We start from the raw sequence: 136515 nt of genomic DNA on the forward strand, positions 1-136515 counted from the left end.
TCTTTAAGAATACTTTAAGAGCATGGAACATAGTTTTATATCACACTTCATTGTTTCTCTTTAAGCTATCCCAGAGAGGTTATTTATAAGACTTTTAAGCATTGTCAAAACTGCTTCGAAACTAAATTAAAACTACTCTGTTCTATGAAAGCATATTTCCAGATTATTTGAACTTGATCTGTCAAATCACATTTTTTTGTACAGTCGGTCGGTTTAGTGTCAAAGAAACTTTTACCAAAATTTGTAATCCCGGTAAACAAGTGATACTTTTTGCCCGTTTCCGGCTCCAGCGCGGATGTAACGGAGTACACCTATCCGAGGGTGATCGAGTACATGCCGATTTGGTCCATTGGCATGCATGGGCAGTAGATGTTTTTTTCCGGCACGTGCTAATCGAGTAACACGAGAATCATCATGGGCGCCGATTCCGTAGCTACCGTGAAGCTCTCCCCGACGCGCAGAGTCGACAAGCTACAAATCATCAGTTAGGCCATCCGTTTGTCCGTCAGAGCCTTTCGAGGATAAGCTGGATAAGGCGTTCCGAGAAGCGGATAAATTCATCGCGGAGTGCTAGTGTTTTAACGTTGGTCTAGTGTTGTTTATTAAAATCAGTGTTGTTGTGTCGACGGTAAATTCCTTCATGCGAGGAAAACTTATGATGATCCCAATCGAATAAATGAATAAAGAATATGAAAAAAATGTATTTTGTTTTTTATCCAACGATGAAAAAATAACCATAAAAAACGTTTTGGATCTACCTCCTGCTAACTAAAACTCGCATGCGCTACGGTCGCAGTACTACGCCTTTTGCTCTTGGTTAAAATTGCCTTAAAGCTCACTGCAGTCTACATGTTCTTGCTTAATCTTGAACAAGAGCTTCACAAGAAACAAAGCTCTTATAGTTTCTTGTACAAGAGCTTCTTAAGAAAAATGGCCCTGATAACTGCTTTGAGTAAGAGAGAATAGTTTTTATGAGTTCAGCCATATTAACACGAAAAAGCAACGGCCAAAAATGGAAGCCATGTTGATTTTTCAGAAAAAAAAATTAATCGGTCAATCAAAATAAAAAATCGATGCAATTTTGAACGATTCATGCCTTCGATGCATATTTTTTCGAGGTATCTAAGAAAACTGACCAGTGAAATTTTGATGGCAAGAATTTTTCGGATAGATCGGCTGCGTAAAGTCACAGTAATTGATTATTTTGATATTATTTTATAGTTATCAAAATAATTTTGTCTTTTTTCATTGGCCATTTGTGATTTATTTCATAAAGAATGATTGAATTTAACGAGATTATAATTAGAACTGATTTTCCTTCGACAAATCAATTTTATCTTCAACGAGAGAAAACATCTTTAATGAAAGTTTATTTCAGTTTTGAAGACCTCTTCTGTGCGGTTATAAATTTAAGAAGCTTGAGCATAAGTTTTATTTTAGCAATTAAATACACCTGCAGAGTATTTTAAAAATCAATGTCTAAGCTGATGAGTTTTAGATGACTCCTAATAAATGGTCTTGATAACCTCCTAAAATAGTACACTTTGCTCTTAAATCAGGTTTAATGCTGATTTATTGTTGTCCTGGAGATAAAATGGCTTTATGGTCATTTTCAGCTAAGATAACTTCAATCTCTCCTTAGTATAGGTACAAAACTGAAAATGTTACTTGGGTTCACTCCCTGTTCAACTTTCGTTGGGTTTGGTCGTCTTTCGAGCTAGCTTAGCGCGTTTTCGACGGTGTTTTGTTAACTTTCGCCGACGGCCATGGCGGCGGCCGCGACGGTAGAGAGTGAGTGGGCGGAGCACAGGGCTGAGAATGGAAGGACGTTCTACTGGAACGCGGCCTTGAGGAAAAGTGTGTGGGAGAAACCGGACGGGTTTCAACCCAAACCGCAGGCGTCGTCGGGCATGGAGGTGGAAGACTCCGAAGGAGGAGGAGAGGACGGGGGCGAATTTCGTCCCGTGGTCAAGGTTCGCCGCAGGAAGGCTTAGGAGGAGATCAACGTCGGCGATGGCGGCAACGACGGCGATGTGGAGAAACTGCTCAGCAACAAGTTCAGCCCGCTAGCGGAGGAGAGCAACAACAACAACAATGCGAACCCAGGAGCAGAAAAAACCATCCCCGTAGTATCAGCAACCGGCAAGTTGGCCGGGGAGAAGAAGCAGCCGCCGCTGGTGGTGAAAGAAATGAGCTTCGCCCGCCTTGCGAAGGTAATGTCGTCATGTGATGTCCAGCCGGAACACAAACTGACGCGGTATGGCACCAAAATTACGTGCTTCTCGAGCGACGACTTCGACGCGGTGCAAGCCCACTTGAAGAAGAACAAGGTGCAGTTCTACACGCACGGAAAGCGCAGTGCGAGACCGCACCGGGTAGTAATGCGAGGTCTCCCGAACGTGAAACCGGATTACATCAAGGAGCTGCTCAAGACGGAACATCAGCTGGACGTCTTGGCAGTACACGCCATCAGGCGGAAGCAGCAGCTTCCCGCCATCGATGAGACGCCTTTCATCGTGCTCTTCCCCAAGGGGCTCACCAGTCTGAAGGAGTTGAGTAGCAAGGTAAAGAAAGTGGGACCAGTCGTCGTCCGGTGGGTGGCCTACCGGAACAAAGAACCACACGTGACCCAGTGCAAGAACTGCTTGCAGTTCGGTCACGGAACCAGTAACTGCCATCTCAAGCCCAGATGCAGCAGCTGTAGGGGTGCCCACAGCACGGAAAAGTGCAAAGCAGAAGAAACGGAAGCCAAGAAATGTGTCAACTGTTCTGGATCCCACGAGGGTCTGGACCGCAGCTGTCCCAAACGTGAGCAGTTCATCCAGTCGAGGCAGCAGGCGTCCAAGCCGAAGCCGCCAGCATGGAAGAAGGACAAACAGACTCCTGCAGGAGCCGTGTTTACCGCGGCGGATTTTCCTCCGCTACCTGGCGCGGTACCGGAAGATAAACATCCTCGTCCCGCAGGAAGAAGTCAAGGAAATACTGGCGCCGACGCCGGTGCAACCCCGAAGGAGCAACAAGGTGAACAGATGCTGTACAGCGAGTCGGAGCTGTGGGCCATTTACCGAGAATACAGAGTTCGCTTGAGCCAGTGCAAGACACCCGAGGAACAGATTGATGTGATCGCACACTTGCTGACACATGGCACGAGAAAATGATCATCTAATTCAGTTACGGTTTTTTTTTTTATTATTATTATTTATTTTTTGTTGTACTTTTGATCCTCGGTCCTAACCTGGTCTTAGCACCTAAAAGGACCTAATAAAAATAAGTTGTGAAGAAAAAAAAAAAAAAAGATTCTAGATTGCTTAATTTTTCGAGACTGACTGTCAATGATTGTTTCCCAGAAATAGTTGATTGAATTGACAAGAGAGTTTTTTGAATAGGACCCCCTCCCCCTTCAAAATCGGTTCGAAAAATCAGTAAAGTAAAAAAGTAAAAGTAACACAACATAGTTTGTTTTTTTAAATTTTTATATTTTTTTATTTGTTTGACCTTCCCCCCCCCCCCTCGATCCCTACCAAAGTCGAGAGACATAAACTTTCTTCAAAAAATATTTGCAACGGCCTAATTGCAGTACATACATCCGAAACAGCCGAAAATGTAATGCAAAAATTAAAGCGGCCAGCCATACTGCGTTGTGTTTACCGCAGAGAGGATTCTGTCACATTTCACAGAATCTACAGGGAATCTTAGGGAGGATGCGTTGACATACGGTACCAAATGTTCAAGGGTCTTGGATGCTTATTTTAAAAGTTGATTTTTAATGCTTTTACGGCCCATTTTCCGTGAGATAAGAAAAGCAAAAAACCAAACTTAACTCAGTTTAACGAGTGTAGAGCAGGTTTTCGAAAGCATGTTCTGGTAATTTTGTCTGGACGATAACCAGATGTTAAGGAAAAAGGTCACAGATAAAAACAAGTACGTCTCCCCAACGACTCATTGTCGTGGATTATGGCCATCATTGCTTCAGCGTAGAATAAGTGATCTTTTGATGGTAAAAATCATCACAAGACATCATCATTTTCGGAAGCAAAGTTTCCAAGTATAACGACATCTGGTGGGACCATTTCTCGTCAATGTCCACTGATTGCCCCGGGGGAGCAAAACTGCCGGATGCTTGATCCAAACATCCTCTCATAAACTCCTCTGAAGGTTGGCTGATCTCCCAAATGATGTGGAGCATAACGAATCGTTTTAGTAAATTGCACCACCATCAGACAGTCCAGTCCCAAGCAATCGATTTTCACGAGGCGTAGCAGCAAGCATTTTTGGCCAGTTCTGAGTCCCAAACTCATTATTATAAGCGCGCGCGAGCGCGCCTCGATGAGCTAATTACGATAATACTAATTGAATATGCATTAGGGGGATTTCATTCATTCAGTCCATTCATTTTGTTCCGCCCGGGTCTGGTCAAACAGACAAACTGGCACTGGCACAACAACTGAGCGCTGACAAACACTCAATGATGCGAGCCTTGTCTGCCCGGGAAAGAGTCTATTTTGCATTTTTGGGACCTGGCGACATTCTGGCCAACAATCGGGTTGCTTAGAGGGTGTGAGGGGAAGGGGTGGAATCAAATTTGCAATTTTGGCAATTAATTCACGCCCACGTGGCTCCATTGTGGTGCTGCGTGTATCGGTTGGGGACGACAAAAGCTGACTTTGAACAGGGTTTCAAGTTGCGGTATTAGTTTTTGAAATCGAAATGATGTTGGGATGGCTTGCGTTTTTTATATTAGTTTTTTTTTTCGTATTTTTGTATTGATGCAATTTTCTTCTCTTTCAAAAATTATTTAACTATATTTTTACATGTAGAGCAATATGCTACCTTCTCGCAAATCGAGCTTTTATTGCTATTCTGATTTGTACAAAATTCCCCGTTAACGAGGGGTGAAAATCGATCAGGTGACGATGGTTAATTCCCTACAATTACGCACGTTTCTTTTTTTTTAGATTTTTGAACTTGTTTTTTTTATTTGAACGACATTTTTTCCATCCACTGCCAATGTCCGAAAAAGCCATTTTGCATAATTAGGGTATTTTAACCATTAGTGGACCCTCTAGTAGAGCCTAAGCACATTTTTCACAAATTGTCTATATTTTTCATTGTACAAAACAATGAAATCTGAAGTCTTTTGAACAATTTTGACTATTTGGTTCATCAGTTATTTGTTTTTTAGCAGAAAAATATTGTGGATTTAGCTTGTAGCTGGATTTTCTGGCATCTTCTCACGGTCATTGGAAACGGTCGTGGATAGACCTAGGGGTTCCCAGTTGGAGTAAAAAAAATCAATTTGTAGAAAAAATATGGATTAAAATTTTTTTATCACTTCTCCGACATCGTGAATAATTGATGTTCAAACAATTATTTGCAATTTTTTTATTCGGTCGGAAAAATATTATTTTTCTTGAAAAAACTTTCATTTTTAATCACATGACCACCCCTAATTCTGGCTCGATGCCGCCATCATGCGACCGCGTGCTCCGTTTGTTTGTCAACAAAGCTGCAACTGGATGGTGAGACGAAGTGAGGGGGGAAGAGATTTTGACATTTTTATGCCCGCATCTGGTCCGCCGCCCATTTCGTCGGTCGTTGAGTCGCCGGTCGTTTCCAGCGACCGAGTCCAGCTAGGAACTGATCGTACAATAGTTATTTGAAAAAAAAAAAAGGTTTTTTTGTCTGTTATGGACCCCCTTTTCCTATAGTGGACCCGGGTCCACATGTAAACACATTTTTTTCCGAAAAAGATCAGAAAAAACGTTTTTAAAAACCACTGTAAACATAAAAATAATTTAAAAAAGTAATTTTGATGCAGATTTTTCCATATTAATGGTTGACCCTAACTTAAAAATAGATTTGTTTAAAGTTGATGATAAAACCACGCAGGTTTATTTAAAAAAAAATCTCAGGGTCATATTATCAGCTTTAGACATCTCCGAAACAACTGATCAATTTCCAATGTTAAAAAGGTTTGTTTTTTGTCTTCCTCACCTCACTGAGGCAAAGCTATAATTCAATTCAATTCAATTCAATTTATTTTGTCAGTAAATAATCAATTTACAATTCCGTATTTCTTATAACCTAATAAAGTTTTGGAGTTCCTTTCAACTATGGTTTACACTATAATTCATTTTGATGTAATTGGATATTCTAACAATGGATTTGGCAAGAGAAGGAAAAATTAAAATAAAAAAACCTTCTAGATTTGCTAAGGAAAAGGATAGAAATAGAAAAGCTTAAAACTAAATCACAGTATGTTTTGTCTATTGACGTCGAAAAACTTCGCTGCACAAGGCAGGTTATCCGTTGTAGATGTACTTCATCATCAGCTCACTGAGAGCTTGGAATTGTTCTGCCTTGTTTCGACAGGCACGAAAGCGCGTGAGCATCTCTCCAGCAAGGGCGAAAAACTCAGGAAGCGTGAAGAGATCATCACCGGTAACATCAGATTGTCCCGGGGGAGAACCGCCCCCAGAAGCGGCTACTCTAGCGTACGAACCTCCCCAACCGGGAGGGAACGCTGGGTTGGTCGATGGAGCCGCTCCGCCGCCAGCTGCTGCAGCGGTCGAGCTCGAAGTCTTCGGAGGTTGGCGGGACGCTGGCGCTTTCTTCTTCTTGTCCTGCTCCTCGATGTACTTTTTCCGCGCGGCACAGCCACGGAAATTCGCCGTGTGGTTTCCACCACAATTGGCGCACTTGACACGTGCTTTGTGCTGCTGGGCGTTTTCCCCCAGTTGGTCTTTCCGCGGAAGACTGCACCTTTCGGTGAACGGTCTCACCGCACTTTGCACACCGGGGTGGGAGATTGCAGTTTCTTGAGCCGTGTCCGAATTTCTGACAGCGGTGACATTGGGCTGCGTCGGCCGGATTCTTCGTGTAGAATCGCCACGTCACAAAGAAGCCGTCCAGTGCTTTGATCCGCCGTAGGTCCTGGATTTTGACGGACCCGCGATCGAAGTACAGGAGATACAAGGTGTACGTACCTGTCACCGTAGACGATTTTGAGAGCACCTTTATCTCTCGAGGCTTAACCTTGACGCCCGTCAGGTGTTCTTCCAGGTCGGAGATCGAGCGGTCCGGATATCCCTGAAGGACGATCTTCACTGGGACCTTCTCTGCAGGATCAAATGTGAAGAATTTGAAGTTTCGCAACTTCAACTTCTTCACCACCAAGTCGAAATGCAGCTTCTTGTGTGTAATGACTTGCACAGAAGTTTTGCTAATTTTGAGACAATATTGGAGTCCCTCAAGCAACTCGTCAACATCGTCAGCCAACGTATCCAAAACAAAAATTGGAGGTGGTCGTCGTTCCTTCGGAGAGTTACCATTTTTCTGCTTTCCTTGCTTGCGCGCAAGTTCATCATCGTCATCGTCGTCGCCAGCACTGCTGCTGTCACTTGTGGTGTTGTTTTCTTCTCCACTCAGCATCTCAAATTCGTTGCTGATGGGAACGTTGGAAGTGGTTGTCGTCGTAGTGCTGGTGGACTGCTGCTGCTGCTGCTGGCCGGAAGTGCTTCCGGATGCCCGGGTCAATTGTCTCGTCCGTACCGGGGACTCACGTGGACGGTATGACACGTGTAAAAATGAAGGATCGGTGACGTCACCGGGCACGCTCCCGTGCGCGATGGCGGTCGATGCGGCATTGTTTATTTACCTTTCTGCACTCTGTCGGTAGATGAACTTCGCGGGTTTTTCGAGGCCGCACTCGAACTACCTCGGCCACGGCTGGCCCTTGGCATGCTGGAGGAGCAAACTCGCGGGTAATCACGGTAAATTACGGCGAAAAAATCGAAAAGTCTGAAGAGCTCCGAACACTTGACTGTTGCTGGCTGGTGTTGCCAGTCCCGATGGGCAAAGCTATAAAATCACTCGAAAATTGAACTTCTTAAATATACCTTCTAGATATACCTTCACGTGTACCTATCGACTCAGAATCAAATTCTGAGCAAATGTCTGTGGGGATGTGTGTAGACTTGATTGTTTTTCCACACGATTTTCTCAGAACTGGCTGAACCGATTTTGGCCGAGTCTGCCTTTTTCGATTCGTTTTGGGGTCCCATAAGACCCTATAAAAATTTATTCTGTTTAGCAAAATATTTAAAAAGTTATGCTTAGAAAAATATTTTTGTATCTACAAAAAAAGGTGATTTTTTGCATAACCTCAAAAGGCCGGGTCTTTTTGTTTACGTGCGAGAGTCGCGCCAGATGCGAAACGCCCGGTTGCCACATTGCTTCAAATGAGAGTCTGCATGTTTTCTGAAAAATGTCTGTATCAGTTTTTTTTTTCATAAACTCATTTTCATTATTACTTTGTAAATGTGAGGAAGGCACCAACCACCTAATGGTGGATTAAGAAACGTTTTTTTATTTACTGCTCCTTTTGGTAAAGATAATTTCTAAATTTTAAAAATAAATCCCAACAGTTGGAACAGTCCATCAGCGTATCAGCGATTTAGGTGATTGCAGACTCATCACAAAAAGTACATACAATTTCATTAAAACATTCATGAGAGGTTTAAAAACTATTTTGATTTTTTTATGGAGAAATATACGTTTTTTCTGAATTCAACGAATTGGCCCTTCAATTTTACATTAAAGTGTGTTTGAAATTTATTTTTGCAATCATCACAATTTTAAAAGGTTTTTTGTTCAATGTAAATGGTATTGACAGCCCTCCATCACGAGACATCGACAAATGAACCATGGATTTGTGATCAAGGTCAAAATCAACCCTTGAGACAAAGTTTCACAAAAATCAAAAAGTGGTCTGTACAACTTGTTCGAAATTCGTTTACAAATTCAATTCCCCTAGCATTAAAGCACTCGCCAAACCACGTGGACAATGGCCAAATAACCCCCCCTCCCCCTCCCCTCTTCTAAGGTGTAAAAATAATTTAATTTTGCTACTAAAAATATGTAATTTTATCACTTATCCAATGTGTTTTCGACAGAATAGCTTATCTACTTTTTTGCATGCTATAATATTTATTTGGAAAACTGATTAATTTGACATTTTATGATTTTTTTTTTTGTTATTGTCTGCTCCGGGACCATCCACAAACCACGTGGATACTTTTTTGGAAATCTCAACCAACCCCCGCCCTTCCCCCTTGTGGGCAATTGTCCATACAAAAAAAACTTTTTTGTATGGAGCGTGGACAATCGCCATACGTCGTCCCTCTACAACTTATGAGCAATCAATCAAACAATGATTATTTCTGGAGTTTTTTTTGAAAAGGACCAATAAACCTAAACAATACCCCTGACTCAAGGCGGTTCTAAAAACACCCAAAAAGCAAAAACAGGAAATTTGGTTTAGTGAACCTTTTAAAAAAAAACTCCAGATTTTTTGTATTTTTTAGAATTTTGTGTGTATTCTTTCTTGATTGATTATGACTTCTACAGGTAAAAATGTCAGAACTTTTTGTTCAAAATGCCCTCTTTGAATTTTGAACAAAAAGTTCTGACCTGTAGAAGTCATAAGCAAGAATTACCATCTATATTGCTGACTTTTTTGAGGGACAATTTTTTTAGCAATTATGCGTTTTATTTTCAGTGTAAAACCCGATTTAATATCACCAGAGGTGAAATAGAGCCTTTCTTACAAAATGATGAAACTCCGAGAAATATATTGGTGCAATTATTTTTTCAAAAACATAATGATACCATCCAGTTAGAATTTTACCTAAAGCTTCGAATCTTTTAAGGCTAAACCTCAAATGTATTTTTTTTAATTTCAGAAGTACATTATTTGTCGCAAGACTTTTAAATTTAATTAACAAATCCATATTGGATTGACATTATTAGAAAAATAATAAAGGGTACTCAGTATATAATGTTAGTCTATTATTAACTTAAAAAATATGTATCGCTATTGCACTTTGTCGATCAATTATGAGAAGCCAGAAAGAACACTTTCACGCGCAGCGTAAAACGCGCGAGCGTAAAAGCGCTGGCGTTGAAGCGCTGGCGTTGAAGCGCTGGCGTTGAAGCGCTGGCGTTGAAGCGCTGGCGTTGAAGCGCTGGCGTTGAAGCGCTGGCGTTGAAGCGCTGGCGTTGAAGCGCTGGCGTTGAAGCGCTGGCGTTGAAGCGCTGGCGTTGAAGCGCTGGCGTTGAAGCGCTGGCGTTGAAGCGCTGGCGTTGAAGCGCTGGCGTTGAAGCGCTGGCGTTGAAGCGCTGGCGTTGAAGCGCTGGCGTTGAAGCGCTGGCGTTGAAGCGCTGGCGTTGAAGCGCTGGCGTTGAAGCGCTGGCGTTGAAGCGCTGGCGTTGAAGCGCTGGCGTTGAAGCGCTGGCGTTGAAGCTTCGACTTGACGACTTGTCGAGCTTTCGAGCGAGAACGAGCCGGGACTTCGAATTTGATGTTCAGTAGGGGAACTATACCCTTTCTCTGACTATTTCTATTATCGGCCTATCAGCACTTTGAACATGAATTAAAGCTTTCATTAAGTGTTTTTGACTGTTTCAAAGTAATAGATAGCTCAAATAAAAGTGAGCAAGCAACTCTACATTGTTGAAACATCTGAAAATGTTGTTTTAATAGCGGAAAACGACAAAAGTGATGAGAATTGGTCGAACGGCTTAGTGTGATTAGAATGGGTATATTTCCCCTATATGATTTTGTATAAATCCAAAAATTTAATGGGAAAAAATAGGGTAAAAATAAGACGAAAAACACTAAAATCGCTATATCTCTGAAAATACATTTTGGAAAAGCTTCAAATTTTGGGCCCAAACAGTTTACGGCGCATGTTTTCGAATGGCTTTTTGTTTGAAACTGAATTCTTTAAATTTGATAGTGTTATCTGTAAAATAGTCCAAAAAATACCTCTAAAAAAGGCTTTGACTACATTTACTGGTCGAAAATTGTGAATCGAAAAATAAAATGTTCGTCTCCGACCCCACGGTTACAGATCTGCCTTTTAAAAATGGTAGGTTTTACGAGCGGTTTTCCAGTGATGGAAGACACAAATTTTTAAGAGCGGATTGAGGTTTTGCAGCGCGCCTGTGTTTCAAATGTAGGTGGCGCCAAAATGGGGTTACTTGCTCAAAATCGTATTCCTTTCTGCTGGATTGAAGAACAAAATCGCTTATTTCTCATGATTCCCTACATCAATCTTAATGAAACTAGTTGCAAAAGACGAGAAAAATTATTTGCTTTAAAATTATGAACATCATTTTTTGGGCGCGCAAAAATTTGTGAATTTTTTCTTTAAAAACATGTTTTGGAACACGAAAAAATGAGTTTCCCCGTAAATATCAAAGAAATAAACAGTTATATAAATAATAACAGATGTGTTAACGTATATTCAACAATTTTCATTGATTTTTGACAGACTTTCTTGCCAAATAGTCCAAATTACTATCTTTTTCTAAATTTCCAGTTTTCTCATAGAAAAATCAAACAAATATTGGAAAGTTATACACCAAATTGTTGGAAATAATTTTTCTCATCCAAATCCGGCATAAGTTCAATAAAAATGTTGATTTTGAAGGTTAAAACACATTTTTTCGAAAAATCATAGGTTTACGCTATTTGTTCATAGGTGGCGGCATGTGTCTTTTAGCTTTGCTGCAAATTCTCTATACAGACATCGGCCATGTATTTCAGAAAAAGAGCTCTCAAAAATCAGACTTTGAGTTCCGGGTTTCGGGCCAAAATTCAATCGAAAGAGCGCATCTAAACCTTCAATTTAGTAATAGGATTTTTCCTGGGACGAATCCTCGCCGTGCACGATTTTTTTTAGATTTCTGAAAAAAGCGTTTTTCCAAAAGCAAACCTTAAACCTTTCTTTTGTAAGAAAGGCAAAAATATAAGTCATCGTGAAATTTTCTGAGCCCTCGAATGAAAATAATTTCAAAATGTAATTATGTAACTTGACACGTAGAAGTTTGTAGCACATAAGTATAGGATACCTACATGAACGAAATGTCAACTTCTGTTTTGGCTATTACCATTCCAACTCTTAAACCGACTGATAAGCTTGCGGGCTTGAAACTTAAAAAAATAAATTATCATATCCTGGAAAAGGGTCACATCCACTTGTTTGACCCCATAAATCACCCCTTGAATCTCCAAACCAAAGCCAAAGCCTGTTGCATCTCGCTTGGTTCACGGCCAGCTCCCGGTGGGAATATCCCATTTTTGCTAGCACTGTGTTTTTTTTTTCCTCCCCCGTACAACTATACACTAAATAAGTTCTCCAAGTGGCTTCTCGCACAGCTGACCCACGGGGCCATCGTGGCACGTCTTTCGTGTGTTTTCCAGTGCTTGCATCTCCGAGATTAGGAACGTTGCATCTGTTATGTTGCTTTTTGAAATTTTGAAATTATTTGAAATTTTTGAAAAGCTTTGTGAAATATAAATTGGAGTTAATTTACTTTCAAATTTCTTTGAAATTTTTTTTAAACGTGTCACGTCTTTTTCGAACGATCCCCTCAGCATACGCTCAGTTTGGCGAAAGTGGCCCGTTCTCAACGTCCGCAGCTTCGTACACAAACAGGCCATTTATTTTTATTATCCTATGCTGTTGTGTGGAGAGATGCTCTGTTCTTCTCATGCACTTTAGGTTGCAATTTGGCCTAGCTACAGAAGTACAGAGACGGCGATCTCATGTTAGTGGTGGGGGTGGTGCATAAATGATGATTTTATTACTCCACTCCCGGGGAATCTCTGGGACTAGTGCGGTCTATTCTTTTGGGTTGAACCAATTAGAAGTTGGAAGAAAGTTGCGCTGGGAATTGCAGTTGGGGTATTATTTTTAATTAGTTTTGGAAATTTAATAAGGCTTAAAAGTTTTAAGCTTCTGAACAAGCCGTGGATTGTTTCCCAAGCCTTCAACAATAATTCAAATTAGACAAATATATTTTCTTTTTAATATTTTTTTAATCGAATTTCGGTGAAATTGCTCAACCAAATTCGTTTTATTCAATTTTCTTCAACTCGCCATTTTATTTCCACTCAATTTGTAATGCAATCAGTGAAACATTCCAACCCACGGACTGCCACAAACAGGACGTTCAGAAAAAAAGTCTATCACAAACTCGAATCACCGAAAATAAACCCACTCACACCCACGAACCACCCACCGGAAGCGCAAACCGTGTGCGAGCGCCCCCCACCCTCCTGTCAGCAAAAACTTTAACCAACTTTACTTTCTGTAATGATCGAACTTTACACATTGGTTAACTGACAGTCGGGCAAATATTTTGCGAACATTCCACGCTGCTTGCTCTCAACTCTTAACTGCCCCTCCCCTCCTCCCCGTTTTCTGCTGACTGTTGACGATGGTGAAATTTCCTGTTAAAATGTAGAGAGCTCTTGGAAAAGCTAGCGCGCGCACACACACCGTCATCAGTTGTGGGGGCACGCGCTTTTCCGGTGGGTAAAAAGTGGAAAACTGTTTAAGTAGAGTTTTTCATCTGTGAACAATCCAACTAGAATGGCAATGTTCTGAGCTTTTGCTTTTAAAATCATAAATTACTAAAAACAAAAGCTCCCCGAACAGACGGAAATAACTTGGGAATAACATTTATTGATATTTGAAAATACTAGGCCAATAACATTTTATGTTATTTATAACCAGATTTGTTATTCATCATTATGTATTTATTGTTATTGGATTGTTATTGTAATAACAGACAAATAACATTTTTAGTTATTCTTCGAGCAAATCTTTGTCATTATTTTTTTGTTATTTCAACAACTAAAAGTAGTAACAAAATTCATGCCATCCCGGACAGACGGTAATAACACAATTCATGTGGAATGGCATGAACAATACTGTTAAAATAACAAAAAGTGTTATTATTTTATCCTGAAGTTCAACATCAAGAAGAAAAAATAATAACAGTTTCTGATAAAATAACAAAATTTGGTATTGAAGTGATATTATATTGAAAATGTTTAGTAACACGCTAATAAGAGGAAATGTTATACATTTCAAAAACCCTCCTAATAACAAAATTTGTTATTCGTTCGGTATACTGACTTAGAAAACAAAAATACCATAAATCGCAAAAATGGAAAAGTTTCTAAGTGTCCATAACACAATCTGTTATTATTTTTTCTTTTGTTAAATATGTTTAGATCTTCGGGATAATTTTGTCTAATTTCGTCGGGATCATTATTTTGGGAATGAGATGGGGTCCTTAAGTAAAAATTATTTTAAAAAGTAGAAATTTTGGAAGTTGATTTTTTTAATTATTTGATATACCCCCTAAAGGACTTTGTTTAAAATGGTTAGAACTATGGGATAATTTTGACCAATTTCGTCAGGGTCATTATTTTGGCCATGAAATGGGGTCCTTAAGCTAAAATTATTCTGAAAAGTTGAAATTTTGAAAGTTGATTTTTTTTAATTATTTGATGTACCCTCTAAGGGACTTTGCTAAAATTGGCTAGAACTATGGGATAATTTTGACCAATTTCGTCGGGATCATTATTTTGGCCATGAAATGGGGTTCTTAAGCTAAAATTATTCTGAAAAAATGAAATTTTGAAAGTTGATTTTTTTTAATTATTTGATATACCCCCCAAAGGACTTTGTTTAAAATGGTTAGAACTATGGGATAATTTTGACCAATTTCGTCAGAGTCATTATTTAGGCCATGAAATGGGGTCCTTAAGCTAAAATTATTCTGAAAAGTTGAAATTTTGAAAGTTGATTTTTTTAATTATTTGATATACCCTCTAAGGGACTTAGCTAAAATTGGCTAGAACTATCGGATTATTTTGACCAATTTCGTCGGGGTCATTATTTTGGCCATGAAATGGGGTCCTTAAGCTAAAATTATTCTAAAAAGTTGAAATTTTGAAAGTTGATTTTTTTCATTATTTGATGAATCCCCTAAGGGATTTTACTAAAATTGGCTAGAACTATGAAATAATTTTGACCAATTTCATCGGGGTCATTTATTTCACCATGATATGGGGTTTCAAGCTAAAATTAATCCGATAAAATTAACTTTTGAGAGTTCATTTTTTTTAAATTTTGTTATATTCCCTAACGGAATTGATTTATTTATTGAGAATTTTTGAAGTGTGAATAACAAAAACTGTTATTATTTTCACAGAGCCAGGAGGTCGGAGCTGACGTTGACTAGTACAGAGGAGTTATGGCAACTGCAGGTTTATTTGCAAATTACAAATAAACCAAAACAATAACTTTTTTTGTTATGGAGACATACCAGTTCAATAACATTTTTTGTTATTATGCTGCTCCACCTCTCCGCACAAAATAACAAATCTTGTTATTCCTTCATGATTCCTTCTGTGTTATTGGTTTGTTATTGCAATAACAACATAATAACAGTTTAAGTTATTCTTCGAACAAATCTTTGTTATGGATTTTTGTTATTTTAACAACTAATCCGATCATCCCAATAACATATTTCGATCTTCTCACAATATCAAAAACTGACCTTCCCAAGTTATTTCCGTCTGCTCGGGATCCCGAGCAGACGGAAATAACTTGGGAAGGTCAGTTTTTGATATTGTGAGAAGATCGAAATATGTTATGGATGATCGAATTAGTGTTAAAATAACAAAATCCATAACAAAGATTTGTTCGAAAATAACTTAAACTGTTATTATGTTGTTATTGCAATAACAAACCAATAACAGAAGGAATCATGAAGGAATAACAAGATTTGTTATTTTTGCGGAGGAGGTGGAGCAGCATAACAAAAAAATGTTATTGAACTGGTATGTCCATAACAAAAAAGTTATTGTTTTGGTTTATTTGTAATTTGCAAATAAACCTGCAGTTGCCATAACTCTGTACTAGTCAACGTCAGCTCCGACCTCCTGGCTCTGTGAAAATAATAACAGTTTTTGTTATTCACACTTCAAAAATTCTCAATAAATAAATTAATTCCGTTAATATAACAAAATATAAAAAAATGAACTCTCAAAAGTTAATTTTATCGGATTCAATTTTAGCTTGAAACCCCATATCATGGTGAAATAAATGACCCCGATGAAATTGGTCAAAATTAGCATAGTTTTAGCCAATAGTAAAAAGGAATCATCAAATAATGAAAAAATCAACTTTCAAAATTTCAACTTTTAGAAAATTTTAGCTTAAGACCCATTTCATGGCAAAAATGACCCTGACGAAATGGTCAAATAATCCGATAGTTCTAGCCAAATAAGTCCCTTAGAGTATATCAAATAATTAAAAAATCAACTTTCAAAATTTCAACTTTTCAGAATAATTTTAGCAGGACCCCATTTCATGGCCTAAATGACTCTGACGAAATTGGTCAAAATATCCCATAGTTCTAACCATTTTAAACAAAGTCCTTTGGGGGTATATCAAAAATTAATTAAAAATTCAAAATTTCATTTTCAGAATAATTTTAGCTTAAGAACCCCATTTCATGGCAAAATAATGATCCTGACGAAATGGTCAAAATTATCCCATAGTTCTAGCAATTTTAGCAAAGTCCCTCAAGGGTAATCAAATAATTAAAAATCAACTTTCAAAATTTCAACTTTTCAGAATAATTTTCAGCCAATTTCATGGCCAAAATAATGACCTGACGAAATTGGTCAAATTCCCATAGTTCTAACCATTTTAAACAAAGTCCTTTAGGGTATCAAATAATTAAAAAATCTTCCAAAATTTCTACTTTTAAAAAATTTTTACTTAAGGACCCCAATTCCCAAAATAATGATCCCGACGAAATTAGACAAAATTATCCCGAAGATCTAAAATATTTAACAAAAAAAAATAATAACAGATTGTGTTATGGACACTTAGAAACTTTTCCATTTTTGCGATTTATGGTATTTTTGTTTTCTAAGTCAGTATACCGAACGAATAACAAATTTTGTTATTAGGAGGGTTTTTGAAATGTATAACATTTCCTCTTATTAGCGTGTTACTAAACATTTTCAATATAATATCACTTCAATACCAAATTTTGTTATTTTATCAGAAACTGTTATTATTTTTTCTTCTTGATGTTGAACTTCAGGATAAAATAATAACACTTTTTGTTATTTTAACAGTATTGTTCATGCCATTCCACATGAATTGTGTTATTACCGTCTGTCCGGGATTTCAATAACACATACTGTTAAAATAAAAGAAAGTTTTATGGAATCTTCTTGAAAATCCATTTCTGAATAAGGATTTAATAACAGTTTAAGTTATAATAACAAAATTTGTTATTGGTCGCATATTGATTGAAAGCCAAAACAACTTTGGAATAACAATTTTTGTTATGGAAGAATACCTCCAACTGTCATTGGGATGATCGGATTAGTTGTTAAAATAACAAAAATAATGACGAAGATTTGTTGGAAGAATTACCAAAAATGTTATTTGTATGTTATTACAAAAACAATCCAATAACAAAAAAAACATTACGATGAATAACTAATCTTTTTATAAATAACATGAAATGTTATTGGCCTAGTATTTTCAAATATAAAAAAAATATTATTCCCGCGTTATTTCCGTCTGCTCGGGATCCCAATAACAGTTTGAGGTATTTTTTCCATAACTAAAAAAGTTATTACCAAGTAGTTTTGGCTTTCAACCAATATCAGATCAATAACAAATTTTGTTATGATAACATAATCTGTTATTAAACCCTTAGGCTTCATCCATAAAGTACGTCACGCTAAAATCAGCCAAAATTTACCCCCCCCCCCCCTTGTCACGCTTTTCCCATACTTTCAACACGCAATGTCACACTTGTTCAGACCCCCCCTCCCCCCCTTAAGCGTGACATACTTTATGTATGACGCCATTATGCAAAAATTGATTATTCAATAGGTTTCCATAACACTTTCTGTTATTTTAACAGTATTTGTTATTTAAATGGCACGAATTTTGTTATTACAGTCTGCCCGGGTCAACAAATCAGTAAACTGAAAACTAAACATTTTAATTTAAATCAACTAAAGTTTCAAAAAGTACGAAAAAAAAACTTTTGGAGAAACATTGAAAATCAGTCAATAGTTTATGAATTATGTGCCTTGCATATTTGACGTTTTTTGCTGTAAAAAAACTCTATTTTTCCACTTTTTTCAAAAGGATGACAGCTAGTATTGGTCCAATCTACCCACAGCGTGGTACAGACCCGTAATGCTATGCTATGCTATGTCAGCAAGTATTGGTCCAATCATTAAAAATTTGTTGTTAAATTTTCAGATCTTCACGAAAAACTGTTTTCTTGAATTGCAGATAATTGTCACTAATAAAGATAGAAAATTTTGCATGTTCATGAATTGTCGCTTAAATCCAATTTACTATTCGCCAAAAGAAGCACGTATTGTTATAGATCATTCGAATATTATTATTTTTCAATATGTATGTTTTAAAACAGATTAATTAATCAGTTAATCGTAAGTCACGCTTGAGCTTGAACATAGCTTCCTAGTTTGTTTATGTTTACATCTGTAGAAATGAGAATAATTCAACTTGAAGCAAAGTTCAAACTAATGCTATGGAGACGTCACAATTTTTTTGTAAAATGCTACGTTATTTGTGGGTGGTACCTGTAATGAAATAAAACATCAAACGGTTTTTTCGAAAATCTTAAAAAAATAAGTCTATTTTAAAGTAGGTATCAAATATTTCTAAGAGTTCCCAATTAAATCTTTTACCCACATTTTTTTTAGGGCAGCGAATGACCAAGAAGGTTAAAGCTGCCAGAAATAAATAAATTAACAACAACAACAACAAATTTAATTTAATTTTTTGTTACAAATCTTTATACAATTTTGTAAGCTCTATTTTCAACATATTTTTCTGATCAGCGAATGTGATGAGAAGAATTCAGGCATTACCTCTCTAATAGAAATTACCCATTTTAATTTCACATTTAAAAAAATTAAGTAAAGTAATGTATTGAGAACGTCATATTTCTTTTGTATTTACGTGCTGTAAACTTCTCTTTAACACTCAAGTAGGCAGTGTTGCCATTTTTTTGGAATCGTGATTCTTTTAAAAAAAATAAAAATCAATCAGAAAATTGTTTTGATCATTTTTTTTAAAAGTGAAAGGTCAAGTTTAAGGGAGGGAAAATAAAAAAAATCAAGACTAGTATTATTTTTTAAAGAGAAACTAGTATAACAAAATGCTTTGAATATTCTTACAGTTATGCTACAACTGAAAATGAGCCATATATTTAATAATTTATGAAAATATATTTTTTAATACAAAGAGACGAGTTGTTCCTTTTAATTCCGCTATATATTTTAATATCTTGACAGATACGTATTTCGTCTACTACTTGCAGACTTCATCAGTGTTCTGTTCTCGACTGAAGGTTCATCGCTGGTGTATCCATATTTGTAGTTACTGTAGGTACTACCTCCTCGTTCTTCTTTTGTGCCTGTATAGGTAACAGCTTAAACAGAGCATATACACACATATGTCAAAATTGCCATGGAGGAAAAACGGAAAGGATTTGTCCCCCATTTCAAGTCAGCAGTAACCGAACACATCATCGAGGAAAAACATAACATCACAGCTAGCGACGCGGTCATCTTAAGACACATCACTAACCCATCGAAGCTGGCTGTCGCTGAAAGTTTGGAAATCTTCAAAGCAGGCAACAAACGTTTACTCAACAAGGATTCAGGTAACGGCTCAACGTGGCTGTTTAAGCTGTTACCTATACAGGCACAAAAGAAGAACGAGGAGGTAGTACCTACAGTAACTACAAATATGGATACACCAGCGATGAACCTTCAGTCGAGAACAGAACACTGATGAAGTCTGCAAGTAGTAGACGAAATACGTATCTGTCAAGATATTAAAATATATAGCGGAATTAAAAGGAACAACTCGTCTCTTTGTATTCACAGTAATGCATTCTGCTAAAACGCTCAACCAAACCACAATATTTTTTAAGTTGTTAGGCCATTGCAAATAATATTTTAAATTCATGTCCCTCGACTCTGACCAAAGTTAACAAAGTTTAAAAATTTAATTTACGAGCCATGGTTTCAACATTTGAATGAAAAAAGTGTTTAAAAATAAATTATAAACCTGTCAAGTTGTTTTGCAATCTTTTATTTTCAAAATATCTAAGTATTCACGTAAAAATTTTTTTTTCGCAAAAAAAAGTTTTTACTGTGCTGTACATTGGAATTTCATAAAACAAAATATTTTTTTTCCAGCCCAAACATGCAATATTGTTTTTTTCATAAAATTATTTTTATTAGGTCCTTTTCGGTACTGGGACCTGGTTAGGACCGAGTCGGCTTTTGTAATTACATTTGACTTAATATTTACAGAGGATCTTGGATGCAATGTTGTTATTAATGCAGAAAAATATGTTTTAGATTGTTTTAAGTTGAACTGACTTCTATTTTCATAAAAATTTTAAAGTTTTTTGAAAAAATATTTTTTTGCTCTCGGATTTTTCGGACCAGTTTTGAAGGGGAGTGGTGAACTATTTGCAACGGCCTTAATCAATTTGTGGTCCCAACATTCTAAATTTTCGAAAAGTCTAAATGGCCCGATATTATTTAAATTCATTAATGAATTTTCTATGAATAATGCATTTTTTTTTCAAATGAAAATTTAATTTTTTACCAATATTTGTTTAAAAACGTTGCTTAATCCATCTTTAGGTGGGTGGTGCCTTCCTTACATTCATAAAGTTAATTCACTACAGAGCCTCAAAAAAGAGTATAAATAAGACTTATTTTTATCAAAACATCTGAGATCCGGCCTAAAAATTGTATAAATAACACTTAAGTGGTTATAACTTTTGATAGGATTGTCAGATCTTCAACGTTTTAGACTCTTTGGAAAGGTCTTTTGATTGCCTATACAAAAACAGGTCGCACGGTGGATCCGGACAACGTTTTTGTCAAAATATCTGAGATCTGGCCTCTAAAAAGTTCATAAATAACACTTAAGTGCTTATAACTTTTGATAGGATTGTCAGATCTTCAACGTTTTGGGCTCGTTGGAAAGGTCTTATAAATACCTTTTTAAAAATGTATAGCATGACGGGTTTTCTTACAAAAACCACCCTTTTTACAATCTTCCGGACTTTATTCGAAATCGTTTTTTTAGCATAACTTTTTAAGTATTTTACTAAACTTCATAATATTAACTAGGGTCTTGTGAGACCCCAAGACGGATCGAATGAGACCAAAACGGTCGAAATCGGTTCAGCCAATCCGGAGATAATCGTGTGCATATTTTTCGGTGCACGGACTCACATCCAGACACACGCACAGACATTTGTACAGAATTTGATTCTGAGTCGATAGGTATACGTGAAAGTGGGTCTACGAGGTCTAATAAAGAAGTTCATTTTTCGAGTGATTTTATAGCCTTTCCTCATTGAGGTGAGGAAGGCAAAACTTAAAAAATGACAATGTCCTAATTTTCAAATGTGACACTCTCTTTTTGACGTCTTCATCAAACCCTGATCTAATAAAAAATGGCAACACTGCCAAATACATTTCATTCATCTGAAACATAACCACAAATAAAATTGATCAAAAAATGTTTTTTTTTGCGCAGCTTCTTTTTTTTGTAAACAGTTTTTCATAAAAAGAATATTTCTTTTAAGTTTAAGTTTTTAAGTTATTCTCATCAATACCTAAAATTTTGTCGAAGACACCAAATCGTTCTGAAGATACCAATTTGAGTGTTTGGTAATTTTTGGTAATTTTTTCAATCTCGTCTCACTTTTATCGGTGTAAAAAAAATAATATTGAAGTGTTTCTTTTGTGATAATTGTTATCGCTATTTTTATCGAAACACCCTAATTTCTTAAACTCTCATTTTCACAACACTGAAAAACCGATAACTATAACTTTTCCTAAAAATTATATGTCAAAAAATGCTAAAAATAGAAACTTTCATTGATAAAGCTCTGAAAATATCATCAAAGAACAAAATTTTGAAGAATGATCACCCACAATTCGCATTTCAAGCTGGAATTTTCCAGCCCCGTCGTGCAGCATTATTTTATCGATTCGCGCTTAAAAACGTGTCGTCGTCATCGTCGGTTGCCTGCGCCGACAGGCCGTGAAAATCCCGTGACTTTTTCTTGCCTCACGAGTGTGATTTTCGCTCCTTTTTCTCTGGTTTCTAGCTCACTCAGCCACTCACAAAAAGTGAAATGCAACGGTGCAGAAGAACCGTCAAGGCAAAAAGCAGTGTGCCATGTTTTTGCACTTTGAAAATTCAACAACTTAACAGCTGGTGGAGAGAGAGAGAGAAAGGGAGCACACTCGTTGACACTGTGGGAAATTTTGACAAATATTTTAACATTTCTTTTGATCTATGATGCGTCTCCATTGAACAAATTTAAACAAAAAATGATTGATGGAGACGCCTGGTCTTGAACGAATTTCGAACTAAAACTATAAATTTGCAATTTAATTCATTTTCCCCGAGTGTTTCACGCTGAAAACTGTTAAAGGAGAAAACTGTAAAGGAGCGAGCTTCCACGCCCTCCGGGCACCACTTTGCCGTTATCGGCCGGCTAAAACACTTTGATCTAGCTGTTTTGTCCACCCACAACTCTTCAGAACATTGTTTTTTTTTGGGTGAGCAAAACAACTTGTTTTTCGGGAGGGGAACAATTCAAGTTAAACAACAACTTTCAATACTTTAAATACTTTAAATACTTTAAATACTTTAAATACTTTAAATACTTTAAATACTTTAAATACTTTAAATACTTTAAATACTTTAAATACTTTAAATACTTTAAATACTTTAAATACTTTAAATACTTTAAATACTTTGAATACTTTAAATACTTTAATACTTTAAATACTTTAAATACTTTAAATACTTTTAATACTACTTTTAAATACTTTAAATACTTTAAATACTTTAAATACTTTAAATACTTTAAATACTTTAAATACTTTAAATGCTTTAAATACTTTAAATACTTTAAATACTTTAAATACTTTAAATACTTTAAATACTTTAAATACTTTAAATACTTTAAATACTTTAAATACTTTAAATACTTTAAATACTTTAAATACTTTAAATACTTTAAATACTTTAAATATTTTAAATACTTTAAATACTTTTAAATACTTTAAATACTTTAAATACTTTAAATACTTTAAATACTTTAAATACTTTAAATACTTTAAATACTTTAAATACTTTAAATACTTTAAATACTTTAAATACTTTAAATACTTTAAATACTTTAAATACTTTAAATACTTTAAATACTTTAAATACTTTAAATACTTTAAATACTTTAAATACTTTAAATACTTTAAATACTTTAAATACTTTAAATACTTTAAATACTTTAAATGCTTTAAATACTTTAAATACTTTAAATACTTTAAATACTTTAAAAACTTTAAATACTTTAAATACTTTAAATACTTTAAAAACTTTAAAAACTTTAAATACTTTAAATACTTTAAATACTTTAAATACTTTAAATACTTGATCATCTACTTTTTCATTACTTCAAATAATTTAAATACTTTAAATTCGTGATTTTTTTTTATTTGTGACAATCTGCCTGAGAAAGTTCTCTGAATTCAACATGAAACTCGATATCTCATATCAGTGTTGTCAGCTTTATGAACCGTCCAAATTGTCTTACAAAAATATATCTTATTGGCTTTTAGCGGTTTGGGAAGTAAACTGAATCATAAATTTAATTATTCCCGACCTCAAAAAGTTTCAAAAAATTTCACTTTAGTGTTGTGCCAGTGTAGCTAGACTTCAAAATACACTTAAAAACAAGGGCATTTCAGTGAGCAAAAGAGTACCTCAATTTTGTCAAGAGTAACGAGAGTTACTCAATTTTCCTCCGAGTTACTCTGGTTTTTTCGCATCGTCCCACCTACATAGTTGAACCTTGTGTTTGAAAAATGTCAAAACCTGTTGCTAAGATTTGTTTGTTTTGAAAAGAATACTTCGGGGGGATTCGTTCCAAGTTAAGAGTTAACAAACGTCACATTAGTTCCGCCGGATTCTGTCTCGAAATGGACTTTTACAAGTGTTGTGAGGACTTGCCAAGCTCGCCGTCCGCAAAAACAAGGGATTCTCGCTGCTATGGTCCGCTATCAAGCATATCCACCTGACCATGCTCTGGATCAAGCTTTTGTACACCGCCAAGGAAGCCGCAACCTGTCCGTATTTTGACGCTGCACAATCTCGAAAAAAGATGTCAAGAAGTGCGTCCAGATGTACAGTGCCGGCGTCACCAACAAGAAAAGCACAAGCTGGACTGAACCGTCTAGCCTAGAGCCATCAGTAAACCATGCTCTCCTCACGCGAAATCATCGTCACTCCAAGCCCTTGGTTTTTTCCTGCCACGAGCGGTTCCACACGCAAAACGGACATTAGGTATAAATTCCTAATTTTTAGGTATAATCGAACCTGACTGCAATAAGGTATTTTATTACTAATCGGCTATTAGTAATAAAATTACTAATAGCGTTTTAGTACGAGAATTCCTATATTTTAGGTATAATTGTAGAACCAAAATACCTTAATTTTAGGTATTTTCTGGAAAAGTGAGGGATCCAAAATTACTGATATTCAGGTATAATCCAAGATGGCGGACCATTATTATTCCTAATATTCAGGAATAAATACCTAAATTTGAGGTATTTTCAGAAAAAGTGAGGGATCCAAAATTACTAATATTTAGGTATAATCCAAGATGGCGGACCATGATTATTCCTTATTTCTAGGTATATATACCTAAATTTGAGGTATTTCTGGAAAAGTGAGGGATCCAAAATTACTAATATTTAGGTATAATCCAAGATGGCGGACCATGATTATTCCTTATTTCTAGGTATAAATACCTAAATTTGAGGTATTTTTTGGAAAAGTGAGGGATCCAAAATAACTGATATTCAGGTATAATCTAAGATGGCGGACCATTATTATTCCAAATTTTTAGGAATAAATACTCAAATTTGAGGTATTTTCAGAAAAAATGAGGGATCCAAAATTACTAATATTTAGGTATAATCCAAGATGGCGGACCATGATTATTCCTTATTTCTAGGTATATATACCTAAATTTGAGGTATTTCTGGAAAAGTGAGGGATTCAAAATTACTGATATTTAGGTATAATCCAAGATAGCGGACCATGATTATTCCTTATTTCTAGGTATAAATACCTAAATTTGAGGTATTTTTTGGAAAAGTGAGGGATCCAAAATAACTGATATTCAGGTATAATCTAAGATGGCGGACCATTATTATTCCAAATTTTTAGGAATAAATACTCAAATTTGAGGTATTTTCAGAAAAAATGAGGGATCCAAAATTACTAATATTTAGGTATAATCCAAGATGGCGGACCAATATTATTCCTTATTTCTAGGTATAAATACCTAAATTTGAGGTATTTTCTGGAAAAGTGAGGGATCCAAAATTACTGATATTCAGGTATAATCCAAGATGGCGGACCATTATTATTCCTAATTTTTAGGAATAAATACCTAAATTTGAGGTATTTTCAGAAAAAAATGAGGGATTCAAAATTACTGATATTCAGGTATAATCAAAGATGACGGACCATGATTATTCCAAATTTTTAGGTATAAAAACCTAAATTTGAGGTATTTTCTGGAAAAGCGAGGGATCCAAAATAACTGAGAATCAGGTATAATCAAAGATGGCGGACCATGATTAATCCTTATTTCTAGGCATAAATACCTAAATTTGAGGTATTTTCTAGAAAAGTGAGGGACCGAAAATTACTAATACTAAAGAATAATCAAAGATCAAATTAGGTATTATCCAAGAGATATGCAGGCAGAAGAAAACAATGGTTTATATGATATTAATATTTTTATTTATATCAAACACAACTATTTCATAAATGTTCTCACCTAAAAATAAATATTAAAATTCAAATTATATTTAATTTTTTCTATGTATCTATATTTTTAATATTAAATTTATCTATTTTATATGTATTTTGGTATTTTTATGTTTTAATTTTTTAATAGTTAAATATTTTAGTATTTTAATATTTCAATAGTTTAATATTTTAATATTTTAATATTTTAATATTTTAATATTTTAATATTTTAATATTTTAATATTTTAATATTTTAATATTTTAATATTTTAATATTTTAATATTTTAATATTTTAATATTTTAATATTTTAATATTTTAATATTTTAATATTTTAATATTTTAATATTTTTATATTTTTATATTTTTATATTTTAATATTTTTATATTTTTATATTTTTATATTTTAATATTTTAATATTTTTATATTTTAATATTTTTATATTTTAATATTTTTATATTTTAATATTTTAATATTTTAATATTTTAATATTTTAATATTTTAATATTTTAATATTTTAATATTTTAATATTTTAATATTTCAATATTTTAATATTTTAATATTTTAATATTTTAATATTTTAATATTTTAATATTTTAATTTTTTAATTTTTTAATATTAAAATAGTTAAACATTCCAATATTTTAATATTTCAATAGTTGAATATTTTAATATTTTAAAATTTAAATATTTTAATAATTTAATATTTTAATATTTTATTATTTTAATATTTTAATATTTTAATATTTTAATATTTTAATATTTTAATATTTTAATATTTTAATATTTTAATATTTTAATATTTTAATATTTTAATATTTCAATATTTTAATATTTTAATATTGTAATATTTTAATATTTTAATTTTTTAATATTTAAATTTTTTAATATTTTAATATTTTAATATTTTAATATTATAATATTTTAATATTTAAATATTTAAATATTTTAATATTTTAATATTTTAATATTTTAATATTTTAATATTTTAATATTTTAATATTTTAATATTTTAATATTTTAATATTTTAATATTTTAATATTTTAATATTTTAATATTTTAATATTTTAATATTTTAATATTTTAATATTTTAATATTTTAATATTTTAATATTTTAATATTTTAATATTTTAATATTTTAATATTTTAATATTTTAATATTTTAATATTTTAATATTTTAATATTTTAATATTTTAATATTTTAATATTTTAATATTTTAATATTTTAATATTTCAATATTTTAATATTTTAATATTTTGATATTTCAATATTTTAATTTTAAATTCGGTATTTTCCAAGAGCTATGCAGGCAGAAGAAAAACAAAATTTTAAATGATATTAATATTTTTATTTACATAAAACTCAACTTTTGCATAAATGTACTTACCCAAAAATAAATATTTAATGATTTGAATATTTTAACATTCTAATTTTGTATAATATTATACAATATGTTAGTTCTTTAATAGTTCAATATTTATTTATTTTAAATATCTTTTATTATTTTAATATTTTAATATTTTTACAACTTCAACATTTTAATCTTAAAATATTTGGAATTGTAGAATATAAGATTTTTGGAGTTTTATAATGTTTGGAATTAGAGATTTTAAAAATTTTCTCTCTCTCCCCTCTCTTTCTATTTTCTCGCGCTTACTGTTCCCTGCTATCTCTCTCTTCCCTTCCTCTCAATTCAACTTTTTCTCTTTCTCTCCTACCCTCTCTCCCTTTCTTTCTCTCCCATATTTTCTCACCACTCTCTTTCCCACTTTCTCTCTACCTCTCCTACTCTCTCTCCCTCTCCTACTATCTCTCCCTCTCCTACTATCTCTCCCTCTCCTACTATCTCTCCCTCTCCTACTATCTCTCCCTCTCCTACTATCTCTCCATCTCCTACTCTCTCTCCAACTATATCTCTTATCTCTCTCTTTCTTCATCTTTGCCCCTCTCACTCCCACTTTCTCTCTCTCTTACTTTCTATCTCTCTCTTCCTCTACCCTCACCCTATCTCTCTCCCACATTTTCTTTCGCTCTTTCCCTCCAGCCTTCTCTCACAAACTCCCCCTTTCTCTCCTTTTTCTACTTTCTCTCTTCCTTTCCCATTTTCGCTCTCTTTCACTACCTCTTCTCTCCCACTTTTTCTCTCCCTCTCCTCTTCTCTCTCCCACTTTCTCTTTCTTTCTCTCATTCTCTTCGTCTACCCTCACCCACTCACTTTCTGTCTCTCATACACACACGAGCATACACACACACGAGCACACACACACACACACACACACACACACACGAACACTTTTAAAAACGCACTTTTAAAAACGCACTTTCACAAACGCATACATACACACACCCGCAACGTCCAACCAAATCACAAAAAGATAAAAATTGGTTCGTTAAACTCAAACTCGATACAATTTTTCATTCACACAATCGCCACGGTCGCACAATCCCCACGGTTGGGGTCCGTTTATACTTCCCCTTTCCAGCTCTTCCGCAAATATCCGTCCCGAGATCCGTCCTCCAGAGCACGAGAGGGAAGAGGCGGCTTTTTAATTCCGCCGGGAGTTGAAGGTTCCGTCCTCCTCCTCCTCTTCTTCCACAAGCACGCGAGCCACACTTCCTCTAACAAGGATGCTCCGGGTTCCGTTCTCCGTGCAGAACCGGAGAATCACTTTTCTTCCTGCACAAAACTTACCTTGCCAAAGTTCCTAAGTTTTCAGCAGCACTGAGGAACACCAACTCACAGCCACGAAATTATTTTGTTTTGACTTGTCAAAACGTGAATCGCAATTTTAGAACTAAAAAAAAATACTAAAATTTAGGAATTTTTAAGAAGTACTTCAGTGTTCTAAAAAAATCCTAAATTTTAGGAAGAAAAAAATACTAATTTTTAGGTATAATTTGACAAGCTAGAACATAAGTTCAAAAAATACTAAAAATTAGGAATTTATACCTAATGTCCGTTTTGCGTGCAAACCAGGCCCGTAAAGGAATTATGATCTCTATGGCCACCAGCAGTTCTTAAAAATGTTATTGTTTTGGAATCGAAATAAAATTTATATTTTTTATTTAGCTATTTATTACGGTTTTTTGCTGGAAGCACGATTTTGCTATGATAAGCCTTTAACGTGATTCAATTTCAATATCGTTGCAACGCGCCTTCTTTGCGCAGCAGCTGGTAAATTCATCGGCATGCAATTCTCCCTGCTGGTAGGCGACGTTGTCGAGATTTTCGATGAAATTCTCCAGCTTCTTCAGCTTGACCAAAAAGGCAGCTCAAACCGATCGAATAACGGAACCCGAAAATGGTGCTCCTTGGCCAGGGCAATGTTTCCGGTGGAATATTTAAATTCGCTCTGTGCAAGGTAAACAGCCGACCTGGAATTCCAAAATTCAGAAATCAAAAGTTAAATTTAAGTAAATTCCTCCAAATACTTTCCAATAAGCGTGATTCCAAATCTACCGATTCCATCCTTGCGTAACATACATTTTCGCAACGCTTTGTACTTTTGGTTAATTCCGACGCGTAGAGGTCCGATTACGCACGCGTAGAGGTCCAGATTACAGCAGCTGGCACTTTTCGATGCCCGATGCGTTAACTTCCTCTAACTGGCATTCACCACCAAATCCGGTCTCAGTTCCACCAGAAAGGATTCTTAAAACGGACATGGTGCCGGCCAAAGAGAATCGGCCACAGGTCGCGGACTGGCCACTTTCAAGAATACAAAACATAACGATAAGAAGACGCGAAAACTTCACATAAAGGAGAAAAGCAACTCGCGACAAAATTTTGAGGCTAGGAATTTTGACAGGTATGATTTTCATAAAGTATTCGCCTCCTTTTCTCTCCCTTAGAAAACCTGGGAACGAGGTAGCTGTCAAACTAGGTCAAAATGTTAAAGTCACTCACAAAATGAACTTTGAGTGATTTGAGTTCATTTCTGACGTCACGATTTTCTCCTCTATTGCAAAAAAAAACAATAACAAACAACATTGTCATGGTTGCATATACCAAGATATCGACTATCAGGTGGGAATTGAAAAAATCGGGAGGAAGCTGAGAAACTCAGAGTTACTCCGAGTTACTCCCAGAGTTTCTCACTGAAATGCCCTTGCTTAAAAACGTAAAAATAGTTTAAAACACTTTTTTTTAATAAATTGTTTAAGGGATTTTACAAATATACATATTTTTTTCAATATAACGATTCCAACCTAGTATCGATATCTTAAGGCAGGGTTGACAGAATTTTTAAGATTTAACTGTCGGAATGGTCAAGGCAAAATAAATTTTAAACAACTTTCTGAAAGATTTTTTATGAAGTTATTTTCACCCTAAATTAATGACAATACTCCTTAAAAAGTCATTTGATTTGCTCCTAAGTTTCATTCCAAAAGTTATTTTCAACTAAAACATCTAGTTGATGAATTAAATTTTAAGCAATTTTTTTTTATCAAGGAAGGGTTGCCAAACGTTTAATTCTTTGAGTTGAATTGGGAGATTTTCAGAAATCCATTTTTCTCATAAATTTATATTTATAGAATGCATGATATTTTGCTTAGTGTAAGTAAAATATTGACATTCGATAACAATCTTAATTTAAGCGAAATAAACTCAACTAAGAACATGGATGTTTGTGATATCTCCACTCAACTCAAAACACCACCTCATCAACTTTGGTTCATTTATAGTAGCTTTATTCACTTGTTTTCCGACATGTGGTTGTTGTTCTTGTTGGTTGTGTGTGTCTATGTGTCTGTATGAGTATTTTTTCCCCCACTAATTCTTCCGCTAAATTGTTTCTGCTTTATTTTTTCGAATTCTTTTGTCTCACTACGTGAAACTAGCGCTTTTTAAAGTTTATGGTTTCATCACTAAATCTTGTTTTTCATTTTTTTTTCGTTTCCATCTTCCACACTCTTTCCGTGCTGCTCCAATGTTGTTTGTTTTTGTGTTTGTTTGGGTTAAATGTTTCGTTTTCGTGTGAGTTACTTTATTCGTGTAGGTGTGTGTGTGTGTTTCTTGTTTGGAGTTTTGTCTTGTCAAATTCTCTTCCAGCTTTCCTTCGCTTCTTGTTTCTTGATTTAACCTAAGAGTTTCAATTATCAGAATACTTTTTTTGTGATTTCTTTTCTTTTATATTTATGATTTTGGTTTTTTTTTCACTTGGTATCTTAAATTCAATTTAAATTTATTTATTACTCACTATCTCTAAAATCTTCAGACAATATTTATTCTTGATTCATATATCTGCTAATATATTTTACCATTGTTTTTTTTTTTTGGTTTTCTGTGTGTTTGTGTGATTTTTCTTCCATTACTTGATTTTACTTTAAAGGGAGTTTTTTTGTTTATTTGTTAAATTCTAAAGAGTCTGACTGTCGCCATCTCCTCCTCTCACTATTATAGTACTTTCTTTGTGATGAATTGTAAGCCCCTAGATAATAATCTTGTTAGATTTTTGGTAGGTTTCGTCTTCCACGTTTTGGGGATTGTGGGGGAGGGGGATTGTGTTGAGTGTTTGAGTTTCTGCCTTTATTAATCAATATACTTCTTGGGAAAAGTTTATAATACTGTGTGTAGCTTTAAAATGGGTTTTTGTTTTTTTCTTCTTTTTCTTTAATATATTCCTTAATACTTTTTACCTTGATGCTTCTCGATTCGCTTTGCGCTTATTTAGTATTTTCTTGTTTTATTATTATTTTGGTTCTCTTGTCACCTTCACCTGTTTGTGTGTTTGTGTTTGTGTGCTTTTTGTTCGTTTTTGCAAAGTTTTATTTGTGTGCACTTTCTGTATTATTGCAGTTTTTCTTTTTAAATATTTGTCTTTGCTTTGCGGTTCATCTCACTTTTCCGTCTGTCTCTAGCTCGCTGTTTATCAATTCAATTACGAATTTCCGCTTCCGGTCGTCGACTATTTGTGTTTTCCTCCTCAACTTGCGAGCACAGTTTTAAGTTTTTTTTTCCTTGCCTTCTCTCTGATTTGCGCACCATTTTTCCACTGAACCAAATGAGAGCAAGAATAAGAAACTAAGAAAAGCAAGAAGCAACTCTTTTTATGCGCAATTATTGGCGGGAAAATTCGCTGCGGAAAATCCACTTTTTCAGTGCCGCGAGGGGTTTTGGGAAAACGGGAGGTTGGAAAACAAATAAATCAAAAACTGAAAGTTCAACAGAAAGCAGGAAAAGCGAGGGGAAAAGTACTAAAGAAGGATAGTGCCCGATTTTCTCTCGTTTTGCAAAGTTTCCTCTTGGATTTGGGTAAAATTTTAATGCCTTTAAATTTAAGTACCTAAATTTGAATTTAATATTTAAATAAAATCAAAATGTTAAAAAAAATCGTCATTCCTCCCTGGAAACGCCCCTGACTTTCCACCTAGGTCAACCTTGTGTGTGCCCCCGTTTCCCCCCTGTGGATAATTATATTTATGGAGCGAAAATTTTCCAGCGTTCAAACCAATCCCCAATCGTTTGATTTATCGCTGTGAAAATAACGTATGGGTCGGGGAGCGCAACATGTGCCACAGATCAAAGGACTCTGGAAATTAAATAGAAAATAACCTCAGTTTCATTTGGTTAAATTGGGTACTTTTTAACAATTTTTCATTAACTTCAAGCGAGCGTGTACCTTTGACATTCGTTTCACGTACACGCGCATTTTAAAATACTTGGATTTCACTCAGAATTGATTAAAATCAACCCAGTTTGAGTGAAATCAACCATTTTCTGACAGTTGTCACACTTTCTCATTCCAGATTCAAGTTTGTTTACATAGTTAGTGAGTCTAGTTTAGTATCAAGTTTGGGTTAACTGAATTCAAATATTAATTTACATAAAACGAGCGTGTACTTTTGACACTTGATATTACGTACATTTACACTCAAAAGTGCTATAATAAATAATTAAAAAGTCAGATTTAAGTAAATTTGAATTAGGATTTATCAACTCTTAATTGGGTGGAATCTACCCAATTTTGACAAGGAGAATGTTGAGTAAAAAGTTTGTCTCTAATGCATTGTGACATTTGAGCAATAAATATCAGGCATCGGTTTTGTGTAAAAAACCTTCAAAGTCACTTCATCTGTCAAAAGTTTCTTCAGCTGTCAAAACGCTTACACATTCAAACTTTGTTTATTTTTGTCTATGTCCCATAAAAAAAATACACTACCCAACTTCACAGTTCGAACCAATAAATCCCCTGGCAATGCGAAAAATGCTCCAATTCCACAGTCCGAACATCTGCGGAACCATTCCCAACCCCGCGTTCGACGGGCCGATCAAAGTTTGTTTACTTTTTTTCCCTTGCTGTGCGCGCCCATATAAATAATAACTCCGCCGTGCACTGTGAACTACAACACCGGCGTCAACATTTCAACGCAGCGCACCCAAACTGGCATCTGGTTCACCTCGAGCAATCGGGAGTAAACACAGAGGCAGGTTGATTTCGAAAAGAGTACTTTTTATGCTTTGCTTTGCCACATTTTTCAGCGGTTGAAGTTGTGTTGGGAATCGCTTTCACCTTAAAAATGATGAAACCCATGCAGCACAAGCGAAATTCACGTCAAAAATGATGACATTTGTGTGAGCGTGTAGCGCAATTGTTTGACAGTTTATACTCATTTAAGCTGCTTGCTACTATCGTGAACTTTGGACTGTCATTTCAAATCACTATTTTTTTTTTATCAAAACCGAACCTTCTCGAAAATGCGTAACTATGCTAATTGTAAGATTTTGGGTGCAATCTGATCAATTTTTGTTGATTTACAAGTGAAATTCGCTCTAATCTGATAGATGCCTCATTTACTCATTTCAGAGTGGGTTCGGTTTTGACGAAAACTGAGTGATTTTTACTGTGTCTCTCCAATGGAAACTTTGTTTATGTTTTGCTTTGCGTGACACACTACTTTGTTCTTTTGTTATTGTTTTGATTTTCCTCTTTGACGTTTCAATACAAACGCGTTATAAAGGTCCTTGAATAAACAAAAAGTACAGCACGCAATATAAACAATAACAATCGTCTGATGCACGGAGTGATTTGTTTACCTTTTTTCGGCACCCTTAACAAACGTCAAACCATAAAAAATTGCTGCCAGATCTTTTGTGGGAGAGATCCGGAAAAGGAACCGGCCATTATTTGCAGTAGGCGTCAGTAGACGTGCATGCCAGAATGACAAAATTGTCTCTGACTAAAAACCCCACAGAAATTCTGTCGCAATTGCAGGCTGTGGCCAAATTGCACGCCAGCATTGCACGAAGTATTTTCGACTTTTGTTGTATGAGTTTGAGACAAGTTTGTCTATTCTAGCTGCGACTGTCGTGACGCCCAAAGACAAAAACTGTTTTATTTGGAGCTGTCAGATTGATACACACTGACAAAGTTTTACCCAACTTTGAGCATACCTGATAAAATTACAAAAAAAAAGTTTGAAGTTTAGCCACGTTCTTTTTATAGCAGCCACCATTATGGCAATCTCACGTTCGCTCTCCGTTGATTACATCTGAATAGTTCACGTAGCTGTTTCCTAATCTACATCTCCGACTCGTTCCGTCCAACTTTTTCCCCATCCATAAGTAAAAAGAGAAGGTAGAACTTAACCATTCCGAGCCAATCCCGAAAAAACTTTCCTCCCATTGCGCTCGAATCTCCCTAATACTTTAAATAACTACTTCCCAGCTCCCAAAGAAACCCCAGAACTTTCCTTCTCCATCCTTCCCACCCCAAAATGTCGGTGCAAACGGCGAAACTTTCCCAGCAAATGGGAAAAACACCACCTGGAGCGTAAAAGGGGAAGCTGCTCGACACAGGTACCACGTGTGTGTGTCTGTGCGCCACGTGGCCTTCGGGACGAAACTTGCAAAGATATTAAAACCTAACCTCACTCCCCCCCCCCCGAAGCTCCCACGGGTTACTTACAAGCCCGGCTTTGGCCGGAAGCAGCAGCAGCGACACACAATTTAATCCCTGCCTCTTTCCATGTTTGTGTGTGGGCTGCTCTCAACCGAGGGGTTGGAGCAAGGGTCGTCGGATGAGAGATTAAGAAACGTGACATTCCGCGTGCGAAACCGGTGCAGCTGTGGCACCTCCTCGTACGAGGGATGGAATCGTGGGAATGGATTTTCCAAGACAGTTTACAACCCAGATCCAAGTAGGCGCCTAACGAGAGCTTTGATTACTGAGGGGGCGCGCGTGCCATAATCGGGTGACAGCTGGGGCGGCGAAAGCAAGATGGCCGCCGCTATAAAGCGCGAACGGAAAAGGGAGATTTTGGCACTTTTGCGTGAAATTAGCGGGGGGGATTAAGGGAAGAGGGACGATTTGCCTGTTTTTTTGCGAATGTTAAGGGTAAAGTGAAAGTTTGCGTTTTCTGTGCGCTCAAATGGATATTTATGGTTCATTAGAGGGGAGCACGGTTTTAACTTTTTTGGGTTTTGTAGCATCATTTTTTGTGTGAGTTTGTTTTGCATTTCCTTTGGGAGGGTCCCAACGTGGTGCGTGCTCCGTTTTGCGGGCGATAAATCGCTCTCCAATCAAGAGTTTTTCGGCTTTCTGGGCAGGGTTGAGTGCAATTTGACTACTTTACGGTCGTTTGTGGCAACAGCTGCTGATTTATGGCGTACTAATTTTGAGGTTATGACGCGCACCACGCTGGCAACCCTTTCCGCGCGCAAACTTGTCCGAGGATGAATATATTCTAAATAAGTAAGTAGAGAGAAGGGAATTTCAATTACAGACAACAATATAAATGTTATAAATAGATTCTAAATATTGTGGAAGTTTCAATGAATACCCGTTTTTTATATCGCGATACGTTGTTCAAAACATGTTCTTTCTTTTAGGTTAATCTTTTGATACAGGGCTGCCAAGGCCATTTAAAAGGTAACTAATTAAATAAAAACATTTTCCTTTGTTCGCTTTTCACACCCAGCAACAACCGTTTCAAACCAAGCTCGGTGGGACTCTTGGTAATGAAGAAATCATTGAACTAAAACCCCAAAAACGATTCCGTAGATAATCCCGAAATGAAACACAAACAAACGTCCGAAAACCCATCGATTCCGCCCATCGTCACCCGGCTATTCAATTAGCAGAATAGGCGGCGAATACACGCTAAACTTTTTTTCCTTACCCACCCGAGAACGCCGCCACCACCGATCTAATCAACTGATTCGAGGAGCCATCCTTTCCCGAGGCACGGGAAAAAACAAACCTAACCTATCCTCACAAAACCCTCCGCTCGCGTCTCCTCCTCCACGAGCGATCGGTCCAATCACGGCACGCAACTTCAAGGGGCTACAAAAGCAATTCGGCCGCCATTGGCCGCCAACCGCTCAGCCGGCACACACTATCTTGACGCCTTCAATCGACGACGAAAGAAAATCCGACAAACCTAGTTCGGGCGTTCGAATCAATTGAGTTGATCTTTAGATGAGAGAGGGGGGGAAGGTTTGTTTATTTCTGGAGCCGCCCTTTTGTTTGAAGCCGGATAATCCAATCAAGTCTCGTCGTTGATTACGCTTCCGAACGCTGACCGGCTTCTAATCTCGGAAGTCGAATCAAATCCGGCAGCACTGCGTTCGAGCTGTCAGTTTGAGTTGAACACGTTGATTCTACAACCCATGCAGCAAAACCACTTTAAGTTCAAATGTCGTCTGGATTTCTTTGAGCGTGTGATGTTTACCAATCTACTTATAATCCGCACTCTTTTTCAAAATTGCTCAAACTTCGTCGAAACTTACTGAGTGTTCAGGCCACATGTCAAATTTTAGATGAGTTGTACTCAAATCTGGCTGAATTTCGCTTAATTTTTATTGAAAACTGCGCGAAATTTACCAAAATGTGACAATGCGCAAAACATTAATGATTTTGTTTTCAAAAATGGGTTAATTCAAGGGTTATTCGTGGTAAATCTGAACAAGCGTGTGTAGCGTGTGATTGTTGATCATTCCAGATGGGTCAATTCTAAACGACGTAACAATCACCAGTCTTGTTTACAAACAGGACTAGATCATCCGTCATTGAAATCTGTCACATTCAGAAATGACTTTGAAATGCGTCCTTTTTACTCATTTTCAGAACCTTTCAGCCGTGTTTTGAATTTTGTTTTCTCAAGTCCAATTGAATTTTATTCTAATGACCTAAATTTACCTAAAACGAGTGAAATTCACCAAAAATCGATTGAATTCACCCAAACATAAATCGCCGTATAATTGTGACGAAATCTGAGTAACAAAACTCACCGTATTTACAAGCAACATTCTGAAACTTTGCTCTGTGGTGGCCAAACTTTTTTTTTCTCAATTTTAGTTGAATTTCATGCTCCTTAGGAAGAATTTTACTCTAATGTCATATTAGAAATGTATTTACACCAAATTTCAGCCAATTAGTGAATATGAAATATTCTAAACGTATTACCGAGTTGTTTTAAGGAAATCTGAGTAAAAATCATTCATAAATGTGTTGTTTCAATTGAGCGTATTATTTTGACATTGGTCTTCTATAGTTACTAGTCGAATTCTGCAGAAGAGCATGCCTTTCGCTTTCTGTTAAAGTTATTGCGCGTATTCCCGAAAAAGACACGCGGCATACCAGCCTCGAAACAACGCGCCGCACTTTCGGCAAATGCGCACTGTGCGTTTTGTTTTTTTTATCTTCTTCTTCGAATTGCATGGCATTGTTGCAGGGAATGTTTTTATTGCACCAAAAGTGCAGTAAATCGCTGGCAACAGTGTCTGCGGCACTTTCTGAAATGCCGCGCGACGTGTACCTTCGAGAGAAATGGACAGTAATGATTGCAAATGTCAGGTTACAATTCAGCAGTTTTTTACCAAATTTATCATCCAAAATTGGGTAAAAAACTGCTGAATTCTAACTTGACATTTGCAATCACCATCTTTTCCCTATATTTTAGATAGATGGCTTCTACAATTGAAGGAATTCCTTCACGTTCCAAATGTAAACATCATCTTAAATGAGCCCGATTGGCAGTTTTGTTTACACTTTGACTTTGGCCCTCTTTCAATGTTTCCCTAGAAATCTAAGCTCGAGTAGCTTAAGGAGGTATTAGACAAACAAACTTGCACGTTTTGACAGTTTTACTCTTTGCCTTCTATGTTTGTTTTCCTGAATTTTTTCGCAAAAATGTCAGCCTAGACAAATTTTGTTTATGAGTTTGGCAAACTGTCAAACTCAAAAAAGGAGCGCTCCATTAATTGCTCAAACATGTTTTATTTTCCAAAACTGTCTTGATATGGCACTGCACTGTCAAAACAGCAAGCTACTCGTTTTTACTGGTTTTAGTTGACAGCTGTCACATATGTTGACATATTTTCAATTGAGTGTAAACACAGAAAAAAGTCCAGAAAATATTAAATATTTTTGTTTTTTTTAAGTATGTTTATTGATAACTCATTAAAATCTCTTTGTGAAAGATGGTTCATTTTTCCCTTTTGGTCTCGTTCACCCACGAAATTGGCAAAACTTTCAAGAGAACACCAATCGGCAAAAGATTTTTTCTTGAATTTCATTTGTTACCACATAACTCAGTTTGTCAACATTGTAAACCTACAATATTCAGTCAAAAAAAAGTTCAATGTGATTTAATCTTTTTATCATAATTCAAACAGATTTTCGTCCTTAACGAGACAATTAAACTTTCCCAAAAAAAATTGAGAAAGGCAAAATCACCCGAAAATTATTTAGAATTGCCATTATTATTTCTCGTTTGATCCCTACCTCGATGGCACCAAAATTTTCCCCAATTCAACCCGATCAACCCACGTCCCAGCGAATTTCACCTCGACATCGATTCAACCAACGTCACCCAGTTCCCAGAAGGCTTCAAACTTGCACATTTTCGCTGCGAGCTTTTTTGTCGTTCTCTCCCTTATCTTGCACGCTAATTAACTTTTATCGAATTTTTCGCACCTTTCGGAGCAGCATTCGTCGCCGGTCCCACGCCGAAAAAAAGTTTCGAAAATTTTCAATTTTCTTTCTTGCGCGCGAGGACTTTTTAATTGGATGCAACTTTTTTTACCGAGTGCGCCCCAAGGGATCTCATTTTGCATTTGAAATGAAAGTTTAATGAGTTTTTAAATTCAATGTTGCCAGCCAGAAAAAAACGACGTCGCACCAGTTTGACAGATCAAAGTTTTCCCGTGGAACCCCGCTGCTGAGCCATGATTATATCGGACACTTCTATTAAGCGAAATTATCCCTGGACTGCGCCGCACAATGTGCGGGAATGAATGGTCCTTCGGGAAGCCGGAAAGTCACCCCCCCCCCCCTCCGAGAGGGGGGCCCCCTAACCTCAATCATAACCAATGAAATGCCATGAGAGTGGACATCCCTTCGCAATAAAATGAACCCACGTCCCGGCCCCTTTTTTTTATTCCTTATTCTTCCGTTCGTCCTTCTCCAAGGTCTTCCGGCGAAGAATCCCGTGAAAATCGATTTTTCTTCCCCAGCATCCACAGCAGGCTGTGCTTCTTTGGCAATTTCAGGCCAACACTGCTGAAGGGATGGGTATCAACATCCCGAAGGCAACTCTGCTGCTGCCTTTCATTGCTGGGTCAAGTTTTCCCCGGATCCATTATTCATCAGGGCCGGGACTTCACACACAGTGTCGTTCCACGGAATGTAACCGGCATAGAGTGGATTTCCAGATTATAGAATAATCCCACAATTTGGCAGCGCCGATGGATTCACAACGAAGAAAGTCGGCTTCATTATTGTGGTTTTTGAAATAAATCGAAATAACAGCGCGAGTATTTTTCATCTCGCGAAGCAATTTTCTGTTGTTTCTTTTCTGAGTGTACCTCAAATGTCACACGCGAAACCAAAACAAAATTTCGCCGCGGCACCAAACTGAAATGTCGCCAGTTGAGCTGCGACAAGACTCGCGCCGCGTCTTACACGGAGCATGGAATCGATCACGAAAATCTACCGGAAATCGTTCTGTGAGCGTGGATTCGATCATCCGGATAGACCATTTCATGATGTCTAGCTTGGAGAGTACAATTACGGCGCTTTTGATTTTCAAATTGGTGGCTGGGTCTTCCCATTTTGACGCTATAGAGCTTATTCAATCGACACCCGCAACATCCCGCATCGGCAAAACTCTCCCGGTGAGAGGACACAACGGACCGGATTGAGGTCCCTCGACAATGAGGCCACTTATTTTTGTTTTATTCAGACGGTAATCGATCCGTAATCAGCAACTTAACCAAGACTTTTTCCCTTTTGCGTCTTTTCCTGGAGCTGGAAACTGACTGAACTTCATAAATTACCCCAAATGAAACAGTTCTAGTGGTAGTAGTACTGAAAACCAAGATTTGAAACAATAATTTAATCTAAAGCATTCCATTTCCTTGGCAGACCAGAAAAGACCAGCCACGTTTTTCTCATCATCCAAAGCCGTCAAAACAAAAAAAGCAAACACACTGATTCAAAATCACTTAAACATGCTTGACAGATATTTCGCGACAGAAAATCATCGCGAGAGTTAAACTTGCTCAATTCGGTTTAGTGCCGCGGCGACAATACATTGGTTTTGGGTGAATAATACTCGAATTTGAGTAATTTTGCGGAAACGTGCATGCATCTGACAGATGTCACTTTGACATCTCTTGGAACCCATGCAGCAAAAACGGAAATGAATTATCTTTAAAGTGCACGCACGTTGAAAATTACTCAGTTTCTCAAAAATCTAACCAACTCGAGATTGAGTTTGCTGTTCGCAAGATTTGGTTGAAATTCACGCGAAATTTATCGCAAACTGAGTGAAATTCACCCTAATCTGACTTCTTAGCATAAATCCCATTTCTTCGATTTTAGATTTCGACGGAAACTAAACGTTGTTGGAAGAATGAGCAGGTGTTTTGTGTACTTGTTCCACAAGCGTACTTTCTGACAGATGTCAGTTTGACATTTCGTCTACAACCGTTGACAAATGCGTTGACCAACCGTTGACAGTGATGCCAGTAATGCTATTTCTTGATAAATTTAAGATTGAAAATGACCAAGTGACCAATCTCAAATTCCACTCTATGCCGAATCTGAGAAATGCTGAATCCAGAATTCCTCGGTTTTCCACTCAAAGGAGTGACAAACGGAAGCTGTACGCTAAAGCTTCCGCTTACCAGTTGGCAGCACTGCTGTCAGAAATTCAATTTTTGTGTAAAATCTCCCCTTCTTTTGATCAGCGTGAACTCACTCGTGAACGACCATCCCATTCTTCTCTGCCTTCGAGTTGTGTAGCAGCGACTAATGGTGCTGGACTTTCCCACGGGACTTCCCCGAAAGGAAAAAAATGAATTTCCCGAAATATCTTTTTACAGCTCCCGTCGTCGCCTTCGTTACATTTTTTCATCAGCCCAAGTTCAATTGCAGGGATTGGCCCAGATATGAGCGGTAGCTTCCTCAATTTCTGAGAAAAAAAAATGGGGACTGTATTTTATGGTCGTTATTCCTGGAAGCTTGAAGCGACACGACTTCAAGCTCACATAAAACCGTGTGGGGTTTGGCACGGGAGGGGGTTGGAAAATTGATATTTATCTCTGTTCGAAGCCAGTGGCAACCCGGGAATGGGGCCGGGACCAGATGAGGTCGTGATTTTTACGGTTATGATAAGGGATGTTGAGGGCCGGGGTGAGGTGCAATTGCAGCTTGATGAAATTTGGGACAAAGCACCGGAAATCACTATTTCAATTACGGTCCAGAATGATTCGCCAGTAGGAATCAACTGGATTGAATTTGGGAGATTTGAAGCATCCGGTAATTTACCCCAAACTTGTTCTACTCGACATATCCAAATTTGTAGTGATAACTGACGTTTAATCTGTCAATTTAATGGAGAGAATGCAATTTCACTCAAAATTCTCAAAACATATTCATTGATATCAACCTTTTCCACGATGATTTCTCTATCGTTACTCCTATGTGGATATTTCTTCACCCTTTAAATTTTAAATTCATTCAGATTTCTTCAAGACCAAACTTACTATGAAATGAGTATTGATGAAAATGTCAAGATTAGATTTATTCTGCTTGATTCTGAGTGATATTTACTCAAAACTGATAGCTGCCTTGAAAAACTCATTTGGATTTTGCTAATGTGATTTCACATTCGTAACATTTTATTGTTTGTTACTAACTAAAGTAATTTGAGCGTGTTGTCATGCGATTGTCAAAATCGATATTTCTGTCTCTGTAACTGCAATAAAAAAAAGCTGAATCTGGTAATGATTTGGTTTTTCTGGCAAGGCCCTTTATTCTTTTGTTATTGTTTTGGTTTTCGTGGCTCGTAGAGATGCACTCACACTAATGCAAACCTACCACACAATTTTCGTAGAATTCAGAGTAAAATTCATTCAAATCTGACAGATTCCCCATTGACTCATTTTTGAGTAGGTTCGGTTTTGACGAAAACTGAGTTATTTTGGACGTGCGTGAAGATCGCTTGTTTGAAGGATCAACATCAGTTGCCAAACTGTTGTTTGTATCTTAAACCTACTGTTTACCGATTTCCGAGCACGTTGTTTCGTACTTTTGACAGCTGTCATTCGTTCCAAGTAGCAAATTCCAATTCACTCTGTATCTATTCTGGACACTTGTTTTTGAAAGACCGAATCTCAATTCAAAATTTCTAAAGGGTCAAATTTCTTGAAATTTATCAAAACCATGATTTTTGCCATTTATATTCAACCTTTCAAATTTTTATTAAACCTGAGTTAAAATTACACGTTTGATGAGTATTATCGAAATTTCTTTAATTTTGAATGAACCTGTACGCACTCAACTTTTACATTTCAATGTGTCAACATTGTTTTGGTTTGACCATGATTCTAAAATACAATTTGAAAAAAAATCCAAGGTCAAATGTCTTTTTAATTGCAAGACAAGACGAAAACTATTCTCTTCATTTTTCTTAAGTTAAAATCTCTCACCTTTGAAAGTAAGACGAAGTTAAGTACGACAAAGAAAATCTTTTGTAAACGTAGAAATGAACATCAATTACCACTCAAATTAACTTAATTCGTTTTGTTTACACACATTGGCGAACTATGAAAAAACGACAGGTCTTGTTTTAGCGTGTGACGTTCCCCCTGCAAACGTAGTAGTGAAATCGAAAATTAACTCGAAAATCCAATAATTGATTTTGCGAGTTTCTCTTTATTGATATTTTGTACATGAGAAGAGACAAATTCATTTTCCCATCGCTATTTTGAACAAAATGCAGCCACATTTACACTTTTCATCAAATATGTTAAAAATTTAGATATTTTCAAGATTCTGCAATGAACAAAACTTCTGTGAAATGATTTTAGATTCAATCTTTTCAAATTGCCATGGTAAGCTTCACATCAACTTCACAGAAAATATAACTCCGTGTTGCAGATTTGACAGCTCGGTAAAATTTTCTAGACAGAAATTTACCAACACATTCAAAGTATGTTTACATGGCAGCTGGCAGTTTGTTTGTATCAGATTTGCTATCTCTTTCTAGCAAAAGTTTTTTGACAGGTGGATTCCAGCTGTTTTTTTTTTTTTTTTTTTGACTGACCGCCCGATATGTCAGCCAACATATTTCGCAGGGCTGTTACAGCTCAAGCTCAATCATTGTTTGTATCATGACACTGTGACGAGAAGTTAGTCATTATTGGGTTGAATTATATTTTTTAACGGAGCCTAAATAGCCTTACTGAAATTGTTTCTTGTTTTAAAAATCATTATTATTTTTTGCCTTGCAACTTAAACCCCAGCCCACAGTATCGGCCAACTCATTGATTGTCTACGAGATGTCTCGTAGAAAAAGCAAAAGTAGCCAATAGTGATAAATTTTGACATTCAGATGTCTCAATAAAGAGTCTAGTTGGCGCTAAACTTAAAACAACTCATTTCAAAGTTATTTTCACTCAACTTTTATCGAAACCGTTCCAACTCAGCAATGAGTTTTGTACGATTTTTTTTAAATTTTGGATCAAAGTGCATGAAGAACTTGGATGACAGATACACGCTTAAACGAATCTGATGGACTTTGAGCATCGAATTACCAAGACTTTAAAGCCTACACACTAAAATGTTATTACCGAATTCAGTAAACTAAAAAATGAAAACTACCGATTTCGGTAGAAACTTGATGAAAATCGCTTATGAAGTTCATTGTTGTTCATCGTACAACTGATTTTCGTTAAAATGGTGTTCATTTTGACAGATGGTTTACCAATTTCTCAACCACTCATTTCGGTAAAAAAAAATCTATGTTGATTGATGTTAAGCTTTCAGCAACACTATTTTGTAATTAGAAGAACAAATGTTCCACCGTAACTTCCCGTCACTTCTCCCACTGCTCAGGATGACCTTTCCCTCGGAAGAATCCCCCATCAGACTACCCTCGCCAATTCACTTAATAAGCAGATCCATATCCACCGTCCAACAAGCGCTCCACGGTCCAGAGCCCAATCAATCTCCCGCACGCGATAGTCACCAAGCCCAAGCAACGGTCTCATCAAAAGAACGGCCCCGGACCGGACAACAGTCCAACGCTGACGCCGATAAAGTTGACGCGGGTACAAAAGCCACTTGAAATCCAACCCACCGAGTTGGTGGTCAGCGCGTTTGATGGAAGCGAAAATGATGATGTGTGCGGATTCGGAAGCGCCATCAACGACGACCCGTCATGATTTTCAACAAGGTCCCTTCCTACTCCCCACCCTTCACGAGTAGATAGATGTTCGGAATCGATGGCTGTCACGTTTGATTTGCCGAGTTTTGTGTGGTTGGCGGTAAAATGAAGTTTTTGTTTTTTTTTTTTCTATATAGAATTAAGTGTTTGTGGGGGGTGTTTTCTAAACCTGTGCCTTCTCGCGCTCGCGCTCGCTTCGATTTGCTGCTCACTATTTAGTTGTATATCACATGATATCTACATTTTCCTTGGTCTCTCCAAAACTCGCCGCGACTTGGCGACTGGCGACTTAGTCGCGCACAAAGATGAACTCATTGTAGTGGTTCCAGCGGTTCTCCTCCGAGTCGACGCCGGGCTTGAGGTTCTCGTTGACGGAGCCAGCCGTGCCGGAGCCGCAGCTTCCGACGCAGCGGAACCCGTTCTCCTGCAGCATGTCGAAGGCCTGCTCGATGAACACGTGCTTCAGGAAGAACCGTGCCGTGTAGCGATCCGGTCCGCCGTGGTCCGGGTCGCGGCTCTCGTTCAGCGTGTCCCCAAACACTTCCCGGCAGGTGGCAACCCGACCGTGAACGAGCAGTCGGGTGATCTTCCGGAACTTGACGTCCGCCAGGCCGTCGCGGCCAAACTGGAAGCTGCCCCGGTAGCCGATCGAGATCGTGCCCGGATCCTTGGTGGTCTGCTCGACCAGTCCACCCAACCGGAAGAACTCGGCCTCCTTCCTGAGGCGAACCCGCTGCGGAAAGTCCACTGGCATCTTGAACTTGGCCGGTTCCCGCAGGTACTCCAGCACGTACCGGAACAGCTCGCCGTCCCGATCGATAAAGAACCGACCCTGGCTGTCCCGAGCCGCGTCGTCCGGCGATCCGCCAAACACCTCCGACAGCCACGATCCCTCCTCGGACCGCAGCGTTTCCAACCTGGTCGCGTACGGAGATCCTCCGACGTTCAACTCCACAACCGACGGAAATTCACTCATTTTGCGTGTGTTTTACTGCGCTCTTTTCTCTCCGTGCACTCAGACTATCCAACCTTAACCTCACTTCCGCTCCAATTATCGACTAATTTTATTGATCTTCCTCTTTCCAGGCTCACCAAACAATCAACACATTTCTTAAAACACTCTCCACCTTCAAGCACTTTCTCCCACTTCAAGCTCTTTTTTTCTTATCCGCTTAATTTTAGCGTGTACGCGAGGTGCGTGTGTAGATATCACTTCAGAAATCTCCTGTAATCTCACTAATTCGGTATGTGTGTGTGCAACTTCCTTCCTCTTCTTGCACCTCTTCTCCTCGTCACACTTTAATCCACGTTACACGCTCACACGGTTCCACACATTTACAAGCGCGCGCGCAAATCTTGTTTTCAAGCAGGGATTCCTTAATTAACGCGTGTGTGTGTGTGTGGGTGTGTGTCTCTGCTAGGACATCCAGGCCAGAGGAGACAATCTGTGTTAGTTCCGTTTCGTTCCCGTGTTCCGTGGTGATGATGGTCCGTCCGTTCTCGTACCCGTACGCGATCGAAATGAAAAAGTGCGTCCCCGCCGAGGCCCGAGCGCAATCTTGTGCTGGAGCGCGCGATTTTTCCAATGAGCTCTCTCCCTCTCACTCACTGACCGTTGCGCTCTCACGAGAGAGCGAAGGGAAAATCAAGTGAAAGTTTTTAACGGGGGGAAATCATCGCGCACAGTAGGCTTTGGGTGGGGGTGGGAAAAGGGCTCGGAAGCTTACTGGGTGGGAAAAGCTGTGGAGTGGTGGATGGGAAATCTCGCTCTCTTGTGTGGGAGAGAAAATTCCGTTGTGATTTTTCTCAGGGCCCTCGCTCTCTCACAGCAGCCCGTTTAACGGGCGTGAAGTAACTTTCATCTTTTCTGCGAAAACGTAACCCAGCATCCGGCAGTGATGGAAAATATTGGATCAATAAAAATTGTCATTCAACTAACCAATTTCCTTTAAAAATAGCATAATAAGAAAGAAATTTCTATCCAAGTTATATTCTCTGTAACGTAAAATTTCGATTTCAATTTCAAGAATATCGATTGAAATTTGTGTGAAAATAACTGAAACCAACGGTGGTAAGATAAAATTCGGAAATTCATGAAAAAAATATATTAGTCCACGTTGTTTATGAATGGCCACCTAACCAAAACTGGGTCAAACATAAAAACGTAAATTATTTGCATCTGAATTATTCAAACTATGGGAAACTATTGCGCACATAATTCGGTATTTGAAAGGAATTCAATTTAGACCAACTAAAATACGGCCTCCGCAAATGTATCAATTTCACTCAAGTGTCAGTATCTTCAGACAGCGTTGCCAGGTCTTCAAACATTAAGATTTGATGTGAAGGTCTTTCAATTTCCTAACCAACTATTAGAGATGGTGGGTTTCGGACATAGTTTTCATACAGATTAGTGAGATCCGATGTCAAAAAAGTTAGAAACAAAATCAGCTATTTTAAAAACTTTTTTCGTTTTTTTTTATTTGTTTTAGACTTCTTAAACAAAGAAGACTTTTGCCGTCAACGGATCGTCCATACAAGTTTATATACAATGAAATACCGTAAAAGGGGGTGACTTTGATAGGTTTGAGATTTTTCCGCAAAATGAAGAGTACAAATAAATTAGATACGGAATGGTTTGGAATCATACTGACCCGGGTAGAGAAGTGTCCAAAGTACATAAAAAAGAACTTTTCATAAAATTTTGAAAAGTTTAAATAGTTAGCTAACTATAACTATGAAAATGTTGATGAAAGGCATTATTTAAAACTTGTCATAGTGTCATGATTTTCTCAATGAACATGATTTTGAATCGGAAAACGGAATGCATTTTCGGATTCTTTGGACAATTTTCCACTAGGAGATGGTAAAATAAGTTTGTATAAATAAATTATACAATATTCAATAAAATATCCAAATTTAAAGGCAATTGCTGTTGAACAAATTTCATGTAAAATGTGAAAACTTGTGATTCGTGCTTTGAATGTAGTATAAAATGCAATATAAATCGATAATTTTATAAACAAAACTAGTTTAAACTAATTTAAGAAAAATTCCAACATTTTAGCAATTTTACCTGAAATTTATATGTATTTTGTTAAAAAGCTTATAAACTTAGTTAACTAAATATAAACATTGATTTTCTTTCTTCAAAACTATATCAGCAACCTTAGTGTTGGTACATTTGACGTAAAAATAAAGTTTGAACACCTTAAATTTGATTTTAACAAGTAAAACTATGACTATCAAAGTCACCCCGGAATTTAAACTAAGAATTTTTAACGTAACTATTTTTCCAAACACTATTGAAAAACTTTTTTCAGAAATAGTGCATGGACTTTGTGTGGCCTACCCCAGTACATGTTTTAAAAATAATAATCTTGAGAAAAACCTTAACAGTTGGAAAATATTCCAAAAACAATCGGTACCCGATTCGAGTGGTAGTTTGACTTCATAATAAATATATAAAAAATATATATCTAAATAAGTCCAGGAGGGCACAACATATTTGGCCGAAAAAAAAACCTCAATTTTGTTAAAAATTCAGATTTCAAATCAAAAAGTACTCAATTTCGTTTCAAAGATTCACCATTCAAGAGGCAAATCCACCTAAAAATGGATTTTTGTGAAAATTATGCAATTTTTCGGTTTGTTATGATGTTTAATTACGCTCTTTTCAAATGTTGATATAGAATTTCATATTTTGGTAATAATATAAATAAACTGCATTTTTCCTGTTTCTGTTTCCTTTGTGGCTGTATCATAAATTCACGGGTCCCCCACAGACCGTTATTATAAATAAAAAATATCCACCCAAACCAATGATTGGACATGGTTCCTGGGACCATTCTGCACCTCTGGGCCGAGTTTCAAAATATTTGCCGGCAGAAATTTTGAATACGGTCAGTTTTAGTGTTTCGTGTAGAAATTAAGGGGAAATCACATGTAAAATGCGTAGAAAAAGATCAAAGTTTCAATATTTTAACTCCAAAACATTACTGATCATGGTTTTAAATTATATTAACTTGTAGCAGAATGATATAAAAACGATTTACAGCACTGACTTTGCCGGATTAAGCCGAAGTTAAGTGACTTAAGTATATTATTTACAAGGTTATACCTTAATATTAAAAAAAAACTCCTACATCAAGAAATTTAAAGTCAAGGTTCACTAGATAGCACAAAAATAACTTAAAATGGGGTGACTTTGTGCCAAGGGGTGACATTGTACCAATAAATGCATAAAGATTTCTTTGACAAGCTTGAATTTTGTGTTAATTTATTTACTTGTAGACGGATTAATTTGGTCTATTTATGTTCCCACAAAGCAATTTGATGATATTGCTACGCAAATCTGCTTATTCTGTTTGAATAAAGCCTGTTGATTTAAAATTTAATTAATTAAATAAATTTAAAATCTCCTGGAATCCTCCAAATTTGAAAATTATGCTCACGTTTTTCAGTTCTGAATCAATTCCTTCTGAAATTAAATAAATCAATCAAAATATTAGGGAAACAAATTTTGTGACGTGGCAAGTTTGTGACATAGCAATTAGAATAAAATTGTTCTTTTTGTTTTAAAACGTTTACAAATTTCAATCTTACGAATGAAATCCGGAGAGTACTCCAGCTATCATTTAGCTCATCTATTTTTGTGGTCCTGAGTAATGACTATACTTAGCAAAAGTTTAATGGCACAACTTCCCACAGGATTAATATTTCAAACCAACCAATTATTTTTCAACATTGCAGTTATCGTCATAAAATAAAAAAAATAAAATAAAATAACTTTTTATAATTGAATAAAATAATGTTGATACACTCATAGTTAGGATTCAATAAAACATATTATTGATCATCAAGAACGTTCACTAATAATGTATTCATCAAAACAAATCCTACTTCTGCCCAATGTAAAAACACAATCGATCTTTTAACAAGCTTGGCATATCTTATGAAAACATGAAAATAGTACAGTTAAATATCAAATCAAATCAAATTGTTCGCTCTACAACATTACCAACCAAACTGGGGTGAGAGGCAACCACGTTTAACACTCTAACACCGAACCCGATATAGTCAAGTATGTATAGGCGATGTAAGTTTTCAATGTGACTTGTGTCCTAAAACTCTTGTCGGGGTCAAACGGTATGGCTTATGAAACTAAAGCTTTATCTATTTTATCTATTTTTTAGTGTTTCGTACTTATTGAACTTTTTATGTCAGAGGACATAATCAAAGAACAATATTTGCAACGATTATACTTTGCAATTCAAGCTTATCGAACTTGGTGTTAAGCTATCTGGCTATTATAAAATCGTAAAATTTGGCACAATGTCACCCCTTGGCTCAAAGTCACCCCATTTTAAGTTATTTTTGTGCTATCTAGTGAACCTTGACTTTAAATTCCTTAATGTAGGGTTTTTAATATTAAGGTGTAAACTTGTAAATAATATACTTAAGTCACTTAACTTAGGCTTAATCCGGCCAAGTCAGTGCTGTTAATCGTTTTTATATCATTCTGCTACATGTTAATAGAATTTAAAACCATGACCAGTAATGTTTTGGAATTAAAACATTGAAACTTTGATCTTTTCCTACGCATTTTACATGTGATTTCCCCTTAATTTCTACTCGAAACACTAAAACTGACCGTATTCGAAATTTCTGCCGGCAAATATTTTGAAACTCGGCCCAGAGGTGTAGAATGGTCCCAGGAACCATGTCCAATCATTGGTTTGGGTGGAAATTTTTTATTTATAATAACGGTCTGTGGGGGACCCGTGAAATTCATAGGAAAATCCCTGAACCTTTGAACAAATATTTTCAGGCTTAAGCAACCATGGGCACTATTAAAAAAAGGTGGAAAAAAATACTTTAGGGGAATTTTTCTTGAAAACGGAACACTTTATAGATAGTTCTTACTCTTTGATTTTAAATTTTATTTTGCATTTCAAAATTATGATAAATGGCCAAATTTTGCCATTCCCAAATTTTTGACTATAAAAAAGTTAAAAGTCATGAAGTAATGAGTTTTTTCGAACATAATGTAATTGTGTAATAATAATAATGTAATTTATTTTACATTTATTTTTATATAGTTCACCGTTTTTTAGATAAATCCACCTAAAATTCGATTAGTTTCTAGGATGAGATAAACCATTATTTCTTAGCAGTGCTACTTATTTTAAATTTTATTCATATTGGTAACTGTTAAAAAAATTCAAGCGTAAATAAAAAAAATTAACCAAATGTTATCACTAAGGGTTCATTCAAAAATTACGTCCATGAATAGGGGGAGGGGGGGGTCTGAGGTTTGTGACAGCCCATGTTAAAAGTATAGGAAAAGTACGTGATAGGGGGGAAGGGGGGGGGGCTGAAATCCCGAAAATCTCTGGACGTAATATTTGAACAAAACCTTTATAAAAAATCAAAGGATCGAAAAATCAATAAATATTTATGTTTTCAAAGCTCTATTTCTTTTTCGATTTGTGCTCTTCGAATTCAAAATTTTCAAATTCTCTACCAACTCACACGAAATCGGGAAAAGTTGGCCCGACCCCTCTTCGATTTGCGTGAAACTTTGTCCTAAGAGATAACTTTTGTCCCTGATCACGAATCCGATGTTCGGTTTTTTGGTAAATCGTGACGGAGGGGCGGTACGACCCATTTCATTATTTAACATGCGAAAAAAGTGGTGTTTCTCAATAATTTGCAGCCTTAAACGGTGATGAGATAGAAATTTGGTGTCAAAAGGACTTAGATGTAAAATGGGACGCTCAATTTTATGGCGCATTTTTCATAGAAAAAACACTAAATAAGTTATAAAAACTCATTTTTTCCGATACTTCAATGGATTTTTTTGTAACATATCATTTTAAGGGAAATTTAATGTACTTTTCGAATCTTCATTAACTCAGAAAGATAATTTTTCATTTAAAACATTTTCTTTTATTTTAAAATTTCGTGTTTTTTTTTTCAAACTTTGCAGGGATATTTTTTAGAGAGTAACCACTAACGAACTGACGTGCCAAGGTATGTAGATTAGTAAGGTTTTCCAGCTGTCAAAATATTTAGCACGAAACCCAGATTTTTTATGGAGATTTTCAGTGAAGTAAAAATTTAACCATTTTCTGGGCAAATTTCTCCATTTTTTTTCTGTAGGATTGTTAAGCATGCCAAACTGAACCGAAATACGCTTTCAAAACAAATATTTTTTTTTTTCAAAAAACTAAATTTTCACCTTTCTGAAAATTTTCATATAAAATCTTGGTTTCGTGCTAATTAATTATTTGGACAGCAGGAAACCCCGTCTTACCTTACCAATCTACATACCTTGGACCGCACCTTCCTATCTTCCTTCGCACTCACCCTCAGCGATCAGCGATTGTCAAACAGACGATTTGACAGATGCGCAGATGCAGTTTCTGAGAAACTTCTGGATCAACAAATGAAAATGGGGGAAAACATATTGGAACCTATACACTTTTGCGAATTCTGAAGTTAACGGCGAATATTTTGCAAATCTTGCATTTTTCAATGTGAAATGAGGCAGAAAATTGCGTTAAACTTCCAAATTAGGCTTGAATCAGACTTTTTCTAACATTTCCATCCAGCATTTTCAAATGTGTTTACAGAATTCTTCACAGCAAGGAAGCAGCTGATATGCAAAATGCCAAACTCGATTCCTGAAATTCGCCAAAGAAGAGAATAATACTAATCTAATCTAATCTAATCTAACGCCAAAGAAGAGAATAATACAACGATAAAGAAACAGTGTGCGGTCAAAAATGATCGACTAATTTGTTCCTAGTGGCACCGGTAAAAAAGTAGGGTATTTTAACCATTAGTGGACCCCCTAGTAGAGCCGAAGCACATTTTTCACAAATTTTCAATATTTTAAGCACTTTTTCATCACCCTTTGAACAAAATAATGGAATCTGGAGTGTTTTGAACAATTTTGAGTATTTGTTTCATCAGTTTTTTGTTTTTGAGCAGAAAAATAGCCATTTGAAAAAAAAGTTTTTTTTTGCCTGTTATGGACCCCCTTTTCCTATAGTGGACCCGGGTCCATAATCCGATTATGGACCCGGGTCCACTATAGGCAAACTGTTATTTTTATACCTAATTTAACCGATATTTGATGTTTTGATGCATTGTGTAGGTCTAATGATAGATATAATGAATAAAAGATGGATTTTGCTCACTTTTCATCATGAACAAATATGTTTTGTTAACAAATTTGGCTTTAAACAACAAAAAAACCAAAAAGACATTTAAACACATCTATTTCCGAAAAAGATCAGAGAAAACGTTTCAAAAACCACTGTAAACATAAAATAATTTAAAAAAAGTAATTTTGATGCACATTTTTTCATATTAAATACATAAATGATTGACCAAAACTAAACAATAGATTTGTTTACAGTTGCTGATAAAACCACGCATGTTTATTTAAAAAAATGTTTTGTAATTGATTTATTATTATAAAATATCATTTCAAACTGCAACTATGATGCTTCAGTTAAGTACCATTAACTAAAGTTTTGATTAATTATAAATTCTTTCGGTTTCAGCATATTTGGTACTTTTAACATGAAAACATCTATATTTATACTCATAATTGAAAAAATATGCGTTTAGGTTGATTACAACAAGCATTTATTGTATATTTAAGACAAACTTTTGCTTAAATACACAGTTTTCTTTATTTTTGTAAGTTAAATTAACAGGGGTCCACTTTTGGCAAAGTTTAGATTTTCGTTGTCCTATATTGGACCCCCCTATTTTTTGCTCGAAAATGAGCAGTTCTTCGCTTTATTTTAGTAAAGTTTCTTAAACTTACATTATTTCGACCAGCTGAAGTTGAATAATCAGTCAAAAAATGATTGGATAGTTAATTCAATCATTAAATATACATGCAGTTTTGTTGTGAAAATGCTAGTGGCCATGGCTGATTTCAGATGTCGAACTCAAAACACTTATTTTGGCTGAAAGGACACGTCAGTGTCAGCCAACATTGTTTTAAATTATGCTGAACATGCCAAATTAAAGATTTGTAGACAAAAACACGCTTGAAATTGTGATTTCATTGATTTTTTCATCAAAAACACTTCAGAGGGTCCACTATAGGAAAGGGGTCCACTAATGGATAACGTACCCTAGCTTTTTGCGTTTCTCTTTTTTTCGTCGTCCGTGTCTGTCGCGGGTGGCCATGAACGGCCATGATCAGCGACGATCAACTTTTTCAAAACTTTTTTTTCGTAAAATCGTGATATTGCGCGTATTGAGAAAATATCAGTTTTGGTGATTTTCTTGTAGGGGCCTCAAAGATACGAGCGCAATAGTTTTTTGAATTCATCGTAGCAATCTTGTTGATTTTCGCGATCAAATGTATCATTTTGCGTTTTGAGTGGGTTTATTGCAGGCAGCAAGTGATTTTTACGGAAAATATAAATATTATTTTAAATTCTTCTACTTGCTCTTAATAATATCCTATTAATTCGAATTTGTGAGGTTTGACATGGTGCCTCTTCCCAGATTTAAGACAGTTAGGTTTCTGCGTGAAGAAGGCAATTGCACTTATAAGCTTTCTGTTAAGTTCTTTGGTGTAGGTAGTTGAATTCTTCGTAATCTTCAGCCAGCCAGAGAATTTCGAAAAATTAAAAATGCGAGCCAAACCTTTAAAAAAAAAGTCTCAAGGCCATTACAAATTGTATAAGCGAGATGCTCGAATCTCAGCTCGAGATGAAACACTTGACTTTTTCTAATAAAATTATCCACGCACGCGGTTCTTTAAGTAATAAACTATAGTTAGTTTGTTCTTCTATTTCGTTTAAAAATTGTTTACAGTTCAAATCACATTGAAATTGTATTTTTTTTGGTAAATTTTGGCCACCTCCCGGGCCGGAACCAACTACCGGGTTTACGTCGCTGGTGGATTAGAACGCCAGTACGGTGGTCGTGGCTATGGAGAGTGCCTCGCTGACCATTGCGTTGTGCAGGTTGATCTCTTCTGCAGCTCTAGAATGTGGGGCGGACCTGAAAAAAATGAGATGTTTTAAAGAACTTCTTGAAAAAATAGTTATTACTCACCTTCCTACCATTGACCCAATGCGGGTTCCAACATCCTCGACACTTGACTCTACACATGACTTGGAAACGACATAGTACGGGCAGCACGCTGCCCACAGCAGGTCCCGGGGTAGCCGTCGCATTTCCGCACCGACAACTCCGTCGCTTCAACAACTGCTTCGTCCACACGCGAACTGTCCAGCCAACGTCGTCTTCCCGGCCATTCCGGACGAAGTCGTGGCCGCTGTCACCATTTCTACAAAAAATACTTTAGAAAAATTGTTGAATTTAGTAATTCTACTAAAATTACCTGTACAGAGCGCATTATCACGATTTTCTTAAATTGACAGACAACTTCAGTTTGATTTTTTCTAAGCCTACTCTACTCTCTCATCTATACTTTTCCTTTGCGACGATATCTTTCTGCGGCGATTAATTGGAGCGCAGGATTCTAATTTTTCTTGAAATTATTAATAACTCTTGATGTTTACAAGCAAACGCCTAGTATTTACGTATCAAATTTTTTGTAATTGTCTGCTCTACAACTTTGAACGTTGGTACACCCTAAAAAATAACCCTGTAAAGTTAGAAAGAACACGAAATTTTAAAATGAAAATTTTTATTCTGAAAGGAACAATTACCCTTCCTCGTAGATTCGAAAAGTAGATTAAATTTCCCTTGAAATGACATGTTTCAAAAAAAATTACAGTTTAGTAACGGAAAATGGCAGAGTTTTTATACCTTTCTTTTTTTTTCGATGAAAAATATGTTTATTTTGACGCCGGACGCCATCAAATTGGGCGTCCCATTTTACAATTACTTCATTATTTGAGTGTTGTAAAACTCTCAGTAACACCTACGGCGAACATTTTTGGATCAATTTGTTTTGATGGAGACGCATGGTACTTTACAAGTTGTGACTATGTCGCTTGAAGTATCATGCGACTCCTTAAACAAATGGTAAAGGTTAGTTATTATTATAAGATATTGTTTTGAAATAATTAACCAATTTATAAATTAAAAAATAATGAGATAATTTTCATCTCAATCATCAAATTGCAATGGAACCTCCCCTCGAGGGGTGAAAATTTATTGATCTTTCCCCAAATTTACCCTTGTGTTATCACCTACAAACCTCCACCAAAAAAGCAAAAAATAAAACACAAGAGAGCTGTGATTAACATCAGCCCAAAGAGAATCCGTTTAACGAGCCACTATCAGAGTCCCTGCTCTGAGATACTTTTCCCCCGAAAGAGCGAGAGAGTGAGCGGGAAAAATCAAGAGAAAAGCAACAGAGTGTGTGGTGTGGATCAAGCTGCAGGCCGTGACAAAACAAGGACACCAAAAAAGTGCGCAGCATCCAACCATCATCCAGCAGTATGAATTGGCCTGTGTGTGAAGACAGAGGGCAACAGTGGTTGGTGAATGGTGCCTTTCGGTAATCAGTCAATCAGGGGGAGAAAAAAAGGAAAAGCAATTCATTTTTTTTAGCTTTCTTTCGTCTTTCGGGCACATTTTTCACTTTAAGCACTTTTGATCGATGATCAGTTTAGGGAGAGGTTCAGCTTCCAATTTAGGCTTTATTAATTGACTTTGAAAACAGTTTGCCTTTTTTACATTTTACTTTGTGTGTAATAATTTGTTGAAGCATACACAACCACCGCCATTAAACTCACTAATTAAAACTTTTTATGAGACATTCTAGCACTCCCTATCGACACCTTAAGAAATAGTGTTGCTAGTTTGTCCCCCGTTTCCCTCTTAATGTGGTTGCGTGACCGGAACAAAAAAAAGTCCCTTGACTCACTTGCTGGGAGCTTTCCCTCGGTGTCGCCGCTGCGTGACGATACAATCACGTTTCAGGTTTATTTTTATACCAGCAACATTTCCTGGCACTGCTTTCGCCCCACCGGACCGGGTGAAAACACTGTCACTTTCAATTGCGACTTGTGGCTTTTGTCGTTAATTAGAGAACTCGGTGACGGAAGTTAAAGGAGAGGAAAAATATTTTTTGTGTTTAAATTATTGATCCGATAAGGCCATTACAAATGTTATTTCCAGCTTTTTTCACTCCTCCACCCCCAATCAAAAAAAATGAGGGGAGCAAAATAATAATTATTGTCAAAATTAATAATTTTTACGCATTTTTATTCAAATGAAGAATTTTCAATCTTTTTGCAAATTTTGACTTATGGGAGCACAAATCGGTTAAGCCCTTCTCTAGAGAAACATATTTTTATGAATCCATTGATATATTGCAAATGTGCAATTCTCTACGAAATCGGTATTTTTTCTTAAATTTTAATTTTTGTATTTTTTTATCCGAATGAAACTTTTTTTGGTGCCTTCGGTATGCCCAAAGAAGCCATTTTGCATCATTAGTTTGTCCATATAATTTTCCATACAAATTTGACAGATTTATCGTGTGAGCAGCAGCGCCGGGAAGATGGATTTTTGTGGCGTTCTTTTTGTGCTGTATTCGTGATCGTGTTCATGTCGAATTATGTGGAAGGTGCGAAGCCGCGTGTTAGGATTCTTGTGTCTTTGTTGTTTTATCTGTGTTTCCATCTGGAGTATTAGTTTTAAAATTATTTTCATTTTTTACAGCTTCCTGGAATCATTTATTTTAAATCAAATGTCTACATGTAAATTTGCCTACTAACTATATGATTTATTTAAATGTTCATATTATTCCTTATCCTATTCCTTTCCTGTAATATACCATCTCCTCATACCATATATGATCAAATTGCTTAAATTAACGAAACTTTCTAAAACAGCATGGGAACCATCTGGAGCAATTATATTTTAAATAACTGTTTTATTTTACAGCTTCCTGGAATCATCTTGATTGTATTTATTATATATATTATATTTATCTTATTTACTATATTTATTATATTTATTATTTATCATTATTACAAAACTATATGCTTATTAGATAATACACTACAAACTCACATTTACACTTACAAACATTCAAATCATTAAATACATTACGCACTCAACCATTTTCATCGGCCCGATGAAATGCCCCTAACCCCCATCCCAAACCTCCCAAAAATATTCCGTTCACTTTTAAAAGTCGCATGGGTTCCCTGCACTTTTGCCACTAGTGAACAACAAAAACATCCCCTCCCAAATCCCCACGGGACTGTATGGGCGTAGCCTTGGAGCACAGTGTGGAAATTTACGTTCTTAGATATTCTTGGTTGTACCGGGCAGCAATCAAATTGTCTAAGAATATTGAATTGACCATTGTGGCACCCCCTACAGCGTGGTGCAGACCCGTTATGCTATGCTATGCTATGCTATGCTATAATTTTCCATACAAATTTGACAGCTGGCCATACAAAACTGATGTATGAAAATTCAAAAATCAGTATCTTTTGAAGGATTTTTTTAATCGATTTGGTGTCTTCGTCAAAGTTGTAGGTATGGATACGGACTACACTGGAAAAAAATGATACACGGTAAAACAAATTTGGTGATTTTTTTATTTAACTTTTTATCACTAAAACTTGATTTGCAAAAAAACACTACTTTTAATTTTTTTTATTTTTTAATATGTTTTAGAGGACATCAAATGCCAACTTTTCCGAAATTTCCAGGTTGTGCAAAACATGTTTGAGCGAGTTATGAATTTTTGAATCAATACTGATTTTTTCAAAAAATCGAAAAATTGGTCGCAAAAATTAACCTTCATTTTTCGATGTAAAATCAAATTTGCAATCAAAAAGTATTTTAGTGAAATTTTGATAAAGTACACCGTTTTCAAGTTAAATCCATTTTTAGGTGACTTTTTTAAAAATAGTCGAAGTTTTTCATTATTTTTTTTTAAATTAGTGCACATGTTTGCCCACCTTTGAAAAAAAATATTTTTGAAAAGCTGAGAAAATTCTCTATATTTTGCATTTTTGAACTTTGTTGATACGACCCTTAGTTGCTGAGATGTTGCCATGCAAAGGTTCAAAAACAGGAAAATTGATGTTTTCTAAGTCCAACCCAAACAACAAACAATTTTCTAATGTCGATATCTCAGCAACTAATGGTCCGATTTTCAATTTTAAAATATGAAACATTCCTGAAATTTTCCGATCTTTTCGAAAAAAATATTTAAAACAAAACTAACATTTCAAAAGGGCCAAACATTCAATATCACGAATGTTTCATATTTTGACATTGAAAATCGGACCATTAGTTGCTGACATATCGACATTAGAAAATCGTATGTTGTTTGGGTGGGACTTAGAAAACATCAATTTTCCTGTTTTTAAACCTTTGCATGGCAATATCTCAGCAACTAAGGGTCGTATCAACAATGTTCAAAAATGCAAAATATAGAGAATTTTCTGAGCTTTTCAAAAATATTTTTTTTTCAAAGGTGGGCAAACATGTGCACTAATTTAAAAAAATGAATAACTTCGACTATTTTCAAAAAAGTCACCTAAAATGGATTTAACTTGAAAACGGTGCACTTTATCAAAATTTCAGTAAAGTATTTTTTGATTGCAAATTTGATTTTACATCGAAAAATGAAGTTGAAAATTTTTGCGACCAATTTTTCGATTTTTTGAAAAAATCAGTATTGATTCAAAAATTCATAACTCGCTCAAACATTTTTTGCACAACCTGGAAATTTCTAAAAAGTTGGCATTTGATGTCCTCTAAAACATATCAAAAAATAAAAAAAATAAAAATAGTGTTTTTTGCAAATCAAGTTTTAGTGATAAAAAAGTAAATAAAAAATCACCATTTTTTTTACCGTGTATCATTTTTTTCAGTGTAGTCCATATCCATACCTACAACTTTGACGAAGACACCAAATCGATGATAAAATTCCTTCAAAAGATACAGATTTTTGAATTTTCATACATCATTTTTGTATGGCCAGCTGTCAAATTTGTATGGAAAATTATATGGACAAACAAATGATGCAAAATGGCTTCTTTGGGCATATCGAAGGCACCAAAAAAGTTTCAGCCGGATTAAAAAATACAAAAAAATCGAATGACCGAAATCTGAGAGAACTGCTCAAATGTTTAACAGTAGCCTAGATGTAATGATGTGTTTAGTTTTAAAAATCTTTCTTATTTTGTATGTTTTGTTAATTTTGTTGAACAACTGTAAAAATATGAAGCATTTTGCGAACTTTGTTTCTGAAAATCGGCAAAAACTATTTTTTGTCTACCAAAAACTTCCGGAAAAAAGCGAAAAGTGGTTGGAAATGTATCTAAAAATTCTGGAATGTTTCAAACAGAATAAATACCAGAAAAAAAAATTTAGGTAACTATTAATATGGTTTCTTAAATTTTATGGAACGTTTTATAAGAGTTTAATGAGCACCCGTCATCGAGCAGTGTTTGACAGTTGGCTCCATAAGAAATACATTGTAGAAAAAGCAAAAACTGGGCGCTCTATTATTTTTTTCGATCTCTTGGTCCAAAATTGACTTAAAACATTATTTTTCTCTAAATTTTTAACCCTGAATTTCTACTTTAAAAAACAGTATTTTGAGAGCTTGTTCTGATGTATTGAAATATGTAGTTGAACTAATATAAAAGCTTATGAAAAAATAACAATCTTTCCAAAAATTAATTTAATATAAGAATTGTTTACAAAATTGCTAAAATAAAAAAAAATATTATTGTCCTGATAAAATCGTTCGAATATTACAAATAATACCGAAACATCAAATCAGGTTCACTTCAGTTCACGGTATAAAATTTCCTTCGTCAAACCTTTGCACAAATTTGTACCATGTCTCATTACAAATGAAACAGCGTAACTTTCCGAAAGGTTACACGATCCATTTCCTTATTGCCAAAGTTCTCATTTTTTTTTTCTTTCTCCAGCACAAGCAAAAACAAACTCCTTTCAAACTTTTCCCGATGACATTCCACCGCGGTGAAAGAAGGAAAGAGGGGCGTCTTGTTCTCGAAGACAGGAAAACTTTTCATCTACCTTCCGAAATCTACACGGAATTAAATTTGCAAGAAAAAAAAGCGCGTTCATTTGTTCATTTTATTTTGCTTTTGTAGGGAGAGGATTTTTTGCGATTTCAGTTTTCAAGGGTTTGTTTTAAGAAGTTGCGTTTGCAAAGTATTTTTGGGGGTGAAACTTTTCCCTCTCCTTCAAAAACCCAAAAAATGGTAAAAAGATGTACGAGTTCATCATAAGTCATAACTTCGTGCACAAGTTTTACTTTTATCCAACGAGGCTCTGCCTAGTGGGATAAATACGAGAAGTACTGAAAAAAAAAATTTGCGACATTTTTGGCAATTCCGAAAAAAACACTTATTTTGGGGATCTGTGAACGAAAAAAGGTGAGGCAACAAATTATGTCCTCAACTGAATTCGGCCTGTGGCAAGATAACTCGAGCAAGACGACTTGAAGGTGGGTCTACCGCACACGGAGAAAAAAGGGTTCCCAAAATCGTGAACAAGCGTTCATGAAAATGGGAACCACGAACAAAGTGTTCAAATTCCATGGTACGATTTTCATAAACGTACCATGGCATTGAACACTGGTTCCTATTTTCATGATTTTCGGAACACTTTTTGCTCCGTGCAGTGGTCACCAAACTGCGATCCGCGGGCTGGTTTTGAAACTATTATGGAATCCAGCCCACTGAGAAGTCCTCATGGCAAGTTCCTTAGAAAATATTGTTTTTTTTTATACAAAAAAAAATATTAAAATTTTTTTTGAGTTTTTGAAAAATGTGAAATCAAACCAGAAAAAAATGTCCAACCGTTTATATCAGGTTGGATTCAAATTTTCCTACAAAATTTCAAAAATTAATTCAAATCAAATCTAGGCTTTTGTAAGCTTTGTTTTTAGGAAATTATTGCCATAAAACCAAAAATAAGAAATTAAGAGCGAGTTTTTCACCAATGTGTAACAGGTCGTATCGAGGTGCTCCGATTTGGATGAAACTTTCAGCGTTTGTTTGTCTATAAATGAGATGAACTCATGCCAAATATGAGCCCTCTACGACAATTAATGAACCAATAAACGGCAGGAACCACAAATGAAATTAAAAGAAGCTGACGAATGATAGATGTTTTGAAAACTTTATTTTCTAAAAATAAGCACTTGAACACAATTATCTACCTGAAATCCTTCCATATAATCAAGCAGGACATATAAACAAATTGTAATCATAAATTTGTCTTGGAAACAGTTCAATTAGATTTTTTGTATTTGTTTGAATTATACGTAAAATTTTCCATCAAAAATTATTACAATTGCCACTCAGAGCTTCAACAGTGCAGTTTCTTTGTTTTTGAATACAAACCTAGGGGGTTTTTTAAAGGTCCATCAAACAGAGAAACCCCATAGCTTTAAGGATGTTTTAAGAAAAACTCTTGAAACGCTCAATAAAGTAGAGAATAAATGAATGAAATTTATTTTAAAATAATACCACAGAAAAGTGGCGCGATTTTAAGCCATTTTTCAATAAAAAAATCTAAAGCCAATCAAGGTCTCGAGCCGTAAAAATAAGTTATGAAACAAGTGTTTGGAAATGAAAACAAGTGTTTAGAATGATACAGGATTTTTTTGTATTTTTATCTTGGATTAAAAATAAAGAAAAGAAGAGGATAGACTTGATGCAATAAAAAACTAAAATCAAATAACTATAAAGATCAAAAACATCAATTGTTGTTTTTATTTTTGAAATATTTTACGCACAAGAATATTTCTAAAAATTGTTAAATTTTTAATGTTTCACTATTTGGAATACTCATCTGCCTAAAAAATATTTTTTTCACTTTTATCCAGGTCTAAAATACTCCATAATTTTAATTATCAGGCAAGGATAAATTTGGCGGTTGGCGCCTTCCTCTCCGGAGCGTTTCGTACGGTATGTCCACGCATCCTTCCTCCCCTGTAGATTCTGTGAAATGTGATCCGTTCACAGAATCCTCTCTGCGGTTAATGCAACGCAGTAGGCCTGGCCGCTTTTATGAGTGTAATACGTTTCGGGGATGCTCGAATGTACTACAATCATCAATATTGACAAGAAAGAACATGGGGCGTAATCTAATCACATGTTCTTCCAGGATACTTTCTTCGGACTGGCTGCGCTTGTGTTTGATTAGATTAGATTAGATTAGGTGGTTGGCGCCTTCCTCACATTTAAAGGGTGCTATCCAAAATGCAAAAAGTGCGTAAATAACACTTAAGTACATATAACTTTTGATATGGTTGTCAGATCTTCAATGTTTTGGACGCGTTAGAAAGGTTTTTTGAATTTAGAAATCTGGACAACGTTTCCATCAAAATATTTGAGATCCGACTTTCAAAAAGTGCATAAATAACTCTGAAGTGCTTAAACTTTTGATAGAGTTGTCAGACCTTCAATGTTTTGGACGCGTTGGAAAGCTCTTTTGAATACCTATCCAACGATAGGTCACATGAGAAATCCGGACAACGTTTTCATCAACATATCTGAGATCCGGCCTCCAAAAAGCGTATAAATAACACTTAAGTGCTTATAACTTTTGATAGATTTGTTCGATTTAATGTCTTGGACGCGTTAGAAAGGTGTTTTAAATACCTTTCTGAAAATGTATAGCATGACGGACTTTCTGACTTAAACCACCCTTTTTGCAATCTTCCGGACTTTTGCTAAAATCTTTTTTTTAGCGCAACTTTTGAAGTACTTAACTAAACTGCACACTTATGGGACCCCAAGACGGATCGAATGTGTGTGTGTGGTCCAATCCAATACTCGCTAGCCGGTAGCGAAATTATGGGAAAGTATAGTTTGTATCAGACTTGGGTTATGCTGATACAGCTTATCTCAGTCCCTGGTATTAGGTGGTGATAGCCCTCGCGCAGCTTCCAACGACCCATTTCAGAATGACAGAGCTCCTTGCGGTCCAATTCTGAGGTCGTTGGGCATTGTCTGGCCCCGCCTAAACATAGAGCAAAAACCAGACGGGTTCTCGATCTATCTTTAAACTTCCAATCCCATCATGCAAACAGGGATCAGCGCGCATCATTTTAAATTTTCAGTTCGGATAGATCTCACCAAGTTTCTGGATCGACTGGTTGTCCAATTTCTAGGCAGCTTTCAAGCACCCGGACGTTGTTTTCTGTTTTGTTCGCAAGCGCCCGGAATTCCAGCTGCGAGCAGCTTGAACACATCTTGGAGTACAGATTCTCTGGAAATTCTTGGTCAGCTGCAGATTGGATACTGCGGTTTCAGCGCAATATCCACCATTTCCGACCGACTTCACCCGATCGTAGAACTTAGTGTAGTTTCACTGATCTTCCAAGTACTTCCTCTTCATCTGCAACACCTCCTCCAGTAGTAGATAAAACTGTTTGAGCGCAGCTTCCAGAAACCTTCCTTTGCACACTATTATTTTCTTTCGCACTATTTGATTTTTGTTATTTTAGGCGTAGAAAAAAAACAGGTTGAATACCACCCTTAGAGCTAGCTAGCTCACATCTCACTAATACAACTGCAAGACCCAAGCAACCGCGACGATTTGCTTAAACTGTCAAACCCGTCAAACCAGGCGTCGTAGAAATTAAAATTGCGAAAACTGGTCAAATTTATAAAACTAAAGGAAATCTTCACTTTCCACAAGTAAATCCACACATTTTACAAACTTCCCACTTCTTTCCAAGGTCATGACTATAAAATAAACGTTCAAATAATTGAAATTCCGCGGACCGCACAGCTCCAGCTTCTGCTCTCGATGGCAGGGCTGGCAACTCCCTGGGACCCCAAGACGGATCGAATGACGTCAAAACGGACAAAATCGGTTCTGCCAATGTCGAGATAATCGAGTGACAATTTTTTGATCAACATCCCATCACACACACAGACATTTGCTCAGAATTTGATTCTGAGTCGATAGGTATACATGAAGGTGGGTCTAGGAGGTCTAATTGAGAAGTTTATTTTTCGAGTGATTTTATAGCCTTTCCTCAGTAACGTGAGGAAGGCAAAATAAAGGAGAATTTATTCAAAAGTGTTAACCTTTCGAACTGATCGAAAATTTTATAAATGCTCAGTATTTATTTAACAGAAATGATGTTATAATGTAGAACGTGTTTTCAAGAGATTATAGAATTTGTTGTGACAATTTCCAAAGTGGAAAACATTTGATTGCATTTGCTAATCAAATGATAAAGAGGGCCAAAAAGTATGCGGCCCGCGATACTACTAAAATTTACAAAAATGTCCAGCGAGGTTCAGCTGGCTGAGGACCACTGGTCTACCGTTTCTTCTGTTATGGCCTATCTACAATACATTTACTTAGAAGATTGTACTTAGTTTAGGAATTTGAATCAATGGAAATGAATTTGATCTTGTACAATGGAGAGGTAATCCAAATAGAAACTTGACGTATGGTTTGGAACAATTCAAAATCTACGATGACGTTTTCATATCAAAGGTAAACAAACAACTGCTTAGCAATGTATATCAGCTTTCCTGTGTAACATAGCCTTTTCTCAGCAAGGAAGGCAAAAAGTAGAGCCAAATGTAAAACTCTTTAAGATTACGTGGAAGTTATCACTGCCCATAATTGAAAATTCGGCTATTATGCCAAATCAAGTATTCCGAGAAAAACGCGTTTTAGTGTTTGTCACAAAATCTCCGTCAAGGCAATTTCCCATAAGAGTGGCATATTAGCCGTTTGGTTTTTCGCATCGGCAGCCAAGTCTAAACAATATTTCAGTGAAATTCAAGTTCCAGAAGATGCGTTGGAACATCCTCTACCACCTGGTGCTAATATCTCGTTTTTGCCAAAAGTGGATATTAGCCGTTTTTTCAATGGTGGGCAGATCAGAACTTACTTCTATGTTTCATGTACTGGACCTTACCATTTAAGATTGGATTTAGAAACGTGTGGAGATGGAGACGCTTGGTTTTTTTGAAGTTTTCAAATTTCATACAAATTAATGGTTTGTTGTCAAAAGAAATTTGCAAGTTTTCATCAACCAAGAAGATGAACCATCAGCGGCAAAAGTTTGCCGCGTCCTTGGACTAATGCGTTTTCTCATCTCGTCTTAGTGTGAGCACCACGAAACGAGTAAGTGAGTGAGTCGAGTGAAAGCCAAGAAAGCAAAAGGAATGCTATTGAAGAAATTGCGCTGGAATGTTGTGCGTTTTCTCGGGAGGAAATGCCTTTCGTCTGTGGAAAATGGTTTTTGATGAGTGGGGGGTCGGTATGGGAAGGGCGGAAAACGAGAAGCCGAAGAAGGAAGTTTTAAGATTTCAACGTCGCGATATTGCCTCCTCCTTCTCACTCGCTCTTTTTCTCTCTGACTCACTCACTCACTCACTCGGAGCGCGGGAGACAAAACGCATTTTGAACTTGGGCTGGGTGTGGAAATCTGAGTGCGGAAAAGTGAGGCAAAACTTCACCGGAAAATGTATGAGTAACGAGGAAAATCGATTTCTCATAATTTAAGCCAGAGAATTGTGTGTAGGCAAATGTGGCAAGGAAATGCTTTCGTGTCTTGTTCGTCGTCCCGGGGAAAAGAAAGGCACCGGAGCGGAAACAAACTTATCAACAGCTGAGCAGCAGCAGGAATGTTGAGAGTTGTGAGTTGAGTGTTGTGAGCTCGCACCAAATGGAGACGAATGGTTGATTTACCGGTTGATTGATGCATTTCCCGTGGGGAGCGAATTCTATGCGGTGGGAAATTCATGCCATTACTTTGTAATGGCATTCCAGGAGTTTCCTGCTTGTGGCGTTGATAAGAGCTTTACAGTAAATTGGGGTAAATTGTAACAAATTTTATTGACTATGTTAAGGTCGTAGATCGAGTATTTCCTAATTGTCTTAAAGATTGTGAATTACTGAGCAGTTCTCTCAGATTCCGGTCATTCGATTTTTTTGTATTTTTTAATCCGGCTGAAACTTTTTTGGTGCCTTCGGTATGCCCAAAGAAGCCATTTTGCATCATTAAGTTCTCCATATAATTTTCCATACAAATTTGGCAGCTGTCCATACAAGAATGATGTATGAAAATTCAAAAATCTGTATCTTTTGAAGGAATTTTTTGATCGATTTGGCGTCTTCTGCAAAGTTGTAGGTATGGATAAGGACTACAATGAAAAAAAAAATGATTCACGGTAAAATTTTTTTGATCATTTTTCAAAAAAACACTATTTTCAATTTTTATATTTTTTGATATGTTTTAAGGGACATAAAATGCCAACTTTTCAAAAATTTCCAGGTTGTGCAAAAATCAATACTGGTTTTTAAAAAAAATCGAAATATTGGTCGCAACAATTTTTCAACTTCATTTTTCGATATAAAATCAAATTTGCAATCAAAAAGTACTTTAGTGAAATTTTGATAAAGTGCACCGTTTTCAAGTTAAAGCCATTTTAAGCTAACTTTTTTGAAAATAGTTGCAGTTTTTCATTTTTTGATTAGTACACATGTTTGTCCAACTTTGAAAAAAATATTTTTGCTATATTTTGCTTTTCTGAACTTTGTTGATACGACCTTTAGTTGCTGAGATATTGCCATGCAGAGCCAGTAGATGTTTTTTGACATGTCGAACTATGGGCATTACAGATATCATTTTTCTACCATGGACCATGTTCCGGATTTACCGGTTCCAGGTGGCCAAAGTGTCCGGATGGTCTCGGAAAGTCTTTTTAGTGATAGAAATCAATTTTTCAGGGCCAGTAGATGTTTTTTGATATGTCGAACTATGGGAATTACAGATATCATTTTTCTACCATGGACCATGTTCCGGATTCACCGGTTCCAGGTGGCCAAAGTGTTCGGATGGTCTTGGAAAGTCTTTTGAGTGATAGCAATCAACAGGGCCAGTAGATGTTTTTTTGATATGTCGAACTATGGAAATTACAAATAACATTTTTCTACCATGGACCATGTTCCGGATTTACCGGTTCCAGGTGGCCAAAGTGTCCGGATGGTCTCGGAAAGTCTTTTGAGTTATAGCAATCAACTTTTCAGAGCCAGTAGATGTTTTTTGACATGTCGAACTATGGGAATTACATATAACATTTTTCTACCATGGACCATGTTCCGGATTTACCGGTTCCAGGTGGCCAAAGTGTCCGGATGGTCTTGGAAAGTCTTTTGAGTGATAGCAATCAACTTTTCAGGGCTAGTAGATGTTTTTTGACATGTCGCATGACATATTTCTGTGACTTCTAGATTTTGTCGCCCACGGTTGTACCACGGAACCGGTTCCGGTGGTCCCAAGGCTATGTGGAGGAGTCATCATATGCCAAATACGCATATATTTGCTTTTTATAATACTTCAGTTTTTCACTAAAACTTTAAACTGTTGAAGAAAAATCTTAGGTAAACATAAAGTGACCCCACTGGCCAAAACAAAGGTACCCCAAGGGAATCTGCGATAAATCCGGAACAATCCTGACCCAACTCAAAGCTCATTTGAAACTAGACTTAAAAACTGGACCCACTCTGAAAGTTTCATCAAAATTGGTTGAAACCAACCGGAGATATGATTTTTTACATTTTAATTTTTTTTCTAAGAGAGCGTGGCCTTTGGGGTGTTAAATTAAAGTTTTTTTATTTAATTTAGTAACCCTTTATTTATAATTTTTTTTTCAGACATGACTAGAAAAAGTTTGAAATTTGTCTTTGAAAATAATTTTGCATAAGTTAAGAACTTTATGTTTAATATAAACATATTATCAAATTAAATATAATATTTTTTTTCAAATTAAAAATCATAAATTTTTGTAAATATAAATTAAACAATATTCAGTCTTTGTAAAAATATGTTTAATTTAATAGAATATATTTTAGGCGCTAGGTATTTTGCGGATCTGTAAACTAAAATTTTAACAATTTTCGCGAATATTCCAAATTAATAATAACTCGTATTTTAAAATGTTTTTTTACCTTTAATTACTAATTTCTTTAAAAAATGTAACTTTAAATAAAGTATTGTTTAATTATTATTTTGTTCGTACCAGGCGTCTCCATTAGTATAAAAAAAGATATAATTGTATATCCCCGGACAATTTTACATAAAAATCAATGTAGACTTCAAACTAAAATGAACTATTGACGAGATACAGCGATTTTACTGAAAAAAGTTTGATTTTGCGCAGGGAAAATTCAAATCCGAAATAAGTTTCTCACATATAAAAACCGAATTATGCGAGATTCATTCCTTTTTGTTGAAAAGTACACCATGAACTTCCGAGTGCTGCGCAAAATCAAACTTTTTTCAGTAAAATCGCTGTATCTCGCCAATAGTTCATTTTAGTTTGAAGTCTACATTGATTATTATGTAAAATTGTCCGGGGAACACGATGGTGATAAAATAAAACAAATAAAAATATAAACAATTGATCAAAACTGATTTTTTATACTAAAAACGTTAAAATATAATATTAGTGGGCGTTTAAGGGTTAAAATTTTATTTTTATCGAATTACTTGAATAATTTTCTATAAAATGCAACCTGTAGAAAGTCGGGACCGTGGTGTAAGGGTAAGCGTGGTTGCCTCTCACCCAGTCGGCCTGGGTTTGATCCCAGAAGGTTCCGGTGGCAAATTTTGAGACGAGATTTGTCTGATCACGCCTTCCGTCGGACAGGGAAGTAAATGTTGGTCCCGGTCTAACCTTAAGGGTTAGGTCGTTAGCTCAGTCCAGGTGTAGGAGTCGTCTCCCTGGGTCCTGCCTCGGTGGAGTCGCTGGTAGGCAGTTGGGCTCACAATCCAAAGGTCGTCAGTTCGAATCCCGGGGTAGATGGAAGCTAAGGTGTAAAAAGAGGTTTGCAATTGCCTCAACAATCAATCCTTCGGACACCTAGTTTCGAGTAGGAATCTCACAATCGAGAACGCCAAGGCAATGCTGTAGAGCGAATAATTTGATTTGATTTGAGAAAGTCTTTTGCTCAAATAGTTGCAAAGTCATGATTAAAAGAAAAAAAAGTTTTTCAGAAAATTGCCAAAAAAGAGGGCGGTGCCAAAAATAGAGGGATGGTCCAATCAGCACCAAACTTGGGATTTCTGTTAACTATCGATAGATAAACGTTCCCTCCAAGTTTGGTCCAAATCGGTGAAGGTCGAGTCCAAAAGTGTACTCAGTTGACCTGGAATGACCCATATATTTTTTTTAAAAAACGCAATTTTCACCGATATAATATTTCAAATCGAACTTATTCTTAATTAGGAAGGAGAAACACAAATTGCTACTAGTTTGTTTGTATACGGGACCATCCACAAACCACATGGACACTTTTTTTGAAAGCGTGAACAATCGAACCCCCCCCCCCCCTCACCTCCCTAAATTGTCCACGTGGTTTATGGATGGTCCCTACCTTTTCAAATATAAGGCTAGATTTTTAAAACTCCTAACTATTTTTCCTTCAAATTTCATTTACTTTTCATTTGCGTCTAAGAGAGCTAAAATTCGTTGAAAAATGTGTTTTTTTTTCCTAAAATCGACGAAAATGACAATTTATCGGACCACCTTAACACGGTCCTATTTTGAACCAGATTGGACAACTTTTTTTCAAATCATGCTGTTTTGGTGGGGAATTCTGTAGAAATACTACCTGCTGCCGCAACTATGAAACAAGTCCTAAATCGCGCCCAAATGTCGGCTTTCAACACCTCCAAACCTCTTAAATCGCCAATAATACCGATTTGGACCGCTTTAACGAACCCATCAGCCGCCAAAGTTAGAGTTATAAATTCGCCACACAATGAGTCATTCGCTCGACGTGGCAAACACATAATATTTGTGTATTTCATTTGTTAGCTTTTAACGGATTACAACCGCAAGTGAGTACCCGCTTCGATGGCCAGTTTTATAGCGGGTTTTCACGGTTTTCCCTCCCTCATCCGGTTCGGCATTGTTGTCCCGATCCTGGGTTCGCCCTCGGAGGGGAAAAGGGAAGCTTTGCGGTACTAATCTATATAATGCAGTCTTTATGGGTTCCATCAACGCTGGAAGGGCGTTAAGGGGAGAGGAAGTTTAGGTTTTTTTCGCAGCCTCAATCAGGTCGAATTCTTTATTGATCTTGGGAAGTGCAGATCGGTGTGTATATTGTCACGGGTTACGGCAGCTGACCCATTATGGGTCGATTTTTATAGCGCACCAGTTGACAGAGTTGGGGGGGAAAAGGTGACTCAGGTGGTTGGAGTTTGATATCCTGATGAAATTCTTCAAATAATAACAAAAATCATAATTATGGCAAACCGCCCGCCATTATGGCAACTTTGACAGCTGCCCCAAATGCAAGCACTCGAACCAATTTCCCACCAGCGCATTCCACTAGTGTCGCATCGAACCACAACCAATCAACCCACCGTCTATTTACGTGTTGTCTCGGTTGATGGTTCGGCCTGAGGGCCTGACAGCAACCATTAGAGAGTGCTCTGATGCGCCAGCTGGGACGCCGCCGTCGCAACTAGTGGCAATTGCATGCAACACACCGCCCCCTCTATAGTGTGGCGAACCGAACTAAAGTGCTCTCCGCGGTGGAAGGGGGAAAAGTGGCAATTTTGGAATTTACGAGCAACCGTCGCAATTTTTCATTTGGGTTTCGGTGAGTCTATTTTTCCACTGTGGGTTGTGGGAAAAGGGGAGGAAAATTAAAACGACTGGAACTATGCTAGCTACAAGTCGGTGGTAATATTGGGTGCGGGCACGAACCTTGAGCGATAAATTTAAGGCATTTTTATGTCAATGAAAAAATGTCGAAAATATAAGTTTTATGAAAGAGATTGTTTGAGTTTTTTTGGAATTCAATATTAGAGGACCACATCAACCAGTGCTTTTTGCACTAAGATTTGTGTTACAGATATTTTAGTACCTTCAAAACTATGGGAACCAAAAATTGTATTTTTATATTCGTCTCCTAAAATACTGTCTCCAGCAGACATGCATCGGCACTATGAGCTCTTTTTAACGGCACTCAGCTTGTTATAGATGGCATTTTCGTTTAAAGCAATATTATGCTTGTTGCTAGGTAAAAATCTCTTGATTTTGGCTTGAATAATGTGTAGAAAACATTGGTTTATTGGAAAACACGCTTTTAGCTATATGTTCATGTAAATGTTCTCTTAAGCTCTCAAGAAGAACTTCTTAAAAGCTCTTTGAGTGCAATTAAGAGTTCTTAACCTTTATCTCCGTTGGGTTTCAAAATAATCTCTCAGGGTCTTCGGGAGCCTAAAAGACAAGCGTAATTAGCGCATTCTAGTCACTGGCACAACATGCTGGGTATCTTCTACGTGAAATGCCAAACAAGTTCTTCTAAAAGAGGAGTTAGAGCGGATGCATGTCTGGTCTCCAGAATAATTTACAACAAAATTGGACTATTTTTACAATCAGAATGTTGCAAGATTGGGTCAATTGAACAATTTTGGAATATGAAGACGACAACTTCCTTGATTGCTGTGCACCCTTAAGGAACTCAAAAAATAAGAATGGTGTCCCATTTTTATGAACGTTTATTCATGAATTTTCGAATGGTTTTTTACGAGTAAGGCATGAAGAATTATCAGAAATCAATCATTTCCCATATATTTTTATTAAATTCTAGACGCTAAAACTTGAAGCCCCAAGGGGTCCAAAAAATAAAATGGAACAAATTTCTAATCAAATTTGATAATTTCTGTAAATTCTCAAAAATAATCTCCAATAAGGTAAACCCATAAAAGAGTGACCGTTTCCTACCGTTTGTCGCTTCCACACCAATCGTTACAGAATACTCTCTCTTTGCTCTCCCTCTCACTTCAATCGGGTAGTACAGCGAATGGTTCAGAGAGATCGGCTTTGTTTTACTCAGTTATTAAACTGCTTTAAATCTATTTTATTGAAAAAGTTTTGCAAATTTGTTGAGAACCCGACTTCAAAGACACATTTACAAGCAATTTCTGTGGTAGTGTAGGCCAAAGAGCGCCGAGCTTGTTGTTAGATTCTCTCCTCTCTGAATGTATTCGTGTGCGACTCGGGTCGACGGACGGAGTGGGCAAAGAAATTCACGAAGTATTTGTGTCGCTGGGAGAAGCGATTGAGCTAGTCGCTGGCACCGTGAATGTAGTATTCACTCGCGACTGGTTGCGAGTTCCAGTCGGCAAAGATTCGCTCGGCGATGAGTGAGTGATTTCTGATCTGTGAACCGAAATCAGCACCCTCGGTTGAAGGTATTGATCAGAACTTCTATATTTTGAAATTTATTTCCCTCAACACTGACCAAAGTCGAAAGGACTGCTGATCGCACTATCTCGGAAACTATTTGTTCGATTTTCAATGTTCAAAATTGAACTTTTGTGAAATTTTCTGTTCTTTTCCATTAAAACAATTTCGAAATTTTAGAATCAAGAGGAACCTTTTAAAAGAGCTAAAAACACTTGTTTCAAGTGTTGAGCAAGACTTTCAAAATTCAAAATTATTTTCAAAGTAAAGAGCAGAAAATTTCGAAAAAGTTTTGAAAGTCGAATCTATAGTTTCCGATTTTTAAAATGAAGAAAAACTAAATGATAAAAAATATGTTTCACAAAAATAATTTTTTTGAAGGCAGTGCAAACAGCAGTTTTTTCGATCTTGGACCTTGGAGACGAGGAATAAAACTTCTCAGCAACAAGACTCCCTTGTGGACCACCGATCAGTGAGGTACTCCTGGATATTAGCTCCTGAAAAGTGCTTTAAAAGTGCAAAAAATGCCTCACGGCAAGAAAAAGAGGCGGTCCTCACCAGCAGGATCGGTAGATTTGAAGAAGCTAAAGAATGCCGAAGCGCTACCTGCAAAGCCAGGCAGTTTGAGCAAGGACGCTCAAAATTCGTCTGGAAACCAGTTCGCTACCCTCCCTGTGGACGTGAGCGAGAAGGAAGAATTTGAACGACGGGAAAAGTTGCCACCCATTTTGTGAAAACATCGTCATCGGATTCGGTGCGAAAGTGGTTGACCGGGTTTATCAAATCTGGTGCTTTACGAGCTTCCATTCGCTTGTGTGCTGATGGACTCAAAATTCTGCTACCTACCAGAAAGGATTACAACTACGTTCGGGATTTCCTGAACAACACAAAGATTGAATACTACAGTCATGACGATCCAGGTAAACGTCCCATGAAACAGGTCCTCCGAGGCCTGTACGACATGGATGTGAGTGTGCTGAAAGAAGAGCTCAAAACTCTGAAGTTGAACGTGATCGAAGTCTTCAAGATGACGAGACACAACAAGGACATCAAGTATCGTGATCAACTGTACCTGGTTCATCTCGAGAGAGGATCGACAACGCCGTCTGAGCTGAAAGCAGTTCGGGCAATTTTCAACATCATCGTGACTTGGGAACGTTATCGTCCAGTGCACCGTGACGTGACACAGTGTTCGAACTGCTTGCAGTTTGGACATGGTGGAAGGAACTGTTTCATCAAGAGTCGTTGTGCAACCTGCGGAGGTGAGCACAAAACTCAAGCTTGCGAAACAATCAACGAGAACATCGAAGCCAAATGCTTCAATTGCGGCGGTGACCATTCGACCAAGAATCGAAGCTGCCCAAAACGAGCTGAGTTTGTAAAAAATCGGCAGCAAGCGACGACGAGGCACCAACCAAATCGTCGCAAAACACCACCAGCATACACGGACGTGAATTTTCCTGCTTTGGCGTCACCTGAAGCAGGATCTGTTCGAGTGGTTCCAAATCTGCAGCCATTGCCGTTGAATCAGCGGCAAAAAGTTGCAGAGAACACAACACCTCCTGGTTTCAGTCAGCAACCGAAGGAAAACCAACCAGCATCAACGGATGAAGGCAGTAGTGACCTGTTTTCACCACAAGAACTTCTGAACATTTTCATCGAGATGACAACAACACTGCGCGGTTGCAAAACTCGCCAAGAACAAGTAAGAACTCTTGGAGCATTCATCTTAAAATACAGTTCGTAGTTTACTCGTTCTAATGATTTTGAATATTTCAATGAATTTATTTTTTTAGTTTTAAGTTAGGATTAGTTGTTAAAGTGATTTTTTTTTCTTTTTTACCCAAATGTATTCGATTCAATGCAATAATGTAAAACAATTTGAAGTAAATAAAATAAATGTGACCAGTTAATAATAAAACGAAAAATACAACAAAGATGAAGAGCATTAGGCCATACCACTTAGCATGTAAAAGAAATGTAATTATTATAAGAAAGTTCAATAAAGACATATTTAATTTAAAAAAAAAAAAAAAAAAAAAAAAAAAATTCTCAGCAACAAGCAGTCTAATAAGAAAAGTCATCAATGAAAAATGTTGGAAATTTTTGTCAGCTTTTTGCAGGAGCGCTTTTCCTTCTTGAAAAAATTATCAATTGCAAATGATTGTTTTTTTTTTAATTTTCCACTGCAACTGATTTTTGAAATTTTATTTGACAATGTTTTCAAGTTTTTCAAAAAATAGCACTTTTTTTCAAAAGTTTATATCATTATGAATTCTAGCGTAAAAAAAGCTTTGCATGGGATTACATTCCCCCAAAATAAATCAAAACATTTCGAAAATTAAATAATTCTTATTTTGAGAATGAGAAGTCCAATGAAAAAAATCAGGCAATTTTTTCCGTGCTCCCATTTTGTTTTGAACAGTTCATAAATTTGCTGGAAGCACCAAATCGGTCAGAAAAATCAATTTTCAAGATACATATTTTCGAATATTAACAAAATTGTTTAAACAAACTATTGCTTAAATTATTCAACTAAAACTTTAATTCTCATAATAAGTATTTTTTAAGTTGGAAGATTATGCAATAATAAAATTGCAATCGTTTTTTTGTGTAACTTTTTGAGGAAGTGCACTGTTGAAAAGTTATACAGCATTTTTAACTGAAACATAAAAAAAATCAAAAATTATTCATGAAGAAAATCAAAACTGCAAAACAAAAACAGAAGAATTTGTTGTTTGGAAGTTTATTTATTTATTTTCAAAGTGCTACTTAATTGACCCCAAATTTTTCCATTGATGATACCTCCGAAACTATTGGCTAGATTTTCAATGAATAAAAAATAAAATAATGTTGTGAAATTGTCTGCTACTCCCAATCACTCAATTTTTAAATAGTTGTTTTGCCCTCATCAACAAAGTCTAAACAAGATTTTTGCTAATTTTATCAGGTTTTCGAAAAATGTTTTAGACGAACTCAGAACCTACAAAAATAAATGACTTTAACTTGAAACCGGTGCACCGTATGAAAAAATAAGTCCAATTTGAATCTAAAACTCAATTAAGAAATTTTTATGTAATTCAAACGTCTGGTTCCAGATTTTGCACCACCCTAAACTCCAGCACGAAAAACAATCCCCTGTAACATAAAAATAAATAAAAAAATAAAATTAAAACACCAACTCGACCAAAACTTGTTTTTCAGGAGTATTTTTTTTTAATAGAGAATGTTAGTGAAGATGATTCGCGGGTTGAGTTTTAGCATGAATAGTTTAAAAGCCAAAACCAAAAATTAAAATAATCAAAACGCTATCTTTTCACACCAAGTTTAACGCAACAAAAGATCCAAATAATATCATCACCACAAAGCCGAATCAACAAGTACCTACGCCAGACTTGATTTGATTTATTATGGAGTGAAAAATATTTTCATTGAGAAATCCACAAAAAAAAGATGACACGCAAAACAAACGAAACGAAGCTTGCGCGCACCGGAAGTGTTGCCAGCCTTTATTGCGTTTTGTGACAAAACAAAAAAAAATGTTTCACATTTTTCTTCAATAAAAAACGGAAGCCAACTGATGCAACAATAATGCCATAAGCCGATTTGTCACGCACGGAAATGTCACATCAACCATTATGGCGTCCGGTTGAAACAGTGGAAACGTCAAATTTTATAGCATATTTTGACAGCTCACGATTTCTGCGCCCGTTTTCGTCACCTCAAGCTTTCCGTGCAAAACTTCAACGAGCGAAACAATAAAATAAAGAAAAATCGCCTTTTTGCTGAGTCGAATTTTCCTCTAAAAGACTTTGGCCGGTATCTCGAAGCTATCACGTTTCGGTGGAAGAACCAAACAATAAAGAAACAAAAAGGAGGCTGACAAGCGCGTGGTCCGGCCACTTTTATTAGCATTTCTTGGCCAAGTTTTTCTGCCTTTTTCAAATAAAGAACAGAGAGAGGAAAAAACGCGAGCCATGTTTTATTTCTTCATTTTTTTCTGTTTTTGCCTTTCTTACTAAAGAAAGGTATAGTGTTTGCTTTTGGCTCCGACGCCAAATCAAGCTTCGTTCCCAAATCATTTCTCGAGAAATATTCATTCGAAAAATCTGCAAAAAATCATGGACGATCGATTTTCGACGCCCGATCGATTGACAATGACAGAATTCGTCTACCTCCAATATCCGAATTTTGGCGCTTAATTTACTGTAGAGCACGCGTGACGTCCGTGTGTGGTAAAAAGTGCTCAATTTTGTGGTAGGGGTTTCTCAGAGCCCACATTATGGATTTAAGCTCTCTTGGGCGCATTTGAAAGGGGATGTGCTGAACCTGAACCAGTTCCATACCAAATTTGAATTTATCCATTTTTATGGGGACTCGGAGTGTGTTTTCACCAAATCAGGCGGTTTTCAAATGAAAATTCGGTCGAAAATTGAAGTATTGAAATCGTTTATTTGTCCAAAAATTGCATTTTTCAGCCCTACATCCTCCCAAATTTTCATCCATGTCGGTAATGTGGTTTTGATTTACAGCTTGTGGACTAATTCACTGTGAGGGGAAAACCCTAAAAAGGTAAAAGCCAATTTTCACCAAATGCCAAAACTATTCCTTTGGCATTCTATCTAATTTTTTTTCTCCACATCATAATCTAGACCATACTCGATGTTCTGAAACAAATTTGACCTCATTTGGATTTACCGTTCAGATTTTAGAAAATTTCCATTTTTGCCTTTCTTACTAAAGAAAGGTATAGTGTTTGCTTTTGGCTCCGACGCCAAATCAAGCTTCGTTCCCAAATCATTTCTCGAGAAATATTCATTCGAAAAATCTGCAAAAAATCATGGACGATCGATTTTCGACGCCCGATCGATTGACAATGACAGAATTCGTCTACCTCCAATATCCGAATTTTGGCGCTTAATTTACTGTAGAGCACGCGTGACGTCCGTGTGTGGTAAAAAAGTGCTCAATTTTGTGGTAGGGGGTTTCTCAGAGCCCACATTATGGATTTAAGCTCTCTTGGGCGCATTTGAAAGGGGATGTGCTGAACCTGAACCAGTTCCATACCAAATTTGAATTTATCCATTTTTTATGGGGACTCGGAGTGTGTTTTCACCAAATCAGGCGGTTTTCAAATGAAAATTCGGTCGAAAATTGAAGTATTGAAATCGTTTATTTGTCCAAAAAATTGCATTTTTCCAGCCCTACATCCTCCCAAATTTTCATCCATGTCGGTAATGTGGTTTTTGATTTACAGCTTGTGGACTAATTCACTGTGAGGGGGAAAAACCCCTAAAAAAGGTAAAAGCCAATTTTCACCAAATGCCAAAACTATTCCTTTGGCATTCTATCTAATTTTTTTTCTCCACATCATAATCTAGACCATACTCGATGTTCTGAAACAAATTTGACCTCATTTGGATTTACCGTTCAGATTTTAGAAAATTTCCATTTTTGCCTTTCTTACTAAAGAAAGGTATAGTGTTTGCTTTTGGCTCCGACGCCAAATCAAGCTTCGTTCCCAAATCATTTCTCGAGAAATATTCATTCGAAAAATCTGCAAAAATCATGGACGATCGATTTTCGACGCCCGATCGATTGACAATGACAGAATTCGTCTACCTCCAATATCCGAATTTTGGCGCTTAATTTACTGTAGAGCACGCGTGACGTCCGTGTGTGGTAAAAAGTGCTCAATTTTGTGGTAGGGGTTTCTCAGAGCCCACATTATGGATTTAAGCTCTCTTGGGCGCATTTGAAAGGGGATGTGCTGAACCTGAACCAGTTCCATACCAAATTTGAATTTATCCATTTTTATGGGGACTCGGAGTGTGTTTTCACCTAATCAGGCGGTTTTCAAATGAAAATTCGGTCGAAAATTGAAGTATTGAAATCGTTTATTTGTCCAAAAATTGCATTTTTCCAGCCCTACATCCTCCCAAATTTTCATCCATGTCGGTAATGTGGTTTTGATTTACAGCTTGTGGACTAATTCACTGTGAGGGGGAAAAACCCCTAAAAAAGGTAAAAGCCAATTTTCACCAAATGCCAAAACTATTCCTTTGGCATTCTATCTAATTTTTTTTCTCCACATCATAATCTAGACCATACTCGATGTTCTGAAACAAATTTGACCTCATTTGGATTTACCGTTCAGATTTTAGAAAATTTCCATTTTTGCCTTTCTTACTAAAGAAAGGTATAGTGTTTGCTTTTGGCTCCGACGCCAAATCAAGCTTCGTTCCCAAATCATTTCTCGAGAAATATTCATTCGAAAAATCTGCAAAAAATCATGGACGATCGATTTCCGTCGCCTCGTCGACAAGTTGCCAAGTTGAGCTTCACATGCAGACGCGAGCAATGCTGGCGCGTGATGCTGGCGCGTATAGAGTTTTGATACTAGATTACCCCCTTTTAGTGCAAGTTGCTGTATCGATTGCTCGTTCATCACACATCGCCTAGCATTATTTTCTATGCTAAGCTTCAGTTAACGCAAACTAGACGCAAGCAGCTATCTGTTCTGAAGCCTCATGCTCATTCTTTTGCCTTTCTTTTTTGTTTTGCTCATTCTCTGATCGAACTCTGAGCGAACGAATTTCTGGGAAGCGTTCAAGCTTCCCATGTGCCAGTGACAACGCACGGGTTTGGTTTTCTAGCTTCGGTACTAGCCTTTTTGTGCATTAGTATTTTTGTTCATCGTACCAGCGCACCACGGTGGTTTATTCGGTACGTTTGCGTTTGTCGTAGTGAAGTCCCACCGAGCGCTCAGTCGTTGTATGCTTCCCTATCCCAAAAACGCCTAAATGCTTGCTTATTGAAAGCTCACAATTTTGCCTAACGCCTAAATGACAGTTTAGTGAATTACAGTATGTAAAAAAAGTATTTACACCCCTTGGGCACTATGCACATTTTGTGATGAAACATATAAAAAATTTAATGTTGACATAAACCTAGTACTACGTTTTGTTCAGAAACTCATGCCGAAAATTTTGCTGCAAAAAGCTCATGAAATTATGTTTTCTATAAAAAGTTATATAACAAATACTATTACAAAAATAAAAATGGTGCAAAAAAAGTTTGTACACCTTTCGAAAATTAACATAAATAAAGTTATTTGTTGACAAATCACCATAAATCCTGTCTCCCAACTCCAAATAGGCATCCTTGACTGATTAAAAATATAATTTGGATTGAATATAAAGTTTACTAATTACTTAGTATAAAAGTTTATATAACTCTGGAAATTCTAAATAAAACTTATCTAAACTTAATTTTGCAAACTTTCAATTTAACTAAATGTCAATATATTACCATAGAATTGCTAAATAAACATTCTGGAGTGGGTATAACACCGTTTTGGGGGTCTTTGTATCGCTAGAATAGATTTTTCGTTGGAATTTCGTACCAACCCGGAATTACGTCGTCGAAAAATCCGCCGGCATCCGAACCGGTCCACAATTCACAAGTTAACCTATGAGGCATCGGAAAGGGCATAAAATTTCCGATCTTTTGATACCCATACATCTAGGTTTTCTATAAAACCCACGTTTTTAAATACCTGGGCAAAAAGTAAGTTTGATCCACGAGAACAAAAATTACGAAATTCCATACATTTTTGGCAGATTGCTCAAACGAAACCATAACAACGTTTTTGCCTAGGTATTTAAAAACGTGGGTTTTATAGAAAACCTAGATGTCTGGGTATCAAAAGATCGGAAATTTTATGCCCTTTCCGATGCCACATAGGTTGACTTGTTAATTGTGGACCGGTTCGAATGCCGGCGGATTTTCCGACGACGTAATTCCGGGTTGGTACGAAATTCCAACGAAAAATCTATTCTAGCGATACAAAGACCCCCAAAACGGTGTTATACCCACTACAGTAGGCGTTTCAAAGCTTTCAAGAACATTTATGCGGCTTTACCGTTACATCGTTGTTTACAACACGGCAAATTCTCGGGTGTTGAAACACTTTCTGCCAGTTATTTTGTAACCATTTTAACGCATTGGAGCAAGACGGAATTATTTTGTTTTCTCGTTAATTTTTAATATTTTGAAAAGTGCAAAAAAACACTCAGAGAATACGAACAATTTAGCGATATGCAGAAAACATTACGAACATCGCAAATTGTGAGCTAATTCTCTGTCACAAAAACAATGTGTTCTGATTTAAAAATCGAAAATGCTTGTGTGCGAGCACAGTTTACAACCAGCCATGGCAAATGGGGCAAAAACCAGCGCTTTTCAGTTATATGAAAAAATATGGTTGAGTTTCGAATTGTATTATGAATGGACCATTCTTTATATTGCTATTTCTTTGAAAAAAATAAAATAAAAATAAATCAACTGCCGTTAACTTCCTTTTGTAAGAAAGGCTCTATCTCACCCCAGGTGGGATTAAATCGGGTTTTTTTTTTTGGTCCTGATGGCGGCGAGGATTTCCGTTCATTTCCTTCTGGGAGAAGAATGTTTCGAAGAAGAAGAAGAGGGGGAAAAAGCTTCAAACGCAGATTTGATGTGTTTGTTGGGGAAAAGAACAAAAAAAGAACAAAAACCAGCTAAACTCAAGCTAAGAGGAAAGCAAGGTACAAAGGGAGGGGGACTCTTCTCAACCTTCTTTTTATGGCTCTGAAAATTAGAGAAATCGTTGGGGCCGTTTGGGGAGGGTCAATTGGGGAAATGACCTGATGCTGGAATGGGTGCTGGTGGGATTTGGGGGGGGGAGGGGTGCAATAGGGAGGGTAAATTAGAGTCTCGGACAGATTGACCGGGTGAAAAATGGCCGCCCTTGGAGTGTGAGAGAGGAATGATTTATCGACTGGCTGTGGCGCCAACAGCGGCCGGAACCTGTGGAATATTTCTTCCTATTTTTTGTTTGGAAAAAAGGATAAAATCTGGTTAGCTGCTGTGAGGATACTAAGTTGATCGCTTAAGTTATTTATGACCGGGAATTGTTGGTATTCATTACAAAGAAAAACTAGGCATGTGAATTTTAAAACATTTACACTATTTTTTTAAACGTCTTAAACACAATAAACAGAAAACCATATTTCTTCACCTTTTTTTCTTGTTTCTTGTTTCTTGTTTCTTGTTTCTTGTTTCTTGTTTCTTGTTTCTTGTTTCTTGTTTCTTGTTTCTTGTTTCTTGTTTCTTGTTTCTTGTTTCTTGTTTCTTGTTTCTTGTTTCTTGTTTCTTGTTTCTTGTTTCTTGTTTCTTGTTTCTTGTTTCTTGTTTCTTGTTTCTTGTTTCTTGTTTCTTGTTTCTTGTTTCTTGTTTCTTGTTTCTTGTTTCTTGTTTCTTGTTTCTTGTTTCTTGTTTCTTGTTTCTTGTTTCTTGTTTCTTGTTTCTTGTTTCTTGTTTCTTGTTTCTTGTTTCTTGTTTCTTGTTTCTTGTTTCTTGTTGTTTCTTGTTTCTTGTTTCTTGTTTCTTGTTTCTTGTTTCTTGTTTCTTGTTTCTTGTTTCTTGTTTCTTGTTTCTTGTTTCTTGTTTCTTGTTTCTTGTTTCTTGTTTCTTGTTTCTTGTTTCTTGTTTCTTGTTTCTTGTTTCTTGTTTCTTGTTTCTTGTTTCTTGTTTCTTGTTTCTTGTTTCTTGTTTCTTGTTTCTTGTTTCTTGTTTCTTGTTTCTTGTTTCTTGTTTCTTGTTTCTTGTTTCTTGTTTCTTGTTTCTTGTTTCTTGTTTCTTGTTTCTTGTTTCTTGTTTCTTGTTTCTTGTTTCTTGTTTCTTGTTTCTTGTTTCTTGTTTCTTGTTTCTTGTTTCTTGTTTCTTGTTTCTTGTTTCTTGTTTCTTGTTTCTTGTTTCTTGTTTCTTGTTTCTTGTTTCTTGTTTCTTGTTTCTTGTTTCTTGTTTCTTGTTTCTTGTTTCTTGTTTCTTGTTTCTTGTTTCTTGTTTCTTGTTTCTTGTTTCTTGTTTCTTGTTTCTTGTTTCTTGTTTCTTGTTTCTTGTTTCTTGTTTCTTGTTTCTTGTTTCTTGTTTCTTGTTTCTTGTTTCTTGTTTCTTGTTTCTTGTTTCTTGTTTCTTGTTTCTTGTTTCTTGTTTCTTGTTTCTTGTTTCTTGTTTCTTGTTTCTTGTTTCTTGTTTCTTGTTTCTTGTTTCTTGTTTCTTGTTTCTTGTTTCTTGTTTCTTGTTTCTTGTTTCTTGTTTCTTGTTTCTTGTTTCTTGTTTCTTGTTTCTTGTTTCTTGTTTCTTGTTTCTTGTTTCTTGTTTCTTGTTTCTTGTTTCTTGTTTCTTGTTTCTTGTTTCTTGTTTCTTGTTTCTTGTTTCTTGTTTCTTGTTTCTTGTTTCTTGTTTCTTGTTTCTTGTTTCTTGTTTCTTGTTTCTTGTTTCTTGTTTCTAGTGCGTCCATCCCGAGAATTCCCGGGACAAAAATCCCGGGATTTTCCTTAAACCGGGAATTCCCGAATCCCGGGATTTTTGATATTTTGTCCCGGGAATTCCCGAAATTGAAAAAAAAAAACATTTTTTTGGTCAGGAAACTCAGGTTTGGTTGTGGAAATAGATGAACAGTTGAATACTTAGTATTCGATAACATTTTTAAAGCATTAGCAAATTTGTATTCGGCTATAACTATTATTTGGCTTATAGGGGAAAATTATTAAAATTTTAGTTAACGGATCCGCAAAATGCCTAGCGCTATAAATATTATTCATTAAATTTTATTTATTTTTTTCAATATTTACGTTTAATGATGATTTTAAACTTGAAAAATTCATATTTTATTATTTTTCTTCAAACATCGGCATCTGGAGCAATTTACGACAATAGTAACGAATTAAGACAGCATAATGTTCTGATATTTTTTTAATTAACGAAACAAATTAGTACACAAATTTTCTAATTTATTGCTCTAATAAATCCTGTACCTATTCAGACTGCAGTCCCGATTTCCCCCAGTTGGCGGTAGTGACTTAAAGATAGTTTGTAAAATGTTTTATATAAAACATGTAGTTATGTTTCATATAAAACATGAAATTCCAAACTTTTCTAAAATTTTACATTGGATGGATTAATTTTATTTGTTAACGTTTCTTGTTTTTTTACAGTTTCAATGATTTTTTTTTTTACAGTTTCAATGAATTATTTAATCTTGAGGCTGATTCCAGTGACTGTAAAAATGCAGGGATCAAGTCTCCCTTAACGCACTTTTTTAAACAATTGATTGTAAAAATAGTATGACGATAAATTTAATGTCAAATGCGTAAGGGTTTTGGAGTTGATATGTTTATCAAACAATTCATGTATAAAAAATATTTTATTGAATAATTTTTGAGTGTTTTCTATACTTATCAAAACAAAGAAAAAAGATCTCTTGGAAGTTTTTTGCAGCACTTCTCATAAAAATGTGTGTAACTCAATCCAAACATTTTTTATTTTTTTTCTTTGTTTTCTACAATGAGTTTTAGTCAATTTCGCACAACTTTCTAGAACAAAGCTAATTGTTTTACCCACATGCTCACGAGATACAGGCTTGGGATCAAGTCTCCCCGGGGATCAAGTCTCCCCACTCTCCCCTATGGAAAACCCAAGTTTCTTACGGTTTGGTCTGGACGGAGCGCTATTACCATCCAAATATTCCCAAAAGTGAGATTCTTATTGAAAATTTAATGCTCTATAACTTTGTAGAACATACCAAAGCTGTGAAACTCGATTCTGAAAAGTTATTAGCGATTTAAAAAAGTAATTTTTGTATGAAAAACATTTTTTTGCCAACTTTAGGCTCGGGTATCAATGGGTTAACCTCATCCAATTTCTCTCAAAATTTACACAGATGCTTAAAATAACCCAATAAACCGTTTTCCGCTTGTGGAGCAGGGGGTCATTTTTTCTGGGCACCCTACTCACCACACATAACCTTCGGACGCCTAGAAATGAGCAGAAACTTGCAACAGAGACCACAAAAGACCTGGGGGTCGTTAAAGTGGATTGCTTTGCTTTTTTTGGATTAAAAATTATGATTCATTAAAAATCCAAAGGCTAACAAAAAACAAACATTTTTAACATTTTTTAAACTAACTAAAAACTGCTGTTCTTGTTCAGATTGAAGTAAAGATTATCACCAATAAACAGTATTGAGCTAATTCTATGATTGTAAGCTTGAAAAACATAACAAATTTAATGAAAACATAGATTTTATGATTGTTTAAAAAATTTCCCGGGATCCCGGGAATTCCCGGGATTTGAAAAAAAAAATTCCCGTTTCCCGGGAAATTCAAAACCCGGGAAAATTGGACGCCCTACTTGTTTCTTGTTTCTTGTTTCTTGTTTCTTGTTTCTTGTTTCTTGTTTCTTGTTTCTTGTTTCTTGTTTCTTGTTTCTTGTTTCTTGTTTCTTGTTTCTTGTTTCTTGTTTCTTGTTTCTTGTTTCTTGTTTCTTGTTTCTTATTTCTTGTTTCTTGTTTAGTTTTTAGTTTTTAGTTTTTAGTTTTTAGTTTTTAGTTTTTAGTTTTTAGTTTTTAGTTTTTAGTTTTTAGTTTTTAGTTTTTAGTTTTTAGTTTTTAGTTTTTAGTTTTTAGTTTTTAGTTTTTAGTTTTTAGTTTTTAGTTTTTAGTTTTTAGTTTTTAGTTTTTAGTTTTTAGTTTTTAGTTTTTAGTTTTTAGTTTTTAGTTTTTAGTTTTTAGTTTTTAGTTTTTAGTTTTTAGTTTTTAGTTTTTAGTTTTTAGTTTTTAGTTTTTAGTTTTTAGTTTTTAGTTTTTAGTTTTTAGTTTTTAGTTTTTAGTTTTTAGTTTTTAGTTTTTAGTTTTTAGTTTTTAGTTTTTAGTTTTTAGTTTTTAGTTTTTAGTTTTTAGTTTTTAGTTTTTAGTTTTTAGTTTTTAGTTTTTAGTTTTTAGTTTTTAGTTTTTAGTTTTTAGTTTTAGTTTTTAGTTTTTAGTTTTTAGTTTTTAGTTTTTAGTTTTTAGTTTTTAGTTTTTAGTTTTTAGTTTTTAGTTTTTAGTTTTAGTTTTAGTTTTTAGTTTTTAGTTTTAGTTTTTAGTTTTTAGTTTTTAGTTTTTAGTTTTTAGTTTTTAGTTTTTAGTTTTTAGTTTTTAGTTTTTAGTTTTTAGTTTTTAGTTTTTAGTTTTTAGTTTTTAGTTTTTAGTTTTTAGTTTTAGTTTTAGTTTTTAGTTTTTAGTTTTAGTTTTTAGTTTTAGTTTTTAGTTTTTAGTTTTTAGTTTTTAGTTTTTAGTTTTTAGTTTTTAGTTTTTAGTTTTTAGTTTTTAGTTTTTAGTTTTTAGTTTTTAGTTTTAGTTTTTAGTTTTTAGTTTTTAGTTTTTAGTTTTTAGTTTTTAGTTTTTAGTTTTTAGTTTTTAGTTTTTAGTTTTTAGTTTTTAGTTTTTAGTTTTTAGTTTTTAGTTTTTAGTTTTTAGTTTTTAGTTTTTAGTTTTTAGTTTTTAGTTTTTAGTTTTTAGTTTTTAGTTTTTAGTTTTTAGTTTTTAGTTTTTAGTTTTTAGTTTTTAGTTTTAGTTTTTAGTTTTTAGTTTTTAGTTTTTAGTTTTTAGTTTTTAGTTTTTAGTTTTTAGTTTTTAGTTTTTAGTTTTTAGTTTTTAGTTTTTAGTTTTTAGTTTTTAGTTTTTAGTTTTTAGTTTTTAGTTTTTAGTTTTTAGTTTTTAGTTTTTAGTTTTTAGTTTTTAGTTTTTAGTTTTTAGTTTTTAGTTTTTAGTTTTTAGTTTTTAGTTTTTAGTTTTTAGTTTTTAGTTTTTAGTTTTTAGTTTTTAGTTTTTAGTTTTTAGTTTTTAGTTTTTAGTTTTTAGTTTTTAGTTTTTAGTTTTTAGTTTTTAGTTTTTAGTTTTTAGTTTTTAGTTTTTAGTTTTTAGTTTTTAGTTTTCAGTTTTTAGTATTGTAGAATATTTTTTTTATTTCTTTGAATTCAATTTTTATTTCAATTTTTACTATTGTAGAATAATGTTTTTAATTTCTTTGAATTCAATTTGATGATTTAATTTGATCAACTTCTTTTTAATCAATGCTCAAAGGTGATTAATTCATTCTTCTCACACTTTTTTAACTCAAGAACATTCCCCACTGCTATTACCGCGCGTCAGCGTCGTTTAATTATACACAGAGAAGCGGCGCTCTAAAACCCCTTTTTCTCACCTGGGTCCCATTAAGGGTGGAGGGCAAAACCTTCACTCATCGAACGCCGGAAGAACGATCCTAACCCTACACACTAAACTTTAATTACTCTAGTTTCATCTGAAAAGTTGACGAATTTACCATTTTTTTGTTATTTTTTAATGAAACTTAACAAAAAGTTACATTTCTCCAATTAATAGATTTAATTTTATTTTTGACGAAATCCAACTAGTTTCGAATCAGTGTGTAGATTTTTGTGCAGAGTCTACTCTCGCTGCCAATTTCAATTAGCTGAAATTTTCTTCTCTACCGTTGCTGACCCAATTCTCGTTTTTTTTAATTTCAGTTTCATCGCTCGGTCCCCACTTTTAAGGCAAGATGTTTCTGACCCGACTGGTAACCCGGACCACCGGAGCCGGGTCCCGGGCAGCCGCCCTCGGACTTTTCGGCACCGCCGTGGTCGCCATGAATCTTCTCTCGACGTCCAGGTTAGTATCTTTTAGGGGGGGAGGGGAAGTGTCGTGATGAATTCTCTGAAAATTTGCCAGTTTGTAAAATTGAATCAATAAAAAAAATCAGTTTCTGTTTCAGTTCAGTTTCGGTTCAGTTTCAGTTCAGTTTCAGTTCAGTTTCAATTCAGTTTCAGTTCAGTTTCAGTTCAGTTTCAGTTCAGTTTCAGTTCAGTTTCAGTTCAGTTTCAGTTCAGTTTCAGTTCAGTTTCAGTTCAGTTTCAGTTCAGTTTCAGTTCAGTTTCAGTTCAGTTTCAGTTCAGTTTCAGTTCAGTTTCAGTTCAGTTTCAGTTCAGTTTCAGTTCAGTTTCAGTTCAGTTTCAGTTCAGTTTCAGTTCAGTTTCAGTTCAGTTTCAGTTCAGTTTCAGTTCAGTTTCAGTTCAGTTTCAGTTCAGTTTCAGTTCAGTTTCAGTTCAGTTTCAGTTCAGTTTCAGTTCAGTTTCAGTTCAGTTTCAGTTCAGTTTCAGTTCAGTTTCAGTTCAGTTTCAGTTCAGTTTCAGTTCAGTTTCAGTTCAGTTTCAGTTCAGTTTCAGTTCAGTTTCAGTTCAGTTTCAGTTCAGTTTCAGTTCAGTTTCAGTTCAGTTTCAGTTCAGTTTCAGTTCAGTTTCAGTTCAGTTTCAGTTCAGTTTCAGTTCAGTTTCAGTTCAGTTTCAGTTCAGTTTCAGTTCAGTTTCAGTTCAGTTTCAGTTCAGTTTCAGTTCAGTTTCAGTTCAGTTTCAGTTCAGTTTCAGTTCAGTTTCAGTTCAGTTTCAGTTCAGTTTCAGTTCAGTTTCAGTTCAGTTTCAGTTCAGTTTCAGTTCAGTTTCAGTTCAGTTTCAGTTCAGTTTCAGTTCAGTTTCAGTTCAGTTCTGTTTCAGTTTCAGTTTCAGTTCAGTTTCAGTTCGGTTTCAGATCAGTTTCAGTTCAGTTTCAGTTTCAGTTCAGTTTCAGTTCAGTTTCAGTTCAGTTTCAGTTCAGTTTCAGTTCAGTTTCAGTTCAGTTTCAGTTCAGTTTCAGTTCAGTTTCAGTTCAGTTTCAGTTCAGTTTCAGTTCAGTTTCAGTTCAGTTTCAGTTCAGTTTCAGTTCAGTTTCAGTTCAGTTTCAGTTCAGTTCAGTTTCAGTTTCAGTTTCAGTTCAGTTTCAGTTCGGTTTCAGTTCAGTTTCAGTTCAGTTTCAGTTCAGTTTATTCTTCACGATTCCTCAGAGAATTTATCTCATAAACTATTAAAATCATTCTGAGAAGGAAATGCTTCGAAACGAGCCAAAAACAAAAATTGAAAAGCCATTAAACGAAATTTCACAGTTAATGGCCAAAGAGGGCTCAATAATAAGAATGAACCGGCCCGGAGACGACACGGTGGACGTGATGCACTTTGAGGGCACGTTCTAGTGTGGGTCGTCACGACCGGGGAACACACAAGAGCCGGAGGTCCAAGTTGTAGGTGAAGGTTTTCGTGATGGCAAACGAAATTACAATTTCGGAAGCAATTTGACACGGTATGATTGGATTCGATTTGAAAGACTGGATGAGGAGAAATTAGTATTTGAAATAGTTGACACTGAACTGAAATTGTGACTGAAATTTTGACAGTAATTTTGAAAGAAATTCCCGATCAGACGGTAATAACTAAATTCATGCCATTTCAATAACAAATAATGTTAAAATAACAGAAAATGTTATGGATTCTTCTTGAAAAATCATTTTTTGCATAAGAGTTTAATAACAGTTAATGTTATCATAACAAAATTTGTTATTGGTCTGATATTAATTGAAAGCCAAAACAACTTGGGAATAACATTTTTTGTTATGGAAGAATAACTCTAAATGTTATTGGGATGATCGGATTAGTTGTTAAAATAACAAAAAATAATAACAAAGATTTGTTCGAAGAATAACTAAAAGTGTTATTAGTCTGTTATAACAATAACAACCCAATAACAAAAAAATCATAACGACGAATAACAAATCTTGTTATAAATAACATAAATTGTTATTGGCCTAGTATTTTTAAATATCAAAAAATGTTATTCCAAAGTTATTGCCGTCTGCTCGGGTTGTGTCTGAAATTTTGACTCAAATTGTGATTTAAATTTTGACATAATTTGTGACTGAAACTGAGACTGAAATTTTGACAGAAATTGTGACTGAAGTTTTGACAGAAATTGTGACTCAAATTGTGACTTAAATTGTGACTGAAACTGAGACTGAAATTTTAACAGAAATTGTGACTGAAATTTAGACAGAAATTGTAACTGAAGTTTTGACAGAAATTGTGACTCAAAGAGTGACTGAAATTGTGACTGAAACTGAGACTGAAATTTTGACATAAATTTTGACTGAAAGTGAGACAGAAATTTTGACAAAAATTGTGACTAAAACTGAGACTGAAATTTTGACAGAAATTGTGACTGAAATTTAGACAGAAATTGTGACAGAAATTTTGACAGAAATTGTGACTGAAACTGAGACTGAAATTTTGACATGAATTGTGACTAAAACTGAAACTGAAATTTTGACAGAAATTGTGACTGAAATTTTGACAGAAATTGTGACTGAAACTGAGACAGAAATTTTGACATAAATTGTGACTGAAACTGAGACTGAAATTTTGACCGAAATTGTGACTGAAATTTTGACAGAAGTGGTGACTGAAATTCAGACAGAAATTGTGACTGAAATGTTGACAGAAATTGTGACTGAAATTTTGACAGAAATTGTGACTGAAACTTCGACAGAAATTGTGACTCAAATCGTGACTGAAATTGTGACTGAAATTGAGACTGAAATTTTGACAGAAATTGTGGCTGAAATTTTAACAGAAATAGTTACTGAAATTTTTACTGAAATTGTGACTCAAATTGTGACTGAAATTGTGACTGAAACTGAGACAGAAACTTTGACAGAAATTGTGACTGAAACTGAGACTGAAATTTTGACAGAAATTGTGACAGAAATTTTGACAGAAATTGTGCCTGAAACTGTGACTGAATTTTTGACATAAATTGTGAATAAAATATTGACAGAAATTTTTACTAAAATATTGAAAGAAATTGTGCCTCCAATTTTGACTGAAATTTTGACAGAAATTGTGACAGAAATTGTGACAGAATCTGTGACAAAAAATGTGACTGCAATTGTGACTGAAATTGTGACTGAACCTTATACTGAAATAGTATTCTTCGGTTCTTCTTTTCGTTATTTCGCTATCTACTATTCTTCTCAAGACAAAATTCCAGAACCACTTACGCCAAACCCTCAGAAATTGAATTGTTCCTCCAAGCCATAAACCTGCCTTCCATCACATACACCAAAAAAAGATGACAGATTTCTTTATTGCTTCATCACTAACGAAGATTGGCATTCCTCCTGCACTTCACTTCGCCACCTCTTCACGGCAAGCTCATGAATACCATCACGATGTCCCTTTTTTCCACCACACCCCGTACTTCGATCGGATATATGTCCTCCCCCCGGGGGCCACAGGACATCTGCGGCTGACGCAAGCAAGATGAGTTTGATTTTTCCTTTGTCTCCTCCCGAAAACATATCGACTTCTCCTCCCCCAGGGGGGGGGGGGTCGTCGTCATCGTTCGATAATGAAGATAAGATATTCTCCAATGGCCACCACGCAACATATTGCGACCGCGCCATTATGGCAGCTGTCAAATATTGGGCGCCATTATGGCAGCGCCCACCAGCGTCAAAGCTTCGTCGGGTGGAAAACACCGGCAAATCGCACCAGATTGCCAATCGAGTTCAATGAACCGAATCTGCTTGGGATTTGGAGTAACGATTTGCAAACACGGAACTGTGACGAAGGGCGCGCGGACGGATGAAACGAGGTGGACAAATAAAAATCGTTTTTGCGGGGTTAAATCAACCGTGAAACTCGCTGGCCTCTCCGGATTTGCTTCGTTTGGCGAGCAGGCACCGGTTAGAACGGATTTGGAGCTTTGATTTACCTGCTTGATTGGCTGTGAACCGTTATAGCAAGTGGCGGCCATTATGGCGAGCTGTCAATCGAGCCACATTCTTTCAAACAATGTTTATTTTCGCTCAAAGAGTCGTAAATAAGCGCAATTTGAGGAAATTGTGGCTTCCAAAACTTGCCAAGAGAAAGTATTTAATAGCTGGGCAGATAAAGAAATTGTGGGCGCTAAAGTTTTGCTGAATTTATGGGGCCAACACACACAAGTTTCCGAGCCATTTCCGGGCGAGCGAAATAAACCCATAACTGGCTGCATTCGTTCAGTTTTAGTTTCTGGGGTTAATTCCTGAGGAAGGATTGCGAGCGGTAGCTGGCGTTTGTGGGAAACAGCTGTCTTGAATCACTTTTACTCCCTTTTGGTGATCGAAATCAGATCCTTAATAGATTGTGGTGTCATAGAACGAAATTCAAGACTAAACATGTTTAGATGCTCAGTTCAGCTGTTGTTCAGCTGTCAAAAATGACATCTGACAGAATTCAAATGAAACTGACTTAAACTGTCAACTTTCTGTCATTCTTTCTGAATTTTGGTTTTGATCACTTTTCCTATAACACCAATTGAAGTTTTTTATAGCACCCCAAAATCCCTCAGTACACTGTTGATGTTTCCCACAACAAACTTCCACAATATTTCTTACTAATCCAGACACGGCCATCTTCGATGGTATCTCGCCTGGCAATGGTGAAACTTTTTTCCCCACTACAAGGCTCGCCACAGAGCCTACTTTCCGCCCAAACAGCTGTTTCACCAGGAGCCCTTGATTCGATTGGCGCGGGAAGAACTATAAAGTTTATGGCCGCAAGTTGGCGCTTCCGATAATGGGCGATACCATAACTAACCGCCGGAATCGTTCACCGCCAGATATTGGGCGCACTTTGCTGTACTGATTCGAGTCTAAGACCGACAAAAAGTCGTTAATTTCTGGAATGTCTGTGTTTGGCAAGTTGCGATCGGGCTTTCCACGTAATTAATTCATTATCGAATGTTTTATGGCGAGTCGCAAATTGGTGGAAATTGTCGTGGAAGATCGAAAAGGGCTTTGATTTACCTTATCCTGAAGGACAGTTAGCTGGCAACACTGTTTAAATTATAACACAAATAACAATAATAATAATAATAATACCTTTCTAAAAAGGTTCAGTGATGTTGTTATACCAAGGGTCGCGACACCACCATACCTGTCAAAATTTATAAATATTATGGTTAGGTTTGAATCCGTCAAAATTAATTTCTTTTTGTAATTTCAGCGTTCTGGCCTCCTCCGCCGCCCCCAAGACCGTGTACGATTTTAGCGCCGTGGACATCGACGGCAACAAGGTCTCGCTGGACCGCTACCGGGGCCACGTGTTGATTATCGTGAACGTGGCCTCCAAGTGTGGCTACACCGACGGCCACTACTCGGAGCTGAACCAGCTGTACGAGGAGTACGGTGAATCGAAGGGTAAGGTTCAAGCACTCACCGCTGAGACTCATTAATCATCATCGTGGCGTGCTCATCCCCGCTTTGGATAAAGGTCAAAAGTTGCGCAATTTCCCCGCCCCATCCACCCACTCATTGTTACGACAGGTGCCGAAAGATGAGAAAGTCATGTGAGCCTTCTTCAAACCGGGTGCCGAAATCATCAATCTTCATTCTGAAATAATAAGGCGGGCGCGCTTTCTAACTGTTTGACACTTGACGCGCCATAATGGCAACCAATCGTTGCCATAAAAAAAACTCGCACTTATCAACATTTCACTCTCCTTCCCACACAGGTCTCCGCATTCTGGCGTTCCCGTCGAACCAGTTCGCGAACCAGGAGCCGCAAACCAACGAGCAGATTAAAAAGTTCGCCCAGGAGAAGAAGGGCGCCAAGTTTGATCTGTTCTCCAAGATTTACGTCAACGGGGACGAAACGCACCCGCTGTGGCAGTTCCTGAAGGAGAAGCAGGGCGGCACCCTGTTCGATGCCATCAAGTGGAACTTTACCAAGTTTATCGTGGACAAGAACGGCAACCCGGTGGAGCGCCACGGGCCGCAAACGAGCCCGCTCGAGCTGAAGAAGAACCTGGAGAAATACTTTTGAGCATTTATGGGAAAAGCAATTTACTCGAATGAAATTTAGGAACGGTTTAGTGGAACTAACTTTAAATTCACTCTGTTGTTCGAAAATAGCTTGAAAACAATGAATCAATTAATTAAAAATCGTAAATATTGTCACATTGATTGACAAATATTTATCATTTCAGCAAATAAACAAAACTTAGCATCGAAACTTTTATTATTATTATTATTATTATTATTATTATTATTATTATTATTATTATTATTATTATTATTATTTGAAAGAAATCACTCAACTGCATACGTTGCAGTTGATATTAACACTGTCCTTTTAAGCAATTTTAAGATTTTTAAAGTTTTGTAGACCTTAAACTTCAATGCCCGTTTAACCCCACTTTCCTTTGTCGTAGAGGGTGCATATTTGGTAAGAGTTCATAACATGAATAGACAAACAAACGCTGCAAGTTTCATCCAAATCATAACCAAATCCAAATAAGCTTTATCGTTGTGAACAATCATATCACAAATTTAAGCTTAATTTTAGGCCCCAATTGAACTTTTTCACACAAATTGGGCACCCCTAGACCTATCCACGACCGTTCCCAACGACAGCCCACTGAGAATTTTGGCTCAAGCCTCGACCACTTGATTGAGACCAGGAAGGTGCTGTGTCCTATCCCTCGCCTAGGCCAAACCAAAATCCATGATAAAGTTTACACCTGAACAATCTTGAAATAATTTATGCGGATTTGTTATTCCTCTCGTTCCATCATTCCCTTGATTGAGACTCGATCTCGAGCCAAAATTCCAGTGGGAGTGAGAAGATGCTCGAAAATCCAGCTAGGGACCATCCATAAACCACGTAGACACCTTAGGGGAGAGAGGGGCAAGGGGTAGGTTGTCGATTATCCACGCTCCATACAAAGAAGATTTTAATTGTATGGAAATTGTCCATGACCGGGGTTGGGTTGAGATCTCGATAATGCTTATTTTTTCTGAGTACAGTGATCTTTCGTACGACACCAAATGATTTAAAATGGATTTTCAATTATTTTTTAGAAATCAAATTCGCGGCCCTTTTTGACAGAAAGTAGGGGAACAGCATCTAATTCCAGCGTGCGTCCAATGTTGGCAGGTCAGAACGTTGACATTCAATTAAAGCTAATTAAAAGCGTTTTCAACTGAAATCGAGTGATAAATAGCTCAATAAGAAGTGAGCAAGCAAGTTTCTATCGAAAGTTTTGCAAAATTAGTTGTTTTATTAGTGAAAATCAGCAAATTGGATGGAATTAGGAGCGCATCCATCCATATCTAGAGTTTTTTTTTTTTTTTTTTGAACAGGTCCTATAAACATATAAAAGACAATAGTTTATAGGATCTTATAGGACTCTAGACCGTGTCCTTAAATTACCAAACATATGAGAATTTCCCCAAACATATTTTGGAAGGTAAAACTTCAAATCAATTCTTTGTTTTTCAAACTTTCTATTCTTTCCATCAAAAATGTTTTCTAAATTTTTAATCACATCCACCATTTACTTGTCTGTGGCTTTGAGTGAGAGTCTTGAAAGCTGTCAAAATAAAAATAAAATATTGTGCTGCATGGGCTCTCTCGGAAAACCTCTCACTCTCTGCCCATGGGCCCATGGCAGCCAAAGTACGAAGGCACTCACTTAACTTGCAAGTTGTTTGAAAAGGTCCTGAAAATATAACACGTATAGCAATTTTTATTCAACATTCCAAATCCCTACTCCTCAAAAAAGTTGGAACGGTAACTTCAATTCGCTTAATCCCAGTCACGAAATATTCTAGCAGAGCTGGTTCTGCCAGAATCCTGCTAGAACGGTAGAACATCTCTGTTAGAATGCTGTAAGAATATCCAGCTCTCTAAGAACTCTGCTAGAATCCTGCTAGAACGCCGTGACTGGGATCTTGGGCATAACTTAACCAATCAAGACGATAATTTATTGAGTGATTTGTAATAGTCAAGGCACCAAATCCGGTACAAAATTTAACCTTAATCTTTTTCGTGTAAGCGCAATATATGCGAACGTAGACTACTCTATAGAAAATATGATGTATAGGAATTTAAAAATAAAAGCTCCTGATTCTTCTAACAATATTTCATATTTGTTTGAAACCTCTATTGCCCAGAGCTTTTCGCCAGTTTAAAAATAAATGGGTAAATTTTGGTCCAATATCTCTAGAATAGCTTTTTTTACCGTATTACAATCAATCAACTCGCTTTTCATTAGTTCTGACTGTTTTAAACAAAACTCGTCACAAAACTATTGATTTTATCGCACTTTGAAAAACAGCCTTCAAGAAATGATGTTCTCCTCGTCCCCAATGGTGCTCTGGTGCACCATTTTGAAAAAGTTGTAAAATAAATCACACAAATTTCAAATTCAATGTACAAGGGCTCTTTAGATCGAAATGGTTCCTGAACATTTTTTGTTTCATCTAAAATGCTTTCGTGTCAGTTGTGGCAGCTTGTAAAACTACTGTTCAATTATTTTCCCAAAAAACATCCGATATTTGTTTACATTTTGGTCTTTAAAAACGCTCGTACTTTATCAGTGTCGATGAAATTCTGTCAGACTGTCTGTTTCCTAAACATATCTGGAGTTTTTCTTCTTTTTTTTTTTTGAAAAAGTCCAATAAACCAAATTTCTAGTTTTTGCTTTTGAGGTGTTTTTGGCATTAAATCAGGGGTATTAAAAAAACACCCAAAAAACTGAAAATTTCGTTTATTGTATTGCACGTATTCCCGAAAAAGACACGCGGCATACCAGCCTCGAAATGACGCGCCGCACTTTCGGCAAATGCGCGCTGTCAAATCCTCGGTAAAATCCCATATTGCGCGTTTTGTTTTTGTTGATCTTCTTCTTCGAATTCCATGGCATTATTGCCGGGTATGTTTTTTATTGCACTAAAAGTAAAGAAAATCGCTGGCAACAGTGTCTGCGGCACATTCTGAAATGTCGCGCGGCGTGTACCTTCGATAGAAACGGACAATACCTTTTCAAGAAAATTCAGATATGCAAGAAGAAGCAGTCGAAAATATTGTCACATCTCCCAGAAATTCGATCTCAATGTTTTGGTGCTAGGTACCATGTGCATAAAAGGATTAAAAGATTCAAATATTTTGTAGAACATTCTTATTCAATTTTAAACTTGATCGTTGAAAAATGTTTCCTTTAAAAAAATCGTATTAAATTTATATTTTGCATTGCGTAATTTTCCTCCACTCCCCCGCTATCCGGGCCACTCACGCTCGCGCGAGCACTCACTCTCCTCGTCGCTCCTGTCAAAAGTTCACTCACTCGCTCACCTGTCAAACCACCGCCGCACAACAAAACTTTTTGTTTGTTGACGGTCGCGCGATTCGCGTTTTGTGTTCGGAGTTTTTTTATTGTCGGAAATTTAAAACCGAAAAGAGAGCCGAAAAAACGTTTGTAAACTATCCTCGCGGAATTTCCGGCAGTTTGTGCTGGAAGTGTGCCCTCCCGTGCACCGTGGTCGTAGTTTGTGTTGAGTGTTTGCGCCGCGGATCAAATGTTTCGGCGATTTTCCGGTCCGGCTCAAAGGATTGCTGCAACAACAACAAAAACAACAACAGAAGAAGCACTTGAAGCGATTGCCGGGAATCGACGAGGTCGGCGATGAATCCGGTCAGTTTGTACATTACGACGTCCCGGTTGGTGTTCCAAAGTGGTGGTGGTGGTGGCCCAGGTGGGACAGATTCGGGCGGAACGAACGGAGCGGGCCCGGGAAGTAGCACCTTTACCGATTTGAACCGGCTGCTGCCGTACCTGCGGAAGAGTCTCAGCTGTGCCGTGTGCTGCCGGTTGCTGCTGGAACCGCACACCCCAGCGGAACTCAACTGCCAGCACCACGTCTGTCGGGGTTGCGTCGGCGAACGGAAGAAGCTGAAGCCTTCGTGTGCGTCCTGCAAGGACTACAACCGCTATGTGGAGAACACTCAGCTGCGGATGCTGCTCCAGTGTTACAAAAGCATCTGCGAGTACATCAAGACGAAGCCCTTTTTTGCGGAAATTCGCCGGCAAGCATCGGCGTTGAACGGAATCTCGATGACCGTTGCTGGTGGAGCGGGATCGAACGTGGACCAGGCCGTGACACCGGCTGCCGTCCCGCAGACCATCACCGTGCCGAGCAACCTGTGGGAGCTGATCGAGGAGGGAGCCCGGTTTCAGGATAACTATCGGTGCAGTTCGGGCCTCACCAAGTCGGCGTACTCGATACTGCCCTGTATCTATCCGGCGCCGACGGTGAGCTCCAGCGTGGTGGCGCCGCAGGTGAGGATTTTAGTTTGAGCATTTTTGTGACTGTTTATGAATCAAACCAAAATTTAAAATGTGATGTTTTTGACAAACCCATTTCATAACAAGTTTTCGAAAAACATCCGGGTCATGCTGGACTAAAATTCGCATTTAAATACGTGCAAAAAGAAGTACCGTAAACTGGGGTCAATCGGGACACATGGGGCGAATTGGGACAGCAGTTTTAACCATGTTGGAGCAATTTACTCTAAAATTAATTCAAATTGCACACTTTTATGCTGAAACTTGTATGAAACATCCCAATTTTTAAAATGATTGAAACTATTTTAAGGCGTGTTTAAAAGCCTGGAAATAGTGTAGCCCTGCACATGTTTAAGAAATAAGAATGTTGGTGTTCTATATTTTTGTATGATTCAATCTCACCCCCACTCCTGATGACGGTATTAGTTTTTATGAAAAGTTTCTTAAATACTTTTTTTTTTATTCATCATTCGATTTTAATTATTTTAATTGTTATCTAAACGAAATCTGAAATTTGCGGATAGGATGCTTATCTGGAGAATTCTCCAGACAATTTTTCATAAAAGTCTTTATATTTATTATTGTCCTAAGTCCAACCCTTGTGAAGATAGAGTGGCTTTAAAAATAAAAATGCTAAAAAAAACAGGAGTTTTGGCCTTTTATGGTTTTGCGGTCAAAGGCAAAGGCGATTTTTATTTTTAAAACCGCTATAACTTCACAAGGATTGGACTTAGGACAGTGGTCAGAATGGAGACTGTTATGTAAAATTGTCTGAAGAATCGATTCCCATATTTGGCTTTGAAAATTTTGACGTTTAGAACAGTTTCAGTAAATGATTTTTGTATTTTTTTAGGTGAGTTGCTCCATCCTGCATTTTTCGTGAGTCTTGTTGTAACATCTTAGGCTATTTTCACAAACATTTTGAACGAAAAAAATCATGTGCTCACCTTCAAATTTGATTTTTAAACTTAAAAATCAAAAAATCTCGTAAAAGTGGTATTTTCCTTTCAGTGTATTTTTTTCGGAAAGCCCCGTTGACCACTTTTCAATACGATGCAACGGCTTTGAGATAGAGAAATATTTAAATTACGAATCACAAAAATATTCAAAACACTTACGCCCTTCTCAAATGTCATTATCGAGTGAAACTGGCTCCATATACCGTCAGTGGGGGTGACATTGGGTCTGGGGGGTGAGATTGGGTCAAAGTATTTTTTTCAGATTTTACCATTTCTCAGGTTCTTCTCAATGAAACTAAATTCTGTTAAAAGGGTTGTGTAGGGGACATCTTAAGATGATTTCGCTAAAAAAATCTCGTTCCTAAAACAAATTCTGTTATTTTGGCAGCTGTCTAAAGTTAAGGTACGTTTTTGGCCAAAAATTACCTCTCGAAAAATCATTTTTCTAATATTTTTGTTGGAATTGCTCGCAAACTACACAAATGTTTAAAAATCTCAACTTCAAACATTGTAGCATGTCAATACGATTCCCTTGAACAAGAAACACTGTTGGATGACTTGTTTTTACCAGATCGTTGTATATGAGCATCATTTTAGTTTCATTTGGCCCAATGTAACCCCCCCTAAGGGGTGAGATTGGGTCAATTTTCAAACTACAGTAGTTGTTCGGTAACTGGACTACTTTTTAACTGGGCTCTCGATAACTGGGCCGTAGCCCAGTTTAAAAGCAGACAAACGTCAAAAAACCAATACAAACCGAAATGACCGAGGGGTTAATGGATGCAAAAATCATGTTAAATAAATAAATAACCTTTTTTCAGAAAAATACAATCAAGCATTTAAGGTATTGTTCATCAAAATCTACAAATATTTTGGGAAAATGTTAGTAAACTATCTAAGAACAAATCTACGTTGAAAGATTTTCGATGTTTTTTTTGTTATTAAGAAATTACGAGAGGTGTATCGTTTTTCGACCCAAAGTCACCCCCACTAACGGTACACAAAAATGGCTTACATAAGCGTAGAATAACATGTCAACAAAGTTTCATTTGTCTCCATAAAAAAAAAGATAAAAAAAATTAGATCGCCTTCAAATTTGACATTTAAACTCAAAAATCAGAAAATCTGTGCATTAGACCGTCCCAAAAAAATGAAAAGTTGTCAAATCTTCGGTGCTCACCCCTAGAATGATAGATTAGGATGTCAGGAACAATGTTTGCATGCAACAAAAAATTCCCAAAAATGGTTTACAACTCGCGCGCGGAGCTTGAATGAAAAAAGTGCATTTTTCGAGTATTTTTCAGAAATGCGCGTAACAATAATACTAAAGTCATTCGAATTTGGTCGCCTTGGGCTTCAAGTTATAGTTTAATGTCCCCTGAACAAATTCCTGTACATACATAGTCCATAAAAGCTTGTGTTTGGGCATGGCAGGGCGTTTTAGGGAGAAAAAAAAAAACCAAAACTGATGCATTCAGCATATAGGAAATTTTACGGAGATCATTTGGCTTTTTTTAACATTCAATTTATGTCCACGCAAAGCCGAGATATTTGCATTTTAGTGAACAAAAAGTGACGAATTTTCAAAATTCTTGGTATATAAACGTTTTTAGCATAAAACATTGGCTACTATGATTACAAACTGGGTGCTGAATAGTGGTTCGCAAAACGGCCTCAATTTGAAACTGTCAGAGTGGAACCAATTTACTGTTCGCCAAATGTAGAGAGTATTGTTATCGATCATAAAAAAATGTTTTTTAGCCAAAATGAAAAATGTGTGGCTTTTGAGGACCCGAATTCGTAGTTGAGAATTCTTAAGTAATTTGAAGGTGAGATCGTAATTTTTTTTAAATTATAAAGAAAGTAGTTTATAGAGTTGATGCGGTTGTATCGATGCAGAAGCTGTCTTTAATGTTTGGTTCCTTTTAAAAACATACTGGTTATGTGAAAATATTCTTTGTTTGTTGGATCAGCTTCGCTAGAACTAGCGATGTTTATTTGCTGGGCCAGGAAGAGCTGCAGGATTCCAAAATCAGCCAGGGAATTTGCGGCAGTGCTGACACCAGGGTTGCCAGGTTGCCTGATAAATATGGGAATGCCAGATTTTTCAAGTTTCAGCCAGAATAAAGATTCAACTCCTCTGTGCCAGATATTGACAGATTTTTTACTTTATGACCTTTTTGAACAACTTTTTGATTAAAATGAATGAAATTTATTGAAAATCGAAAAATTTAGAATGTGTTTTTCGAAAAGAAAATGCAATTCATCATTTTTATGGCCATAAAATCAGTCAAACAATCTGAATTCTACAAACTTTTTAAATAATCCATATATTCCAATCCCTTCACAATTCAAAACTGTTAGATTTTTGTCAGCCAGATTTTTCCAGATTTTTTATCGATACTTTGCAAGATTTTTAAAATTTTGACCTGATAACCCTGGCTGACACCCTCGCTGCAGTTTTTCGTCACCCGTAAAAATTAAAAACCTCTTCTAACCGATCGAAACTTGAAAACATACACAATTTTCCAGCAAAAAATGTCAAATAGGGTAGAGTAGTCATCAATGAGACACGGGGAACAATGATAAAATGGCTCTCACAAGTCGTAGTTTCAACCAATCAGGCTCATATTTGGGGGAAAGGTGTGTCTACTTGATACACGTTTGCCATAATAGTGGCTTTGGTTATGGACATAAATTACACTTTCGCTCATAGGCTGCCATTAACACAAAAACTATTTTTTCTTCAGATTTCTTTCGACTATTCATAGGGAATGAGTTGGGCTACAATGTCCTTTCATCAGTTTTGACCAAAACTAAGAATATACCCAGAATCCAGGGCTGTCTCATTGTTCCCCACTCTTTTCAGCCCATGGGTAACAATGAGACACTTTGATTTTTCTTCATTAAACTTTTCAAAATCTTTGTAAATCTTTCAAAACATGAATTTAAAGTGATTTTTGGCATATTTATTGAGTTTAAACTTCATTTAACCAAAAATATAAAGTTATTTGGCATGAATATATGGATTTTACAAAATTTAGATACTTTTAAGTATAACTTTTGTTAATTAAAGTTTCAAGTTGGCAAAATTGCTTTAAAATGTTCAAGCCAAGTCACCTGCAATGATACAACACAAAAACATGATGTTTAGCTCGAAAAGTTTTGATTTTTATAGAGTGTCTCATTGTTCCCCACCTGTCTCATTGTTTCTGCCAAGTGCGTCTACAATGAGACAGTTGAATAACTCTGGCTGTAGACATCAGATCGATCTCATATTTTGGTCAATGCTAGAACACTTTAATAGAAAGAAAATGTAACAAAAAGCTCATAGAAAAATGCAGATGATAAAAATACAAAAAATCATTGAAAGTTGAAAACCAAAAGTGTCTCATTGATGACTACGCTACCCTACTAGACAAAATAAAACACATGCTAATGATTATAAAACAGCTAATTTATCAGTAAGAAAAAAGTCATGCTTGTGCTTGAACAGCCTCCTACTTTGTAGATGTAAACAAAGTGGGATCATTCGAAAATCACGTAATGCATTCTCTCTATTCATCACCCAGATTACAAACTAAAAGGCATATATTTTAGATATATTTATTTTGTTCGCTGAAAAACGGTATTTGTTAATAATATTTCATGAAAAAACATAAGATTTTTTCACAATGCGACGTAAACGACAAATAATCATAAATCAAAATTGATTTAAATATAGTTTATATCTCCAAGCTGTGAACGTGATTTTGTTTATGTATGTACATTCGAATGAAACAAATTCATTTATAAAAACTTATTTTTTCAAAAAAAGTTACCCATTAGACCTTTATTTGTTCATATCGAGAAGAGCACAGAGCAGTACTTATAAATATGTCGTTTACGTCACATTGTGAGAAAATCTCATGTTTTTTCATGAAGTGTTATTAACAAATACCGTTTTTGAGCGAACAAAATAAATATATCTAAAATATATACCTTTTCGTTTGTAATCATAGTAGCCAATGTTTTATGCTAAAAACGCTTATATACCAAGAATTTTGAAAATTCGTCACTTTTTGTTCACTAAAATGCAAATATCTCGGCTTAGCGTGGACATAAATTGAATGTTAACCCTCTCCCGCCCATGGTTACTCCAGAGCACCAAAACTTTGAACTCAAATATCTCAGAACTGACACAACTTTTCATGGTGCTTTAAGTTGCAGGTGTTCATGTAGAATATATACTAACATCCCCCCAAATTTAGCATAGCATAGCATTGATGTCTACCCGTAGCTGCTACTTCGTTATTGAACATACTAACATCCCCCCAAATTTCATCAAAAAGGAGCGGCCGTGGCTGACTGGTTACGGTGTTCGCTTTGTAAGCGAATGGTCCTGGGTTCGATTCCCATCTGCTCCCAACGAGAAAGTATAGGAAATATAAATCTTGAAACTCTGAACATGTACGAAAAATCAAAGTCGCTCGAGTCGGGGTTCGATCCCCCGTCCTTTGGATTAGTAAGCAAAAATGCTAACCACTAGGCCATCGCGATTTGGTGAGCTATGACTGGAATTAGGAATACTATTACCACCATCAACTATATACGCGCTGGGTCCTTGTCCATTTGACAAGGGTTCGGAAGTTCTAAATAACGTTTGAATCCGATTGGTCCAAACGTTCTTCAGGGCGGGGCTTGTCGATAAAGCTGAAGTACCTCGCGCTCGGTTAGCCAGTGTAGAAATGGGTCACCGAAGCTCGGCAGAGCTAACACCTTACAAATGCCTATGCGAGTTATTTGCATGTATAGAATGTAGAACTAAAAATACATGGAAACAACTCAATTTGTAAGAAGCGACCGCGTGGTCCCGTTTGGTTGGTTGCACACACACACACACACACACACATACCCCCAAATTTCATCAAATTTGGTTAAGCACAAGCAAAGTTACAGTGTGGAATGTAAACAAAAATGGGCCAATTTTAGGGAAATAAATAAGACCTGTTTTCGAAAGCCCGTAAAAATTACCAAACACAAAAATTTATAAAAACAGAAAATGTTTTGCTATCATTTGAACCTTGGACAAGAACTCCTGTGAATAACATTGTGAGTTTGGACCGGTTTCAAGTGTTTTTCAACCTTTTTCATTTGGTGCACCAGAGCACCACCTAGGCATATGAGCAACTAAATATTCAGGAGCACTTTTTTCGAAATTACAGAAAAGCTTATTTTTATCAAAAAAAAAAAAGTTTATAAACGTCTTGACTATTCATAAACAAGACAAAACATTGTTATTAGACCGATAGTTTTGTTATTTTCCTAATTTTTCATGAAAATGGTTGTTTGTGGGTTTTGAATGAGCCAATCAAAGAAACCTGAAAATGCAGAGATTTAATAATTTGTAATTAATACTTCAGAAATATGGTCTTACAGCAAAGAATAAGTAGTTTTTAACACATTTCGAAGCGTTTTCAAACAAATGAACCAATAGATTTGAAGAAAACGAGATTTTTTGGTTTAAAAAAAAGTTGCTCATCTTCCTGATGGTGCTCTGGTGTACCAAAATTTAGCCATTTACTATTTTTACGATTGGCAAACAGCTCTGGGCGTTAGAGGGTTAATTGGTTATGACAAAAAAAAATCAAACTTTCTCAAGTTTTTTTTTTCAAACACTTTTTTTCCTCTTCCAGACAATGACCTCCGCCAACCTCCAGCAACAGGGCCAGCAGATGCTCATCTCGTCCAGCACCGGCATTGGTAGCGGCGGCGGCGGCTCCCAAATGCATGTAAAGTCCCATCCGGGCGCCCACAACACCAGTTCCGATCACACAAGCAACTCCGCCTCGTCCTACACCGTCACATCGGCCAACATACCGGACCAACAGTCCCAACAGCAACAACAACAGCAAATTGTCGTCCAGACGCAGAGTCGGCACCACCAACAGCAGCAACAACAACAACAACAACAACAGAAAGAGATTAAATTCCGCTCGGCACCGATCAAAACCGTCTCGAACGGGTCCACGATGTACTCGGTGCTGTACGCCGGGAACGGGAATAAAATCACGATCAAGCGAAAAACCGACCCACCGCACGTCCAACGGCGCGCCACCATCCACACCCTGGACAAGGACGGCCAGCTGAAGCTGGCCAAAACCCTGGCGGAGAACAGCTCGACCGTCGTGTCGGCGGCGGCCTCCTCGTCGGTGGTCGGTTTCAAAATGCCCACGGCGCAGACTACGACGGCAACGCTGGCGGCGGCGGCGGCGGCCTCGTCCGGAATGACGACGCTGGCCGGACAATCGGCGAGTGGGTCTGCCGCAGCAGCTGCAGCGGCCGCCGCCGCCGCCGCCGCAAACAACAGCAAACAGTCGGCGAAGCAGCTGTTGAAGCGACGCGGTTGTCGGTGCGGAAATGCGACGGCCACGCCGGGAAAGCTGACCTGCTGTGGGCAGCGGTGTCCGTGCTACGTCGATTCCAAGTCCTGCGTCGACTGCAAGTGTCGGGGATGTCGGAACCCGCATCGGGCCGATGGCATGAAGGTGAGTTGGAGGGGATTTTAATGCTGTTTCAGGGTTGTTACGGACGGCGTGGATCGCGCGGATTTGCTGGCTAAATTCGAGATTACGATTTTTTTAGTGCAAAAACTTTGATTTCTTAAAAGTTGTTACTGAAACAAAATTGAATTTTCATCCGAAAATATTTATTTGTAATTTCTAAACAAGAAATGTCAAAATAAACTTCAAGAAAAGATTTTTTGTTGAAGATTTCTCAAATAAATTTATTCTTACACTCAACTCATTTTTGACATCTGCTACCGGCTCTGAATATTTAATTTCATTTGAGTTTTGAGTGATGTTCTAGTAGGGTTATTTTTTATTTGTTTTATTGTACTTGATTAATTCGATTTTGATCTTGTGAACCTTTTTTCCGAAGATTATAGACATTCGGATGACAAAAATGATTAGAAATGGGAGCGGTTTAAGAAAGACATTTTTTATAAATTCAAACATTCTTGGGGGAAAAATATTCAAAAATAAAAGCTCCAAAATTCAATGTTTCAGAAATTCAATGTTTTAGAGATTCAAAAATTAAAAACTTTTTTGATTTATCCAAAATTAAAAAAAATAAAAATTTTGAACATTCACACACTCCAAAAATTCAGGAATTCTAAAAGAAACTTAATTTCAAAAGTCGAAATTTAAAATTGGTATACATTAAACTTAAAAACGATCAATAGAACAAAGGCACATACATTCTAAAAAATCTTAAATTCTAGAAATTCTATAAATTCTAGAAATTCTAGAAATTCTAGGAATTCTGGAAATTCTTATATTCTAGAAATTCTGAAAATTCTAAAAATTCTGAAAATTATGAAAATTCTAAAAATTCTGAAAATTCCAAAAATTTAAAAAATTCAAAAAAATCTAAACATTCTTAAAATTTTAAGAGCTTTAAAAATTCTAACAATTCTAAAAACTTGAAAATTCTAAAAATTCTAAAAAATCAAAAAATTTAGAAAAAAATTAAAAATTCTGAAAATTTTGAAAAATTTTGACGATTTTAAAAATTCTAAAAACTTTAAAAATTCCAAAAATTTTGATTTATTTTTTTAAATTCAAAATTTTAAAATTTTTAAAAATTCTAAAAATTTTAAAAATTCTAAAAACTCAAAAAATTATAAAAACTCACAAATTTCTAAAAATTCCGCCAATTTTAAAAATTCTATTTTTTTCAAAAATCTTCTATAAATTTAAAAATTTTAAAAATTCTACAAATTCTTAAAATTTTAAAAATTCTTAAAAATTTCAAAAATTATAAAAATTCTGAAAATTTTAAAAACTCTAAAATTTCTAAAAATTCTAAAAATTTAAAAATTCTAAAAATTCTGAAAATTTAAATAAATTAAAAATTCTGAAAAAATTTGCAAAATTCTAAAAAATTTAAAAATTCTAAAAATCTTAGAAATTCAAAAAAATATGAAAAGTCAAAAATTTCTATTCTAAAAATTTTAAAAATTTAAAAATTTTAAAAATTTAAAAAATTCAAAAAAAACTAAAAATTCAAAAAAAAAAATAATATTCTAAAAATTCTAAAAATTCTAAAAATCCTAAAAATTCCGAAAATTCTAAAAATTCTAAAAATTCTAAAAATTTTAAAAATTCTAAAAACTCTTATAAGTTCTAAAATTTGAAAAAAAAATAAAAATTTAAGAATTCTAAAAAATTTACAAAATTTTAATATTTCAAATATTCTGAAAATTCTAAAAACTATTACAACACTGAAAATTTAAAAAATTCTAAAAATTCTGAAGATTTTGAATTTTTTAAAAATTCTCAAGAATTTAAAAATTCTGAAATTTCTGAAAATTCTGAACATTCTGAAAATTCTGAAAATTCTGAAAATTCTATAAATTTAAAAATTCTAAAACATCTTAAAATTCTAAAAAATTTCAAAATTTTGAAGATTTTAAAAACTTTGAAAATTGAGAAATTCTGAAAATTCTGAAAATTCTGAAAATTCTAAAAATTCTATAAATTCTATAAATTCTATAAATTCTAAGAATTCTGAGAATTTTGAAATTTTTTAAAAACTCTGAAAAATTCTGAGACTCTGAGAATTTTGGAAATTTCGAAATTTTTGATATTTTTTTAAAATTTAGAAAAGTTTAAAAATTCTGAATAATTTTAAAAATTCTGAAAATTCAGAAAATTTTCATTTTTTTTTAAATTCCAAAAAATCCAAAATAATTCAAAATTCTAAAACATTTGTAAATTCTAATTTTAAAAAAAATCTTAAAATTTAAAAAATAAATTGAAAAAAAACTCTGAAAAATTATGAAAATTCTGAACATTCTAAAAATTCTAAAAATTCTTTAAACTCTGAAAATTCTGAGAATTCTGAGAATTTTGAAAATTTTAAAAACTCTAAAAAATTTTGAAACTCTGAAAATTTTGAATGTTCCGAACATTTTGATAATTTTGAAAATTTCGAAATGTTTCAAAATTCTGAATTATTTTGAATATTCTAAAAATTCTGAAAATTTTAAGAGTTCTGAAAATTTTAAAAATTCAGGAATTTTTTTATATTTCAAAAATTCTGAAAATATCGAAAATTTTTAAAATTCTGAAAATTCTAAATATTTTAAAAACTCCAAAAATTAAAATAAATCAAAATGTTCTGAAAATTCTAAAAATTCTTAGAATTTTAAAAATTCTTAGAATTCTAAGAATTCTTAAAATTCTGATAATTCTGAAAATTAAAAAACTTCTAAAAAATCTAAAAATTTCAAAAATATTGAAAATTTTGAAATATTAAAAAATTCTGAATATTTCTGAAAATTCTGAAAGTTTAAAAAATTCTGAAAATTCTTAATATTTTAAGATTTTAGAAAATTTTGAATATTCTGAAAATCTGAATATTTGGAAAATTTCAAAAATTCAGAAAATTCTGAAAATTTTAAAAATTTTGAATATTTTGGAAACTCCGAAAATATAAAAAAATCAAAATGTCCGAAAATTCTGAAATTTAAGAAAAAGAAATTCTGAGAATTCTAAAAATTCTGAAAATTTTTAAAATACAGAAAATTCAAAAACCTCTGAAAATTCTAAAAAATTTTGAAAATTTTGAGAATTCTGAATAATTCTGAAAATTCTGAAAATTCTTGTCACATTTTACGTAGATTACGAAGTTGAAGTCATATTTTAGATTAGAATTAGAATTTTTGAGAAGAAAATAATACAAATTTCGTGATGCGATTTTTCTGAATGACACATTGGCGAGGATCATCGAATACGATTTTCATTTAAATTATGAAATCCTTAGATTGATGAATTTTTAAAACCTTTTTTTCAATTTTGGGATCTTTAAATTTTTTAAAGGTATTTGTATTTAAATTTTCAATTTTTTATATGTAATCTTCACAATATTTTTATTTCTTTTTTTTTGCTAAAATCATCACTTCATGCTAGCAAAAATAAATCTGTCCATATGATTTTCGGCATTTCAAGACTCTGCGTTCTGAGATTTGGCCTCATTAGGCTATTTTGGATTTAAAATTGTTTTTATTAAACAAAAAACACTACGATTTGCGGTTTTTTTTAGTTTACTTTTTGTTCCTATATACTTTCTTTGCTATTTTATAAAAATGAGCTAGTATGAAACTGTTTGTGTGTGTGTGTGTGTGTGTGGTCCAATCCAATACCCGCTGGCCGGCAGCGAAATTATGGGAAAGAATAGTTTGTATCAGACTTGGTTTATGCTGATACAACATATCTCAGTCCCGGGTATTAGGTGGTGACAGCCCTCGCGCTGCTTCCAATGACCCATTTCAGAATGGCAGAGATCCTAGCGGCCCAATTCCGAGGTCATTGGGCATTGTCTGGCCCCGCCTAAACATAGAACAAGAACCAGACGAGTTCTCGAACTATTTTAAACTTCCAATCCCATCAGACAAAACAGGGATCAGCGCGTATTTAATAATTGTTGAAAAGTAGGCAAAATGTGAAAATTTCAGTTTGGATAGATCTCACCAAGTTTCTGGTTTCTGGTAGTCCTAAGCACCCGGGAGTTGTCCCATATTTAGGCCGTATGCGTCCGGAATTCCAGTTGCGCTCACGAGCCTCTATCACGAGCAGCTTGATCCTATTTCTACCGACACGACTCACATCCTGGCGTACTGATATGCTGGCAATTCTTGGTCAGCTGCTGCTTCAGCACGATATCCACGTTCTCCGACCAACCTCAACCGATCGCAGACCGCCCACCAAGCTTTGCTGATCTTCCAAGTACTTTTTTCTCGATCTGCATCACCTTTTCCAGTATCAGTTGAAATGGCTTGAGCGCTGCTTGATGACACTTCCAAAAATATTCCTTGGCAAACTGCTTTTATTTCTTTCGCACTATTTGATTTTTTTTAACGAGTTGAATACCACCCTTAGAACGAGCTAGCCCACATCACACTAATACTACTGCAAGAGCGAAGCCGCCGCGATGAACTGTCAAACCCTTGACCAAGCGGCGAAGAAAACAAAAATCGCAAAAAACTGTCCAAATTCCAAAAATTCCAGGAAATCTTCACTGTCCACATGAAATCTACACATTGTATAGTCTTTTCACTACTTTTCACACGATTTGCTATAAAAACTACCGACTAAACAATTCAAATTCCGCGGACCGCACACCGCCAGCCTCTACACGCAGAAAAAAGAGTTCCCAAAATCGTGAACAAGCGTTCTTAAAAATGGGAACCTTGAACAAAGTGTTCAAATCTCATGGTACGATTTTGAAAAACGTACCATGAAATTTGAACACTTTGTTCGTGGTTCCCATTTTCATGAACGCTTGTTCATGATTTTGGGAACTCTTTTTTCTCCGTGTACTCTTGATGGCAGGGCTGCCAACTTATCCGAAATAAGTATTAATATAGCGCGGATTATTTTTCCGTAACAACCCTGCAGTTTTTCAAGAAGTTCTTCAAAAACATCCCTCCCTTTTCCAGGTCCGTCCCCACATTCCAGAGCTGCAGAATCTAGAGATCAACCTGCACAACGCAACGGCCAGCGAGGCACTCTCCACAGCCACGACCACCGTACTGGCCCCTCAATCCACCAGCGACGTCAACCCGGTGGTCGGTTCCGGCCCGGGAGGCGGCGGCAGCGTCAACAACTCCCTAATACAGCAACACCAGCAACAACTCCAGCAGCAAAGCGCCGGCCTCACCCTCGGCAGCATGGGCACGCTCGTAAGCACCGGTGGCAAGGGACTCAGCCAGATCAACCTGACGACCAGCACGACGGCGACGACGACGGGATCGACCCTCAAAATAACGCCGACCTCGCTGGCGAACGTCCTCAACAGTACGAACCAGCTGGTTTCGACCAGTCACGATGGGATCGGGCTGGGACCGAGTGCGGGGCTGTTGGACGCCAGCGGGTTCAGCTATCTGACGCCGGGCAGTTTGGACGTGGGAAGTGTGCAGGTGCAGGGAGGGGTTGTGCCGGGGACGACCACGCAGTACACGACGATGCCCGGGACGAGCTTGGCGAACGGGGGGACGATACATGGTGAGTGGGGTTGGAACAAGCTTTGAAGTAGTAGGCAGAAGCAGTGGAGCATTGATACATTATAAAATTTCCGGCAACCGGGGTGAATCTGGGCTACAGACTGATTATGGATAGCAGTTTTTATAGCACTTAAAAGCTCCAAATTTGGAAAACGATGCACTGTTTTTTTGTTATTTATCTAATTTTCTGTTCAGATTTAAAAATTAGGAATTTTTTAGATTTTAAAAATGTTTTATCCAATATTTTTTCTAAATTAATAATTTTTGAATTTTAAAATTTCTTGGTTTTGTAATTTTGAAATTTAAGAATTTTAGAATAACAACATTTTTAAAATCCAGGATTTTTTCCGGGTTTCTGGATTTTGGATTTATAGAAGTTTGGAATTTAAGAATTTTCAAAATCTATTATTTCAGATATTTAAAATGTTTGGATCTTGAAATTTAAAAAAAAAAACATTTTTAAAATTTCAGAACTTTATAATTTAAGTATTTTAGAATATCTGGAGTTGTTTTTGAAAAGGTCCAATAAACCAAATTTTCAGTTTTTGCTTTTTGGGTGTTTTATAATACCCCTGACTCAAGGCGGTTTTAAAAACACCCAAAAAGCAAAAACTGGAAATTTGGTTTATTGGACCTTATAAAAAAAAACTCCAGATATCAGAAATTGAAATCTAGGATCTTGGAATTTTGAAAACTTAAAAAATTTAGAACTTTAGAATTTAAATATTTGAAATTCTAGAATTTTAAAATTTTAGAATTTTACAATTTTAGAACTTAGAAATCCATTCTTTTATTTCTGAGCTTAAGAATTTTAGTATTTAGAATTTTACAATTTTTGAATTTTGAAATTATGGACTTTAATAATTTAGGAAACAAGAAATTTAAGGATTTCAGAATTTATAATTTAAAAAATTCAGGATCTATTTTTTTTTTTTTTTGCAGGCCAAGGATTGATACCTAAGAGCATGCAATGGCACTGACCTTGTTGCGTGCTCTTCGGTTGACGTCCACGTAAGGAACATCCTGGAAGGAGCGTAACTAACTACATCCGTAGTTCTGTTAGATCATCCGAATTATCTTGATCAGAACAGTATAGCTCTGGTTCCTTGCGAGTGTCCTATTTTCTTACCTCCACGTTGGCTTGGTTTTCATGATGACCTAGCTGGTGGCCTGTGGAAACGGATCGTAAACCTTTGACCACCGCGGGTCAGAGTCGAGACGGCTAAAAGAAAGGGGCGCGACAATGTGGGGAAGGGAAGTAATTTGTGATTGTAGACGGTATTGTTTTGATTCGTAGTATGTTGAGTCAACTGCTGTGGATGTACCTGAAACATCGCACAACGGGGTTTCTCTTCTCTTCATTCTTAGCTACCACCTATCTCCTATTTTTATTTTGCTCTTCTGATTCCCAATTCTTCACTGATTCTTCTATTTAATATCCAACATTTGATTTTAATTATACTTACTTTTGATTCTCTTATCTCTCAAAGCTTTTCCACTCTTTTCTATCAATTGATACTGCTGTAACAAACTTTGTTTTGTTTTTTTCCTTAAAAATATACTTTTCCTTAATGTACTAGTAATATCAAGTCTATTTATCATTCGCCTAATCTTTTTTGATTTTATTGCGAATTTATTTATTTGAATAATTCTTTATCTGTCCTATAAATTATCATTACTATAATCTTGCTTTGTATCTCTATTTATTAACTATTGTCTAATTTCACATCTAATACATCTAGCTTCTCATTTTTATTCTTCAAAATACGCTCATCATTCTCTTACTATTGATACTTGATTTTTATAAAATAAATTCTCTTTTACTGTCTATTATTTTCGATCTTCACCCTTTTTTAAAACAAGTGAGGTTTGAGCCCTTACTCAATTTATGGAATGGTTAAAGGATTAACACAAATATTACTATTGTATTTTTTGGTAAACTTTTATAACATGCTTAGGACCAAAAATTGTAACAAAACACCGCGACAAAAGAAATAGCAACAGATAAACAGATTCAACAATAGGGAAGATTTCAGGAGAAAACAATACACAGTAAATAACAATAAGTTTTTGAATTCAAACTAAAAATAAAACAGTTTTTGCTTTAATGAAAGTTGATAGGCACACTATAAATGGTTAGGCGCTTATACTTACATCAAACCCTACATAATGTACCACCCCCGGCCGAGTTAAAATGCGTAACCGGAAAAGAAGGTGTGCATGCCTGGCACGAACACTCAAAGCGTGTTCTAGCGTGCTGCTCGTACTGACTCAGAGCAAGGGTGAGATGTAGGTGTAAGGGCAGTGCGTGTTCGTCGGGAACCTAGTGCATAAGATCGGTCAAGGCCCGTTCTTACACTGAAAATTGCGAATTGCGAATTGCGAAAAAATTCAGGATCTATTTTTAGAATTTTAGAATTTTCAAATTTGAACATTTATTAAATTTTAAATGTTTGAAATTTTATTATTTTTAAAATTTAAATATTTGTAAATTTCTGAATTTTATTTTTTTTTGATTTTAGTGTTTTAATATCAATGGATTTTTTAGGATCTCCAAAACAAATGAAATTAAGGATCATGGAATTATAAAAAATATTTTTGAGAATTTTAGAATTTAAGAATGCAGGCCAAGGGCGAATGATACTGTTAATACCTCTTCAGTTGACGCTTAGGCGAGGAACATCCTGGAAGGAGCGTCACTGACTACGTCCGTAGTCCTGTTAGATCATTCTTGATCAGGACAGTATAGCTCTGGTTCCTTGCAAGTGTCCTATTTTCTTACCTCCACGTTGGCTTGGTTTTCATGATGACCTAGCTGGTGGCCTGTGAAACGGATCGTAAACCTTTGACCAGCGAGGGTCAGAGTCGAGACGGCTAGAAGAAAGGGGCGCGTCAATGTGGGAAAGGGAAGTAATTTGTGATTGTAGACGGTATTGTTTTGATTCGCAGTATGTTGAGTCAACTGCTGTGGATGTACCTGAGCATCGCAGAACGGGGTTTCTCCTCTTTCCATTTCAGCTAACAGCTATTTTGTTTCACTGATTTTCTAAAACGGCTTCTGTTTACTATCCTCCATTTGATTTCGATTTTACTTATTTGATTCTCTTATTTCTCAACGCTTTCCCTTAATTTGGCAGCGACGTCAATTTTGTTTATCATGTGCCTTTTCTTTATTTATCTATTTGAATAATTTCTCATCTTCCCTGTAAATTGCCCTCAATACAATCTAAGCTTGTTTGTTACCTCTATTTATTAACTATTGTTAATTTCTTTATCTACTTCATAAATTACTATCTTTCTTTTATTATTGATTCTTTACATAGTATATTTCCTTCACTGTCTATTGTTTTGAAACTTCACCTTTTTCTTAAGCAAGTGAGGTTCGAGCCCTTACTCAATTTATGGAATGATTAAAGGATTAACACAAATATTACTATTGTACTTTTGAAAAACTTTTCTAAAATGCTTAGGACCAAAAATGTAACAAAACACCGCGACAAAAGAAATAGCAACAGATAAACACGACTCAACACTAGGAAAGATTTCAGGAGAAAACAATACACAGTATAATAACAATTAGTTTTTGAATTCAAACTAAAATATAACAGTTTTTGCTTTAATGAAAGTTGATAGGCACACTATAAATGGTTAGGCGCTTATACTTACATCAAACCCTACGTAATGTACCACCCCCGGCCGAGTTAAAATGCGTAACCGGAAAAGAAGGTGTGCATGCCTGGCACGAACATTCAAAGCGTGTTCTAGCGTGCTGCTCGTACTGACTCAGAGCAAGGGTAAGATGTAGGTGTAAGGGCAGTGCGTATTCGTTGGGAACCTGGTGCATAAGATCGGTCAAGGCCCGTTCTTACACTGAAAATTGCGAATTGCGAATTGCGAGAATTTTAGAATTTAAGAATTCAAAATTTTAGAATTTTAAAATTTTAATATTTTTGGAATTTTTGGAGATCCTAATAGAATTTAGTATAGTGAAATGTTCAAAATTTTAGATTTTTAACATTCTAGAATTTTAGAATTTTAATATTTTTGGAATTTTAGGATCTCCAAAACAAATGGAATTTTGGATCGTGGAATTTTAAAAAATTTCAGTTTTTGGAATTTCAGAACTAGAGTTTGGCAATTTTGGTGGAAAACGTTCATTAAGTCATTTCACATATATTTTCCCAAATGTTTATCTTGAACTTTTTTTTTTGTGAGTATGGGTAAATTACTATAGATTAATCTAGATTTTCAGTTTTCGGAAAATTTAAATATCGTATACAACTTTTTTACGATTTGTAAACATGAAAAAACTATTGAAAAATCAAAAATGTAAATAAAAGAAATTTATTGCAAATATGTTTAAAGAGTTTGTCTCTTCGAACATTTCGCTTAAAGTAAGTTGTAATACATGGAGTCTTATCAAACTGAATTTTTAATTTTTCATTTCATTTAATTTTTCATTTTTCATTTCAGTTAAATACTGACAACTGGAATATGAAAATGGTATTTGAGTGGTCACCCTGTAATAAGCTTGTCAGTTTAGAGAAGCAGTAGAGCATTGAGTACAAGTGGCAAAATTTTCAACAAGTTTGTTAAACCCATGCCAATGAGTTGAGAACATTATTGAATCTACAAGGGTGGAGGATGCGTGGACATACCGTATCATCAACTGGGGCGAATATGGGGTCTACAGTCTGATTATGGACAGCAGTTTTTACAACACTCAAAAACTAGAAATTCGAAAAACAGATTAAAAAATTAGGATTTTGCAGATTTAATCCAATATTTTTCCTAGTTAATATTTTTGGATTTTAAAATTTCTTAGTTTTGTGATTTGAAATTTTTTTAAATTTTTATTTTGAATTTTGAAATTTTAAAATATCAGAAATCTAAATTTTTCGGGTTTTAGGATTTTTAAAATTCAAGAATTTTTTTCCGGATTACTGGATTTTGAAAATTGGAATTTCGGAATTTTGGAATTCTATTATTTTGAGAAACTTAAAATGTTGGATCTAAAAATTCAAAAAAATGATTTTTAAAATTTCAAAATTTAAGAATTTTAGTATTTAAAAATTTCAGAAACTGAAATTTTCAAAAAAATTTAAGATTTTTTAATAAACCCAAACATGCTAAAATGATTTTAAACGCAGAAGAATGTATTTTAATTTGATTTCAGCTGGTTGCACTTGAATTTTCATTGAAATTTTGAAGTTTATTGTAAAAATATTTTTTTTGCCCCCTGATTTTTCGGGCCAATTTTGAAGGGGGGGGGGACGACGACAAAAACTTTAAAAAATATTTGTACCAGCCTAAGGAATTATAAATTTTTTGAATTTTATAGGACCTTTTTTTAGAGTTTTGGAATTTTTGAATTTGAGCATTTCTTTAATTTTTGAAGATTGTAACACAAGTATTTTTAAATTTTAATATTTGGAAATTTCAGAATTTTAAAATTTTATAATTTTGGTATTTTAATATTTTTGGAATTTCAGGACTTCAAACACAAATAGAATTTAGGATCGTGGAATTATAATATTTTTTAGGTTTTTAGAATTTTCGAATTCGAATTTCTAATTCTGAAGATTCTAAAATTCTTAAATTCCAAAATATTAAAATTATAAAACTCTAAAATTTTAAAATTCCAAAATATTAAAATTTTAAAAACCTAAAATTTTTAATGTTTCAAAATTTTAGAACTTTACAAATTTTAGATTTTTATAGTTTTAAAATTTTGGAATTTTAGAATTTTATAATTTAGAACTTAAAAAATGTCAGGTTTTTATAATTTTAATATGTTGGAATTTCAGAATTTTATGATTTTTATATATTGGAATTTTAGAATTTTAGAATTTTAGAATTTTAGAATTTTAGAATTTTAGAATTTTAGAATTTTAGAATTTTAGAATTTTAGAATTTTAGAATTTTAGAATTTTAGAATTTTAGAATTTTAGAATTTTAGAATTTTAGAATTTTAAATTTTAGAATTTTAAATTTTAAATTTTAGAATTTTAAATTTTAAATTTTAAATTTTAAATTTTAAATTTTAAATTTTAAATTTTAGAATTTTAAATTTTAAATTTTAAATTTTAAATTTTAAATTTTAGAATTTTAAATTTTAGAATTTTAGAATTTTAAATTTTAAATTTTAAATTTTAAAATTTTAAATTTTAAATTTTAAATTTTAAATTTGGAATTTTAGATTTTAAATTTTAAATTTTAAATTTTAAATTTTAAATTTTAAATTTTAGAATTTTAAATTTTAAATTTTAGATTTTTAAATTTTAGAGTTTTAAATTTTAAATTTTAAATTTTGAATTTTAGAATTTTTGATTTAGATTTTTGAATTTTTGAATTTTGAATTTTGAATTTTAAATTTTGAATTTTTGAATTTTAGAATTTTAAATTTTAAATTTTAAATTTTAAATTTTTAAATTTTAAATTTTAAATTTTAGAATTTTAGAATTTTAAATTTTAGAATTTTAGAATTTTAAATTTTAAATTTTAAAATTTTAAATTTTAAATTTTAAATTTTAAATTTTAAATTTTAAATTTTAGAATTTTAAATTTTAAATTTTAAAATTTTAAAATTTTAAATTTTAAATTTTAGAATTTTAGAATTTTAAATTTTAAATTTTTAAATTTTAGAATTTTAAATTTTAAATTTTAAATTTTAAATTTTAAATTTTAAATTTTAAAATTTTAAATTTTAGAATTTTAAATTTTTAAATTTTAAATTTTAAATTTTAAATTTTAGAATTTTAAATTTTAAATTTTAAATTTTAAATTTTAGAATTTTAAATTTTAAATTTTAAATTTTAAATTTTAAATTTTAGAATTTTAAAATTTTAAATTTTAAATTTTAAATTTTAAATTTTAGAATTTTAAAATTTTAGAATTTTAAATTTTAAATTTTAAATTTTAAATTTTAAATTTTAAATTTTAAATTTTAGAATTTTAAAATTTTAAATTTTAAATTTTAAATTTTAAATTTTAAATTTTAAAATTTTAAATTTTAAATTTTAAATTTTAAATTTTAAATTTTAGATTTTAAATTTTTAAATTTTAAATTTTAAATTTTAAATTTTAAATTTTAAATTTTAAATTTTAAAATTTTAAATTTTAAATTTTAAATTTTAAATTTTAAATTTTAGAATTTTAAATTTTAAATTTTAAATTTTAAATTTTAAATTTTAAATTTTAAATTTTAAAATTTTAAATTTTAAATTTTAAATTTTAAATTTTAAAATTTTAAATTTTAGAATTTTAGAATTTTAGAATTTTAAATTTTAGAATTTAAATTTTAAATTTTAAAATTTTTGGAATTTTGGAATTTTAGAATTTTAAATTTTAGAATTTTAAATTTTAAATTTTAAATTTTAGAATTTTGGAATTTTAAATTTTAAATTTTAAATTTTAGAATTTTAAATTTTAAATTTTAAATTTTAAATTTTAGAATTTTAAATTTTAGAATTTTAAATTTTAGAATTTTAAATTTTAAAATTTTAAATTTTAGAATTTTAAATTTTAGAATTTTAGAATTTTAGAATTTTTGAATTTTAGAATTTTAGAATTTTGAATTTTAGAATTTTGAATTTTTGAATTTTGGAATTTTTGAATTTTTGAATTTTTGAATTTTTGAATTTTTGAATTTTTGAATTTTGAATTTTTGAATTTTGAATTTTGAATTTTGAATTTTAAATTTTAGAATTTTAAATTTTAAATTTTAAATTTTAAATTTTAAATTTTAGAATTTTAAATTTTAAATTTTAAATTTTAGATTTTAAATTTTAAGAATTTTAGAATTTTAAATTTTAAATTTTAAATTTTAGAATTTTAAAATTTTAAATTTTTTTAAATTTTAAATTTTAAATTTTAGAATTTTAGAATTTTAAATTTTAAATTTTAAATTTTAAATTTTAAATTTTTAATTTAGAATTTTAAATTTTAAATTTTAAATTTTAATTTTAAATTTTAGAATTTTAGATTTTTAAATTTTAAATTTTAAATTTTAAATTTTAAATTTTAAATTTTAAATTTTAAATTTTAAATTTTAAATTTTAAAATTTTAAAATTTTAAATTTTAAATTTTAAATTTTAAATTTTAAATTTTAAATTTTAAAATTTTAAAATTTTAAATTTTAAAATTTTAAATTTTAAATTTTAAATTTTAGAATTTTAAATTTTAAATTTTAAATTTTAAATTTTAGAATTTTAAATTTTAGAATTTTAGGTTTAGAATTTTAAATTTTAAATTTTAAAATTTTAAATTTTAAATTTTTAAATTTTAAATTTTAAATTTTAAATTTTAAATTTTAAATTTTAGAATTTTAAGAATTTTTAAATTTTAAATTTTAGAATTTTAGAATTTTAAATTTTAAGAATTTTAAATTTTAAATTTTAAATTTTAAATTTTTAAATTTTAAATTTTAAATTTTAAATTTTAAATTTTAAATTTTAAATTTTAGAATTTTAAGAATTTTAAATTTTAGAATTTTAAGAATTTTAGAAAATTTTAAATTTTAAATTTTAGAATTTTAGAATTTTAGAATTTTAAATTTTAAAATTTTAGAATTTTAAATTTTAAATTTTAAAATTTTAAAATTTTAGAATTTAAATTTTAGAATTTTAAATTTTAAATTTTAAATTTTAAATTTTAAATTTTAAAATTTTAAAATTTTTTTGAATTTTAGAATTTTAGAATTTTAAATTTTAGAATTTTAAATTTTAAATTTTAAAATTTTAAAATTTTAAAATTTTAAATTTTAAATTTTAAATTTTAAATTTTAAATTTTAGAATTTTAAATTTTAAATTTTAAGAATTTTAAATTTTGGAATTTTAAAATTTTAGAATTTTAAATTTTAAATTTTAAATTTTAAATTTTAAATTTTAAATTTTAAATTTTAAGAATTTTAAATTTTAAATTTTAAATTTTAGAATTTTAAATTTTTGAATTTTTTAAATTTTGAATTTTGAATTTTTGAATTTTAGAATTTTTGAATTTTTGAATTTTGAATTTTGAATTTTTGAATTTTGAATTTTAAATTTTAGAATTTTAAATTTTAAATTTTAAATTTTAAATTTTAAATTTTAAATTTTAAATTTTAAATTTTAAATTTTAAATTTTAGAATTTTAAATTTTAGAATTTTAAATTTTAAATTTTAAATTTTAAAATTTTAAATTTTAGAATTTTAAATTTTAGAATTTTAAATTTTAAATTTTAAATTTTAAATTTTAAAATTTTAAATTTTAAATTTTAAAATTTTAAATTTTAAATTTTAAATTTTAGAATTTTAAATTTTAGAATTTAAATTTTAGAATTTTAGATTTTAGAATTTTAAATTTTAAATTTTAAATTTTAAATTTTAAATTTTAAATTTTAAATTTTAAGAATTTTAAATTTTAGAATTTTAAATTTTAAATTTTAGAATTTTAGAATTTTGAATTTTTGAATTTTGAATTTTTTGAATTTTGAATTTTTGAATTTTGAATTTTGAATTTTTGAATTTTTGAATTTTTGAATTTTAGAATTTTTGAATTTTAGAATTTTAGAATTTTAGAATTTTAGAATTTTAAATTTTAAATTTTAGAATTTTAAATTTTAGAATTTTAGAATTTTAAATTTTAAATTTTAAATTTTAAATTTTAAGAATTTTAAATTTTAAATTTTAAATTTTAAATTTTAAAATTTTAAATTTTAAAATTTTAAATTTTAGAAAATTTTTAAATTTTAAAATTTTAAATTTTAAATTTTAAATTTTAAATTTTAGAATTTTAAATTTTAAATTTTAAATTTTAAATTTTAAATTTTAAATTTTAAATTTTAAAATTTTAAATTTTAAATTTTAGAATTTTAAATTTTAAATTTTAAATTTTAAATTTTAAATTTTAAATTTTAAATTTTAAATTTTAAATTTTAAATTTTAAATTTTAGAATTTTAAATTTTAAATTTTAAATTTTAAATTTTAAATTTTAAATTTTAAAATTTTAAATTTTAAATTTTAGAATTTTAAATTTTAAATTTTAAAATTTAAATTTTAAATTTTAAATTTTAGAATTTTAAAATTTTAAATTTTAAATTTTAAATTTTAAATTTTAAATTTTAAATTTTAGAATTTTAAATTTTAAATTTTGAAATTTTAAATTTTAAATTTTAAATTTTAAATTTTAAATTTTAAATTTTTAAATTTTGAAATTTTAATTTTATTTTAAATTTTAGAATTTTAGAATTTTAAATTTTAAATTTTAAATTTTAGAATTTTAAATTTTAGAATTTTAGAATTTTAAATTTTGAATTTTAAATTTTAAATTTTAAATTTAAATTTTAAATTTTAAATTTTAAATTTTAAATTTTAAATTTTTAATTTTAAATTTTAAATTTTAGAATTTTAAATTTTAGAAATTTTAAATTTTTAAATTTTAAAATTTTAAATTTTAAATTTTAAATTTTAAATTTTAAATTTTAAATTTTTAAATTTTAAAATTTTAAATTTTAAATTTTAAATTTTAAATTTTAAATTTTAGAATTTTAAATTTTAAATTTTAAATTTTAAAATTTTAAATTTGAATTTTAAATTTTAAATTTTAAATTTTAAATTTTAAATTTTAAATTTTAGAATTTTAAATTTTAAATTTAAATTTTAAATTTTAAATTTTAAATTTTAGAATTTTGAATTTTAGAATTTTAGAATTTTAAATTTTAAATTTTAAATTTTAGATTTTAGAATTTTAAATTTTAAATTTTAAATTTTAAATTTGAATTTTATTTTTAGATTTTAGAATTTTGAATTTTTTTAGAATTTTAAATTTTAAAATTTTAAATTTTAAATTTTAAATTTTAGATTTTAATTTTAATTTTAAATTTTAGAATTTTAAATTTTAAATTTTAAATTTTAAATTTTAAATTTTAAGAATTTTAGAATTTTAAATTTTAAATTTTAAATTTTAGAATTTTAAAATTTTAGAATTTTAGAATTTTAAATTTTTGAATTTTGAATTTTGAATTTTTGAATTTTGAATTTTGAATTTTGAATTTTAAATTTTTGAATTTTTGATTTTAGATTTTTAGATTTTTTGTTTTAAATTTTGAATTTTGAATTTTAAATTTTTGAATTTTAGAATTTTGAATTTTTGAATTTTGAATTTTTAATTTTGAATTTTAGAATTTTAAATTTTAGAATTTTAGAATTTTAAATTTTAAATTTTAGAATTTTAGAATTTTAAATTTTAAATTTTAAAATTTTAAATTTTAAATTTTAAATTTTAAATTTTAAATTTTAGAATTTTAAATTTTAGAATTTTAAATTTTAAATTTTAAATTTTAAAGAATTTTAAATTTTAAATTTTAAATTTTAAATTTTAAAATTTTAAAATTTTAAATTTTAAATTTTAAATTTTAAATTTTAAATTTTAGAATTTTAAATTTTAAATTTTAAATTTTAAAATTTTAAATTTTAGAATTTTAAATTTTAAATTTTTAAAATTTTAAATTTTAAATTTTAAATTTTAAATTTTAAATTTTAGAATTTTTAAATTTTAAATTTTAGAATTTTAAATTTTAAATTTTAAATTTTAAATTTTAAATTTTAAATTTTAAATTTTAAATTTTAAATTTTAAATTTTAAATTTTAGAATTTTAAATTTTAAATTTTAAATTTTAGAATTTTAAATTTTAAATTTTAAATTTTAGAATTTTAAATTTTAAATTTTAAATTTTAAATTTTAAATTTTAAATTTTAAATTTTAAATTTTAAATTTTAAAATTTTAAATTTTAAGAATTTTAAATTTTAGAATTTTAAATTTTAGAATTTTAAATTTTAGAATTTTAAATTTTAAATTTTAAATTTTAAATTTTAAATTTTAAATTTTAGATTTTAGAATTTTAAATTTTAAATTTTAAATTTTAAAATTTTAAATTTTAAATTTTAAATTTTAAATTTTAAATTTTAAATTTTAAATTTTAGAATTTTAAATTTTAAATTTTAAATTTTAAATTTTAGAATTTTAAATTTTAAATTTTAAATTTTAAATTTTAAATTTTAAATTTTAAATTTTAAATTTTAGAATTTTAAATTTTAGAATTTTAGAATTTTAAATTTTAAATTTTAATTTTTGAATTTTAAATTTTGAATTTTAGAATTTTATTGAATTTTGAATTTTTGAATTTTAGAATTTTAAATTTTAAATTTTAGAATTTTAAATTTTAAATTTTAAATTTTAAATTTTAAATTTTAAATTTTAAATTTTAAATTTTAAGATTTTAAATTTTAAATTTTAAATTTTAGAATTTTAAATTTTAAATTTTAGAATTTTAAATTTTAAATTTTAAATTTTAAATTTTAGAATTTTAAATTTTAAATTTTAGAATTTTAGAATTTAAATTTTAAATTTTAAATTTTAAATTTTAAATTTTAGAATTTTAGAATTTTAAATTTTAAATTTTAAATTTTAAATTTTAGAATTTTTAGAATTTTAAATTTTAAATTTTAAATTTTAGAAATTTTAAATTTTAAAATTTTAGAATTTTAAATTTTAAAATTTTTAGATTTAGAATTTTAAATTTTAAATTTTAAATTTAAATTTTAGAATTTTAAAATTTTAGAATTTTAGAATTTTAGAATTTTGGAATTTTAGAATTTTAGAATTTTAGAATTTTAAATTTTAAATTTAGATTTTAAATTTTAAATTTAAATTTTAAATTTTAAATTTTAGAATTTTAAATTTTAAATTTTAAATTTTAAATTTTAAATTTTGAATTTTAAATTTTAGAATTTAGAATTTTTGAATTTTGAATTTTTGAATTTTGAATTTTTGAATTTTAGAATTTTTGAATTTTGAATTTTGAATTTTGAATTTTTAATTTTGAATTTTGAATTTTAGAATTTTGAATTTTAAATTTTGAATTTTGAATTTTAGAATTTTTGAATTTTAAATTTTGAATTTTGAATTTTTGAATTTTTGAATTTTGAATTTTTGAATTTTGAATTTTTAATTTTTGAATTTTTGAATTTTGAATTTTTGAATTTTTTTGAATTTTGAATTTTGAATTTTTGAATTTTGAATTTTGAATTTTGAATTTTTGAATTTTTGAATTTTGAATTTTTGAATTTTTGAATTTTGAATTTTGAATTTTAAATTTTAAATTTTAGAATTTTAAATTTTAAATTTTAAATTTTAAATTTTAAATTTTGAATTTTAAATTTTAAATTTTAAATTTTAGAATTTTAAATTTTAAATTTTAAATTTTAAATTTTAGAATTTTAAAATTTTAGATTTTTAAATTTTAGAATTTTAAATTTTAAATTTTAAATTTTAAATTTTAGAATTTTAAATTTTAAATTTTAGAATTTTAAATTTTAAATTTTAGTTTTAAATTTTAAATTTTAAATTTTAAATTTTAAATTTTAAATTTTAAATTTTAAATTTTAAATTTTAAATTTTAGAATTTTAAATTTTAAATTTTAAATTTTAAATTTTAAATTTTTAAATTTTAGAATTTTAAATTTAAATTTTAGAATTTTAAATTTTAAATTTTAAAATTTTAAATTTTAAATTTTAAATTTTAAATTTTAAATTTTAAATTTTAAATTTTAAATTTTAAATTTTAAATTTTAAATTTTAGAATTTTAAATTTTAAATTTTAAAATTTTAAATTTTAGAATTTTAAATTTTAAATTTTAAATTTTAAATTTTAGAATTTTAAGAATTTTAAATTTTAGAATTTTAAATTTTTTTAAATTTTAAATTTTAAATTTTAGAATTTTAAATTTTAAATTTTAAATTTTAAATTTTTAAATTTTAAATTTTAAATTTTAAATTTTAGAATTTTAAATTTTAAATTTTAAATTTTAGAATTTTAAATTTTAGAATTTTAGAATTTTAAAATTTAAATTTTAAATTTTAAATTTTAAATTTTAAATTTTTAAATTTTAGAATTTTAGAATTTTAAATTTTAAATTTTAAATTTTAAGAATTTTAAATTTTAAATTTTAGAATTTAAAATTTTAAATTTTTAAATTTTAGAATTTTAAATTTTAAATTTTAAATTTTAGAATTTTAAATTTTAAATTTTTAAATTTTAGAATTTTAAATTTTAAATTTTTAAATTTTAATTTAAATTTTAGAATTTTAAAATTTTGAAATTTTAAATTTTAAATTTTAAATTTTAAATTTTAAATTTTAAATTTTATAATTTTAGAATTTTAGAATTTTGGAATTTTAGAATTTTAGAATTTTAGAATTTTAGAATTTTAGAATTTTAGAATTTTAGAATTTTAGAATTTTAGAATTTTAGAATCTTAGAATTTTAGAATTTTAGAATTGATGAAATGATTTAAAATTTTTAAATCCAACCTGGCGGCTTAAATGGCGGTAATAAAATTAGAAAAAAAAATGCATTTTGTAATTTAATAGGCAATCAACTATTTAAATCGGACTAAAATGGAATTCGAATGAATGAATGAATTCGAAATTGATGTTAAATGTAAAATAAAATAAAAAATTGTTCGTGATTCGATTAGTCGAAATCCTATACAAACCTTCGGATAATCGAACTTCGGATGATAGAAACATCGAATAATCGAGGCATCGGAAAATCGACTGTAGTTGCGTTGGTTCGTTTTCTTCCTAAATTTTTTTCAGAGTGCATTATTTCAGATTTTATAATGTTTTTGTAAATATTTCTTTATAGTTCATGAAACCTTCAAATAACACTGACCTACAAAAATTGACAAAAATGACTGCGCAGGCTCAACTCGAGAGGAAGCATGAAATTTGGGGTTCCCAGAAACACGTACACTTTGAATTTTCCAAAAATATTTAGACAGGGCCGAATGGTTTCTCTCCAAAGTTTTTATGGAGAATTATGACGGTTCGTCGTTGTTGCATACAAACCAAAATTGCATAGGAGGTCTCAATGACTGTTACGACGTATTGAAAACTAGCTAATTTTTTATGTATTTTGTTTTTTTTTATATTTAAATGTTATAATTTTTAAGTTTTTAAAAAATTAATAAACGAATTAAGAAACTTGTTTTAAAAAAGAATAGAACATGATCAACATCAAAAAATAATTTATAAATTATCTTCCCTCTTTCTCCCAGTGGTCAACGTATACACGACCCACCTCGGCGACGTGAGCTGCAGCCCGACGCTGTCGAACATGATCCGCACCGACACCGCCCTCAACAGCCTGCTGACCCACAAACCACCGGAAGCCCTGCTAACCCAGCAGACCACCTCCAGCGCCGTCCCAACCCTGATTGGCCACTCGCTGTTCAACCCAACGACGACAGCGCAGACGTCGGCGGCGGCCATGACGATGGACACGAGTGGTGCGGAACTGGTTGGTGACACCATCGTGGACCTTAACGACCATCACCATCAGATTGACCTGGCCGGGGCAAGTCTGATCACCATCGATGGAAGCACCCTGGACGATCGGTTGCACCATGGTGGCGGGGCTGGGGATGATGTCTAAGGCATGGGGTAATTGTACCGTTTTTTTCCTTGTTTTTTATGTTTGTTTTTAAGGCAATTGACGATGTTTTTTTCTCTAAGGATGATATCAATGTTTGATAGATTTTGATTCGTATCGTTTGTATCGAACCTTAACATAAAATCACACGTTCGGGGGATGAAACCCCCTTGAAACACACGTACAGAACACACTCACACACACACATATTTATGTATAGTGCATTAGTGATGTAATCTTAAATAGGTTTACGCGCGTCTCTCGCCCGTTTTGCTAACTTTTTGTCGTTCGCAATTTTAAACAATTTTAAATTGTTCGTTGGAGGAAATTTGTGATGTGGGGAGGATTAAAATAATTTGGCAGACATATTGTTTAGGCCTTTCCGGGTTTGCAGAGGCGTGTTAGTGAGTGTTGAACGATGACTAATTGTTGCATTTAATTGAGAAGTAGGGGCAGGTGGGGCAAAATGGCCCGCCTAAGTAAAATGCGCCGAAAACCATAGAAAAACATACAAATTTAAGAATTCAGTGTAGTAGACTTATGCTTTGGGATGTTCCCTTCAATGTTGTATACTTGGTTGATGAAAATTTTTAGCCTAAAAATGATTTTTTATGCAATGTAAAAATAAATATTTTTTGACTACTTTTCCAGGGTGCGAAAATTGAAAATGATAAAAATCCAATCAGCAATCCATTTGCTGGGTCCCTTTTGGGGTCCCGAACAACCCCCCAAAATTTGGTAGCGATTAGTTAAGCCCACAAATGGCGCAAAGCGAATGACATTTGTATGGAAATTACCATGGGAAAACTTGCATTTTCATATTTTTGAATTTACAAAATTCATGTTTTATTCTTTTATAAAACTAACACCGCAGAAGTATAGCCCAGGCTGTCCCGAACAACTCTCCCAAAGACAGTATGGTGCTAAAGTGCGTCGCAAAAAAGATACAGAGTTTTCAAAAGTAGTGTATTGAAATAATCAGTGAAACTCACATTTTCTGCCAACATTGCCAAAGGAACCATGAAGTTATATTTTGATGAACCTAACGTAAAATCGTTATGGAAAAATGGTTATAATTCGAAAGCGATGCACTTTATCTTAATTCACATGTCTGGACATGTTTTTTACCAAAAATAGCCTTTTTGATTCTAAAAAATCATAAACCAGAAATATCAAATTTTAAGTTTATGGGTCATTCCAGGTCAATTGAGTAAACTTGTGGACTCGACCTTCACAGATTTTGACCAAACTTGGAGGGAACGTTCATCTATTGATAGTTAACAGAAATCCCATGTTTGGTGCTGATTGGACCATCCCTCTATTTTTGGCACCGCCCTCTTTTTTGTCGATTTTCTAAAAAACTTTTCTTTTTTAATCATAACTTTGCCACTATTTGAGAAAAAGACTTTCTACCGGTTGCATCTATAGAAAATTGTCCAAAGAATTCGATAACAATAAAACTTTAACCCATAAAAAACTTTAACCCATAAAAATTCAGTTTTGACCAATTCCTTATATTTTTATTTGTTTTATTTTATCACCATCGTGTTCCCCGGACAATTTTACATAATAGTCAATGTAGACCTCAAACTAAAATTAACTACTGGCGAGTTACAGCGATTTTACTGAAAAAAGTTTGATTTTGTGCTGCACTTTGTCCTATGAATTCAAATCCGAAATAAGTTTCTCACATATGAGCAGTTCTCTAGGATTTCGGTCATTCGATTTTTTTTTGTATTTTTTAATCCGACTGAAACTTTTTTGGTGCCTTCGGTAATGCCCAAAGAAGCCATTTTGCATCATTAGTTTGTCCGTATAATTTTCCATACAAATTTCGCAGCTGTCCATACAAAAATGATATATAAAAATTCAAAAATCTGTATCTTTTGAAGGAATTTTTTGATCGATTTGGTGTCTTCGGCAAAGTTGTAGGTATGGATACGGACTACATTGGAAAAATAATGATACACGGTAAAAAAAATTTTAGTGATTTTTTTATTTAACTTTTTATCACTAAAACTTGATTTGCAAAAAAACACTATTTTTAATTTTTTTATTTTTTGATATGTTTTAGAGGACATAAAATGCCAACTTTTCAGAAATTTCCAGGTTGTGCAAAAAATCATTGACCGAGTTATGATTTTTTTAATCAATACTGATTTTTTCAAAAAATCGAAATATTGGTCGCAACATTTTTTCAACTTCAAATTTCGATGTAAAATCAAATTTGCAATCAAAAAGTACTTAAGTAAAATTTTGATAAAATGCACCGTTTTCAAGTTAAATCCATATTTATGTGACTTTTTTGAAAATCGTCGCAGTTTTTCATTTTTTTAAATTAGTGCACATGTTCGCACACTTTTGGAAAAAATATTTTTGAAAAGCTGAGAAAATTCTCTATATTTTGCTTATTCGGACTTTGTTGATACGACCTTTAGTTGCTGAGATATTGCCATGCAAAGGTTAAAAAACAGGAAAAATGATGTTTTCTCTCACCCAAACAGCCCACCATTTTTTAATGTCGATATCTCAGCAACTAATGGTCCGATTTTCAATGTTAAAATATGAAACATTTGTGAAATTTTCCGATCTTTTCGAAAACATTATTTTCAAAATTTTCAAATCAAGACTAACATTTCAAAAGGGCCAAACATTCAATACCGAACTATGCAGGATTCATCCCTTTTTGTTGAAAAGTACACCATGTACTTCCGAGTGCTACGTAAAATCATATTTTTTTTAGTAAAATCGCTGTATTTTGCCAATAGTTTATTTTAGTTTGAGGTCTACATTGATTATTATGTAAAATTGTCCGGGGAACACGATGGTGATAAAATAAAACAAATAAAAATATAAGGAATTGGTCAAAACTGAAAACATTAAACAGGGTGGCCACTCAAGTCGGGAAATCGGGAAAGTCGGGAATTCGCCAAAATTCGCAAAAAATCGGAAAAAAGTCTGGAATTTGTGATTTTTTGTCAAAAAGTCGGGAATCCCAAGCATATTCTTTTGAAAATTTTTTTCGAAATCTTGAATTTTTTTAAATATTTTGTACAATTTTAATTTTAATTCACTCAATTCTTCCTTAGGAACTTACATTAAATTTAAGGTTCCTTTCACTAATTCAATCTATTTGAGAATGTAGCGGTTATTTAAGACATTAAAATTCCTAATAAATATTTGATGGACAGATATTCATGATAATTTTTATCAAGCAAAAGATTTTTATTATTTTTGTATATCTTAAAACAACAACAAAGTAAAAAAAACCAAAAAAATAAGTCTAATTTTAACGATTATGGCCAGTGTCAAGTCATCATTCTGTTTCATTTTATCATATGAGTTTTTCTGTGGTAAATTTTTTTTTATTGTTCAACTAAATTCATATAGTAATTTCCAATATCTTTTTTATAAAAGTTTCTCTTGAACTTTCTGTGAGCATGGGTAAATAACTATAGCTAAAGCTTGATTTTAGTTATCAAGAAACTTAAATATCGAATAAAATCCAATCGTTGTTCGTCCTGAATGAAACAATGGAAAAAAGGTTATTTTTGTTTTGAAAACAGGAAAAATATTGAAATTGCAAAAAAAAATCAAGAAATTTTTGATTTAAGTTATTGCAAATGGATTTAAAGTATTTGTCTCTTTAAATACTATATATATAAAAAATTTCGACGGTTTTGTTCGAACGTGAACCAATTCAATACGGAACGTCGGATCGAGGTGCTCTTTGTTGATTTGGGTTCTTATAAGTCCAAGGAAGGTTCTTACGCCAAAAAGTGACAACTTTGGCCACTCTAGAATCGATTTCGGAAAATTTGCAGATTGCATGGGAAAAATTACGTAAAAACATATTTTGATCACAGGAGGCTGAGTAAGCAATCAAGCCAAAAACGTCAACAAACGAAAAAAAAACAAGACGAAGTTTGTCGGGTTTAGTTTGTTTCGCATAAAAAAGTGGTGAAACATCGAGCTTACCAAACTGAATTTTTCATTGAAAAAAATCAAAACTGTTTTATACTGACAACTATTTAAATCAAAATTGATTAAAAAATCACAAAATTAAAAACGGAACTTTGATAAAATCATTTTTAATCAACTGAACAAAAATAATTATGTTTTGATTTTAAGAAAATGGTCAACAGTTTGATTTGTTATAATTCATCAAAATATTTCTTCGATGGTTGATAGCGACTATTTTTAAAGAGTTTTTTGTTTCAAATCATTCTTTAGATAAGAAATGTCTATTGTTTGAGTTTCTGGAAAAGTCGGGAAAAAGTCGGGAATTTGAAAATGGGAATTGAGTTGTCACCCTGATTAAATTATAATATTAGATGGCATTTAAGGGTTAAAATTATTTTCATCGAATTCCTTGGATAGTTTTCTATAAAATGCAACCTGTAGAAAGTCTATTGCTTAAGTATTTGCAAAGTTATGATTAAAAGAAAAAAAAGTTTTTTAGAAAATCGTCAAAAAAAGAGGGCGGTGCCAAAAGTAGAGGGATGGTCCAAGGGTTCGCTACTTATTTCCAAATATTCTGGGTGTACCCCATTTGGCATAATGGACATTTGGCATAACGGGTTTTCATGAAGGACGTTTGGCATAATTGGTCCAAGACATCAGGGACGTTTGGCATAATGGACATTTGGCATAATGGACGTTTGGCATAACTCGTTCAAAAATTATCAAGGACGTTTGGCATAATTATTGCTAGCTTTTTTTGTATTTTTTTAAATATTTTTTCCTATTTTCTAACTAAACATATAATTTTACTTAAAAATTAGATTTTTTTAAAGAAATTAAGTATCTTTGTCATTTTCTCCCAATAGATGTAATTTTTCCCCTTTTTTGAATATTTCTTTAAAAAAAAGCTTTAAAATGCAATTTTTCATAAATTTACTTAAAAATGTATTTGAAAATAGTTTATATAATATCAAAATATTTCTCCTTTGAAATACTTTGCTGCTAACTTTTTGTATAAAATTTTTCCTTCTTTTATTTTAATTTCAACTTTTAGAAGGGAACATCTCTGAAAAAAAAATCTTTTTGAATATTTGAAAATTGAGTTTGACTATGAAACTTTCCCTTCATTTATATAAAAATCAACTTATAGAAGGAAAAGTCACTTTAAAGAATAACATTTTGCTACTCTTTAAATGTTTGACAATCGCATTATTTTTTATGTATTTCACCTACATCTATTCAAAAAATCAATTTAATTATTTTTTTTCAAATTGTCCCGTCTTTAAGATGGTTTTGAATAAATAAAAGAAGGGAACTTGCGTAAACAATTGTATTGCGAAAAAAAAACCAACAGAGAAAAAATTGCAGAAGTGATAGACATGTTTAAAGAGAACATCTATAAGAGAATTTCCCTTCTTCAAGTTGAATATAAAAAAGATGGGAAAATTGCAAAAAAAAACTTAATTGCAAAATAAAAAGAAAAGCCATGTCTCCATTGTCGAAGATTTGAAGGGGGTTTTCTCATCTTTAAGTTGAAATTCATATTAAAGAAGGGAAAATTTCATAAAAAATATAAATGCTAATTATATTTAAAGAGGAAAAATGTAAAGCTAACAAGAGATATTTCCTTCTTTAAACTAAATTTTAAATAAAGGTATGAAGACTTCATTGAAATGCTTTATTTTGAATTATTCAAAAAGGAAACTATTTACTATTGTGGAAAAATATAGAGATACCTTATTTTTTCGAAACAAATGATAATGGATAATCTCTTATAGTAATATAAAAAAGGTAAAAAACAATACATTTACATTTGTAAAAATGAAAAATACTTATAAAAAAAAACAAAAAAAAACAGTAATAATTATGCCAAACGTCCATTATGCCTTAATGGTTTTTGAACGAGTTATGCCAAACGTCCATTATGCCAAATGTCCATTATGCCAAACGTCCCTGATGTCTTGGATCAATTATGCCAAACGTCCATTATGCGAAACGTCCTTCTTGAAAACCCGTTATGCGAAATGTCCATTATGCCAAATGGGGTACACCCGAAAAATGGGACACAACTTTTAAATAGTATTGTTGGTATCAAACTGCTCAGAATCCCGAGTAAACATAAAAATGTTCCGTTCAACACTCACATCACACTGCAAACCTGAAAAAAATATATATCTAAAAGAACCAATCTCAGAAAAAAAAACGAACCGCCACTTTTGTAAACTTGCAAATTCGACGACAAAAGCTCATTGAAAGCTTCAAGTAAGTGAACAAGTAAATTCCCGTCTGAAACGCTAGCAAAACAAATGAAATCACGTACGAAAGAGAGAGAAAATTTTCCCGAAACTCACACTTTCCAAAAGGGGCTTTAGCAAACTGTAGTTTTGTGAATATACAAAGCGAACAAAACCGCTAGTGAATTCATGAAGAGATTCTGTGCATACAGAAAGAGCGTTAAGTTGTTCTTATTCTCCTCCAAAAAAAGCTTTGTTCAATTGTGGGATTGTGTGTAGGCTAAAGTGTCGCTTGTTGTGTAAATATAGTGGTGATAGTGATAAATGTCTTCGTGAGTGGGGAAATAAATTAATCTGATTTTTAACAAAGTTGGAAAAGAAATTGTTGGAAAAGTTCTTTGTAGGAAAAAAAAAGATGGAAAACAAAATGGAACAAAAAAATTAAATATAAGAAACCGTAATTTAAAACACATTAACTTCCTTTTTGCTTGGATTTCACAAGTGAACAAAAAGTGTAGCTTCTCCTTAGGTAAAAGAAAAGAAGAAGAAGGAGCTATCAATCATAGTGAGAAAAAACTATTATTTTAAATTAAAAATACACACACACACACACAGAATAAATCAATAAACACACAGTGCTGTCAATATCGAATAAAAAACAGGTTGATGTTATTTGAAATCCGAAATGTCCCTTTTGAGGGAGAGTTCATTCTTTTGACATTCTACAGACATTCCAATCACTTTCTCCATGACTGCATTCAAATGATTGACGTCACAAAAAAAGCACCGCACAAGCAAGAAAAAGACAAAAAGGAAAGAAAGAGAAAGAGCATGTGCCTTCGGCCGCTTGAGTGTCGTTCACTGACGGTCTCTCCGTATTGACGATCATGACAGGTGCGCGCTCAGTCAGCATTCAATGATCGAGTCGATGATGACAGCTCTTTCAAATATCAAGCAATGCATCATTCCTCTTTTGAGCATTGTTTAAAAGTAAACGGACCCACACAGCAAAAAAAAAGTTGAATTTTGGAATGTTGAAAATTTGGTTGGTTGAATATTACTCATTTTTTGAGTAATATTACTCAAAAATTTTGTCAAATTGTGAACCTGTGAATCTGTAACCATTTCCTGATGAATATTACCATAATATTTTTTTCTGTGCAAGCCAGGCACACTTTTCACACAATTTAGTTAAAATTATGAACAAACGTAATGCATTTTTGATTGATAATAAAGTGTTTTTTTCCAAAAAAAGGTTTTTTTATTTAAATTTTTATTGTTTAAAATCAATTTAAATTGAATCATTTTTTTATAAAATAAATCTCAAACGTATTTTGTTTGAAGATCTAAAAAAACATAAATTACAACTTGATTAAAAATCAATATCAATAATTGGGTACTAAAGCCCTATGTAAATTTTTATGTACAACGGTAAAAAACCATTTCTGATCACTTTTTTTCATTTTAATGCAAAAATAAATTTTGACAAGACAACATTTTTTCGATGGATCAACTATGGTTCCCTTAGAACGAGCTGTCAAGTAGGAGCTTTTCTGTCAAGAAGGACCGCGAGGTTAATTTTTCAAAATTGATTTAAAAATCAATTTTAAACTCTTTGTGGTCGTACGAAGGGTCATTGTACTCAGAATAATAAGCTTTATAGTTGTAAACAATAATATCAGCAATCTAAGCTTCATTTTAAGACCCAATTGGCAACATTGGTGTCCACCGACGCGACGTTTCGGTTAACTTTATCAGGGTTTCCACTCGAGTCGGGAAATCGGGAAAGTCGGAAAAAAATAGGAATTTGCCAAAAATTGGGAAAAAGTCGGGAATTTGTGATTTTTTGGTCAAAAAGTCGGGAAAAGTGGGGATTTTCATGCAAACATGTTTGAAAATTATTTTTTAACCCTTGAATAATTTCGTGATATTTTGTACAATTTTCAAATTAAATTCATTCATTTCTGCTTAAGTAACTTACTTTTAATTTAAGGTTCTTTTCAGTATTTCAATAAATTTGAGAATTATAAGGCAACACAGAAAAAAAAATCATGGTAATATTACATCTGGGAAGGGTACATCTTTTATGTCAAAAAAAAAGGTGTAATTTTACCTCTGGAAATGTGTAATTTTACCACTTTTCTGGTGTAATGTCACTTTTTCAGTCTAAATTGAGGTAAAATTAAATCATAAAAGAGGTAATATTCAACCTTCCAAAATTACAGCTTCCAAATTTACATTATTTTTTTCTGTGAATTTAAGGCATCAAAAATCTTTTTTTCTTTTTTTTTTAATTTTTGAATCAAATGTTTTTTTTTGTTTTTGTTCATCAAACAAGAGGCAAAGTTAATGAAAACTGTTTCATTTTGTCATAAAATTTAAAAAAATAATTAAAAATAAATCTAACTTGAAGATGCCAATGGTTTTATTTGTAAATACTTTTAATTTTTTAGGTACATGCATAACGTAATTTCAAAACACAAAATTAAAATGTTGCTTTTGAACTCTTTTGTGAGAATGTGTATATTAAGGTACTATAGATAAAACATGATTTTCAGTTATCGGAAAACTTAAGATCGAAAAAAATCTAATCGCTGTTAGTTTTGAGTGAAAAAAAAAACTTGTTTACATTTTGAAAACATTAAAAAAAATATTTAAATTGCAAAAATAATTCCTAACAGTTTTGATTTCCTGCAAAATTGTTGAAAGAATTTGTCTCTTCAAACATTTCTCTTAAATTAATTGGGATCTTATCAAGCTGTATTGATGAGATTTCGATTATTTTTCAAAGATTGTTTATGTTTCTAGTCTGAATCAAAATAATGAGCTTCCATTTCTTTAAAGTATTTTTTAGGAATTTGTTGTTAAGTTTCTGTGTTTACAAAAATTGCCAATAGCTTGATTTTTGCTTAATTTTTGTTTGTTTTTTTTTTTTTTGATATTGAATCATTTTATAAAGAATTATTTTGTTTGAAATAATTCTTTAGATACAAAATGCCTATTATTAGAGCTTTCTGAAAAAGTCGGGAATTTGAAAATGGGATTTTAGTGGTCACCCTGCGCGTAAAATTTTCACAAAATTTCTTTTTTCTTAAAAAAATCAAATTTTAATAATTTGCAATATGGGTTTGATTGGATTTCACTGATATTTCTGTTTTTGGAAAAACAAATTTCTTTGAAATAGTATGTATTTTGATATTATCAAAAAAAACTTAAAATTTTACCAAATTTGGCATCGTTAAACGGGGTGTCTTTGAGAGCGTTTGCTAGGTTTGAGATTTTTCCGCAAAATGAAAAGTACAAACTAAATACGTACGGAGTAGTATGGAATCATTCTGACCGTGGTAGAGAAGTATTGAAAATACTCTTAGAAGAAGTTTTCATAAAATTTTGAATAGGAGCAATTCCAGCTCAAATCAGGATTTTTTTCTGGCACTTTTGTACCCGACCCTCTCCGATTTTAATGAAACTTTGTAGACATTTTTTATAAACATTGTTTTTTTTTGCCTATATAAGCCATTTTTATGTATATGGAGCCAATAGTACACGAAAATAACATTTGAGAAGGGCGTAAGGTTTTAAAAAAAAATGTTTTTTGCAATTTAAAAATTACTGTAACTCGAAGCCGTTGTGTCGTATCAAAATGTGGCCAAAGACAAACTTGTAGGAAATTGGACGGGCTTTCTGAAAAAAAAAATACACTGAAACAAAAATACACCCCACATTTATGAGATTTTTTGACTTTTAAGTCTAAACCATAAATTAAAAGGTGAAGTCACGATTTTTTTTTCGTTCAAAATTTTTGAGGAAATAGCCTGAGATGTTACCAAAAGACTGACGAAAAATGCAGGATGGTATATCTCTTCTAAAAAAAATACAAAAATTATTTACTAAAACTGTTTTTTTAAGTGGTCTAAACGCCAAAATTTTGAAAAACCGGTAGTGGGAATCGATTTCCCAGACAATTTTACATAAAAGTCTCCATATTGACCATTGTCCTATGTCCAATCCTTGGGAAGATACAGCGGTTTTGAAAATAAAAATGTTGAAAAAACGTTTTTTTTTTTTTGGTAATTTTTGGTAATTTCTATATGACAGACTTGGTTTTTCAGTCTCGTAAATATTTTTACTGGAAAGATCGTCCAATTTCCCATACCATCCTGCATTTTTCGTCAGTCTTTTGGTAACATCTCAGGCTATTTCCTCAAAAATTTTGAACGAAAAAAATCGTGACATCACC

The 136515-nt window shown here is 33.4% G+C and overlaps 3 protein-coding genes across 3 annotated transcripts; 2 read left to right on the top strand and 1 right to left on the bottom strand.

Annotated features, from left to right (window-relative positions):
- Nucleotides 1-30478: 30478 nt before the first annotated feature.
- On the bottom strand, nt 30479-46036 carry LOC6045244 (BTB/POZ domain-containing protein KCTD12). Its single transcript, XM_038266943.1, has one exon. The coding sequence runs from the start codon at nt 45465-45467 to the stop codon at nt 44781-44783; it is 687 nt and encodes a 228-aa protein (XP_038122871.1). The 5' UTR covers nt 45468-46036; the 3' UTR covers nt 30479-44780.
- Nucleotides 46037-55886: 9850 nt separating this feature from the next.
- On the top strand, nt 55887-93480 carry LOC6054826 (probable glutathione peroxidase 2). Its single transcript, XM_038266944.1, has 4 exons — nt 55887-56003; nt 87094-87235; nt 92473-92666; nt 92981-93480. The coding sequence occupies exons 2-4, from the start codon at nt 87126-87128 to the stop codon at nt 93289-93291; spliced, it is 615 nt and encodes a 204-aa protein (XP_038122872.1). The 5' UTR covers nt 55887-56003; nt 87094-87125; the 3' UTR covers nt 93292-93480.
- A 3133-nt stretch (nt 93481-96613) lies between these two features.
- LOC6045246 (transcription factor 20) lies at nt 96614-127103 on the top strand. Its single transcript, XM_038248538.1, has 4 exons — nt 96614-97588; nt 104229-105080; nt 110039-110603; nt 125705-127103. Exons 1-4 carry the CDS (start codon nt 96935-96937, stop codon nt 126079-126081), a joined length of 2448 nt encoding a protein of 815 aa, XP_038104466.1. The 5' UTR covers nt 96614-96934; the 3' UTR covers nt 126082-127103.
- The last annotated feature ends 9412 nt before the right edge of the window (nt 127104-136515 follow it).

Source organism: Culex quinquefasciatus, chromosome 1 (genome assembly GCF_015732765.1).
Source record: "Culex quinquefasciatus strain JHB chromosome 1, VPISU_Cqui_1.0_pri_paternal, whole genome shotgun sequence".
NCBI lineage: Eukaryota > Metazoa > Arthropoda > Insecta > Diptera > Culicidae > Culex > Culex quinquefasciatus.

Excerpts from the sequence above, each read along its gene's own strand:
- LOC6054826 (XM_038266944.1), top strand. The coding sequence starts at position 87,126 with ATGTTTCTGACCCGACTGGTAACCCGGACCACCGGAGCCGGGTCCCGG. Across the intron at positions 87,236-92,472 it reads AATCTTCTCTCGACGTCCAG|CGTTCTGGCCTCCTCCGCCG; the intron begins GTTAGTATCTTT and ends TTGTAATTTCAG. Across the intron at positions 92,667-92,980 it reads GGAGTACGGTGAATCGAAGG|GTCTCCGCATTCTGGCGTTC; the intron begins GTAAGGTTCAAG and ends CTTCCCACACAG.
- LOC6045244 (XM_038266943.1), bottom strand. The coding sequence starts at position 45,467 with ATGAGTGAATTTCCGTCGGTTGTGGAGTTGAACGTCGGAGGATCTCCG.
- LOC6045246 (XM_038248538.1), top strand. The coding sequence starts at position 96,935 with ATGAATCCGGTCAGTTTGTACATTACGACGTCCCGGTTGGTGTTCCAA. Across the intron at positions 97,589-104,228 it reads CCAGCGTGGTGGCGCCGCAG|ACAATGACCTCCGCCAACCT; the intron begins GTGAGGATTTTA and ends TTCCTCTTCCAG. Across the intron at positions 110,604-125,704 it reads GAACGGGGGGACGATACATG|TGGTCAACGTATACACGACC; the intron begins GTGAGTGGGGTT and ends TCTTTCTCCCAG.